The following is a 117,295-nucleotide window of genomic DNA, read 5'->3' on the forward strand; positions in this document are numbered from 1 at the left end:
CAGAGTCTATCCAGAGTTTTCTAGACTGACATCTCTGTATGCTCCACAGGGCAATGGAGAAGCTGAACGAATCTATGATGGAGAACTATGCCTTGAAAGTGTCGTTTATCCCAGATGAGACGGCGGCACCGGAGGGTCCTTCAGCGGGGGGCAGGAGAGGCTATAACGCCCGTGGAACCTCTCGCTCCGGCTCTCCAAGTCTGGGCGCCCGGCCCAAAATGCAGTCGGACATTCCGCTGCGCATACTGGTTCCCACGCAGTTTGTAGGGGCAATTATTGGCAAGGAAGGTGCCACCATTCGCAACATCACCAAACAGACCCACTCAAAGTACGTACACAGAGGTCAGGAATTATACGAAACCAGTCGGCTGTGTCCTTTCCTATTTCTGTACCGTCGACGTCCAGGATTACAGTAGACTGATTTTGAAATTCTTTCCTGTTCTACTTGGATAAAGGTAGTTTCTGGGGAAAAAAGCACTATGGAGAAATGCCACGCTTGTCAAAATTCAAGTGTCTAAAAAGAATAATACACATGCCGTTATTGTTCCACTTGTGACCATTTCAAGTAGCATGACACTATTTGATCCCGTCAAACATATAGCATTGGATGAAATTGTGCAATATTTGAAATTCTCCTCCTGCTGCCTTGCCTCAACTGTTTTTCACTGCATGGCATCAGATCTTCTGCAAATAGTCAATACTTCTTTACTCAAGCTATTTCCCACAGGCCCTGAAACTGTAGTTATTAAGCCACTCTTGTACAATCTAGACAACTAATGAACAATTAGAGGCCCATATCAAACCTCAATAAAATAATTGAAAAGATACCCACTTGGCCCTAAACAATTATTTTTTTCTAGTTATAATTTTGACCACAGCACTGAGACTGCTCTTGTTAAATGATATTCACCTAAACGCACATAGTAGAAAAGTTTCAGTCTTAAGTGTCATTTGACATAATTGCTGCATTCAACACGCTCAATCACAACATATTACTAGATAGACCGGAAAACCGTGTAGGACTCAGAATTCGAACCAGTTTAGTACTCTGCCTATTTGAAGGACGGGGACTATTTTGTGTCCATCAGTCATTGCACATCTGCGCATTAACAAATATGATGTGGAGTTCCCCAGGGCTCCATTCTTGGGCCTCTTCTGTTAGACATTTACAGCCTCCCACTAGTGCAGATTATGGAAAATGACAAAATATCACACCGATTTCATAACCATCGCAACAGGTGACTGGTGCTATTCAAGCCCTGAGAGAGTGCAATGATTATTTAACTGGAGAACATGTTGGCACCTCTGAAGATAATACGGAAGTATTTGTTTTCTGCACCCAAAGAAGAATGATTTTAAGAATCAGTGCGCACCTTCAATTGCAAACATTAAAGACCATGAACCTTGCTCGACAATCTTGCTGTAGTCATGGAACGTAGCTGCTAGAGTCTTAACTTTGACCAGGAGAACTGTTAACTTATAGTTTAACTGATTATATTTAAGTTTATCTGACTCTTCTATTTGAATACTTTTAAAGTCAATTTGGGAGTCTTTTTTTATTTTTGTATTGCTTGCATTTCTTTTATATCTCATCTTAATGCCTTCCTGTCTTAAGCTTTGTCTTGCCTTGTTATTATAAGGTGCTATACAAATAATTCTACCTTGCCTTCACTCCAGGATTGACATCCATAGGAAAGAAAATGCAGGTGCAGCAGAGAAGCCCATCACAATTCACTCCACCCCTGAAGGTTGTTCGAACGCTTGTACAACAATCATGGAGATCATGCAGAAGGAAGCCCTCGACACAAAGTTGTGAGTTTGCACCCAAACAAAATCAGAGAGAATTGGGTTGAACCCAGTTCAACCTAATTCTTAGTATTTTTGTGTCTCTTATAAACTTGTGAAAGACCGTAAGCGGTTTTGTTACACACTTGGCCCACCCTTTCCAGTTATGTAATTGTCATTTTGTCTATTGAAATTCCTCTTTCTTAAAATGCCATTAGTCATTTTTCCATGTGTTACAATCGAGTCAAAAAAGATTGTTATGCATGTTCTGAAATGGTAATGTAGACATGATGTGGTGCACAGCTGTCTGTGATATAATTGGCAGATGTGGATGGATGGATTGCAGGTTGCACGGCCTGTGTGTAGAATGTGAAAGAAATGTCCGTAAGATACTGTAGATAAAACCGACATTTGTAGGAGAGGTGTGATCTGAAGCATTAAACTAAACAACCCATCTGTCTTGTGCAGCACTGAGGAGATCCCACTGAAGATACTCGCACACAACAACTTTGTTGGAAGGTTAATTGGAAAGGAAGGGCGCAACCTGAAGAAAATCGAGCAGGACACAGAGACCAAGATCACAATCTCGGCGTAAGACTCTTTGATGCACTCACAGTTCACTGATGGCTCTTTTTATGGACTATTTGTGGTCTGTGTGCTACTTACCAAAGCATAGACGCATGTCATGCCGTCAGAATTTAGTCTGACACCATTGTTCTCATGTCACTTCTCCCCCTCCATCTTTCCGTTCAGTCTCCAGGACTTGACTATGTACAACCCAGAGCGAACCATCACAGTGAAGGGCACCATCGAGGCATGTGCAAGAGCCGAGGAGGAGCTGATGAAGAAGATCAGGGAATCGTATGAGAGTGACATGGCTGCTATGAATGTGAGCATTTGTATATTTGATAAGGAAAATTATAATAATGCAAATAAAGCTTATTACACAGCATACATGCTGTTAACAAAATGGACACAATAAATGTAAGTTGTGTTTTGTTTTTATTTCTTATCTGAAGTCCTCACTTGTGTTTTTAAAGAAAAATACAAATATAATGGATTCGTTGTGTTGACACAACCTGTAGTGTGTTAATGGCAATGTTTTCATTTCACTCCAGCTCCAGTCCAACCTGATTCCAGGCTTGAATCTGAACGCTTTGGGTTTGTTCCCCAGTGGAGCACCAGGCATGGGTCACTCCATGTCCAGTATCCCTCCTCCGGGAGCCCACGGTGGATGCTCGTCATTTGGGGTAAGTGTCTCCTTGTCGCATACAGCACGGTGGTTTGCCCCATTCGCTACCCTTTCAAACCCAGGACTGGCTGCGTTTTTCCATTTTAAACTTTAATTTGCAACTCTTCGGTCAGGGTAGTGAAAACTACAATTCATTTAAAAACATTTAGTCTTTAGCAACTCGGCTTCATGTTCCTTTTTTCCTTTAGTGCAGTCCTTATGGGGGTGAGGTGCCATTTTGGGCCTCTATGCTGTCGGCGAGCAGCCAGGAAGGCCCTAATCTTTGCATGTGGAAACTTAAGTCCTGGAGGGCAACATTAGTGTTCATTACTAGTCATACTTAAGATCCCCAGATGGTTTACAGTGTTATTTCTGCAAAAAAATGCTGCATTACAATTAGGTTTTTGGAAGGGTAATGTTTTTCAAACGGCACATTCTCAGCACTAAAAGCCCTTCTCTAGATTTGGAGGCTGCCAAAGCAAGTTATTAGTGTACCCTCAGCTGACATGTTGACTGGAATATTGGGCTTGATCCAAAATCATCAGTGCTACTTGTTGTCCCTTTCGGACGATCCAAACCACCTCCCCTTCCAGAGCTCGAGTCAATCACGCACACTAAAACACAAGTGATGTGGTGGAGCATTTTGCAACAAGGTATCTGTAAATACAGTCTTCTCTGATGAAAAACATGGCCTCCATATCCAAATGCCACATTCAACCTGGTTCTTTTTCAGATGGAATTGCTAGTCATGCCTGTGGCATACTATGTTTTATGTATAAAAACATTCAGCAAATGGGTTCTCGGTTTCGTTTTGAGCGGTAGAACGGATTAAAAACCCTAAGGTGTTGGAACATACAATGTGCTCTCTTTCAGGAATTCCTACTTGAGCGTGAGCTCCAATGTAGCTTAAAGAATTGGAACCGCTTTTGCTTGATCCACTGTCTGCACTTGCGCATAGGTGGCTGAAGCAAGTAGTCCGTCAGTTACTGTCTGTGAGAACTCCTGGTCACAGTAGCATTTTAAGTGTTTACTCCCAGCAGGGACACCCGGAGTCGGAGACGGTTCACCTGTTCATCCCTGCTCTTGCGGTCGGAGCCATCATTGGAAAACAGGGTCAACACATCAAACAGCTGTCACACTTTGCCGGAGCCTCGATCAAGGTGAGTGACGGGCAGGAAGTGAAGTTTGAAATCTCAATGATAAAACGTCGATGCTGGCTGTCTACGTGTTGTCCTTGCCTTGACTGAGCGGTTGCTGGTTGTGTTTTTTTTTTTTATCGTTTTATTTAATACTGGCTTTAATACTGCCCTCTTTCAGATTGCCCCTGCAGAAGATGTGGGTGCCAAACCACATAGGGTGGTGATCATTGCTGGACCACCAGAGGCTCAGTTTAAGGTGGTGTACCTCTTCACAGTCATATAAACACACAAAACACCATTTTAGAAATAACAGAAGGGAGCCACTTAGTTCATCTTGTTGCTAGCAGTTGTTTAGCAGCTCTTTGACTTATTTTGCTCTCAGAATATTCTTTTATTTTTGGCTTTTATTTGTATGTTATTAACTCTCTTCCACTATGGAAATATGTTTTTCTGGAAAACAAATTCTGAAGTGCACCATGATTAATCTACATTTGTACCTGTTTGGCTGCAGGCTCAGTGTCGCATCTTTGGCAAGCTGAAGGAAGAGAATTTCTTTGGACCCAAGGAAGAAGTGAAGCTGGAGGCTCACATCAAGGTTCCTTCCTTCGCTGCTGGACGAGTCATCGGGAAAGGGGGCAAAACGGTAAAAAGGACACCTAACTTGGCATTGACTTGAAGTTTGTTCGAACAAATGAAAAATGAATAATTAAACGGTGGTGTTTACGATCCAATTCTTTACTCTTATTAAGTTGTAACTTTTCTATTATCTCTTGTGGCTGCAGGTAAACGAGCTGCAGAACCTGACCTGTGCAGAGGTGGTGGTGCCCAGGGACCAGACGCCTGATGAGAACGACCAGGTTATAGTCAAGATCAGTGGACACTTCTTTGCATGCCAGGTGGGTTTTATCTAAAGGAGTTGAAGATGTATGGTCTGAATCTCCAGAGGCATATAAGAAGTTGTCTTTCTTCAGCTCTGCATTTGTATAAAGGTCATGCAGTAAGCTACTTTGGGGCAAAAGAGAGTCAGCTGTTATCCCGTACATGCTGAGAAGACTGTATTGACCATAAGACATTACTTGAGCATATCATGATCAGATCCTTTTTTAAAGGACTCTTTATTTGACTACTCTTCGCTGTGATCTGATCTTAACATGTTCTCATGTCATCTAGCTGGCTCAGAGAAAGATCCAGGAGATCCTGGCCCAGGTGAAGAGGCAGCAGCAGCCTAAACCCACATCTGGAGCCCAACCGCCCCAGCCCCGCAGGAAGTAAAGCTCCAGCGGACCTGGAGGAACGGTGACTGAATCTGCCAGAAGACTCGACGGATAGACGGATGCAGCAGAGTCCGGGAGGAGGAGAAGAGGAAGACGAGGGGTCGTAACGCTCATCTCAGGGGCCACAGGTTATCAGAACCCAACCAAACATCTACCCCTTCTTGTCTTACTTGATGAACTTTCAAGTGTGGCTAAAAAGCGGCCCCACGCCTCTAAACCTCCTCCCACCTCAACTCTGTACATCTCTGAGAAAGTACTTCTGAGGGCTCCCAACAACGTCACCTGCCCTCACATGTACGCACCCCTCGACCGCTCTCCTCCCCCCACGGGTGTGTTGAATTTTTATTTGTTTTGGTCCTCTTTTTACACTAGAATCACAAAGAAGAAGTAAGGATCCCCCTCTTATCGCCTCATTGGTGTGGTACTTCAAACCCGACAGGATGTTTTGGTTGACTTCAGATTTTTTCATTTATTTCTTTCATTTATTTTAGTGTTTAATTGGTTGATGAAGCTTTTTCATGAGTTTTCTGTGGAAAGAAAAAGGCATTGCTATCAAGGTCCTGGTTGGACCAACAGAGGTTTATTTTGAGGGAGGGTTGGCTCTAACTGAGTGGGCCATGTTTAGGGGAAAGATTCTTCTTTCAGGACAGGACCCCTGAAAGGGTGGATTATATTGGGCGTCCTGCCCTTGTAATGATAGTGGCATTTTATAAATTTGGATGCATTTTATAGATAGACCTATATACATAGATGAATATATATTTAGAGGTGAGGGCAGCGCCATGACTGACACTTGGGGAAACGGTGCCGAACTGCTGCTGCCCAGGAAAACCAATTTAATATGCATTTTACTTAACTACCTCAGGATCTAGTACCTCAGAAGAGAAAAGAAAAAATGATTATATATATGAAAAAAATGTTCCTTTCTTTTTTTATTTTGCTTTTGTGGTATTTTGTATACTTTATAAAGCTGATAGTCTTTGAACATTTTTATTTTTTTAAGAAAATTTAAAATTTGGTCAGCTGCCAACTGACCTTGCCTTCAACTCTGGTGCTTTAGGTGGCATTGTTCATGTGTATGTGTGACTTAAGATGACCCTGTACATAAAGTCTATTTGTACATAGAAGCCCCGGAGCAAGAGTTGGCGCCCCCTCAGCTGGCGGCTGACAGGAGTATCGAGAGAAAATCACCTCAGTTTTTCCCCTGAGGGTCCACCATTTTCTGAAAATAAGTACAAAACATCGAAGACATGCAAATAACGCCAACCGTACATAATTACAGCAATGCCATTTAGTTTTGGGATTGACATTATTGGTAATGGTACTTTAATTTGTCAAAAGTCCTTTTTGCCTTCCTAGGAGGGCCGTGATCAGTGGGCAGTGCAGTGTGGACCGTAATGGTCTCCTCTCTAGCTGCCCTTCAGTCAGCAGAGCATCTGTTTTTTTTTTTTTGTTTTTTTGTCTGTTCTGTTCACAGGCCATCTGCCGCCACCTTGACGATGGTGTCTTAGCAAGGTCCAAGCCCGACTAGGTTTATTTTCATAGATACAAGCTTTGTCAGTTCGGAGTGGCCCTTGTAGCCAGGCCATTAAGTCAATGTTAACGTCGTTTACTGCATGGTGAGGGTAGGGGGAGTCACACTGATAGACGCATAACTTTTATTTTTCCTTTTTTCTTTTGCGCTATAAGAAAATGATTTAAACAAGACATTCTCTGTCGCCCACAAATGTAACTTGATGTTCCAATTTGTTGTTCAAACAGGCAAAATAGCCGGAAAAGGCACAAAAAATACTGAATGAACCCTGACTGGGGAGGGGGGGCGGTGTAAGAAAAGAGGAAAGAAATCCAAAACGTAAATATACAATATATTTCATTTGTCTCTTCATGCCGAATGTAAATATGTTGATTGTGGCAAAAGTCGAGTGTATCCATGCTTCCACAGTAGAACGCCGTCTACCTCAGCTGAGGGGGTGGGGGGTTGTTGAGGCACCCCACCCTGCCCCCACTGAGCGCCAGCCTGCATTGATACCTCAGTCCCCCGAACATTTCTCTCTACACGGGCGCGCCATCCTAACACCGCGCTTAACTGAGGGGGCACAAGTGATACTTAAAATATCCCCGACACCTCCTAAATCCCTGCTTCCTTCCTCCTCCTCCGCAGTTTGTTTTGATCTACCTCTTTAGACACGTATTTGAAGTAGAGGCATTCTTCTATTTGTTAGAATTTAGCCCCCCCCCCCCAACCCTCCTTTATGGCTCCCCATGCTTACCCAGATATGAATGAAAACTTAAACTAAAATCATGTACTCTTTAGAATTGAGAGAATAATCGAAAGTAATCAAAAATATTTTCTTTTGCCAGTGTTTATATGTACTCTTTTTGGCTCAATTGAAATCCTCAACCGATAATTATTTCTTTCTGCTTTCTATTTTTGGTGGTGTGGCTTACATGTATTTGAACTTTTGCTTGGGTTTTTTTGTGAAAAAGGTCAAATCACGTGTTTGATTTTGCATTCAATAGTTAAAATGAGAAAATACAGTTTAAAAAAAAAAAAAAAAAAAAAAAAAAAAAGGGCCTGCCTTTTTTTGTTGCCGATTTGAAAGACTTCAAAATAGATAAAAGTCCTGTCTTTTTTTCCCTATTTGTCTTTCACAGATGCTACACTCACTCGCTGATTCAGTAGCTTTTTCTTCTGTTAGCATTTCTTGGCTGTGTAACGTGGAAAATCTTGGTATGAGACAGATATGAGGGACTGGGTCTCTGAGTTTTTTGGAAAAGTTCTCTAATTTCAGCATGATATTCCCTTCACGCCCTCTCTGCAGCCATGCTTTTGCCCCTTCACCTCCCCGTCACACACAGCTCCACTTGTCAAATGCCTCTGAATAAAACAAAAAAAATAATTAAATTGTGGTGTTTGTACTTTATTTCTCATTCATTTTTATTTATAAAGAAGTCACTGACTGTCACACTTTATGGAACAAATACGGAAGACTGTGCTCGATCAATGATGGAACCAGAAATGTCCACATTTTATTTGTGGTTTTCTGAGCTGTTCCTGAAGCTATTTGATTACCATCCATAATACATTTTTCAGCTTTAGCCTTGACTTAAAATCATTGAAGTGAATGGTAAAACAGAAAAGAATTTGTGTGACTATCTTCAAAAGAGATGAGTGGTTAGTTCACAATCTTTTTTTTTATTAGAGTCCTCAGCTCAAGTTTTCAGTACATTTCTTGAATTAGTTTTTCTGTCGTTTAAAATTCTGTCGTTTAAAATTCTATTCATTAATTCAACTGAGGAAGAGCATGCAATGTCACTAGTATACACTTTATATTGAAGAACCATCTCACGGATTTCATACTAAACTGTTGATTAGCATCTCGATAAACTGTACTGTAAAGCAACACATGGCACAAAATTTGCAATAAAGCAATTGTTTTTATCAGAAAACGGCCATGATTTGAGCCGAATTCATCTCCTAGCAACTACCTCATCCAATGACAATGCAGAACAAGGAGCTGGAGCTATAGAGCCTACACAGGGCGTCTCTCAGTCAGCAGGTGATGGCTCTCCTCGCTGAAGGGGAAGAGTGCCTCCCTCAAACGGACCATGCGTCCTCTGACCCCAGCATGGCCGCTTGCGTCCTCCAACAGTGACCTACGAATGGGACGGTACACCTTGTAACGCCTGGGAGAGAAGGAGGAGCGAAGTAAGGGATGAGAGGATGGAAGAGAGGGGAGTGTTTGTTGGGAAAAATGACATGGCAAGAAATGGCACTAAGACATTGTGTGTGTGTGTGTGTGTGTGAATAAGGAGAAACTTCTAAGACTAGTCAGTTGTAGGACTACCTACTTGCAGACCAAATAGCCAACGAATGCAAAGACGGCCACCAGCACAGCGGTCGAAGAGAGCACCACCTCTGCAGTGTGTGAAGTCTTGGACACTACAGGGACAGAGAACAGCAGTGAGACAGAGAACATCAATCCGTCCAGCATCTACAAAGCTGCTTGTTAAAGCTTGCGCAGGATATCAAAATAAATGTCTTTGTGTAACCGACCAGGTGTATCCTGGGACTTGTCGATGGTGACGGTGGTGCTGGTCAGGGTCAGGCTCCCGGAGTCCTCCAGGGTGATGTTGACGCAGTAGGTGCCGGGCTCAGGAAAAGTTCGCCTGAGATGCACTTCACACTCTGATGATGGAGGCACGTCATCGCACATAATGCTGTGCACCTGAGTACAGGTGGGGTCTGACACGATGGTGCAGGCTGAAGTGGGGATGCTGAGGATGAGGGGATGGAAAGATGAAGGGTTGAATAAAACCACCAATCCTTTTCTTTTTCTAAAACCTTTTTCTTTTAAGAATAATTGTAATGTGCCATAGCAGAAAATGACTGTAACATCTGTTGCATAGAACAAGTAACGTAAATCTCTAATTCCCTAGTTTACTTATCGTGATTGTGGGAATTGTTCACTGTGATTTTGTATCACGACAATATAATTCAAATGATCTGAATATCACTGAAGTCCAATGTAACTGCAAGTCATTTCATTCTGTGTTGTATTGATTTATTTTCATGAGCTATAAATATTTAAAATACATTTTATTTGCAATTACTGAGAGACAAAGGGACACAATTTTGGATTTCACCCAATAGCAGTCAAGAGAAACACTAATATAAACTTAGACTTTTAAACATTAATTTCAATTCAATAAAGCAAAAAATGTATACTCACTTGCCCAGACATTTCACCAGGAAGCTTATGTCAGTGTTGGTCACTCTGGCAGCCGACACATCCACAATGCGACTGTTTGACTGGCTGGTCAGTGCGTGGTTGGGCTCTGCAGAGAACAGATTTATACAGTTGGTTTTTGATGTGTGATCATCTTCTTGTAACATTAAATGATGAAGCTCAGTGTCTTTTAGTGGAGTGTGTGTGTGTGTGTGTGTGTGTGTGTGTTCGACTCCACAAGTAGATACATTTATAAATGAGTAACACTTTTGATATGAAACTACAATCCTTCCATCGCATTCAAATGTGAATATACATTTTTTTTTTTTTTCAATTATTAGATTTGAGCATAAATCACTACAGAATTAAACCCAGGACACAAAAGGCCAGTTTTACCAGTGACTGGCTATTTGCCGTGCTGACTGGGAGACTGGAGCTCTGTTCTGCTCAGTGGGGCTGGACAACACAGTCACTTGTTTACTCTCTATGGTGTCTACTTGTTTAAAATTACAATGAAAAGAAGGAATGAGAGTTGCATTTGACTTTTGGTATTTGACTCTGTGAAAACAATAATATTGTATCCCCCTGAATTGGTTTTGTGTCATCCTGAAAAGAACAAGACTAAGAGTCTACAGCCATGCCAGCAGCTCAGTGAGGCTGGATCAACTTAACCATGTTTGATCATTTTAACCATGTTTATCATCTTTGTTTATCATTTTTGGCCCGCTAATATTTGATAATAGCCATTAACACAAAGTACAGCTGAGGATGATTTCATTCGTTTTGCAGTTATTTGGTCATAAACCAATCTAACAATTGACAAATAGAAATGTTGAACTAAGGACTAGAGGAATCACTAGATCCTTAAACTGTAAACAGTAAACTGATCTATAATTTCCTTTCAAAAGGATCATAATACCATAATAATCCACCACTTTTTTCCAATTATATTTTAAAGCCACTATGTGTTCAATTTGAAATTGTCTGACTTTGGCGTCATCTGGTGTTACTGTCATAAAAGACGCTGTGACACACAGCCACTCGCATTGCTTTGAAAGTGCAGTCTAACACCGACCGATAATGGTGATGTTCCCCGTGAAGGCCCCATAGGCGTAGCGGTAGCACCCGTTGCTGTTGAGGTTCCTGGTGCGGAGCCAGGCCAGGGTTGTGGGGTTCGACTCCGGGGTCGCATTGGCAACAGTAGGGGAGAGGGTCTCCGTGGTGGGCAGGCCTGTTGTCATGGCAGTAGGAGAGGAGGAGGAGGAGGGAAGGGGCTGGCTGGTGCTGGGTGGCACTGAAACAGGAAAAAAGGGACAAGATATGTGAGTGTGATGCAAGTATTTTGTATTCAAGTTATTTGGTCTTCATTAATATTGAATGAGCTCCTGCTCGGACACACACACTTCCCCAGTCGCTCTCTTTCTCTCTTATACACACACAAACAAATATTAGCTCTGGAGCTCACCCTGGGTTGTCTCCATCGTGACAGTCCCAGCATGAGTACCAGGAGGTGGAGGAGAGGGAGCCTCTGGAGCAAGAGACAGGAAAACATTTATGACACATCTAGGTTTGTGAGGTAACACTTCAACGGGCTCTGCAGGGAGAGTTGCTTCTTGCTTTGCCTTGTCTTACTTACCTCTTGTGGTATGGACCATGCTGATAGTTTTGGTTCATTCACTCTTTGCTCAGGTTGACATTACTCCACTTCATCTTTACATAGCAAATAGTTGTTGTCTGCTATATTAATGCTCTGACAATCGTACATTGCACCTCCAAAGGCATTGAAAATTACATTTAAAAAATGCAACAGTAGCTTGTGTTATCAAAAGCAATGCTGCAAGAAACAGCCCCTGAATAATCGTTAAAGATCTCAAAAAACAAAACTATCTGAATTGCTATGTAGCAGTATGTGAGAAAACAGGGTTTTAGTAAGACCATAATCAAGACATAAATCTGTTTTATATTACTGTCCATTATTGCTTGCACGGTATGTTCGTTCCAGTGTGACTACATGAATACGTGAATGAATGAAGCACCTCCAGACTAACTTAATTGCTTAAAATTGTTTATGTTCACCTTGGGTCATATCTAAGTGTCTGTGCCCAGTACCTGTGGGAGGTGATGACGTGGAGCTCCTGTGAGTTGGGGTGGCAGTGGTGGGCGGACACTCTACAGGGAACGCTGCCTCTACTACCAGCTTCACACTCATGCTCCCCAGCACGCTGTAGGCGTGTGTGGTCACGTCGCGGTGTGTCACCAGCTGGTTGCCATCGCTGAAGTCCCAGATGTAGTCAATGGCGGCTGCGGTTTTGAGGTAGCCGCTGGGGTCATGGAGCTGGACTTTGAAGACCACGTCCTCGCCACGAAAGAAAACATTCTCAGACTGGTTGACCGCAGCCTTCTGGGAGATGTCAACTGCAAGTGGGATCTTATCTAAGAGAGAGTGTGTAGGGGGAGTAATAAATAATGAATTCTCAAGGTTTCTCCTTGTGTTTGTATCTGTCTGTTTGGCTGAAACATGTTGAAAGTTGCATGAGCTGCATGTTTGAGTTTGTCTCCACCTGTGACGTAGAAGACGGTGTTGTCAGTGGTGAGGGGGCTGTAAGTCCTGCGCTCACGTTTCCTGTAGACCATGATCTCCATGACCTCTGCACCCAGAGGGATGTTGGTGGTGTTGATGGTCAAACTGGAGGAGGAACCGTCGCATGTCTCGAAGTACTGGCCTGGGACAAACAGAGAAGACGGATTGAGGGTTAAACAGTTACTCATTTTGTTTTTTGCGCGTGCAGGTGTGCGAAACTGAAAAGCTGCGTGTCTCACCCATTGCGTGCCACACGTAAACGTAGCTCTTGCGGCTCCAGTCGTTGCTCTGAGGGAAGGGCTTCCCATCGGGGAACACATTGCATTTTTTCACGTCTGTACACTTTCCAAAGCCATAGTCGTCCAACCAGGAAGTCCAGTTGTACACGTAGCCAGAACGCACTTGTCCATTGGCTGCTCAGAAGAGAAGAGAGGGAGGTTGTGTTATTTAAAAACTAAAAAAATGTCTCTGCATTTATATTTTAATATCAACAATAGGTCAAATGACTACTTGTTATGTAAAAGGGGTTGCGTGCAGTGACAAATCCCATAGATAATCATCTCCCAGTTTTGCAGCTCCTCTCAGCTTTATGGACCATTTTAGCCTCTTTCAGCCTTCATTGTTTTGGTTTTACAGCCTGCAACTTAATTGTTTTGGTTCGGTTTCACGATCCTTGTTTCTAGCAGGAGCAGGCAGTTGTTTTCAAAAAAATAAAAATAAATCCACTCGACCAAACAGATAGAGTAGATTGACTCAATTCAATGGCTAGCTGGTGAACATAGTAGAGCATTTAACTGCTGAAGAGCAGGGTTTTTCACTCAGGAGTTAGTGGTGACCAAAAACCGAGCTAAAAGGAGAGTGAATATTGGACTTGCATTCACCAGGTGGACAGAAGCACAACTCCAAATGAATGCTAATGTTGCTCTTTGTCTGCTGGATGTGTAAAAGCATATGCATCTTCACCATATCAACTTTAGAAATTGATTATATGTCTGTTCTGTTTCAGTTTGTTGACCCAATTGTTTTTATTATTACTGTCTCATATATGATGTAATGGTGTTTTGTAGTGGACCATGATGTAATGTGTTGGAGGGCGTGGCCTGGCCTTGCTTTTTGGCAGCACCTGAGGCCTCGAGGTCCGTACCGTCCTCACAGTGCTCATCCCAAACAATGTCCCCGTTGGCATTTTCCTTCTGGCATGGAGGGTAGTCCAGCTTCGCGGTGAAGGAGATGCAAGAGCCGTTGAGAGCCGGGCCATCGCTGGTCAGATGAACCTTTGGTTTACCTGCAGAAAAATTGGTATTTCATGTGAAAAATTCAAAACATAACAGGATGAATCCAGAGGACAAAGATGACGTTACTCACCTTTGTGGTGCATGAGTTCTTTTGGCTTTGGGTTTAGTGGAGGGTAGAGGTAGTCATCCCATGGGTTGGTGTCTGGATCCCAGCCAGGGATTGGTGGAATCGGAAATGGTGACTTCCCTGCATTCATATGCTTGTGGGGGAACATGTCCCCGTATGCTGGAGAGAGAGAGAGAGAGAGAGAGAGAGCAAAGCACATTTTAAGAATCCCAGGTCCCTTAAAATATGCTGTGAGGATCACTGAGGGAAAACTTGCAGGATTGTCTATCCCTTAGTGAAACTTTAAAATCATAGTCTGGAGTTTTTCTTTATCTTTCTTCTAAAGAAAGTTCCAGAAAAAGTCTTCATTATTATAATAAATTATAATTTCTAATTAAGTGTATCTTGCAAACTTGAAAAGCAGCTCAAAACAGTTTTCTGCAAGCATTGTATATGTCTCGTCTTTGAATGAAGGACTCTTTTCTTTTATTCCATCTGTGTCACCTGACATGCAGTGTAGAAAATAATGAATACCTAATCTATTAAAAACCCATTTGAAATGAAATCGTCTGATTTTGGAGTCCTTGAATGGAAAGAGTATTATGTGTGGATCCTTTTGAAGCTACCAAATGATAATCATGAGATCAGGTTTTCTCTAGATGTTAGTTTTAAATGAAATATTTTCGTTAGAAATTCAACACTTGAGATGCCAAACACTTAAAACAGAAAAAAGTGTGGAAAATTGGAACAACCTTTTAACACCAGCTGTTCTGTAAGAAAGGGAGATGATCACGATTTTGATACCAGATAATAATACCTGGTCTTCTCTTGAGGAAAATATAACTGATTCTACCAAATGTATTTTATTTATCAGTTATATTGTTCTCTGAATCCGTACCTTTGTTTCATGGCTTCTGTCTTAGTTTAGATTTGAGAGTGGATGACATATTTTACCGGATGGCAGTTGGAAACAACAAATTCCATCTATGTGATTTGATTAAAGGAAAACAATCCAGATATTTGTCGGAACATCAGACATATATGCAAAACATGGACAATTTAAACTACATATTTAATTGTAATAATGAAAACAACTCTGTTATTTTCACGTTGATAATGTGTAATAGAAATGTGTTGCTGAACTGGTTGATTCTTAATTTATCCCGTTGGAATCGTGACACCAGCTGGACAGTATTGATAGGCCTTTAAGATAAGCATGAGTTTATCGAGATATTTGTATGGATTTGCTCTTGTGTAGATTATAGTTTTCTGACCGGAGACCGTCAGCTAGTGCTCACGCCTTAATTAAGCTCATGGGACTCTGAGTGCAGGGAGCGGGTGACCGAGCAGGTATAAAAACAGACCGTGAGACAAACATCGAATATCAAAAGCCTGTTTCACACCTAATAACTACTACGACATCAGACTTTTAAGACAAGGCCCATAAGATTAAATCATATCTGTGATTTCAGTGTGAATGTTATATGATAGGACATGTAGTAAATGCAGTGAATATTTCTATATCAGATCTCGTCCGACTTACTGTTCAAAATACGATATCATAACTTCAGTTCAGCTGGATAACTTTAAAGAAGCACTACTTACTTTTGCGTCCATCAGCTTGATAAATAAAGCAGGCACAAACCAGGAGAAAAACGTATCGCAGGGCTTCCATTTCCAATGTTCAGCAGGCAAAATTGGTTCTCAATATATTATAATAAAATAGCCTATTCACATAAAAAAAAAATCTAATACTATTAATGTGTTCACCGACAGACAGAGCTTGTCCCTTTCTCTGCTCGTCCAGCTCTCTCAGTACTTCCCCCTGCTTGTCCTGATGTTTAATAATTCAATCTGGTGGCCGCTGTGTGCAAAAACATGTGATGTTTCTTAACAGGACGCATCTCATCCCTTATTAGTCTGCTGGACTCAGGAAACTCATGAGCGACGAGATGCGCGCGGACACACTGTTTGCGCACGTCCCCTCTCCCTTTGCCCTGATAAAAAATGATCAAGGCTTTTGATTCGAAGGAACGCTTATTTATTCAGTAATCTAAAGTTATTATCAATGCCAATGATTTATTGTTTGCTTATTTTGATAAAATGTGATGATAATGTTTGTATAATGTCTCTTATAAAGAAGTTACTGGCGCAGTCACACTTTTATTTAACTTATCTTTACCTTCATGCAGGATTTGATTGTGAAACTTGCTGGACAAACAATATTGTTTCATTGTATACACGAAAAAAACATTTCATACCAAATACATTTAGTCAACATTTTTAAGAAAATGTCCCATATTTTGACCCTTGCCTGACTGGAGAAATATGATAAATAAAAGGGACAAACATGGGACACAACGTGCCTAAATCTGTCGAATCGTTACCTATTAAAGGGAGGCTGATATAATTACATAATTACATTATATGGATATATTTCGGTTGAGATTTATTTTTCTGAACGCCTGATAAACTTGAATGTCCGCGTGTGACAGCTGAGCACATGACTGCATTATTTGATACATTTGTTTCATCGCGCTGAGTCACGATGAAACGCGCCCGCACACGGATGCGTGAGATGTGAGGGCCGAGCGGGTTATTGCGCCACAGCTGCATCCCCAAAAGCAGAAGAGAGACATGATATTGCCTTTTCGTTTTTCAACACAGTCCAACATGTGATTAACGTCATTACTCCAGCGGGTCTGCTGCTATCACAAGGAGAGTTTGGAAACTGCAACAAAGGGCTCCCAAACAACAAAGTGACATCTTACACATTTACATTTCTGTTCAAAAGTCAAAGAACAAATGTTTCCATCAATCCTACAACACACAGAGATACAAATTGGAAATTGCATTGTGAATAGCCACGATATTTGGGAGATAAAAGCATTTATCTGTTACTGATTTACAACAGGCTTTTAATTCCAAGAAACAAAAGAGAGGAAAGGGGAGACCTTCAGACTTTGAAACAGCAATAACGACTAAATATACAGAGAATACATTAAATGAGAATTTAAAAAAGATAATGTCTGAAATTCATCCACGACTTTCATATTAATTAAGAAAAAGATACACTGTTAATCAAATATATAATATCATTACAGATGATAACTTGTTTAAATGAAAGTCCAGCTGGAAATCAAAGATGTAAACTCCTACTTTGCGATCTTAAGGTCTGATAAATGTTGCTGTTATTTCAGTGGCTTGAGAGTTTTTCCTTAAGCGCTGATGAAGTCAGTCAGGTAACAAAACACACAACTCACTAATAGTTTTCATGAGTGATCACGTGTTTTCATCCACGATGTTGGGAAACATGAATGAATGTCATGACACAAAACATCATATGTTGAGCTGGATTCGTTCAATCCATCTCCATGAGCAAATCCACCAATGAAGGCCACGAGATGTGACTGATAGCTCCGGAAGAAATCTAGTAAATGGACTCTGAATGAACATTATTTATTTCTGTCAAATGAAGATGAAATGTAGAAAAACTGTTAGTTGACATCAGTACTGTTTATACCCCAGTAGGGGGCAGCACCTCTCCGCAGCTTCTAACAACAGGAAAGCTGGAGGTTGGTGGGACTCCTCCCTAACACACACACACACACACACACACACACACACACACACACACACACACACACACACACACACACACACACGCACGCACGCACACACACACACACGCACACGCACACGCACACACACACACACACACACACACACACACACACACACACAATCTCTCATTCCCTCAAATCCAATCAGATGGTATTTATATTAATGTCATTCATTGCCAAAACTAATTTATGTATTATTGTATATACCCCCCCGCCCCCAATATAATAAAATAAAATTGACAAATCACTATAAGACAGCAAATAATTTAAACAGTGCAATCCTTTAGAACGCATATATAATTGCAACTAAGTATTATTTTAAGTATTGATTCATTTTATGATTATTTTGTCGATTAATTGATCAATCTGCTATTCTATAATATGTCAGAAATGTCCCAGAATCCAAGTCTGTATCAAAACTGAGAACACTACATTGGAATATAGCTAATTCTGGGTATAAAGAAGGAAACAAATAAAACCAGTCCTATTGTCTATGGAGCAGATCCAGACTGTATTTGACGAGATCATAAGTTTAGGACTTACTTCTGAGTGAGAGCAGAACTCCAATGTGTTATTTCGATGGCCTCGGAAAGTTGAAACGTGAACTCTCTTTGGCCTTAGAAATAACACTTGGAGTTCTTCATTTAGTTGGTGTTCCCCTTTAAATGTTTCGTCAAAGTTGATCCAAACGGTTGCATGTTCATTTTCTGATTTACTTTTAGATTAATCAACTAATAGTTTTGGCTTAATACAGCAAGGAATCTCTGTCTGTCTGTACGTCCTTCGCATATCTCAAGAACCGCTCATCTGATCTGTGCATTGCTACGGAGCTAAGGGCCTGCTTTTGTCGGATTTCAGGCCTCCGCAGACGTCCAGTGTGTTGTCTGCAGCGGCAAGATGGCGTCTCATTGACTGCGTTCACTCTACTCAACTGACATGTCTTCACCTTCCTGGAGACAACAGGGGCAGAATGTTGCCTATTTCACCGGCGTGACGCTGTGAAAGCTGCTACTGTGTTTCCCGCGTTTAAACAACGGTATTTAGCTGTGTGACTTGATGCTAACTTATAACACTACTGATGTCACTGCCAGCAGAATGCGTTAGCTAGTTATAGCCATGCTCTATAACCGAGGTGGTTAGGTCAAAAGCAAGCCACTAATACGCCAATATGGAAATTACTAAAGTGTTTTCTGATTCACGATGTTCATGAGTTTCGGTGACCTGTGTGTGTGTTTCAGGGGTGGAGTTTGTGATTTCAGAGCTTCAGGCAAACATTGTGTTTACTTTTCACCCTTTCAGTAACTGGGAAAGATGTTTTTGCCAGTTATAGAAGAAGAAGGCAAATCAAAGATGTTGCAACAGTAGAATTATAAACTATCAATAGTAAAACTATTAATAGCGCACAGTAAAGCTTCTGCATTTATATTTTTACTTCAAGTGAATACGAAAGAGGCACAATGCCTTTAAATTGACTTAAGGTCTGTTCAAGGTGGAGCTTTGAATTTGAATATGATCATATTTAAATTGTTATATTTTCTAAATCAAATCAGGATCTCCGACGTAACCAGTAACCATGTCTCTGTAAATGTAGTACTACAATGTTTTCCTCTGAAGTAGAAGTACACACTAAGTGGTATAGAGTTGAGTTGCATATTTTTTACGTCCTTCGGTGGCCTTTTGTAAGATATTTCGGGGTACAATGAGTTAGAAGAATAACAGCTATGATAAATATATAGCTGCTAGGGGCCCTTTTAGTTTGGGGCCCCCAAACAGTGAAGTCTGCCCCTGGTGTTTTTTTCCCGTGAACCAGACCGTAGGCTTATTTCACTGGTGTTTCTGAACGTGAGACGCGACTTGGGTGTTGGCTGTGTTGAGTGTGAAGTTGTTGATGAGCGGTTCTCGAAAAAAGCTGCAAGCAGCAACAGCGTAGTCCAAGCATTTAGCCCATTCTGAACAAGTGTGTTTTGAACGGGCAGTGCACTAGTGACTCTAGAAGATGAGTAGAAGCTCTCTGTTTCTCTTTTTCTTTTCAGCAGCACAAAAGGCTCCAAATACCACAGCTTGTAAAACAAAAATATGAATGAACAACCACCATAGAAATGCATTGTGCTGCCAAAAGTCAATGTTATTCTCTCTCTCTCTTTCTCTCTCTCTGTTCTGTGTGTGTGTGTGTGTGTGTGTGTGTGTGTGAGAGGATGCATGCGAGTACTTCGTCGTGCCTTCTCAATTACAGCTCTGGCTTATAGTCGAATGGTGGAATGCAGGCACATTCCTGAGCATGTGGACTGGACCTTCAATATGTGTGTCTGTGTGTGTGCGTGTCCATAAATGTGTGTGTCCATGTTCTTCAGGGTGTTCATGTGTGTGTCTGTGCTGGCAATGGAAACTTCGATTCGGTGTGCGTTTTGGCGGCAGGACGGAACATATGGCAGTCTTCACTGTGCAGCGCTGGAAATACATGAAGACTTTCTTCCTTTTCAGTCTTGAGGCCTCTACATAATCCCACAAGGACACAGACGTCACACTCTAGTCTCTTCTGTCTTTCAATCTATGTGATCTTTCATCTCTCTTTCATTTCCATCCTCTTTGCAACACCCTTATCTTGTTGCTCTTTCAACTTCCCAGTCTGACTCTCCAGGTGTCCCCTCCCTTCTCTGAGTGTGGACAGTAATCATAATCATCAAAAGCCATTCTGCCCTGTCATCCTGAGCAGAGGTGAGTGTCTTTGCATTTAATGGGAGGACAGCAGTGAGCTGCTAATCCCACCCTCTCACTCAGACACTCAACCAGACAGCCACCACCACCACCAGGATGTACTGGTCTCTGACTGCAGCCAAACTGGCTTCAAAGCTTCCACTGCTGCACTGCCATGTTGTGCATGCTGTGCTCTTTCACAGCTCCAATCAGCCACAACACAGAACAGAGCTTGTGAAGCAGGCTGACACAGATGGTCTTCATATCTACTGATGTGGTGAAGAAAACCTTTTGTTGGCCATCACCGTAAAGGAAATATCACCCCGAGGTCACTTGGAAAATGCAGTAAGAAAAATATTAGACTGTTTCCATTGAAATCCTCATATTAGTTTTTGGGCGTTTTCCCTTAAAATCATAATTGATTTGATGCCACGTGTAGGTTGGGTTAAATTCCCTGTGATAAAGTAGGAAAACAATTTTCCACATGTCAAAAAAGAAAAGAAAAAGGAAAAAAACCAACTCAAACTGAGGTCTTTGTCTCCACTCAGTTGAAAACAGATGCCTAGGCTGCCAAGATCTCCACGGAGAACCGTGGAGATGGAAGCTGCGACCGCCCCGCTTCCCGGCACCGACAGACGGTCATGGGACTGCGAGGCCCTCCGCCAGCTGGCCGGAGAGAGCAATCTTTGATGTGTGACGCACCGGGGAGACGCCTGTAGGCTACCAAGTCGACTCACACACACACACACAAACCGGAGGAAACATAAAAACACGTTCTCATTCCACAGCACTGCCGTATTAAACATACCGAGTTCAGGAATTCTGAGTTTTAGGATCCTGCACAAGTCATGACAGTTATATTGGCACCATACCATAGCCTAAAACTAACTACTGAGTCCCACATCCATTCAAAACCCTAAATAGACTCATAAAAACATAAAACTGACTGTTTTGAATACAATTAATGTCTGGGAGCTGGAATTTTAGTATTTTTCCATTAGAGTTTGTTTTATTAAAGGGTGCTTTAATCATTGTTATCAATTTAACTGTTGGGATTGCGTTGAGGATCAACTCAGCAGGTGTAGGAGCAGGTGAATGTATCAGGTGCATCCTCAAGCCAATTTTACGCGGGCTTTAGGACCGCGGGATGAGAGGCAAAGTCTGGGCACTTCCACCAGGAGAAGAAGAAGAAGAAGAAGAAGTTGAGGGATCGTCTTGAACCTGCTCCGTCTGTCACTAGTGTCCCAGGTCTGCTGCTCCATGGATGCGGGGCTACACTTCAGGAGACTAATGTGCGAGTTGTGTCTTTTTCTACTTTTTTTGGATAATCCCTGTCAAATCCCATCACTTTGGTGAAATTTAATCGACTTCAAGGTTGAGTCGAAGCTCAATAATGGGGAAGTCAAGACGGCACCGGGTCAACTTCGTACCCCCCTCTCCTCTGCACTCATCGGCATGAGGCTGTGGGGCAGAGCTACAGCTGTCCGGAGGAGGATGCTCTGCCTCTGGCTGCTGCTCCTCGGCTTCGCCCTGGTTACTCTGGCTCTCTCGGACCTCTTAAGCAACCGGCGCCGGGACCACAGTCTTCAACAACCTGGCCCTCCCCGCCGCCCCCTCCAGCGGATTCCCAATGCACCGGACCTGGAGGTGATTGTGGACTCCCGGGACCCTGCATTGGAGCTTGGTGTCGATCTCGCCCCGCTAAAGTCTCTGCAAGAAGACCAGCTCTTATTAGTGCCATCGGCGCAGGGAACCAAGAACCCTTCACAGAGGAAAGGGAGCTACAAGGTGCTTCTCCCCGGAGCTAACAAGGATCCCCGAGCGCCTGCGGCTCCGACGCACGGCGAAATGGGGAAAGCAGCGCGGCCGTACCTGGAGGGTATGGAGGGGGATGTGGGGTTTTCTGCGGTGCAGAAGTACGGTTTCAACGAGGTGGTCAGCGAGAGGATTTCACTGCATCGCAGGATGCCCGAGGTGCGCCATCCCGAGTGAGTGCGCGACGCAGTGTCCAAAGTGCACGACTAAAACGATTCAGCAAAACCTCTGCGCAGAAATGACCACACTTTGGTATTTAGAGGCGTTCCAAGTTAAAGAAGTTGCCGCTTTGACGGTGTGAATTTGTTTCCCAGGTGTTTGGGGGAGCAGTACAGCGAGTCGCTGCCGTCGGCCAGTGTCGTTATCTGTTTCCATGACGAGGCTTGGTCCACGCTCCTGCGCACCGTGCACAGCGTGCTGGATACTGCGCCCAAACAGTATCTACAGGAGGTTCTGTTAGTGGACGACCTGAGCCAGCACGGTCAGTTGCTCTATCTGTCCACATCCATCCATCCATCCATCCACTTGACCTGTGCTGACCCCATGCCAATGTATTTGTCTCTGTTCACTTCTCAGGTCACCTGAAGAGCGTGCTAAGTGAGTATGTGTCTCGTCTGGACGGGGTGCGTTTGATCCGCAGCACCAAGCGCCTGGGCGTCGGAGGGTGCCGAACTCTGGGTGCTGCCAGAGCTGCAGGAGAGGTGCTGGTGTTCATGGACTCCCACTGTGAATGCCAGAAGGGTTGGCTGGAACCACTGCTGGAGAGAGTGGCCCAGGATAGGTACAATTTATTCTAATTATGTAGCCTACAAAAGTAATCAACAGCAGTGCAAAACCCTTGTTGTTCCCAATGCTCAATTATAACGACACTAATTATAAATTGCTCTGTTGGTTGAATCCCAAAAATATAAAATGTAAGATAGCCAGAGTTTTGTAACGATGAATAATTATCTAAACATTTGGGCTGGAAAAACCCAGCATCCGTGCCCAAGTCGGTCTGCTCGTTTCTCCACTGTGTTCTGCTGTTTGACAGAACCGCTTGAGAGAAGTGAGAAGAAGGAGGGTTCAGAGTTGTCAGTTGTCCGTACTCGTTAGTAAACCATGGGATACATGTGCTGTATACGAAGCATGCGGCTCTCATGATTTGGCTCCTGGGTCTCAGGCTGCCTGCAGCGTAGCTCTTGTTACACTAGGTAATTAGGCTGAACTCTCAGCCCTGCAGTCTGCAACCACTCAACTCTCTCAGCCACATGTTTGACCCTTTGCCCATTTCCTGCTGTTTTTAATCTCTTCATTCCAGTTCTTCTGAGCATCACATCACACATGGCCTCTTGGGAGAAACATTTCAAGTAACATGTGTGAACCAGAACAGACAGTCTGTCTCTGAACTTGAATTCAGTGACATTAACCAACATATTCTTACGCATATATTTTAAGTTATAAGCACCACACACACACACACACACACACACACACACACACACACACACACACACACACACACACACACACACACACACACCCTCTGATGAGGAAACATTTTCCCTTTCTCAGTACCAATCTTACTGCACACACTCTTTGAATAATAAGTGAAAGTATAACCAAGGGAGGATGGTTAGGAATTGTTAATGTTCTTATTCTTCAAAATCTTTGACTGACAGGAGCGTGCTTCTCATTCAGTACACACACCTCGGTTTGAATCACCCTACTTGATAAATGTTGATGAAAAAGGGCAAATTTGAATTTAAAAAATGGATGTGTGGTCTTGTTTCAGGACCAGAGTGGTGTCCCCCATAATGGATGTGATAGACTGGCAGACCTTTCAGTACAATGCCACCCAGTGGCCAGTCAGGGGAGTGTTCGACTGGAGGCTTGACTTCTCCTGGGAATCTAACCCTCAGCTGCCAGATAAAGACCCAGACTCAGCTGTTCGACCTGTGCAGTGAGTTTACAGCAAAATGATGTCAGTTTCCCATCATGAGGGTTGGAACCCCCAAAGGGGCAGCAAGATTGAAAGGAGGGGTCATGAGATGATAAACAAGTTAGAAAAGATTAAAAGAAAAGAAAATGTGTTTATTTTTCTCTTATCTTTTCAATGTGTAGTTAAACCTCATTAGGCCTATAGGTAAAGTAAGGTCCTCTTTGCTTTAAGTGCTCATAGCTCACAGAAATATATGACCTTCGACAAGGAGTCACAAGTTAACTTAAGGAACCGTTGCTCTTGGCTATGTGCTGTGATCCGTTTGTCCTTGCGAATTAAGACTGTAATACTGTGAAGTTTGTAATGTCTCTCTGCTCCTGCGTATACAGAGACAAATTCCTGTGTTTGTTCTTGTCCAGTAAAGTGATGCTGATTCTGTGTACGACAGGAGCCCAGCGTTGGGAGGCGGAGTTGTGGCCGTCGACAGACATTTCTTCCAGAGTGTGGGAGCCTACGACCCTGGGATGGTGCTGTGGGGAGTGGAACAAATTGAGCTGTCAATCAGGGTAAAGCATTAAAAAAAACTTTCCATCGACTTTCCATCCAAATCTGCAATTTACCTGCTCACACATTACAGAGAGGTGACAGATTGCTTTTGTTTTTTCATCTTAAACCACGTAAGCCTTTTTTTAGCGACGCTTTGGCTGATTTAGTTGCCTTCTGTAAGGGCCTCAGGAATGTCTTTCTGGGACATGATGCCTTTCGCAAATGGAAAGTCTCAGGTTGAATAGTGATCTGGGAATGTCTGGGCCGGGTGACAAATGCGCAAAAAAGAGAAGAAACTGTTACGTGGCCACCCTTTTTCCTAAGATGACCGATTAAATAAATATTTTGGAATTGTAACATGTTATGTGACAGATTGAAATGGAAAATGGTGCAGCGTGTTGAAATACATATTAATGTGCAGCTTGCAAAACAAAACATCAAAATATAATACTGCTTTGTAATAAAAGGCACACAAACACAAAAACTACAGGGACAGGAACCTGTTTTTACTGTTCCCGTTATCCCAGGTGTGGTCTTGCGGGGGCACCATGGAGGTGGTTCCTTGCTCACGTGTTGCCCACCTAGACCATCACCAACTGCCTTACCGCTTCCCAGACCAGGAGCTGCTTCAGAGGAACAAGATCCGGATAGCAGACACCTGGATGGACGCATACAGGAAGATCTTCTATAGGAGAGACACACTTGCTCATTTCATCAGGCAGGTGTGTATGTTTGATGTGGGGACTTAGTCAAGAGATTGGCTGGTGAGTGTACCAAATATTTAAAAAAAGAAGTCGAAGGACCTAATTGTTATTTCTTCTGTGCAGTCTGAGAGCCCTAACATCACGGAGCGTCTGCGGCTTAAGAGGAGTCTGGGCTGTCGTAACTTTCACTGGTTCCTGACTACAGTTTATCCACAACTTTACATCCCCCAGGACAGACCTACGCTGTCAGGCGAGGTAGCACACACACACACACACACACACACACACACACACACACACACGCACACACTCTCACACCGACACGCACACAGGATTTATTCCATTCATTGATGGACATAACTGATGACTGATGTGTCCCATTTGTCCGAAGCTGTACAATGTCGGCACTAGCAGCTGTGCGGACTACCCCCGAGGGCTGGGACCGCAGGGTGGGGCCATGAACGCAGCGCCGTGCAGTGGGACGGGCAGCCAGGTAACCATGAAAACAGTTGTGAAAATCAAAGACAGACAGGTAAACACAGTGGCAAAGATGATCTCTCTTGTCGTTGCAGCACTGCGATCTGAACTCTGAGTTTGAAGTGCGTTGGGGTCCCATGGGGGCTCTGTGTTTGGACGCAGGTGGCGAGAGAGTGATCTTATCTCCGTGCCCCACACACCGACCTACCACCAGAAGACTCCAGTGGAAGTTCATAAAGGCAAGACAGAGAGTTAAACTTCCCTGTTATTTATCTCATTAGATGTATATGGTCAGAGTAGGCGTTTCGGCTAACTCACTGCGTCTGTTTTCTGTTTCAGCTGAGCGGTCAACTCGTTCACCAGCAGTCCCAGTTATGTCTGGAGGTTGTGAAGGAAGGAGGTCTCACACAGAGCAGCCCAAGAGACGTCAACACCCGCGCAAAGACGGGAGGTCTCTTCCTGCGCCCCTGCACCCATCACCCCAGACAACAGTGGCACTTTGAGCAACTAGTAGCTCCTAAAGGTGCCTGATACAGAGAGCCCAGGGGGATTCATGTTATTAATGTATATTATCATATACTATGTGCTATGCCTAGTGGCATGCAGGAGTGAAATGGTGCAGAAAAATACAAAAACAGATGCCTTTTTTTGCTCCATTTGCCACTCAGCTTTTTTGCTCCTGTTTTAAGGATTGCAAGTACAATTTATTCTTAGATAATAAACAACAGACTATCTAAAGTAATACAATACATGATACAATGTTTTATTTAAAACAGTTTATTTAGTAATACGTATTGTATTTATGTACATTTAATTATATTCAGTGTGGAAACACGTAGAGAACCTTATCTTAAATGATCTTCTTCATTATCTACTGACAGAATCACATTAAACACAGATTCATCTCGATAAACTTACCTGGATGGAAGTGATGAAATTATGAGTAGTATCAAGTACCAGAGAGGACCAAAATTAGTCCATGGTATATTTAAATATTAGATAGATTAAAATACAGATAGATTTGTTCCGGACAAAGCTTTAACCCCGACACCACCATTGCACCCTTCCTCTCTCTTTATCCTAAAATAGAGTTAGAATAAAAAAAACAGGGCGACTTAGAACCAATTTCGCACTCTGAATAAGAAGAGATAAGAAAAATGGGTTCTTTTTTCTGAACAGATCAATTACTGGTAGGGATCAGGTAAAACATACTGAAATTTGCACTGAAAAGTAACTTCCCGTAGCATACAGACCTGCGGTTAGACAAGCTAGTTACTTTAGCCAGTTACTTTATGAAGGACCTAAATGTAGACTTATTATAGAAAAAGATGTTTAAAAAAATCACCTAATATTCAGATGTCTACATACCTTTGGCTTTGTAGTGTAGTTCTGGCCCTGCAGACCCAGGTCTTTTTAATTATTCTATTGATTAGACGTCAGCTCAGTGAGCTAATCATTCACATTTCAACTTGTCGTAGTCGGAAAATCACAGCTGCTACTAATCACTAGCGATGACGCTGTTCTATTTACGTGTCCCAGTGTAAGACATGACAGTGTGACAGTGAGCCAGCATGCACAATACCAAAAAAAACACCTGTGTGAGTGATTCAGTTCCACAAAATGTTTCATTCTAAAATGTTTTATTGTTTGGGATCATGATTTACAATGCATATTGACCACAAATATATACTCATACATTATCAGCTGCCAACAGCAGAGGGAGCCATCTGCCTTAAAAATCTTCTCTAAAGCCCCAACTGATCACTTTCTTATTGTTGTGCACAATATGATTTACTTCTGAGAATATCCTTAAAGATGTCCTCATAATATACATGATTATGCTACACAGTTACAGTTACCATGGGACAGTAATATCCTGTAGTCCATGTGACTGGGAGGAGTGGATGCTGTCAGTGATTAGCATCCAGCGCTAATGTGTTTTCGTGTCCTTGTGTCGACTGTAACTCACTGCCCAATCATAAGTGTGGCCGTTATTCAAGCCACAGAGGTTAGGATGTCAACTGGCAGGCAGCACGCTCTCCTTGTCCCCAGGCATTGAGTGCTAATAACCGCCTTATACTCTGTCACGGTAATGCTTTTCTTAACCCATGGTGCACTTAACCCAGTCATGTACACAGCACCTTTAGAATAAAAAACAGTCATATGGTATGTCTGCAGCTTCGAGGCATAGGTGAAACACTTGGACAAAAAACATGTTGTTGATTAATACGTCTTCTCTCTCAGTTACATAACTATAGGCTACTGAGCCGTTGGACAAGAAGGACAAACATCTCTCTGCTTTAGATGGACACAGAGTCATTGTGTTGCTATTGTCACAGTGAAAAGCAATCCATGTTTGCCCAGAAGACTGCAAGACATAGTAGCCTATACCTATAAAGTATAATGAAGGAACAGAAAAGCTCTGACAGTTTAACCCTTATGTCCTGTTTGGGGTCCAGGAGACAACTGACCTCCTGTAACAGCTCGAAACATACAAGATTTATTTATGAGTATTGCTTATCGGCATGTTTCAAATGAGCTGTCATTTCATTGGGGCCTCGAGGCACTAACTCTAAATCATGATTAAATACAATGGACTTGAATAATGCTCTATATCTGTGATGGGAAATGATGCTACTTTACTTTCCAAATCCCAAACAAATAGTTTTTGGATTTCTGTTAAAACTCTTTGGGGTGCAACTTCATCATAGGTAACTTCACAAAGAAGTTAAAGATTATATTCTTTCTTTGCTTGTGAATGACATTTTGTAAAATTAAAGAAATATATACTTGTTCATGCGCTTACTAACATTTTAAACAACATTTCTGTATTTCGTCGGATATGCAAGCTCAGTTTCTGACAAAGGAACGGGCTATACCGCTTCAGTACATTTCTGAATTATGGGGTTTAATACGGTCAGAATAAAAGAAAAAAGTATTTGCAGAGAGTAGACTAGCCCACAATTCATGCATCTAACCTGTCATGGAGTCAGCACCCAATGCCACACATACAATAACAAAGGACCTGTGAAAACAAAAGAGAAGTGAAAGAGAAAAAGGACCTGAGACATGTCGCATTCTCACAAGCACACACATCTTCTGATGAGCCAGTGAGACTCAGATGGATGTCAGCTGCTGTGGTGCATGGAGCCGTGGCCTCCTTATGAAGATCCATGGGGCTATTTCACTCAGGACGGGGCTGGCTGTACTTACTGTGCGTGCCTTTAAGAGCCTTGGGTGTTCTTTACACAGACACTGTTGTTTTCATTCATTTGTTATGTCCTTGTTGTGCAATTAGGTCTATGCGGATGGGCCTCAGGAGCCGCGGCTGACACTGAGTAAAGATTAAGTGCATTAAAATGTGACATAAACTTGGCTTGCAGCAGCAATTAAGGTCAGGGACAAAAACGGCTTCTGAATGTCTCATTTAGAAAGTTCCTGGTGACACAAACACTTTATAAGGGCACCCTTTGAATTGTGAATCAGTGTTTCAATGACACCTGTATTTGTGCAAAGCATCAAAAAACACATTTGGAATTGCTGTAAGGAGAAAATAATAGCAGCAATCATTCTTATTTTCCACCTTATATGCTGGGTGGCGTGGCTCAAATATTAAGGGCGTGAAACAGGGTGGTGAGAGTACGATTTAGTTATTTGAATTTGATCATTAAATTGAAAAACAATGGTGGTGAAATTAAGAATGAATAAGATTGCTCTTAAATTCTAACTAGATTAGATACAGATTGATGATGTTTCTATTAAGACAAATTGAATTAAAAGAAAAAAGAAATAATTGTTTTTTGAATACTAGTCATCTGATTCTGAGAGTTGATAATCCGTCGATAGTCATCCTGCAAAAACACACCTCATCACTGTCTGTCTGTGTTAAATGAGTACAATCCTGCCAGGTGTTTGAATACAGAGGACTGCTTTCTATCTTCTTCTATAAATGAGTGGGCATTTTAGTCCAGACTTTTAGAAAGGGACCCTTACATCACTGCTACATCTAACACAACGGAAAACAACTATTTCACTGAGCTCTACATGCGGATGATCCTCCTGTCTGCTGCTTTGAAAATGCCAGACAGGTGAGCAACAATGGAGGTAATTTAGCCGCCTTTCCAGTATCCTCGCTCGATGGGCAAAGCCCGGCCTACACTCTCCAGAGCAGAAACCACCAGTAATCTCTGACATGCGCATTGTTCTTCCACCCCTCCCACCACCACCACCACTTGTACTGTAGCACCCAGGGGGAGCCGCTCAGACTCATTTATCAAACACACAAGATGTCCTGCAAGCTTCTCCCTCCTTTCCTGCTTTACGCCGATGCAAATGTAACCATTTGGATGTGCAGCAGCAGCCGCTGTCTCGCCCAGAGTGGAACAGATAAATGTAAAGCCCTTGTGTGGAGAACTTTCTCCATATCTGACATGTGTATGTGTGCTCTCTTATATGCAAACAGACATTTGATATGTACGGACGTACACACAACCAGAAGCACACACACATTCGAACACAAACATAATGTGTCCTTGGTTCAGCAAACAGCTCAGCTTTTCTTTTTGTTTGCTGGCAGCCTATCAGGTCTCAGTAAGGGCTGAACGGAGACACCTCACCACAGCTGGCAGATTTCAACATATCTCCATTTTGTCCATGGAGATGAAAGAAGAGAAAGGGACAGATTCTTGTTTTACCCGAGAGAAAAGTTCACACCTCCTGCACAGCGATGGTGTTTTTTCATACAAAAATCTGGGATGAGGGACAAGTGAAGAGGCTCTTTTCACTGGGATAAAGTGCTCATTTGAATGGAAGAGTGATTGTGTGTCTGTGTGTGTGTGTGTGTGTGTGTGCGTGCTCATGCAGCATTTCTGTGTACAAAGAGTGGACGGGGATGAATAGTTGCTGTATTTGGGTCAGGGCCATCATTAAACAATGTGAAAAGAGCGGATTAAACAGACAGCAATATAGACACTATGGAACACAGTTCGATGTTTTTAAGTATAAAGATGAATGCTCATACATCATGAGTCCACATCCCACCTCTTTTACTGTAATCCTGTTCTCCTTTTAGCGTTTGTGTTGCACGTTTCCACCATATTTGTTCCCTTCTCCTCTCGATCCCTTTGAGTCAGACCCCACTTTAATCAGAAATCACAAGTGGTGGGAAAGAGGAAGGGTAAGGGTGCAAAGGAGGAAGGCAGATGGGCTTCAGTTAGCTAATGACAGATTGTGGGAAGCGGTGAATAATAGATGAGTTTGCTAGCAGGTGGATAAAATGATGCATAAACAGCCAGGATGGGATTGTCTGTATACCATGGATGGGTCTTCAAGACCCCAGGCTAAATAACAGCATTCCCACAGATGTGCTGGAGGCACTGCTAAACCCACAAATAATCATCCTCAGTGTAAACACACCCCCATCCTCCTGCAAGTTTATTCTCATGAAAAAACACACAAGAAATTATCGAAGGGGGGGATATTTTGACCTTTGATTTTCATTTTCACTTTCCCTAAAAGCATTAGGAAGTGTAAGCAAACACACGAAGAGAAAACACTGCCACATAACCATAAAGTATATGTGACCTGCATCCCCACTGATGTATGTATCTAATTCAGACAGAGCCAGTATTCCCCTCAATCCACTTCCTGCAAACACACACACACACACACACACACACACACACACACACACACACACACACACACACACACACACACACACACACACACAGTGGAGCAGCATTTTGCCAGGTGAGAGCAGCTGGACCTATGACAGACGTGTCAATGTGATCCACAGCACGCATACTTACTCATTTTTCACCCAACACCCACGTCAACAATGCATGAGGATTGCTGTGCTTTCACCTCAGATGAACCGTGGCAGCAGCTAACAAAAGACAGACACACACATGCATGCACAAAACAAATACACACTGCTTTTACAAACAATGTGGACAAACAACAGTCTTGTTCAACAGAGGTCTGGCATCATTAACTTTGTGTGTTTTGGTGGACATGAGTTTTTGTTGGTGAGTCCAAGAACAATTACTTCAGCAACAGCTGTTGGAGGGATTTCCATAAAACTCGCCATACATATTCAAGTCTCCCTCACGATGAATTATTATAACGTTGGGGTTCCCTAAACGTTTCCACTGCCGTCATCATCGGTTCAAAGTTTTAATATATCCAATACTTTAGTATATGACCAAAAACTCCCATAAATGACATTCCCATCGGCTTCAGCTGTAGGTTACTTATTGTTGGGTGCTAATGAGCAAATGTTAGCATGCTAACATGCTAAACTAATATGGTGAACATGGTTAACCCTTTGGCTCAAAGCACAGCCTCATATGTCTATAGACTTTTATATTTTGAAGTGGCATAGCATAATTTATAGCTGGTTTATCTGTAATCCTTACATCATAAATTTGTATGGATGTCAGCAGATTATTGCAGAAATCTAGGCACAAAGAAAATGATTTGATTTGCTGGAGGAATAGGGCTTGAGCCATCTCATCAAGAGTGATTTGTTTTTTATTTGAATGTCCATGAAACTGATCAGGAAGTACATTTTATTCTGCATGAGCAGACATTTTATCCACGGACTTCTAAAACACAACAATTGAGCGAAATTAAGGCCTTTGATAGCCACCAATCATTGTATTGCAATGTACATTTTAAGGTTTTAAGGAATATACTTGTATCTGTTTTGTAAAAGAGAAAAAGTGGGACTCCTGGATGTGACAATCTCGTAATCTCCATCATGCTTTAATGAATGTTTCTGTGAAAACTGAACAAAAACAATAAGCCAGGGGCATAACAGTCATATTTGTCATTTATTAGCATAACAATTTTTTTGTATCTAATAATATCAAAATGCTATGGGAAAAAAGATGTTTTATTACAGTACATTCCATTTGCAGAGAAGCAGACGCAAACCAACATGAAGTCAAAAGAGTACAGTAGATCTGTCAGGACAAGAGTTCGGATCTTTTTCCTGGTTTAAGATTGCATTGGCTGGTACCAGCAAACAGCACTACTATAACTTCATATACAGTAGCATCATTAACTGCCATCCCACATTCTTGCATTACTTCAGGTAAAAAAATACATCTTTAGTATTGATACATTCATAGAAATATAAAAGCCTCTTTATTTCTTTATTGTGCTTTTATATGGGAGTATTGCCTTTGCTCTGAACAGCTCTGAGATCTCAGAGACGGTAACCCTGGGTGGCGATCGGGGATATGGCCTCCATCGTGGATTAGTATCGGCACTTTGCTCAAGGCCACTTCACAACAGGGGCGACTACATTGTCCCTAAATTGCCCAGTTGTTGGACTGAGCCAACATACGATAAATATGCATCAGTAAATGCCAGGTTCAGGTAATAAATGATTGAACCGTGGTTCCTTCAAATAGATAGATAAATGATAGATAAGATAGATAAATGGCAAGCTGGATTTCCACAGAGTGTCATGCAGAATGTTAATGTGTGTCTACAGGCACCACTCAAAAGGCTTGGAAAGGCATGCAGAGAGCAAGAGAAAGATAAAGAAGGAGGGAGAGAGAGTGTAGGTGTGTGGAGAAAAACACTGGAAAAGAGAAGCAGAGAGGGAGAACGAGTCCCTGTGCTCAGTGTGACAGACGACAGCAGGGGCTGTGCTGCCCGAGGCACAACATACCCTCCAACCCCCCCCCCCCCCCCAACATCTCCATAACCAACTTCCTCCACCCTCTTCCCCTGAGGGCCAGCGGTAAAGAGCACAATACGTCCCATCTCACTCTATTCTGTGCTCCCAGTCCAACCAGCCTCAACAAGCCACGCACTGGTACACACAATCCAGAGCACCATGTGGGGGTTGAGTGTGCAAGGTTTAAAAGGAGAGGAAAGGCCAGAGATAGGAGGTTGGGGGATGGATTCTAAGAGACCCTATCCCTCCCCCTCCTTGTCTACAAACCCCATCACCACTTACGATGCTTTCTCCTCCTCCAACCAGACCAGCTGACCTGAAACCATCAACAGCATGGAGAAAAAAAAAAAGGGAGGACTGAAAGAACTCTCTCCTCCACTGCATCCGTTTTGTCTTCCATTATGGCACAATCCCACCTCAAATTGGGTGGTGTTGGGGGTGAGCTGTGCCCAGAGAGCTGCCATGATACTTCTCCTCGACTGATCCAAACCTCTGCAGCTTTTCTAACAACACTACATTTCTATAAGGTAAAGCTAACGCACCTAAACCTTCTGTACTTGTTTTCATGCAACAAGATTTTTAAACACGTGCCTTTAAAACAAAAGGAATCAAAGTTGAATCCCTGCAAACGTCCTCCAATAATATGATATGATCAGCCTGAACTTCAGTTCAGGAACATATCCCCCAAAAAATATCCTGGATTAAGTCCTGCACAGTCCAGGAAAGTTCAGATGGAGTGCTGCTACAAACCCTTAGTTGGGTTGTGGTAGATGCCCCCAAGTCCAGTTTGCAGAGAGCACCCAGAGCTCTGATGAGGGCCCTCATCTCCCCCGTCCTGTGATGGTGGATTGTGTTCTCTAGACCTGATGGAGACAGAGACCCCGTCTTTGTAGTGGGAAATCTCTGGTGAGCTGAGGGGCGAGGAAGGCAGGTGAGGTTCTGAGATGACGGGCTGTAGTTGAAGTGCAGATAAGTTGCGAGTTGGAGGGGGAGTTGAGCTGGGGATTGCAGAGTACCCCAGCTGGAGGTCCTGGGATCTATGTGTGAGGAAGTCTGTGTGGCATATCGCACCATGTTGCTGAGGGATAGTGAGGGGAGAGGAGGGCAATGAGATGGGCATGTCCGTCCAAATGGAGGCAGTCTGAGAGGAGCATGGTGAAGGGTAAGACATAGGAGGGGTAGGATGGGGCAGGTACGTGAGGTGTGCTGGGGAGTAGTGCGTTGGGCAGACTACTGTAGGTTGCGGCGTTGACGACATGAGGGTCTCCATGAGTTGGGCCATTCTCCTCATGACTTGTCCAAGGTCGGCCACTTCCCTCCCGAGGTTACTCACCTGCAGAAACAAACAATATATATTTTTAAAGAAGAAAAATAAATGCCTCGTGCATCCTCATCCATGGGTGGGGTGTGGCATGAAAATTTAATTTTAGGCACTCAAGTGGATGGTTAGAAAGAAGGAAAGAAGACGAGCAGTTCTTGTTGGTAGTGGCAGAGTCCACTATTCCTGCACTGGATTTATTTTGTAGCACAGCTCAATTTAATCTCAAGCCTCGCTGTTCGCTCTCTTTACACCAAGTCACTGCTGTTTGCTAATGCAAGCTGAATATTTCCTACTGCCACTGCTTTATATTTATCACTGTGGAGCTAATGTAAACATTTCCCAAACTTTTACATTTTTTAAAAAGAAAATTAGACAGTGGATTAGTTTAAATTTTAAATTTTTGCAAGTGTTGCAATCATTTTTTACTCATTCCTTATAATAAAAAAACTTTAAAAAAACCTTGTTTCTGCTCTACAGGTATTTGCTTTAGTGCACTTGCTATTACCGTTATTTCGTCAAAGTCAACCAGGACCCAAACCAGGGTTACAACTTGTATAAATATGGGCTAGTCCATTATAAAAATACACAAATGAGTCGAGGCAGACTTGCCCATAAGTAGTTTAATTCCTTTGAGGTTGTAAAGTATACCTCTCTTTGCTTGAAGAGTTTGATTCTGTCACCACCTCCGGTATCCAAACCTATGGCCTCTACTTCTATAACTCTCAAAGTGGATTCACTGCCACATACAGTAGTTGACGTTTTCGGTGTAATCAAGACAAACTTTCTAGGGAAAAACATACTAATTAGCAAGAACAAAAAGCCGCAGGGTGTACTTTACATCATCACGAATTTGGTATTTTCAGGTCAATCATTTTGGGTCAAAAATATTTCTGTCTCCTGCCTGCCGTTTAGCATGTTATCATCGTGCTGCTATAATTGGTCATTACACTGATGAAGGCTGGGGGGGGGGGGGGGGGGGGGGGGGGGGGTGGTGATGATTAGCTGCTCTCTGCATGTGGCGTGTCCACAGAGGGCACGACCAGGAAGCGCTGCCAATGTGCCATCTGCTTCTAGCAGTCAAAGCACTCACGACCATTCATCAGGCCAATCATGCACATCAGTGCTACTGGATCAGCCCTCAGCAGGACACACAACTCCAGGTGGGAACTGCTCCAGTGTGAATACGGCAAGAGGTGATCGAGTACATTGTGATCACGACAGACCAAACAAGGCTTCTCTCCTCTTCTCTGGGTAACATGGACACACAATGTTACGTACTGTACACATATGTGAATTTGAAAATTTGTTACGAATTCATTGTCTTATCAATGAACATTTAATTGTAAACTCCATTACATTTCTACGTTCTTTAACATCAAGGTTGTTTAACTTTGATCTACTATACTGAGTCGCACACAATAGTTTAAACAGACACATTTCGATACATATTCTCTCTCCTCTCTCGCCCTCTCCTCTTCCTCACGGAGTAGCTGATAAAAGCCTGCATGGGTCTAAACTCTGGCTCTGATAAAAATAGAAAAGCTGAGAGCGACAGGACAGTCCAATCTGACACGCTGTCAACATGATTCCAGTACTCCCACCTCAGAGACAACCGTCTGTGTTCAGACAAAACAGCAGCCATGGATGACGAGAACTCACTGCAACTACAGGTACGTGTTACGCCCAAAACATATAGTGTTAGCATCTTAAGCTCAAACAATGCTTAAACTAACTTAACCACGAGAGGTATACAAAAATATCAGAAAACTAAAACTTTCCTGGAGAACTTTGGCCTTTAGCTGTTTTAGTAAGCATGGACAAAAAGGACAGAGGTGACGACTTCCAAAAGGTGACGGATGCTCTAAAAAGTAACCTCATTAACCTTGTTTACAGCATGCTGTGTATGCAAGATCAGCACTAAACAGCAGACAAAAAAATGAGCTACTTGCTGGTTTATAAATGCTGGTGGAGCATTTAACAGCCTAAGAAGACAGAATATTTTCTATCATTGGTGGAGACCAAAGCAAAGCAAAAATAGAACGAGTACATTCACCAGGTAACCAGAAACACGCCTCTAAATAACTGCTACTGTTGCTCAGTGTCTGTCAGATGTGTGGATAGATAACACATACATGATGTGTTAACAAAATTGTTGCTTTCAGTGTTTGATTTTATTTCCCACTGTTCATTTACTAAAGTAGGCCACCACTGCTGTGCATACGTGTGTGTACCTATGTCTCATTGTCAAGCCTCTTCTTGCAATCATGAGTGCAATTACTTAGACTGTTCAGGCAAAGCTCTCCTTCCTCCAGCTCTCCTGTGTAGCTGCACATTATGATTTCCATGACACGGTACACAGGTCACCATGTTAGACCTCTCTTTGACGATACCAAGTGTACTCATTCACACAATGAACCCTCCAGTGGCATAGATGTAGCATGAGGCATCATTTTTCACACATTTTGTAGTTCATTAAAACGCTGCCACTTTGTTTCAGGTCAGAATCAGCAAAGATCTTTACAGTTGGTTTTTCAGATGGCAATAACTCATATTTAAAATTGCAGTTTGTTTTATTTACAGGTATGGATTCAGGTCTCAAGGCCCTTGCTACATGATTGTCACTGAAAACAATTGGTACTGTTGTATTTGTTTGTTAAGAAAAATAACACTGCCAACCACCAAATTGCATGTGTTTGTTTGTGAAGTTAAGTGTGTCTAATGGATTTCTACCCACAGCTGAGATGTAGCAACAAAAACTGGAGTGGAACATTAGCTGATTTTAAATGCACTTGATGAGAAACTGTGCACGAGTTCACCACAGTACTAAATAACAGTAATTGGGACAATCAATCCCTTTTTCTCCGCAAATCATATACATTATGAAACTTCCCTGTGTGGGCCAAATAACAATGGCCTCATTTGTCATTCATATTTGAGTTTGTGTAGAATGCATACAGGGTCTAAACATACACAACCCTTTTCATCTCCAATTGTGATCTGAGTGGATGGATCCAAGAGAGGATTACCAACCTACAAGACCATGCTGAGAGACTTCCTGTCAAACACCGGTAACCCGCAGAGACACAGACAGGACAACAGAGCCAACAGTGTGTAACTGTAAAGATGCTGTGCCATTATCTGTCTTTTTTCATCTCCCTCTGATTTGCTTTTTGTTTCTTTTCATAAAACGATCTGCCTTCTCCCCTTTTCTCCCTCCACTTCCTTCTCCTCATGTCTCTTTTTCTCTCTCTGCCTCTATCTGCTCATCCCAGGACACAGACTGAGGCTTAGCGGGAGCTAGCAAACACTCCTTCTCACCTGCTAAAAGTCTAATGTCAATTTAGCCACCCGCCAATCAAAACCATAGGCAACAGCATGAGAGGCTGTGTGTCTGCGTGAACGGATTATTTCAAGCTGGACAATGAATCACCAAAGCCTATAAAACCTCAAAATATTATATTATACAATGTGACTGGCGAGGCCCAGTAGGTCTGGTGTAAAACGGAAAAAGCTGCAAACGAGACACTGGGGTCAGGATTTCCTGAGATTCACCAGACTGATTAAATGTAAGGCTCATGAAAACACATAAATGTAGGGTTTAGGTATTAAAAAATGATACCACTCCGTAAGGCCTCATTATAACACCACATCCTCGAGCAGACTTTTCTACAATGTCACTATTACTTCTCTCAATCCTTTTACCTGTCTTGTGTCTGACATGCTGATTCAGCCATATGGCTCGTACTTACTGAGCCCACCTGTCTTTCTGTCTCTCTCTCTCTCTCTCTCTCTTACACAGACACACACAGACACACATACACACACACACACACACACGCACACACCTGCTGGTCGAGGTGTCGCAGTTGTCCTCTGGTCTCTTCGGCTTTAGCTGCTAACTCTGCTGTGCTGATCTGCAGTATATCTGTGACACAAATCAGCAAGTTACAAATCACTCCACGGATAAGAGGTCCAAATTTACACCCAGCAGATATTGCATCAAGGCAGCTGATAAATACTGTAGGCGTTGACAGGAAGTGCAAATTCCCATTAATCACCCTCATTATACAACATTACTGCAGGCATGTGGATGTTAAAATGTTTTCACTTCCCAGAATGTGGGAAGATGAAGGGATTGTAGACGGTATTAGGTCATATTTGAGAGGTAAATTGCTGAGTAGTGTAGTATGGGAGGACCTGTAGCGGACGCTGAGGCACTGGTTGGTTCATTGACAGGACAACCTCGGCTGGTAGAGAAGGAGAAAGCTAGGGAACCCTCCGTCCCCTCACTGTCGTCAGTACCGTCCACTATCCTGCGGAGAGACAGAAATGTGTGTGTGTGTGTGTGTAGGAAGGTAAAGATTGGTACTGATGATGTAATCGGATAATTTAGAAACAACATTAACGTTAATAATATGGTTATTGTAACATTGTTGTATTGTTTAAAGTTTCATGGTCTAAAAGTATCATAGTTTGTACCAAAGGTACTGTGCTAAAGAATGACAGAAAATCGACCCAACACAGAGTCACAGGGAGACAGACAAATCAATGGCGATCAAACTCACCTGGGGCTGAGGTTGGACGGGTCTAAAGTGGTCAGAGTAATTTCCTGGATCTTCCTCCGAGACCTCCTGGAACTCTGTACCGAGGTCTTCTGGCTGGATCGGCTCAGCTGAGACTTCCCACCCGTGTCCCTGAGATTCACCGCCTGTTTCCTCTCAGATGACACAGACACAGACATGGCCTCATCTTCCTCCTCCTCCTCCTCATCCTCCTCCTCCTCTCCCTCCTCCTCATCTTCCTCATTTTCCTCCTGTACCTCTATGATGCGTGGATAGCCCTGAACCACTCCTCCATTCCTTCTCACCCCAGACTGTAAATTAAATGAAAAAACAAAACAAAAAGAAGTGTTGAGAGTCAGACATGAACTTAAAATCTATTCATGACATCTCAAGTCATCTGAAGCGTCAGCCGTGATTATGTCAAATGCCTCTTTTTGAAAAAACAAAAAAAAGCTATTCTGTAATCAGCTTGCTCTGAAGATGCTGAATACGCTAAGCTGTATTTGCACAGTTAATACCATGACCCTGAAATACACAGAGGTGTTTTGAATAAATAGGTGTGCACTTACTACTAATATGCAAGGAGCAGAGCACTCAGCTGGATTTATGAGCGACATGGTCGACCAAAAATCCCCAGACCAACATTTTAGACTGAAACTGTGACCTGCAGAGTAATGAAGGCATCAGTCTGACATCAGTCTTGTGCCCTCTTTTGTCATGGGTCTGCAAGTTGAGCAAAATTGCAAGGACGCTGATCAACCATAAGATGAGGATACAATTAAGTAATAACGGAAATAAATGAAGTAACTCGTAACAGTAACCTATAGATCAGCAGGCGATAACCCAACTCTCTCAAAGGAAGCCAACACCTGCGTGAGGTTAATGGCTCCGACAGCTGAATTGATCAAAGAGCAGCCCGACAGCATATAGATCTATAGCACCCTTTATTCTGAGGAAGAATGATTTAATGACTGCCAACACAGAATTGATCTTTCTCCTCCCTAAACCAAGACAAAATATCTCTCTATCAGAACTATTAATTCCAAAAGAGTGATTGAGTCCATCATTAGCGGGTCTACGCCCTGCGGACTTTTCATAGATTTAGAAGAATTGATCTGCGGTTGAATGTGAATTTGATTTTTGTTATTTCCTATTGCGGGCTGATTAAAACGTTGCGGGCTGGCATCAACAAATAGGGCAAGGTGATCGAGGTCGGACAAGCCTTTTGGGTTAATGGTACCCGTCTCACAATCTATTGCCTTTAGATTGTTAATCATCAATCAGTGTTTGAGTGTGTTACAGTGCTTGCGGGGCATTACCTGAGTATCCAGAGCTGCTGTGGAGAGTCGGGCCTTAATCTGGAAGAGAGCCAGAGAGGAAATATACAGTAAATGAACTGCAGGAAAAAGCAATCAAGATGTGGCCTTTCTTCTCTCAGTGTTAAATTACGGGGGAGCTATTTCGCAATGCTCAGCAGTAAATTTGACAATACACTATATATACTAAGACTATATGGCTCGAGGTGATCCAATGATGGAAAATAATTCCCCTCAACACACTGATGCTGGTGTGTTGTGCTCATGTATCGTACAGTAATATTCGTGCAATCTCACCCTCTCAGCCACAAACACATCCTCTACCTCCTTCCTCCTTTCTTCATTTTTAACACATACTCGGTCCTGAGATTTGGGCTGCCCCTCTGCACATTAGCTTCACCTAAAAGCCCTGCGGCAGGTAGAGTGCATACTGTGTGCAGTTGTGTGTGTGTGTGTGTGTGTGTGTGTGTGTGTGTGCATGTGTGTGTGTGTTGGTGTAAGTGGTCCAGTTGTGTTTGGGCTGGAGAGACAGAAATACCCAAATTACAGCAGCAGAGCTCCTCCAAGTGCCCCGGCTATTTTTCTCTCTTTCTCTCACACACACACAGACACACACACACACACACACACACACACACACACACACACACACACACACACACACACACACACACACACACACACACAATCAAGTGGAAAACCAAGTGATTAACCAAGCTGCTCATTTGAAAGAATCTGCAAAAAAACAATAACAGTAAACCTCAGTTATACTGTATTGATACCATTCAGAGACAGCAGCAACTTGGCGACTTGGAGAATTGATACTTATTGGATGTACTTACATGGGTCTCATGTCCCTCCCTCAGATTGTATGTGAGGTCCTGTTGGATGTCCTGGACAAAGCGCTGCGAGTATTCAGGGTAAAGATCCAACACCTCGTACAGCCCCCTGAGGTTAACACACTGCAGGTCACAGTAGGTCAGGGCTTTCACGTCCGCGTTGGTTTTTATCACTCGGTCATCTAAGGACAGGTTCGCCCCGATCAGATCGCCTTTACCTGCTCAGAGAGAGAGAGACGTGGACATGGGTCAGAGTAAGGGGTCACAGCATACAGATTTTTCTCTGGTAAAAGGGTATGAGGATGTAGTTTCTCTAATGTAGACTCTGCAACAAGTTTCAGATCTTCCATTTATTAAAAAGCTTCTCTGGGAGAGTGCAGGTTGGAGTGTGTGAGGGTGTTTGGATCAGCATGATGCTGCGGCATTAGGAAGAACACCTGCTGCCCTCATGTCTGCACACATAACTAATATATTAATTCCACAGGTTTGTCACTTAAGTACGATATGACAAATGACTTTAATAAAGGATTACTTTTTTTTACAATCCACCAAGTCTGCAGTTGTAAATGTCAATATGATTTAATTAGTTGTCAAATGATTCATTGATGAACTAAAAAGCTACAAAGACAAAGCAAGTGTCATGCTAGAAGAGGATTAACACCAGCCTGGCTAAAACAAGTTCATATTAATCGTTTAAAACTGACCAACAACGTATTAATAAAAATATTTATTAAGCAATAAATGATACAATTCCTCTCTTGGGTCTGCCATAATCTGCCCTGCCTTTGGGTTATGTTTTATAACTTTCAAGTCACTCATTTATATTTAGTGTTTTCTGTTTTATTTTGTCGCCTCTAATTTCATATCGCCTAACTTCCTGGCCTCCATCGTCTGCCCCGCCCCGATTAGTTTCACCTGTCCCTCGTTAGCCCTGCGGTCACCTGACCTGCTGCTCCTGTTCCCACTTCCCCATCAGTTGGTCACTATTTAAACTGAGACTGTTGTGGTTCAGTTGTGGCTGAGGCAACTGTAAGTTATATTTTAACTTGTTGCAGCTTTTTTCACAATACATTAAAATAAAGCTGACAAGAAGCTTTTCTTTACACTTCTTACACTAATGCTACTGTCTGTTGCCCATCAACTGTTGATCACTTACTTGTCAGATTATGTTAAAAGCACAACTGGTCATCTGAACGCATTGAGAACTTGATGAAGCAAACGAGATGAAACTCATGAGGTATTGTTGGGGAATTTACATACCACCAAAAAAAACTAAAACTAAGAATTAAGTAGACTGTACAATGTACAGAATATAACGATTTACAGTATTATTTAAAAAACATAATCACTCTTACTGTTTTTAGTAAATTTGAGTCTGTGAATGAAGTTGTGCTGACAGCTGTTTCCTGTTCTCATACAGAACGAAGCTGTACGAAGTACCACGTTAGTGTTAATGCCCCTTAAGCAGTGATAAAATATTCATTACGGTCATTGTGAATCGTGAACGCTGTTCAATTTCACCGAAGCTGATGGAGCAGCAGTCGTGACTGTCCCCCCCCCCACCTTCTCTCTCCCCCTCTCTCTCTCTTTAGCGCCTATCTCTCAGTCCATTCCTCGCTTCAACCATTACTTCTCTCCCTCCCTCTCTCTGTTTCTAGATTCCTCTCTCCTCCTCACATCTGCTTCACTTTCAATACTGTCCGTCCGTTCTGTTGTCTCTCTTCTTTGCTGCTTCTTTCCTTGTTTACGTTCCTTTATCCTCATACTTTCTTGCTTCCTTCCCTGCTTTGTTTTCTGTCCTCTTACTTTCCTTCTGCCTGTTTTCATTTCATTCTTTCTTTCCTTGTCTTTCCCCCTATTTCGTTCCTTTTTTTATTCCTCCATATTTTTCTTATTTCCTCCAGTCCTTTTTTCTGTTATCCCTGTTTCCTACCTTCCTCATTTCTCTATTTTGTTTCCTGTCTTTTCTTCCTTGCTTCCTTACCTTCTACTTTTCTCTGGTTTTCTTTTCTTTTTTTCCATCCCTTCTGTTCTATGTTCCTTCCTTAATTTCTTCCATTGTCCACGTTTCCGTCATATCTTCTTTGCTCACTGCGTTCCTTCTTTTTCCGGTCCTCCTTCTCTTCCTTTCTTCCTCCATTCCACTTCTTTCTATGCTTCCTCCATGTTTCCCATATTTCTTTACTCCATTGGGTTCCCTTTCCTTTCCTCTGTCCTTCCTTCCTTCATACCTGTTTTCCTTCCATATTTTTCCTCCTCCTAGTTCTTCCTCTTTCATTCCATTCTCAAATATTTGCCCCCCGCCTTCCTCCCCTTCTTTCCTTCCCCTCCACATCTTAACTCATCTGAAGTCTCTTATGTATTTTAAATTCACTCTCAACTTTCCTCCCTCCCTCCTTTTTTTCTCTTATCTGTTCCTCTCATCCTGCAGCCCCTCCTCTTTCTTTCACGCTATCCCTTTACCTTCAATCCAGTTGTTTCATTTGTTTCAGAGATTCTACTTCGGTCATTCTCTCTTCTCTCCACCAACCACACTTTTTACTCACCCTCTCTCTCAACATGGCCTCTCTAGCTCTCAAACACTCTCTACTAGGAGGTTCTGAGCTGTGGCTACAGACTTGTGTTGTGACAAAGAAGAGGACACAGGAAAGAGTAACGCTGATTTTTTCTCCTTCAGTCAGACACTCGATGCCACCTGACCTCCTGCACAGTGAACAGGCAAGCACACAGACAGTGCTCTCTGCCTGTCAAGCCTACACACACACACACACACACACACACACACACACACACACATACAAACAACACTTTACACCAGTAAACAATTCCCTACTACATGCAGGCCTTAACATATGCACACTTTTTTTTGCAAAAGGAGAAATAAGCAAGGAGAGAAAGCAGAAACAAACAACACACGCGCACACATACACACACACACACACACACACACACACACACACACACACAAAACAGAGATAAAAGTTTAAGTGCTGCACCAATAGAGACAAAGTGATGAATGGAGGTTCAGATTCAGATATTTCTTGCTTTCTCTTACTTTCACTTACTCACACACACAGACACACACACTTTCCTGACACACACGCTTGTGCCAGATTGTTCTATAACTCTGTGTCATGAAGGTCAGATAGCAAAAGCCATTAAGGTCACTCTGTACAAGAGGTTGTGTTACACAGCAGATGTGAGTGGTTGGAAACTAGACTGCGGGGTGTTCACATCTTGTTTCAGATGCATTCAGCACCAAGAGACCTGCATGATGGCTATGGGGCTTTTCATTACATACTCAGACTATCACACAATGTGTGTGCATAACTTAAACAGGAAATTCTCCACCAGGTAGAAATGTGTGCAGATGTATTGAAGGAAGGGTGTGATGATGACAGATCATTTTCTGTGAGAAGAGCAGCACTAAATTAGTTCCAAAACCAATTTTCCAAGTAGTTTTTTTTAATGAAGATGAGAACGGTACTAGAAAGATTCTTCTGGGCAGAGCCAGGCTAGCTGTTTGCCACTGCTTCCAGTCTTTATGCTAACCTAAGAGCTTTTGATATTACAAATATGCATTTGGTTGCAAACACAGTGACGAGATTATCATCTATTCTAAGCAGTCCATCTGCTGTGGTCGAAGTGTCTGCTGGACCAATTTCTTCATCTAGTTAAATATGAATATGTATATGAAAAAAAATGTCAGTTGTTTCTTTCAACAGTCCTTTCTTCCATACAATCTAATTAAATTTCCTTCCATTAGAACTTCACATAATGACCTCTACTGCATTAATAGCACAACTCTTATTTTTAATCATCATGATTATTATAGTATAATGACTGAAGACACGCAAACATATTTTCTTTGTTTGAGCTGAATTGCAGCTTTAGCAAATGTTTTACAACCTCGTTTCTCCATTAATGAGAAGCACATTTCTATTTTAGCATCACAGCAATCTGGAATTGCTGATTCCAGGGTTATACCACCACTGAAATGCATTTAGGATTATTCTGTTTCTGTAAAATGCAAACAAGTCAATGCTGGCAGGTGATATAATAGTAATTAGCTGCTGCCTTTGCAAATCAAATATTAATTCAACACTGCAACTGAAAAATGCATCCAATGGTGGCTTTGAGTAGCCTGACTGATTTCACCCACCATGGACTGGCCCGGACAGCACTGAACTGGCCTAGACTAGATGAAACTGAAATTGCCTGACTCCGATGAAATGGACTGATGAAATGGACTCGACTGAACCGGACAACAGAGATTGAACTGGACAGGACTGAATTACAATGCAGTAGAACAGACTTGACCATAATCTGCCAGACATAGACTGGACTGGCTTAACCTGTATGTGGGATTGCACAATCATGGGATGCTCTGAATGTTGTATATAACATAATATATACTTTATATATATAATATAACACAATCTGGGGTTGAATGTTTGTGTCTGTTTTCAACATCTCACCTAATTATTAAACCAGCTCCCCCATCTTGCATGCAGAGGTAAGTCTTTGACTAACTGCTAGAACATAATATTGAAATAAATTTGCATCTATCTAGGGTTGCTTTTCCAGGAGTTTAATAACAATAGGCTCTAGCTGTAGCCTTTAGGCTATAGTGATGCTCCTAGTTCTAAACAATGATGCTCATTTGCCAGCGTTATCACAATAAGCCGCGCAGAGCTTTAATATGACGTTTGCTGCCAAGAGTTTCTTTGTAAAACTATAATCCTTCTTCCCCTCCCATTCCTTTATCGTACCCAGGATGGCCAGCACCATGCCGTCTTTCAGAACCTCCATGGATCCGGAGCAGACAAAGAAGATGGCCTGGAGTGCGTCGCCCTGTCGGAGGAGGTACTCTCCGGGAGCGCAGAAGGACGTCTTGATGTGCAGCGAGAGGGAGCGCAGGCAGCCGCGACTGGCAGAGGCAAACAGCGACAGCTCCAGGATCTCCTTGTTAAGGTGCATGGTGATGTCGGATCGCAGCTCGTCCGGGAAGTCCTTCAGCAGCTGTAAAGATGATGGGAGGAAGAAAGAGAGAGAGAGAGAGAGAGAGAGAATGAGGCAAGAGTGTGGCGAGCACGACAGCTGTGAAAGCACAGCCATGCTGCAACTCAGTGATTACATTTCCAGCCTCGGTTGCCTTTGATTTGATTCCTAAGCTATTGTACCACAGGAAACATTAGTGTCAAGGCAAGTTTATTCACATAGCCCAAAGTCAATTGTTTGCCTGAGAGCGTTTTTACAATCTACACAACACACAAAACCCTATTTATTTTTCTTAGACCCTAAGATAGTGAGAAAAAACTTCCTACGAAATTTAAAAACCTCCCTCTTCCAGGACATTGTTGTAAACAAAACCAACACGATTGGTTTTCTATGTGGTATCGTAAAGATGCAATACATTTAAGAACTCGTTAGAGCCTACCACCTTGATATTAGCTCAGAATAGGCATGTCTGTTAAAAAATACTGAATCACGAATATTTCTAATATGCTGCTGTATAAATCAACACAAATACAAAGTTGCTTCACAAACAACACACAAATACGACCTGAAAAGGCCCGTCTCACAGTTAAAAAAAGACAAGTCAAATCATTGAATATCACCAGTCTGTACGTCTCTTTGGCGGGACTAAGATCTGGAGCTCACCGTCATATAGAGTCGATCAATGAGTCATCAGAGCCAGGCTGACTTTAATCAACAGGCCCATCTATAATTCATCTGTCTGGGATTCATCATCATCACTCCATCTCAGCGCTGGTCTGGGCTCTGACAGCTGTCTCGCAGGCATTCACAGCCTGGAGGGACGAGCTGCTATTAGACTACTAACTGGTTGCCTCCTTTTCCCTCGGTTTGTCAAGAAATGGTGTTGTTCCCCCTCCTTTTCTGTTCGTCTATTCTCTGAGCTGTCCTCATGCCATAATGTTGTTTATGTTGTTCAGTGCCATGTCCTGTTGTCCCAGTTTCATGTGTATTGACATGCATGGTCCTGGAATCATGTCACCTAGATCCCCACACATCTCCAATTTCCATACATTCATCGTACGTCGCACTCAAACTGAGTGTGACTTCAACTACAAGCAACCTAGATATAAACCTCTTCAAGGATTTCAACCCCCAGGTTACAAAATATCCTGTCATCCACAAATGACCATGTAAGACCGTTTTCTGTTCTTGTCTTCTGTCCCCTCCTTGTCAGTCAGTGCTGAGGGAAACATTGATGCTCTTACATTGATGAGGATCATGTAGTATTGATCATATTATCACTTGTATGATGGGTTTGAATGTGGATGATGAGGATTGAGAAGTATGTGATCTTTCAGATGAATTATTGATCCCTGTATGCTGGCAAAAACAGGAGTTAACAGAAAAAGGAGGGTGAGGATTTATACTAATGTAAGTGTGTATATGTGTGCGTGTGGTACCTCATTACAGTCGATGCCGTTGTTGACCGACCAGGTGGTCTGAAAATACTCCAACATTCGCTGCTTGACGCTCTGCGGCAGGTGATGGACACGTATGAAGTCCTTGAGGTCTTTGGTTCTGGTGTGGTACTGGGACCACCGTGAGTACATCCTCTGGATAATGGCTGTCACATTACCAAAGACCAATGCATGCATCAGTGCTGCAGGTGTAGAAGGAGAGGACAGGAAATGGATGAAGGGAGAGTTAGACAGGGGAGAGATCATTTTCAGTTCCACGACGGAGGTTCACTTCTCACCTGGATAGATTAGCATGGCTACATGGAACCTGCTCCGGAGCAGGTTATGTTGGAGATAACTCGTATAAAAGCACCGCCTACTGACCAATCAAAGCTCGGTACGGAGATGAAAAATGAATATGCGTTGCAGTGGGACATGTTGTAGTCGTGTCTTACAGAAACAAACTGGATGCAAGCGTTACTTTGCTCCGGTTACTGTAATGTACGCTGTGGGAGATTATAAAGTATGGAAGTAAACCTTCTTACTGCTTTGAATTGTCTTTTTATATTTACTTTTTTACTTGCTCACAAGTCACACCGCCAGAGTGCAGCTGAAGGAATAAGAATGCATCCAAGCAACATATCAACTTAACAGAATACACACATGTAATTATGATCAGATCTATCGTGCTCTATATGAAGCAGTGATATTAAAGATCTGTTAAGTTACGTATTCACACAGTCGGCGATTTTCTGCCTGCTGTCCTTCCTGCATTTGCCAGCAATTTGTCCGACACCACAGTTTTCTCTTTATTTATAAAATGCGCCGATCTGCTGACAGCAGACTTGTCCATGTTTGGGAAATAAACAGACACACCAGTCAACCAGCTGAAAATTGTATTTACATTCATGTCTTGCAACCTCCCAGATGGGAACATCAGTGTTGGGACTGAGCGGAGCTGATTTAATTGGTATGACAGATACCTGCCTTTTAGACGCCTTTAGACAATGTATTCTCCTAATCTCATTCAGTTTCCAGCTGCGTCGCAGGTACATTGCACACATCTGAACACAGACTACATGTCGAGTGTCACTGTGGTGTCACTAACTCCTTTTTCTGACATGTGCCATTGATACTCTTTAGGCATACAGTTACTAAATTCCTTCTACAAACCCATTGGGTTTGACCTATCCTCTGCTGGTGTTTTGTGTTGGTTTTCATTTTGCGTGAACACACAGGGACGGGATGTGTGTGTGTGTGTGTGTGTGTGTGTGTGTGTGTGTGTGTGTGTGTGTGTGTGTGTGTGTGTGTGTGTGTGTGTGTGTGTGTGTGTGTGTGTGTGTGTGTGTGTGTGTGTGTGTGGTCGGCATCTGTGACTTCTACTGCCCCCAGGCAGCCAGAGACATTTAACTTTTTAGCCGAACCAGTGTGGGGAGCATCCACAGGGAAAACCCCCGCCACGGCAACCTCTATTTATCCCCAAAATCTAAACTTAGAGTAACGATCCAGTTTTAGCTGGATCCGACCATCTTGCAAAGGTCTGTTTAATACTTGTCTACATGTCTTATTGGAATCGGATTGTGTCCATATTACTATTGAATCGTTAAACCAAGACATCATGGATTAGCATGTAGATGTAGATATAATTACACGGTATGATTGTATATGCTGTAAAATCACTGTGGACCCAAAAGTAATGTGACCTTAAAAAACAAATTTGATTTATAGAAAACACAACATGCACGTGAATGCCGATGTGTGCATTCTGTGTACCTCCTATGAGCATGACGCAAATAGAGAAGATCTTTTCGATGTCAGTGTTGGCCGACACGTTGCCGAAGCCCACACTGGTCAGACTGCTGAGGGTGAAGTAGAGGGAGGCGATGTAGACGCTGCGGATGGCGGGGCCGCTGCCGGTCCCGTTCACGGCTCCTATGGCATAGTACGGCGACTCCAGGCGCTTCCCCAGCTCATGGAGCCATCCTGTATTTAAATGGGGATAGTGAAGGATAGAAGGAGAGATGGATGGTTATAGCTGGTATCTAATGCACTCTCATTGTGTTTTACAGTAACATGATCACAAGGGTATGGTCATTAAGAGGCAAACTTGCGAGAATATAAGGACAACGTATCTGTTCTGAGCAGAATCTATAGTAATTTTAAAGAATCAAAAGGTGCCTTATTACAAAACCTTCCATCTTGCAAAGTTTCCAATCTTCTAGCATTCCTGAAGGTCTCCATGCTATCACTACAAGTGCACAATGTAGTTAGTTTTTTTTTTTACAATGAGCTGCAGTGTTCATCTCAAAGCGCAGTGCAGTGAAGCCTACAGATGCAGACAAAGCTAACAGCATTGTTTCCAGGAAGTTGTGGTGAGCAGTGCTTTCCTCCGTGCTACATCTAGAACGACGCACTTCACAGTGGAAGCAGATCAGATGCTTGGGAACCAAAACTGATCCCTGGTCAGCGCGGTGTGCGGACAAGCAGCTGATCCCAGGAGAGTCTCCTGCAGACACTGACGAATGGTAATTGGATGGAATTCCCTCATAGCTGCCTGACTTCAACGCTCAGTTCAGCATCAGAAATGCATAATTAGGATACAACACATTAATCCTGCCTCATGCACTGACCTGTTATTTTATGACACAGAAATGCAGTAATTGGTGGAGAAAAATCGGCATTGTTCTCATGACCCAGTCAATGCTGACCCGGAAACAGTTATGAAGACACTGGGGCGAGGTAATTGCAAGCAGCGCAGCTCATTGATACTGACCAGAGATCTCAGGGTGCCTCATTATACGAGGGACCTGGATGCTGAGGGGGAATTACGCTCAGTCAATTTTACAACACACACAAGCACCTGCATGGAAGCACGCACACACACACACACACAGCTGATGTAATTGTTGCTGTTATATTTTCCATCCAATACGGATTTTACAACAGACTTAAGGAATCAATAAAATCGATGAGGAAATCTTAATTTAGCAGTTAGCTGAAATATTGAGGAACCAAGACAAACACCCAATCAACCTGATGAGGCATGATGATTCAACAACATAGTTATTAGCAGGGACCTCTCAATACAATATTTGGGGTCAAGTCGATTGCTACGAGGCTTATCGTATTACTACAGTGTATCTTCAGAAACAGAAACATGTACATAAACATCTACCTTGATAAAAAAAAAAAATAGAACTGCAGGTTTTAAGCTTTGATAGCTTTTCAGAACCATTGTTGTTTTGGGAATAATGAGCTATGAAACTTCACCAGAGTATTGACGTGTCAACGAGCCCAACACATGAAGTACATGAAGCAGAAATTTAATTGGAACACACAAAAATGCAAGGAGTAGAAAAAGGAAGGGTCTCTCTTACATGGAATACATGCGAGATTTATGTGCTAACAAATGTAAAACAAATTGGCATTCTTTTATTGATGCCAGAAGATCAATAAAAAACATTTCCTCTTTAAAGCCTTTATTCTGAGCCTCAAGCCATGAGTCATTTATTCCATAGATTATTGCTCATAAAATTCAATACAGAGCGCGTTCGCTGGATGACAGATCCCTCGGATAGAACAATGGAGATGAAAGGAAACCACATTATCTGGCTTCATTACTGCACGCATAAAGTAAAACAAAACCACAGACAAATACATGTGTATCAAGAGCACAACCGTATGCATGTCATGCTTTGAGTGCCCATTTAAGATCACTTTAAGAAACTGCCAATCTTGCTGCGGGTCTGAGGAATTTATTAACATGCGTCTTAGGTGATTCAATCGCAAATGCGAATGAACCCCAGACGCATTGCGGACACATTGAGATCCGATGACTCAGACCACATTCGGAGGTGGTCTTAACCACGTATGGCCACATCCTTTTCGCAGTCTGTATGTGAACGTGTCCAGTGTCACGTTGAACTGACGTCCTTTGCGTAAGCAGAAGTACGTACTCATACGTGCGTATCAAATTGTGTAAGATGGCTTTCTCGCTACGTGCAACATTTTTGTAAAGCCCATGGAGTGCGTAAAACATCTTGGGCGATTTGGTTTGCCTGGAAAACGCTAAGAATTAGAGCCGGTCTGTATTGTTTTGATTTCTTCTTCTTCTTTTAATTTCCTGCAGACTAGACACGGTTTAGTTTAGTTAGTTTTCAAACATAAACAACTGAACTTGGAGGTGTTTTTTTTTACTTCTGGGGATTATTTTTCCTTCACTCACCGATATCCCAGTTGTAGGCGTTGGCCTCTATCTCCATCTTGCCGATAATGTACCAGATGCAGGCCATCCAGTGGGCCAGCAGGGCGAACATGGACATCAGCAGCGTCAGGACCACTGTGCTGTGCTGCGAGTAGCGGTCCATCTTCTGGAGCAGCCGCAGCAAACGGAGCAGACGGACTGTTTTTAACAGGTGGACCACTGACACCTGGTGATAAAGAACAAGGACCCAGGGTGAATTTATTCTAAGGATGTTATCATATACACGGGTATCATTTGTGAGGCGTACATTGAAGGTGCCACTAAAACAAAGCATTGTCTTCACCTCCCTCTCCACAACTATAGCTCCTGAGGGCAACATGGTTAGTATTCCTTGCAAAGCAGTGATTCAGTATCACAACTACATAACTCCCTTTTCATTTCTTGAGATTTGAAGGTGTTCTGCTGAGGGCAAAGTCAGCGAGACACGCAGATATGAAGAGAGCAAAACAGAAACTGTGAAAGTGAGGAGCAGGCGCCGATCGTCTCCCCGTTTTACAGACAGTTAATCTCAGGGGAAGAGTGATAAACCAGCACACACACACGCTAATAACACTGCCTGAAGTGGTGAAAAGCTCTTAACCATGCTTCATGTCCTCTCCAACATTAGTGGCTGCTCATATTCTCTCATATTCTATAATTAGACCTCGCCAAATGCTTGCAAATACATCAACATTATGATCTTTATGAAGATTTTCTGATGCAGGAGTCCTTGATTATAAAACGACCAATTAGAGCAATCAGGCATTGCTCAAAGGTGTGGTTTAAAAAAAATTGTTTATCTCCAATGCTCACCATCACCGTACAGTATTTCTCTACTCGTGCCTCCTTCATCTTCTGTCTTTGCTCACTCAAACAACTTCCCTCGACTGACTTACGCACACAATGTTCCCTTTTACTCCTTTCCCACTGTAGATGTGACGTGAAGGTCATCTATTGTGCACCTGCTCCTCAGGCAATCTCCACTGACAGTCTATCATTTGGGGCTTGCCATCGTGTATTCCCATCGGAGATACACATATATACTCACACGGATGTATGTCGCGTGTGTATTTGTGTAGTGTGTGTGTGTGTGTGTAGGGGTGGTGACTGGGGACAGGTGGAGACTGAAAAAGTGGGGCGGATATTCTACGGAAAAGGAATATATAATGTAATAACTATAATAACTAGACAGGGAAGTTAGACATGGGCAACAAAGTAAGAATGGCAAAAGAGGAGAGAGGAAATGTGTGTGTGAGAGAGAGAATTACACAATCAGCGCGTTTAAACAAAGCTAAGAGGAGGAGATGTGAGAACAGTCCTGATCAGAGGTTGTGTCTGTGTTTCCAGTATGTTTTGTGGTGGGTTTTTCCACACTCTGGCTGTCTGTGAGAAATAGAGAACTGGTGCAGCTCGAGGGTGCAGCTCGTAATGAAGCCTCCTGCTGAGCCCTGGGGAGAAGCTCCATCTCCTCTCCACCATCTATCAACACCTATGGAGAGAGCAGGCTGCGCCACGTTCCATTCTCCTCCAACAGCACGAGCAGTAAGCAATCCACCCAGCAATACATACGCCGCCTGCTACTTTCTCCTTCAACTTTTTCCCCCTCCCACTTCTATCTCACCCCTGCCACTCACATTTGCATTTCATCTTCTCATCAGGTGTGAACTTTACATTTCGCTACTTGATTGACATACTTTGCCTCTGCTTTTTAATTTGAATGCACAAGACTTAACAGAATTACTCATTATTTCTGCCACTGCCGCCTCGCTACAAGCCAATCAGAGTAATGTGACCATGTTTATTTTAATTTAATTTATTGATGCAGTAGCATTGGGCCAATAGGCATTCATAACACTGTTCTCCAATTGAAGCTCTACCTTGCAGAAATTCGGGAGCAGGACAACCTCAACCATGACACTTCCTGCATTTCCATCCTATTTAGTTTTGTTTAATAGCAACGTTGTTCCTTAAAATACTACTTTAGCACCTGTAAACTACCTCAACAGAAAACAAGCAGATACATATTAATTAAATATTAATTTGATTACAAATATCAAATATTTACTTTTTTATTTATTTATTGTCAAAGGGATGATTTCATTCAAATGGTCCTTTCACTATTTTTTTGTGAGACACTTCAAAATGTGCGGCTGCTCACACAAAAAAAAGGAAGAAACCTGACGGTCAGGTGAGGGGATTATCTGGGAAATAGGAAAATATGAAAAAGGAAATATGTGGAAAAAAGCAAAGATGACAGAGATACGACAAAAACAAAACACCAGGGAGGGACAGCGCCGAGGCCCCTTGGCTTATTTTCGTGAAAGATGGCTTCTGTCCTCCAAGGGGACATCAGTCTAAATGCTCCGTCCTGAGAGAGGACATCACGCAGAACGCTCAGCAACTGCTGGCCACTGGCGCTCTGCCTGGCGGCGGCAGGGGAACTTGTGGCCCAGTCGCTAATGTAATGTAATGCAGGCACCTTCGCCTGGAGCGAAGGTGCCTGCATTACAGTGATTGAGTGAGTGGAAACAGCCTCTACTTTCCTACATTAGAGGCTGGAAAGCAAAAACTTCCATAAGCAACCCATCAAAGCCCCCTGACTGTGCAGTGGGTGATATCATTCAACCACAGACAAGACAAGAACGTCTACCTAATTGCTCCAGATCTCCGTTTCTTCCAACATTCAAGTACTCTTAAGGGGCCCATGTAGTCAACCAGAGAAGAAAAAAAGGTTTTAACGATACAGGTTTGATTGTTTTCTCAGCCCTTGTACAGTTTGTGAAATCAATACGCAGAATCAAAGAGGCGCTCGAGCAGCGCTGGAAACAGTCCATGCAATCTATTCTCATGAAATGTCAAATGTGCTGGAGGTGTTGCACTTTATAACGTGAATGTACAGTAGCCGACTGATTATGTTCTAAACATTGGGGGTTAAGCACCAAGCCAATTGTTACTCACCACGCTGACTTTGAAGGCGTAGAGCAGGTCAAAGGGCAACGCGGCCACCAGGTCGATGACGAACCATGTGGTCAGGTAATGGATGCAGATCTGCCTAGCTTCAAAGATCACCTGGCCCGATTTGCTGACATAACTGGTGCGAAAATTACAAACAATGTCTGGCAGGAAAGACAAATGGGGGTGGGGGTTTGGTTATTGTACATTCTGGTTGTTATTCCTCTATACTTGCACTTAAATTAGATTGAGCTAGTTTATGATTCTCAGGTCTCCAATTGTGAAACTGACCTATGATGAACAGTATCTCCACTGCGATGTCACTGACAGTTGTGCTGCGGGTCAGGTCGTCATCATCGCCGATGAAGCACACATTGTAGGGCACCGTCACAGCCACGTAGAAGGTGGCGAGTAGAATCAGCCAATCCCAACCAGCTTTGAACGTGCTGTAGTGGAGTAAGATGAATTTCGATTTCTTGGCATCTGCTACCTTGTACTCTGGCAGAGCAGGCGGATCCCCAAACACATTCTGAACAGGACAGGATAAGAACACAGTAGATAAAGTAGCAAAAAGTTACCTCCACTTACTTTGTTTTGGTGGTCCCACCCCATCGTGGAGCCACCCAAGTATAAACCAAGATAAGGCCAGTAGACAAGAAATATACAAAAACATAAAACCAGCTTTCTTTATGTAACCAGGTGGTAAATCTATTCTATATATATGTAGTTTTCCACATAGCATACTTCTCAAAGTGTTCTTTCTCGTTTTCTTCTGAGTGAAATATTATTTAAATCCAGATAAAAGTAAAGCAGATCGTAATTAAGAGGCCGTCACAGTCTCACTGTGGACGGTTCTGTGGAAGTAGAAGGTAAAAAAACACACATTTCTTGTGATGTATTCCAGTACAAATACGTATGAAACGTTAACTGACGATATGGTTTGATTTAGGCACTTCTGGGATTCCCGTCCTGAAGTTTTGGGCGTTTTGTTTTTTATTTGAATCCAAGAACCTGAATCTATAATAATAATAATAAGTGTTGCATCTAATTCCACGGGCTACATTCATAACATAATTAAGAACGGCTAACTGCTTTTTTAAAATTAGCTGGTTAAACTTGTGGTTGAGTTGTGTTTAATTGCAGTTCAAAGACATGGATTCAAATGATGTTTAACTGCAATGTAGCTATTAACTAACTGATATTCAACAATATTAGTTGAATAAATTACTAAATATAAAATTAAGCACCTCAATCACAAAAAAGAACGAACTACAAGCTATTTAAGCTCATGCTATTTGTCTGGGACTTTACTTTTTTAAACACACTCTCGGCTCTCGTCAGCCTTGTCTCTAGCTGCAGAAAGCAGCTGTTTTGAGTGAAAAGGTTAAGTACCTTATGCTACCTGCTTAGCATCAACCGGCTGACATAGTTAGCGACTAACGAGTGAACACGCTGTAATGGAGCATTAGGCAGCTTAACAGCCAGGTGATTGCCTCAGCAGTAGGTGAACACCAAAACAGGGCTAAAGGAGAGCGAATATAAATTCATGAGCTGGACGAAGAGCGGGTCGTCCTCTAATCACAACCTCGATGGTTTGATCCCCGGCTCCTTCACACCGAATGTCGAAGTGTCCTTTAACCCCAAATTGCTCCTGAAGGCTGTGCCATTGGTGTGTGTGTGAGTGTGAGTGAATGTGCATTAGTTTAGATCCTGGTGGGCAGGTGGCAACGCTTTTGTAGTGGTCGAAAGACTTTTCTCATTTGTCAGGACTCTGAATCACTGCTAAAGTTGCTTTGTGTCTTCTTCCAGCAACAATAGGTAAAACACGTTTGTCATACTAATTTACAATATGATAATATGTTGTGTTTAAAGCTTGTTGTGCCGCCCCCAAGTGGCCAATAATCATTTAAACTTCTGGCTCCAAACATGAGAAAGGATGCATTTCACCTAAGGTGAGTGAGAGCCAGAGACATCACAGTAATGCTAGCTGGACCTATAATGTCTTAAATCATGACTTTTGTTTCAGACATTTGGACTGTATCTTAATGAATCTCTTTTTTTCTTCTGGTCGCAAAGATCTTTGGTTTGGTTTGCTTAAATTGATGCTACAAACAATTGCTGTTCTTGCTCATTTAATGTAATTGTGATGAAGAGCATCAGTCAGTGCGACTTAAGAGACCGTCTCCACCTGCAGACACAATATTTCTCAAGTTTTGCCCTTTAGTCCTTTGATTGTGTCCATTGTGCTTCAAATAGCAGCATTGAGCTTCTCATTTCCTATGTTACAGTCCACCCACGACCACGCTTGAGTGATCTTTCACCCTGTTAAGTCTTGCCCTGTTGTTTGAAGAGACCGATGATACCTTGTTGAGTTTGATCTTGCTCTTCTCTCTGCTGTGGAGGTGACCAGAGATGTGGTAGAGCAACGTACTACTCCGCAGACGAGCCGAGCTGAAGTGAGAACCTGTTTTCACCCTGCCGCGCCGTCGCTCTGTAAACACACACGAATACACAAACGTTAGTGCACATCCCCCCCCCTACGACAATACTTTACCCCCCAATGTTAACTCCTGATGACTGAATCAGTCATTATGGTGGATGAAATACACAATATCCTGCCGTGAATGAGAAAACATGAATATGAAACAGGACGAATGTGTCATTTCTCAGCAAATTGAACAATTCCTGAGTGAATTTTCTTTTCGTAAATGTCAAAGAACATCTGTTACCTGTTGTGATTTACATTATTCAGCCATAAATATTGGTTATTGTGTAAAAACACGATCTCCAGCTAAACAGTGTAATTTTCAGCTTTGATAAGTCGCTACTGGGGCAGAGAGGCACTTAAGTGTATTGTGGTAGATTCTCTGTGGTTGATTGCCACTCGGGTGGCTTTGTGTGTGTGTGTGCGCTTGCTTGTGGGCTTGCGCGTGTATTTCTTCCAAGTGTATTGTTGTAGATAAAAAAAGTGGATGGTGTAGGAGTGAAGTGTTCAAACTGAGCAGATGGGTAATGGGATAAGGCACTTTATTGCTGCTGGGTTCTGGGCCCCATTCTGAACCCACAGGAAAGGACTGAGGCCAGATTGGCTTGAGGGGGATAACGGCAATAACAAAGCTGGAGAAAAGAAGTGATAACTGTGTTTGAGTGTCCTTTTGGAAAGTGTGTGCGCGGACCCCAGACAGGGCCCATCCATAACGCGGTGCGGCCTTGGGGGACGCGGCACGGCAGGAGCACAGAGACAGAGACGTGCTTATTTTTTAGAACTAATGAATTTCCCTACACTTCTATAGCCCTTCTTGTAGGGGTAGAGGAGGGGGGTGTAGGTGGGGAGGGGGTTATGCAGGCGTGCAGGGCAAACAGAGGAGGTGGGAATGTAGTGTAAAAGTAGCTGTAGAGGAGAAACAGAGGTGATGGAGAGGGAGTGAGCGGGTGAGGAAAGGAAGAGAAGGTGAGGAGAGGAGACGGGGTGAAAAGAGAGGAGACTGGGTTTCTCCCTTATGCACACACTGTCCACACTATAACTGGGTCGCATCCGAGGTGTCTGTCCGTCCTTGAAAGGCTTCCCCAGTACAGATGGAAACGCCCCACTGATGCCATAGTGTCTGTTTACCTCCAGGTTCTTCATGTTTCTCTTTCTAAACACCTTTAGTGAGTTTATATCTGTCCGTTCATCATTCATATAGTAATTCTTCTCTACGCACTTTGTAACTTTGGCGTTATACAAGCCAAGGCATGAAATGTAAATGTTTTGTGAGATTTTAAAGCATATTTTCATTTCCTAGCTTGTCCGACTCAAACCCATATTCTCTGTCTAAAGGCATGCTGCATCAGCCTCTTCCCTTTTCTATTCATTATGGGGGCGAAAATAACTTTCTGCTTCCTGTTCTCCTTTATTTACAGTAATGAGAGTAATTAGGCAAATCAAGGGGAGGCAGATGAGTAAAGTCAGGTTTGCTGACTCCACAGACGCACCCACACATGCGCACACATTGACCTTGACTTTTGCTTTGTAGGAGGCTTTTGGCTTGAGCTTAGGTGTTGCCCTTAAGCTAAACCTTTTGAGGAAATCGATTTTGAGGGCAGAATTTGCAACTTTGCTTTGTATTAACAATGATGAAAATGATTAAAATCCTGGAAGGAAGGATACAATACAAAGGTGTGTCTTTATACTGTAATCTAGCGATTTTGGCTCATCCGGCTGTGCATTTTAAGCAACCCTGTCTCATAATAATTATGTTTGTATACGTTCCAACTGCAGCTACATTTTGAAAGACATTTAATGCAACCTGAATAACTTTTTAAACATCATGTCACAAAATATTACTCCGGAACATTATGGGAAATATTCACTATTTCATGTTTTCTTACAATATCTGCTTTTTCAATACAACATCCACACATAGCAGCTCAAGTATGTTCATGTTTTTTTATGTTTTATGTTATGTTGAGGCACTCCGAGCACTTTGGTCAATGTTAGGGGGAAATTGTGCTCCTAGTTAAATAAAGAACATTTCAGGAGACACGATGTATTTTTTTTTCAGAACATTTCTTAAGTTAAAGTACAAAAGGTATTAGCATCAAAATATACTTAAAATGCCAAAAGTAAGAGTATACTAATTAAAATGGCCCTTATCACATATATGTACGGTAAGCCTGTATCACTGTATTATGATTATTGATGCTTTAATGTATTCATCATATAGATCTAGCCTTTTCATTTCTTTTCCCCATGGGTCTACCCACCACAGTCTCACAAAACCCGGTTGCAAACACTGTTGCAACAGACTTTGTATGGACACTTAGGATTGTTTTTGTCCAAAATAGCCGGCACTACGCTAGCAATTTGGTCTGATGGATAAAAAATGGTACGCACTTGTAGCACTTAGCAGTGGCCTCAATAACTAAAATCCACATACTAAAAAGAAAGAGTACACATTTGAGAGCTTCGTATAGTGAGTGGAACCATTAGAATCCATTCAACAACAATAACAACCCATCTTCCACAAGACATGCATACTCATACTGACCTTCCTTCTTGTCCTCGTGGATGGCTTTGACTTTAGTGTCAGTGATGTCCTTAAATGAAGCCAGAAAGAGCACCACGTCTCCCTTCTCATTCTTAATTGGCACAATGTCCAGCAGGCACCAGAACAGCACAGCTGAAAAAGAGAAAGACACTTATTAACATTTTTATACACCGTCTCTGATTGCCCTCGGAGTAGATTAACCATGTGTGTGTGGAGCAGAACAGTTTTGATCCCCAGACGTTTTAGTAACCCTCTGTACAGTCGGAGGTCCCTACAGAGAAGCAGATCTTTAAATGGACCGAGTCGCTGTTCCCCAGGCGCAGAAAAAGATCAGCCCATCTCTGAGGTCCCGTCTCCTGCTCAATGGATTGCTGTTCAGAGGAACTGCAGGTCAGCATGTGTGTTTCTGCACCAGCGTCCGTGTGCTTGTGGTCATTAATGTGTCACTTTGTTTTAGTTTGATTCATCAGAAAGATATGAAAGGAAACTGATTATGTATTATCATTTTGTTCATCATTCAGTTAGTCTTTAATACATAAAGCTGCTAAAATCAATGTTTTATATTAACAGTAGATTAAATGACGATGTTTAAATGTAAACGGGGTTCGCTTGTAGTGACCAACCCACTGATAACTAACACCAAGCTCTGCAGTTCCCTTCTGCTCTACGGAGCATTTTAACATCTCTAAGCACGTTGGAGCTCTCTTTAACCTGGTTTACATCGAGTTAATTGTAAGATTTTTGGTCGCCTTAAATGTCTTATTCAGCGTTCGCTTGTAATTAGCTCCAACCTCTCGTATCGTTTCTGGTTGCAAAAAGCCAAGATGGCGACGGCCAAAATGCAGACCATGAGGCTTCAAAACAGTGTCCACCAGCCAATGTCGTCACGGCGACTAAGTCGACTTCTTGTATATGTTCTAAATGGGCCACCATATTATAAATGATACACCTTTTCAATTTGGGTAACAACGTGGTCTGACTTCTGGTCTCCTTCATTTCGTCTCGGGGGTTGAAATTCAGTTTAATCGGCATCATGCTGGTAGTTTGATCAGATGTGGGGTATTTTTCGTGTTTCCTCTTTGATAGTTTGTTTATTTAAGGAATTCTTTATTCGAAGGTCAGCTAATATTTTTGTCATCTGGTCACCGTTTACCTTAACCCTCAAATACTTGTTATGTAAGATGGATATCCTCAAAGCAGCGGTCATGGTCTACCTTTCATTCTTTTCTATTCAGAGACTGGAAGTAAATTGCTGATTGCAAGGGAATTCCCACGGAGTTCCCTCCCATCACTCCCACTCACTTCCTTGCCTGGTGATGACTCAATCACAGCGTGTGTGTGTGTGTGTGAGAATGTCTGCACGCCTGCGAGACGAGGCAGCACTATCAAGCATGCAGCGAGAGAAAGAGCATTCCTGATTGCTCAGGCTGACAAACTGAGGACAAACCGCGTAAGCTACATTTACTTTCAGGACTCCGCTGTGACAGAAGGAAAGAGCGGAATGAGACATAAAGAGGCAGGAACAGAGAAAAATAAAAATAAGCATTGGGAGACAGACAGGCAGACAAACAGACAGACAAACAGTATTACTGTATTTAGAAATGGTAAAAAGAACAGAAGGGAAATGGAGATCTGTTGGGGGGGGGCAGAAAAGACAACAAAGCATGAGACGGAGTGGTGTAGACGGTCACGTCTGTGCTGGTATTAGCAGAGCTTTGTCTATGATGCAAACTGCACTGAGTCATCTACGAAAAAAAACCTTAAAGCGTCATATTTCTTTGATCACAAATGAGATGCGCAACCGCAAACACTACTGTGTCTGAAATGTATTTAATCAATTTAATTGCAAATGTTCAAATTCCTATTTATCTGAGCACTTTAAATACTTCTTGTCCGTGTCGGCTCAAAAGCTGAGATTGAAAAGTATTTCGTTAACTTTCGTTAAAAGTGATCAAAAGCTTGAATGTGAAAGTATTTCATCAACATATTTCCAACATCAGGAATGAACTTTCAATCTCAATGCTTATAGTTGTATCTCTGCAGAAATGAGAAAGCTTGCAGTGTTGATACTGTATTACAAATAACTGGTTTCTCTTGATTTATGACAGAGCAGATGCAACAAACAGTACAAAACTGCAATAACATGAAGCATAAATGTGAAGAAAACTCAAATAATCATGCAAGGGCACATGGCACCATCCCACATCACAGCGAGCATGTGTCCACTGATGCCGAGATGTGCTCATTATTTTCGGCTTCATTTTGTTCAATGGCCAGCTGGCTAATCAGCGAGGCACACATCAAACCACACCACACCACGGCGAGCTACTGGGCCCAGTGTAATCAAAGGAGACACGGGTTGAGGAGTCACGAGCTGACGGCTATGAAAGTTTAATGTGTGTCAACGTTAAATGATAACTGGAGGACTTATGTGACTGATTGCTTCGTTTAATCGCCTTTTAATGAGAATGAGCCAATAAAAAAGTTATGCACTCATTAATCCAGCCATTGCTTCGTCTATCCATGGGTCCATCTCAGCCAATTTAAATGTGGCTTCCCCAGAAATAGCCACAGAGAACTGCCATCCATTTATGGAAATACACCGGCAAAGTCCAGCATGGTACCCGCTCCGTCTGTGTGCACTCTAATGGCTTTCTGTGCCTGTCTACTTGTCTCGGTTCCAACACTTAATTGGTAAATGGTATAGGAAGACTAGGAAGTGATTAGATATGAGCACCAGAGAGCAGCAAAACGACGACGACGACAATTGAACCAGCAACTAAAAGCAACACTGTGTTTCCACTGCTTACCTGTCTTTTTGTAGAACATGATCTCATCTTTAAATTCCTTTCGCTCCTCCAGGGAGTCGTCGATGCTGAGGATGATGCTTTCGCTGCTCTCTGGCCCGTACAGGAACTTACAGGCACAGCTCTTCTGCATGACCTCGGCCCGGGAGAAGCCCGTAAGCTCGCAGAAGCCATCGGAGCAGTAGACGATGGGAAAGCCCTTCAACACCTGTGCGTTAGCCAGGATGAAGTTGCTGTCTGCAGGAGGAAAAGGAAGAAGAGGCGAGTTGAGAGGACAACACGGTGCTGAGGTAATTACATCAGTCTTTAGGTTGTGGGGGACTGGAAGTACGGTGATGTCATTTTATCTTTCCTGCTTGAACAGAAAAGCTCATGGATGTCTATTGTGTCCCTCATTTTAAAGGAATAATGAGCGAGTTTGGCTCGATTCCCAGTTTCTCTTAAAAGAAAGGAAATGCACTGTTTAACATGTCTTCACACTGAATCCAGTGGCATAAAAAGATAACATCTAATATGTTTTTCTGACTTTAGGTAAAAAGGAAAAGTAGAAAAACTCCCCACAGACCAATCTATGATTTTATACGATTCATTATTTTGCTCCTTTTGATCCCTGGAGGTCCCAATAATAACCGCTAGACAACCACAGACCCTTAGCGCTACAAACATCTGCCAACGCAACGTATTAATAGGATTAATTAACACTGGTAGTAATTGACATTACCAAGAGAGGTTGTGTTTTTAAACTTCAATTGACTAAGCGTGAAAACGGCTATACTTTTGTTTAGGCCACTTGGGAGCAGCACAACAAGCTGTAAACACAGCATTGGCATCATCTCAGCTGAATATATTTAGCTAATGATTGCATATTTTCACATCCAGCAGACATCCAGCAGAGTTGTGTTTCTGGTCGACAAATGTAAGTCAAATGCTCACTCTCTTTACCAGCCAAAATGTGATCCTGGAGACACCGACTGTAGCTGGAACTACCACAGAAGCAACTTACTTTGCCAGGTGTTTATACTGTATGTCTGTCTGTCTGTGGACAGATTTTGTCACCGCGATAGCGTCACAACCGTTCAAGATGCAGTCACGAAACTTTACAGGTGTGTAGTTGAGATCAAAATGAAGGCCGATTTCGAAGATGGATGTGGTCCGAGAAAGCGCTCTGGAAATAGGGGGACATTGATGGTCTCTAGTTTAGCTCTGTTTTTGTTTTCCACCAACAGAGAAAAATATGTCTCTTTTACTAAATGCTAAACACTCTTTAATTTGTCTGTTTTTGTCAGTGCTCAGCAGGAGGCTACAGTGGGTTTATCAGAGCTTTTTGCTGAAAACAGCTGCCTGCCACAATATGACTTAAAGGGAAGTTGATGAGAGTGAACCAAACAGTCAATTTGCAAGCAGTAAACCTAAAAACAGTGAGCTGAAAGATGCTGAAACGCTGAGGGGAAAAGCAGAGATGGGTGGTAATTCACTGTGGGTTGGTCAGTAATGGAGACACTTATGCATCGTGATTGATCAGAGCAGCTTTAATGCTTTTTTTTCAGATGACTTCAGTTTTCAGCTTAACTTTTGCCATCTAATCTATTATGTTGTACCGCCAACAGACCACTGGCCTCTCAGCTCCCACCACACACTTTTTAAACTTCAGATCATCATAATGGAAGCAAATTCAACCGGTCAATTTAAGTAGTAGCTCTGCTCTTTCACTGAATTGCTCTCAATAGCCATTGGGGCTAAAATGTGACTTTTTAACACACCGATACACAGACTGATGAGATCCTCAGCTCAGGTTGACGAAGGCCCGTGTGGGCTGCAACATGAAGGCCATTTAACTCAATAAATGACAGATTTATCTGCAAGCTGAAGAGCAATACAATCCTACTCTTGAAACTCATTCCCTCCAGTCAAGAAACTGACCTTGAGTTAATAACACTTTTAGTGAGAGTTGTGTAGAGACGGTTGGGTGTTAAGGAGAAAGGTGGGTGAAGAAAATAGTGAGATAATAAAGCACGAGTGGAGACTCAGTGGGGAAGGTGCTGGAGTGCTGACAGTGAAAACAAAATCGCATTAGTGCTGAAGTCGATCACAATTAATTAGACTGTTAGTGTCTAGCTCTAAATACGCGGTTGAAGTGGACCAGCTGTTTATACCTGAATCCATCTATAATGGCACACAAACACACCCACCCACACACCCACACAAACAAACACCCACAGTGCCAATGAAGCGCGGCAGAACGATGCTGAGCTGTGTTGACAGACAGCTAATGTTTACAGTACAATGCCCATTATACAAGACAGTGGATCATCATGGTTTGGCAGATTCTATAATGTGCATGGATGTAGGCGCGTGTATTTGTGTGTGGACGCTCAAACTAGCACACACACACACACACACACACGCATATATTTAAAGGTATATGCAGCATTTACAAATTACACCCAATACATTTGGAGACATTAGTATAATCACAGTAGATAATTGAGCCACACATAGAAAAACACAAAGTGACGTGAGCTTGTTTATAATCATTGCTTGAGACATTTTGCGAAGCGACTTGTTTCCATTACATTTCATAACAAAAATCAATTTTCTGCATCAATAATTCCTTTTTTCCACCTCCCCCAATGCTTGATTGTTTTATGTTATATGTCAGGCTTTGTTGAAGGAAACCACCTTAGATTTGAACCGGGAATACAACAGCGGAGAACGAAACCCTTGTATGCGTCCCTCAAGAGGAAAATCCCATTCAGCGATCAACAACTGCTTCTGTCGCCTGCTGGCACTCACTTTCAGGAAGGTGGGACCGGAGAAAATACCCAGGGATTACACAATTACGAATAAATGATGATTCTGTTTTATTTATGCTTGGGTATTATCTTCATCATTTCTGTTACTTACACTCAGCAAAGTATTTGCTCAGAACGAGGATCATAGCATCATTGCGAGTTTGGCTAACTGGGGTTTTAGGCTCGCCATTTTTGTCTACAGTGTAAACAAATGTCATGAAAGAACCAAAACCAACAATGCATCAGTCCGTCTGACTTTGCTAACCTGTCTGTGGCTCTCAGCCCCAAGTCTGATTGTTTCTGAAGGCGTGCATCCTTAAAAATGGCTCATAAATATATCCTTTAGTTACTTAAAACTGCTGAATACTTTCATAATGCAGCTGAAAAACTAGTAGTGAATAAATAGTGAATTTTTTCTGTTTCCATTCGGTGCTCTAGTGAGTATGTCTGGCAGCAGGATGGAGGATGTGGGTTTGACTCAAAATAAACTACATGTGCCAACGTTCAGTGAAATGAAGGTACATTCACGGGGCGTGGCTTATTAACAATTTTTATATAGTTTTTGGACAACAATAGTGGCTCAGAAAAATAATATCAGGCTTTGAATATTCTTATATGGATAAATGTCTTTTCCTGAGATTAGTTGATATGAACAAAAAATATAGATTATCACCAGACCCATTCTTTAAAATATATTTCCAATTTAGAACAATTTATTATGATTTAATGTTGGTGATAATCCCTCACTGCACAGGGAAACTGTGCAGCTGGGATAGATGTTTCCAATAGACAGTTTGGGTAATTATTTAATAGTATATAATCCATTTTCTCTTCTGAATAATTTGGCTACGCTGGAGGTCTGATTGTCTCACTACTCATTCGTGTCCCATTCTTTTTTTTAGCGTGGACGTTGCTTGGTTCGCTCTTGTTTCAGCAATTTACTATCAGTGCGGTTTTAAAATCACCAACAGGAATGATGACAAAACTAGGAAAATCAAGTTGTAATAAACTGGAGTTATGTTTTAACAATGTGTTTGGAATCGACACGGATGGACAAAACGCATTGACAGTGATACCCGTTTAAGAAAACCGAAAAACACAACGAGAATGTCATGTCAGCAGTTCCACTGTCTGCATGGCCCAGACAGATGGTCAGAGCGGGTCTCGGCATTGGGACCGGCTGTCAGACTTTAGGGCCCCTCAGGCTCGTGGTAAGCAGGAGAGAAACCGACAGGACTGGTGGCAGCTCCCTAGAGCACGAGAGGATGGTGTTGACGGAAAACGCATGTTTACAGCCAAATACACAACTGTGTTTGAGGGTGGATTACTCTGGTTGGATATCATTTACAGATGTGCTGTGCATTGTTTGAGGGTACTTAATTCATTGTGTGGAGGAGAGGCAAGGTGTATCTGTCTTATATCTTGTTTTGTGATGCAGGTTATCAAATATACGGGGACTGTATATAAATGGACACACAAGGACACCAGGCGTCAATTTCCGGTTCTGAAAAGTGAAGCCAATGCGGAAGTGCCTTCAAATTGGATTCTTTCTAAAAAAAATTAAAAAGAATTAGGGGGCGACTTCTCTGGTTGCAAAAAGAAGTCTGATTGTATAGAAGTCTATGAGAAAATGACTCTACTTCTCACTTGATTTACTACCTCAGTAAACATTGTAAACATGAGTTTATGGACTCACTCGCTAGTGTCTTAGTAGTAGTCTTGTTCAATGCAGTATGATGTTCATTTTGGTCCCATTTAGAGTCAAATAGACGATAAAGCAGGTTATGCTTTAGGGCGTGGCTACCTTGTGATTGACAGGTCGCAACCACAGGTGTTGTTTGGTCTGGGAGTTGTCCGTGTTTTCGGTTTACAAGCTTTCACAGTGTGTTTTCAGTTGATGAAACTTAATTGTAACATTTTTAGATCGCCTAAAAATGTCTTGTTCAGCGTTGAGTTCTCCTAAGCGCCCCTCTCTTGCTTCTGAAAACAACAACAAAAAATGTAAAATAATCAAGAAAAACAAGAATTTTAAAGATGATCTGAATGTTCATTGCGAATTTTAAAGGCCCTAAAAAACTATACCAGCTTATTTTATGAGTGATGGGGTCTTATATGATCATATAACTTTATTATGGTTATTTCACTTGAGAGATTTTGGCATTAGTGTTGTCTTTTTTTCTCAGCCACACTGCGGTAGGTTGACACTTGACTCTTTGGTTGACAAGGAACCAGGTTAACATTTTCATAACTTTTATACTATCTTTTTTTTCACTTTGTCCTTTCCACCAAATTTCCTCATCCTTCCTTTTCTCTAACTTTTTTTCTCCGCCCTACTTTCCCTGGCTCCTTCCCTTCCTCCTTTATTAATACACCAGCATGACACCCCCCTTCTTACCTCCCCCAGCCCTCTAATATTCCTACTTTTGCTCCCTTCTTTCCTTCCCTCCCTATATTCCTCTTTTCTCTCAATCACTCTCTCTGTCCTTCGCTCCTCTTTCCTTCCCTCCCAGCTGTTCTTTATGTCCCTCCTAGCGCTTTGGATCTCTCCACCTAGTTACTCTTTATCTCCTCTCTACCCTTGAAATTCCACCAGACTATCCCTCTTTTCCCCGATCCATTTATTTCCTTCACTCTTTGCACATGTTCACCTTTTTCCCCATCGCCTCTACAAGAGCATCATCTGTGTACTTTGACTACCTTTTCCTCTGCACTCGAAACTCCGCTAAATGAGAAGTCTGAATATTTCATATTTCATCTCACCGTCTACCACTCTACCACCTCCCCTTTGTCTCTTTCTTTTGTGTCTTTTTATCTCCTCTGGATCTTTTTTCTCAACCTCTTCGTCACCTCCCATTTCTCTCCTGTATCTGTCTCCCAATTCTGAATTTCTTTTGGCTAATTGCTCCGGTGTAGAAGCCCAAAGATCACCTCCCCTCATGCTCACACTATTGCATGACAGCTGCTGGAGAAACCCCACAGGGACACAAGAGGGGGAGCGGAGAAGGAAAGACTGAGACAAAGAAAGAGAGAGGAAGGGAGAAGAGAGATGGTTTCTGAGCCTTTTTTATGCAATAAAAGTCAACAGAAGTGCTGTGTAATTGTTGGTGAACGAGTGGTTTGTGCGAGCTACTAATAAAAGATAATTTCAAGTGTAATTATACCATCAAAACACCAGCAAGAGGGCTGTTTCCTGCTCTCAAAATACATATCACTTGTTGAGAAAAATATATCCACATGTAGCCTACTATTGATTGGCTAAAATGTGTGTTCCGACATCACAAGTACAGCACTTGTTCGGAGCAGCATCTGGTACTCTGTCTGAGGTAAATTGTTGAATAACCTGAGCTACTGTAAGCTATTTCATTTAGTTTTATTTTAGTGAAATGCTCTGAATATATTTGAGTCCCCTCTTGGTAAACAGTTACACAATGTACATGTCTAGGGCTTTTATTGTGAAAGGTAAGAATGGAATGAATGGATCTGGTACACACTGCCTCTGTCAAGGTTGAAAGGAGTAATAACGTTTGCCATCTTGGTTCAGACTTCAGAGCCTCCCTGTTTTTGCACACTATAGTGTTGTGAATATAGTGTTCATGCCACTCAACGTAAGTGGTTGATGCCTCAGAGAAACGCTCAGAAAAATCATCGCTTTTGTGTCAAAATACTCAACAACAGTTCAAGGAAATATATTGACGCACGAAAAACACGCCGCCGATTTATTCTACCATTTTACTCAAAGCACCACTGTGCCCCAAGTCTGACTCTTTTATCCCAACAACAGGGAGCGCCCGATGACAAAACACACAAAAAACCATGACAATGTGGTTTAGAGGAGTTGTTGGAGTTTACTTTCTCAGCAGGTCAGTTCTACAGTAACTAGGTGGGTCAGAGGAAAATCTCAGGCAGAAATTGCACCATCAGGTACATTCCTTCACTACACTCTCCTACACAGATGGAATAGTGGGGCAGAGGTGAGTGTTTGTTACCTTGTACACACACCGCTTTGTCCCAGATTTGTGGGTTTTAAACACACTCACAAATGCTCCACATGCACATTCACCAGCTCCCAGACGGCCCCAAAGTAACCACTGAGCTATTTACAGCACAGCAATTGATGGGTGAGCAAGCATATTGAAGCAACGAAGACGTAGAAAGAGAGAGAGAGGTAGAGAGAGAGAGAGAGAGAGAGAGAGAGAGAGAGAGAGAGAGAGAGAGAGAGAGACACAGCAGGGAAAATGGATTACAATCCAGGTGAGTAAGTGAATGATGGGGGGGGGCAGGTTTGGGGAAGAGAAGAAGAGACTGAGACAGATGAGAGTGGGGAAGGAGACGCAGGGTGATGTGGCGATGTGAGAAGTTGAAAGTTAGTGAGATGGAGCCCTGAGAAGTGGAATGATGAAAGATGGAGATGGAGTGTGGTGAAAATTGGCAGGGAAGTGGAGAGATGGATGGAGGGACCTCCTCACCTCTTTGCCAGAATTCACGGCAGCCTCTCGGGAGCCGCTACAAGAGCCGTCACATGACCACAGAAAAAAAAAAAGTCCCTCTAGAGTTGCCATAGTAACCGCTGACACACACCATAGCAACCAAGGTTACAACTGTAAAGTGTCTCGAGTAATGTAGCACACCAAAGTCCCTGTAAACAAATTGTAGGTATCAATTTATTTGTGTTGATGTCGGAGAATACACAGATTTGTGAATTTGCACTCAGATGCAGTAATGGGACACATTCAGCCATTCAGCGGTAATCCTCTCACACACTGAAGAGAGAAAATCATTAGACAAATCCACAGCCTTAATCACTTCTGTGGCGTTTTATCACACAGTCCCCCGAGGCTCTCACCAATTGAAACATTACACCAGTACATTCCTGTAATTTGCAAGCCTGTCTCCCAGCTTTTTTTTTAATCCACCTCTCTTTGTCAGTATATTTTTCACCTCTCTTTGTCATTCTCAAAGTTCCTCCTTCTCTGTTTCTCACAAGACCCAATCCTGTCATTTAAAAAAAATGAATTGAGTCTGAAGATGGCCAAGACTTCTAGCGGCGAAACCCTGTCTGTCGATCGTGTTGGACAGGCCATTAGAGACGTCGATTAGGAGCGGAGTCTCGCTAATTAGGCGGTTTAACAAGGCAGAACGTCCACGGTAACGAGGAGACACTCGTACAGAAGTCCCAGTAGTTTGGTGTTACAGACGAGGTACTCTGCACCTTTAAGTGCAGAGTAATAACCAAGTTTAGAGACCTTTCGACGTGTCTGTTCTGATGATGATGATGGCTGTATTCTCTTAATAAAATACTTTGTCAAAGCAAAGCCAGTGGATTCTGCGGGGTCGCTATTAATTCAAAACACAAATTGACATTTTCCACACTTAACGCCTCTAGCTACGTGGGTCTAGAGTGAGTGAGTTAGTCTTGTTACTTTTAACGGGACATGTAAATGATGACGTTGTAGGAAACCTTGTTCTGATTAATACAAGTTAAAACATGCAAGTAGTTGTTGTTTAAGTGCAAACACTGCAGCAGCAGGCAGCTATTTTCAGCAACGAAAACAACTATTTGGTGAAACATTTAGCTAAACATCTGCATCACTGCCTCAAATGAGTGCAGTGTCTGCTTCATGTGTCAACAGACAACCATTTGCTAACAAGTTGATATGATAAAAACACAACATGACATGTCAATATTAGATTGACAGCTTGTTGCACTTCTCCCTCGTGGTTGAAAAAAAAACAGTTAATGCAGGCTTAATAATATAATAATTACAATTCATAGAATAAATTATAATTCATGGTACAAATACTGCATATCTTTCGAATAAGCAGTGTTGACGTTTTGTCCGGTTAATGTGTGAGCTAGCCAGCTTGCAGATTGGTAGCCAGTTAGCTTGGTGAAGTATTTTAGCTGTGGCTAGCAGGATTTCTACGTCAACCAGCTTCCAGCACCTTATTTCAAGAGGACACATGAATATACTTCCCTGTACTACTTTCTGGTGTACCCGGGCACCAGGGCTGTACTTTGATATATGAATTCGTACAAAGGGTTCCTCTGTATTCTACATTCACCAGGATACAGCACAGCTTCATCCTTTCTGCTTATTTTTACCTGAAATAAAACAGTCTCGATATTAAGTGGGCTTTGGAGAAAATGGGAACAGCGGTGCCAATCCACTGGCAGTAAGCGAGAGCCCCTCTGCACCCTGCAGCACTACCGTCAATGATGATTGATTACTCCCTCACAGTCTCATAACTGCATTCATTACTTCGTCCATTCTTTTCTTTTCTCAAGCTGAGGACAACATCAGACCTGCCTTTTCACAAGTTGGCATAGTCAGATTGTTAAATAACAATGTGCTAAGCGTCTATTACGGGCATTAAGGAGTTGCTGATGTTTCTGATACTGTGACATATGTAATCCTGGCAGTTCCCAACAAAGAATCCAGCTTATCTGTTTTAACAAACCTCAGGGAAGCATATGTGCGTCAGCATTTGGTCTGTGGTCTTTCATACGCAGTAATTAGCTCCCTGGGTCTTCCTCCAGGTCATGAAGTTTTCTGGTGAGACTGATCCATAAGGACAACAACAATATATTCTCTGTCTTCTCTGAGACAGCAGCTTGTGAAAGTCACGATTCTTTCTGTTGTGTGCGATGCTCAGATAAGTTTTTAAACACTCACCGGCACATGCACACACACACACACACGCACACACACACACACACACACACACACACACACACACGCACACACACAGTTAAACACACACACAAAGTTCTGTGACAAATCTTTGCCTTTCTTTACATATACACATGCATCTCTCTCTCTCTCTCTCTCTCTCTCTCTTTCATTCACATACATACCGACTTAACACACAGCTATTGTAAGTCTTGGCATCAGTGATTGTGACAGTAATTATCTGCCTAATGGAGGTGGAACTAGTGTGTGTTGAGAACTAGAAAATAACAATCTGGAAGAATGGTGGAGGATGGGGAGCACACAGCAGACACTGGGAGGCTTTGCACAGCCCTCTGCTACAACTCTACCACCAAACTTGCTTAATTTGGCATAAGGACATCCCAATACTGCCAACGGAGGCCGTCATTGGTGGACACATGGCAAGTCAGCAAGTATTCTGAACTGGTAACAGGATCATAGTGACTTCAGTTTAGAGGTGTTAAGTGACAGTTCGCTGCCCATATAAACGCATGGATCCATTTTAAGTGCACTTCAGTGATGAGCAGTGCTGGAATGTAACTAAGTACATTTATTCAAGTATTGTACTGAAGTACAGTTTTGACGTGCTTGTACTTTATTAATACCATTCTATTTTATATTTTATCCACTATAGTAATGTGCCACTTTGTGTGTGTTACTTTTTACATATAAAAACACATGATATGCTTCTATGGTATGGTGCAGTACTATACTACTAATCTACCCAGTAGTATACAAAGTATCTCAATTTGGCTCCACATTGATGGACTACAACGTTAAAATGCTCTTGAATGTAATGATTATTGATAAAAACAATAATATAATATTCTATAAGAATATACAGTAGCTCTGTCAAAGAGACATTCTGCATAATACTTTTGATACGTTTTGCTGATAACTACTTAAGTAACGTTTTGAATTCAGGACTTTAACATGTTATTTTTACTTTTACTTAAGTAAAATATCTGAGTACTTCTTCCACCACTGGTTATTTTGTCACCTATACAGAAGGCCAATTAGAAAGGTACTGAAGATATTTACTGTACATTTATATTCCATACTTGACATAACAACAATTTGAATAAGTGGACTTGAGCTTTGGAAGATCGTATTATTATTAAATAATCACTGATGAAAACATTTGTTATTTGCAGCCCTACATGTACACACGCTTCAAATGACTATACTATGGGCTAAGGGACAATGTGTGTGATTGTAATGAGCTGCTCCAGTGACGGACAGGTGGTAGGATTCATCACCTGGATGGCACACTGTTGTAGTGATGACAGAAGGTGTCACATCACTCTCACGCAGTCAGCGCAGTGCAGAGCCACAGACAGATTCTGTTATTTCAGTTACACTACGGGCAAACAGGGACACACCGATCCTCACACAGTGATCAAAGGTGTTTGTGTCTGTCGAACCGATAAGTCGAAAAAACACAGTGACACACACACACTGTTGGTCTTTTGAAAAGTCATGAAATGAATTGTGAGATGACTTTGTTCAAAATAAACAGCAACTTGGCCAAAGTCAGCTGTGGGAGGCTGTTGAAATATTAAGAAAATGATTCAAAGCCATTTTAGGTCTCACATCTGAGTTATTTACATTTAATTTATCCTGAAAGTTTCCACTAATCGGCTCTGTAACCACTATGCTTTGGACACCTTGATTTATTTAGATAAACCTGGGTGTGAACATGGATACCTCTCTCTTTGTAAGCACTGAAAACATTTAATCCATTTGAAAGGCCACCTTTAAATGTAAACAAAAATACTTTTCTATGAATACAAATCAAGTCAAAGACTTGCTGACTTTCACTCTCATCCATTTATCACACAGTGTTTCCAGGTCCGTCCTGCCTGCCCGGGCTTTGGATGACGTCAAAGGGGATCACATAGCAGTGAACCCAGCGTATCCCTTTTATTTGCTCCTGGCCAGGCCATCAGAACCAATTTGTCCAGTCGGGCTTCGCTGCCTCCAGTCTTCCCCTATCTTGCAGTTGGAATCCAACGTTAATTTCCTCTACCTCGCAGCTCAAGGACAACCCATTTGTGCTGTACAGTACCACTCCTATTCCCTTGTGTTAGAACAGAGCTACTGCTCAGGTAGCCAAATGTTTGTTGCCACTCGACACATAGCCTGCTCTTACTCATACAGTGGTGCTCAACCTGCATATATGGGTACTGGAATAAGGGTGGATGTCTGTGGTTATTATAGTGCCTTTCTGAGTGGTAACGTACCAGACAAAATGGAGAATGTCCCAAAAAGAAGGGTATGAGTGGGGTCAGGTGGTGGGTTTGGGTTGGAATGAGCCACTATAAATGCAGGATGTATTATTAGCCCTGATGTCTGTGATTAGGATTTAAAAAATAAGTGGAAAGTATTAGTATTACACAGACATAAGTGGGTTTAAAGAGGTTGTAGTGGCTTTTTTTATGCAAATTTAAAACACCAATAATGGCATAAAACTTACTGTTGGTGTGTGTTTTTGACAAAAAGACAACATACAAATAGTTTCCATACAATATTACTTTACTGACCCCCCACCTCTAATTAGACGCACTACACCAATACATGAAGCTGCAGATATTAGTGCGTTGATCGATTAGCTGGCAGCTAAATTGATAATCAATTGCCAAAAATTCATTGGTTTCAGGTTCTCTAAACCAAGCAAACGATTGAAGAAAATGCATGACCAAGGAGGTGCAAGCTACCTAATTAAGATGTAACCCTTAAAAGCCTGAACATGAATTCAAACTGAGCGTGGAGAGAGGTATAGGCCTGGAGAATGAGAGCAGGGCAGCTCAGCTTCACTAAACCTGAAGCACACGTCAGCTGTGAAACATTGCTGATTTCTAAGAATCCTCCAAGAGAAAAAGAGAATGATCATTATGAAGAAACAAAGTCCACTAAGATAAAAAAGGGCAGAGTTCACACAAAAGTTCTCGTTCAGAAATGCCTCAGCCTCTCTGCCTCGGCCCAGGGGGAAGACTAGCTGTAATGCCGCCGCCGACCAATTCATTTTGATAAATGCTGGTTTCAGACCGACGGGAGGAAGACTGTACTCGCCGCAGGACTTGTCGGGCCAAAGAGCAGAGATAATAAAGGGGGTGAAAAAAAACTCGGAAAAGTTGGATTTATTTCGGTGGTGTTCACAAATATGTGCATCAAATATATGACACAGGCTGCAACTTATGAGCAAGTTGTGAAATGTGTGGTGTTTGGCTTGGAGCCAGCGGGAGCGCCCAGTTAACCCTCTGTCGCTGTCTGTGGTGCTGAGCTTTACAGCTTTCAGCACCGCGGATAGCGACAGACTCAGCCTGCTTATTGTTGTGCGTCTCCGGCTCACCTCTCTGTCTGCTCCTGAGACATGAAACGATTTTGAGTAACCGTGAAGTTAAAGTCTGTCTCAGCAAAAAAAAAGAAAAAAAAAGGAAACGGGCCTGAGATATCTGGTGCCCTGCTGTCTAGACCATTTACAACAAGTACAACAAATCGAGATCTTTCTTAGATGTTTGCAGGCTTTTAATCTGCTCAAGGGTCTCCAGGAAATGTGCTGCAGTCCGCTTACACACCAGAGGATACAAGTCAGCTGAAAACTTAAACCAAACGCTATACCTGCAAAAAAGATTCGGGTGTTTAAAAGAAAAAAAGAAAATCAAACTTACGAGTGCCATCAAACCGTGTGGCTATAGTGTCCAGAAACGTGTTCTGCGGCGCTAATAATCCCTTCATCACAGGCATTTTCCCTGCTTGATATCGAAGTCCCCATCAAAGTTACTGAAGAGACGGTGCAAGTCGTCCAAATGTGTGAGTTGATCCCATTTAAGCCGCGGAGCCTATATGGACAAGGAGCTCTCCTATAAACTCGGTACAATGCGATCCCCAGTCGGCGGAGAGTGCACGCGATGCGCGCACCCGCGTGTCTGGTGCTTTTGTTGCGTGTGTAATTGACAAGAGAAGATGAAGCCCACAGGTGCAGTTCAGGTAGAAGCCAGGGCCGACCGTGAGAGAGTGGGACTCTCTGTCAGCGATGCCATTATTATGCCGTTGGATTCAATGATCATCTGTCCACAGCGAGCAATGGTGGGAGACATCAATCACTCTCAACAACAGCCGTGATCAAGCGTGGGAGTCTCTCAGTGTGGAGACACGGTGAAATCACAAGTCACAAACTTTTATTTACATTTATTTGTCTATGTTATTTTATAGCTTCTTGCAGAAGTCAGACTTGTTAAAATCACCGCATTAATGAAGTAAGTTGTGGAATTATGATTGTGCAATTACTCAATAGAACAATAGCCAACTAATTGCTCGATCGATGGAAATCCCATTTAAAACAATGCACGTGGAGCATTGCTTTTATGTATAAATCATTGTTGCCTCTGACCCTGTTTCACGAAACAGTGCACTCTATAGAAAGTGAATTCAGGAAATGAGTCAGTCGGTCTGTAATACCGGTGCTCTTTTTTCCTGCAGAAAATGTGTAGGAAGAAAAAAAATAGTTGTCCAGGCATTATGCAAAAGAGACAAACAAACAGAAAGGGAGGGAGAGGAAGAGACATGTATAAACAATATTTCGTCCTCCCATCACCCCAAACCAAAAACAATTATGCACAGGGCCTGCAGTTGCACAGCTGTTGATAAATTAAACTGAAACAAAACACGGTTTTTTTTTGCACACACTGCAGAGTACACATTCAATTACCCATGTTGCGTTGACTGTCAACTTGTCCACGCTGCTCGCTCCAAGCGCACACAGTGCTACCCGTCAGCAGGCGCACAGCTGGCCATAGTAACACGCGAGTTTTTAGCGCCATCTAGAGGTGAGATTAAGGAACGACCTGCATGAAAGGCATGTCTAATATGGCGGGAGACAAAATACCATGATCAACAGAGAAATGTTCAGCAGACCTATCTGTTGCACCATAGCGCCCTCACGTGGACAGAAAAGTGCCAAGCTCCACTACATCACATTTCTGTATTTCACATGTGACTTTAATGTCATTAATCCACATACAGCCTGGAAATGCAGATTATACATACATGCATGTTCTTAGTAAGAGTTACAAGAAATGTGTTAAAATGGGGTGTAAATGAGTCAAATGTACAAACCTGAGGATCTGTGCTTTACACCAGAGCAAAATATAGTATCTTTTGAATATAAATGTAAATGCACATTTATGGTTCAGCTCGAAAAGTGCTCTAACAAAATCCATTTTATTCTGAAGGTGTCAAATCAGCTCATTAGAGATCAGCAATGCAATTAATGAAAGTGAAATCTGTGAGCTTTTGGGTGACGCTAACAGAAACTGATCCACTTAAAACAGCCTCATAACCAACAAATCCTTCCCCCAAGAAAGTGGGAAACAACCACATTTTGACGCACAAAGGTTAGTTGGATCACCACAAGACGGTGCTACCACAACGCTTGATAGCTCATTTTGTTCATAAGGACCAGAGCTATTGACATGTTGACAGATGGCAAGACGCCAAATTAGGTCATGTGCAAGCCTCTCTAAAATGGCATACGGGCAATTTTGATGTAATAATGAAGATCATATTGAAATGAACTCAAGTACTTAAAAAATATCAGTTTGCAAACTCCAGTCCGTAAATCCACAAATGGGATTGCACCCAAAGTTTTTCAATTACACGCATCATGTTGCAAGTGAAAGACACCTCCAGCAAGTAACGAACCTGGAGAACATCCACACACACACACACACACACACACACACACACACACACACACAGGCAAACATATCAGACAGAACCAAACTCGAATCTAGGCCAATCCCATTACCATCAGTGCCACAGCATAGGACTAAACACCAAAAGTCAGAGGAGTAGTGCCTCCTACTCAGATCCTCGACAACTGTGAAGCAGATGTTCCAGCTGTTATGTCATTTAGACAAAGTGAGGTCATCAGGTGCTCTAAGGCGGACTGCTGTGAATCATATATCACCTCAGTGGCTTCAAACAAGCACACACACTCTATGTGCCGACATGTACTCATACAAAACACATACATGATACAGGAAAAGAAACATGTGAGTTATGTCCCTGAGGTGAGGCAGCGTGAAACCGAGAGATAGACTTCCATAAATGTGTCGGCTAATAAAATTAGAAGAGACAGCCAACGCACAGTGATGCTTCACCTGAGTAATTAAGTGCTTAATGCATCATTTAATCCTGATCACCGCTCGAAAGTGTGTGTGTGTGTGTGTGTGTGTGTGTGTGTGTGTGTGTGTGTCAAAGTTACGTTTGTAGCGAAGTGACAGTTGAGTCAAAGTGAGTCACTGTTGCTCACAGTGTTACCTCACCAGAAGCTTTATTAAACCTGCATCAACATATTTATTTTATAGCACTTTTAAAAAACAAAATCACAAAGTTCCTTTTCGACACAGCCACGACTCAAATGCAATTAAAAACATCAATAAACCAAAGCACTATCATTTAAATTTAAAAAAAGACAATTTCCTTACAATAAACAATGTATAAAAATATAATGAAAAGGTGAAAATATAAGAAGGGAACTTGAGCAAAGACGATAAAGTCAAACTCAAAACTACACTACATCCTTAAGTCTACCATTACAACCTCAATGTGTATTTTTACATCCACACACAAATGTAATGTGTCCTCATCTTCCAGAGTTAGAGCGGGATGAGACAAAAGCATGGATCCCTCTTTCCAGAAAAGGGAAAGTTGGAAAGTTGGAAACTGCCATGTTTTGAATGAAGGAAACTTAAAGCACTATAAGGATATCATTGGGCTTCGTTGAGTTGTGAGCGATTCTGCCCAATTAAAGCCCCTGTGAGCGGAGTATTACGTGTTTGGACCAAAATACACCAAATTATTCAGATTGCATCCATATTTGTTTGTTGGAAAATGAGACATTTGCAGGGAAATTTGCTGCAGTCTTTGTTTTGCTCACAGCCGTTCATTCTGTCTTCTTGGTCAGATATATTTCTTTATACAACCACTAGGAGTCGCCAGAGTTTTTTTATTTTTTTTATTGTGGACATAGGTTCAAGTTAAATGTATTGTTATTGTACAGCACAGGGCTGCACAATGAAATGCAGTTGCAAACTTTTCATGCTTCACAATAAAAAACAGTAGGAGGTTTAACGTACACAACTTGCATTAAACTACAAAATAAATATACATAAAACACTTTCATCAGCATCATTCACACCTGATAGATTTATTAAATACATATTCAGTTGTCGTGCATAATGACAAGAACTGTAATGTTATTTTTTCCCTGCACGCTGTATGACTTTGGTTTTGTGAGAGTGACGTGCTGCTCTGCTGTGATCTGAACTCCATTCCTCCGTCTCTCTGTTTTTATTGGTTTCATTATTAGCAGTCTTGGTTAAACTCTAATCAGATCTGGCCTTGTGCCTGCATACAGTCATGCATTTATGCTTTAAGACTCCCTTGTCGAGTTGCAAAGGCAACAGTGTGCGGGCATTTTAACTTAATGTTTTTTACGATGCCCTCGGGTGCCATACAGGAAGTGGGCATGGCTGTTTAAAGATACAGCTATAAGTTCATTTGACTCAGTTTGACAGCGCTAATAGTCCATATTGTATGTGCAGCATGTACACAGCCACATTCACACACACAATGTAGTCATCGCTTACCAACCACACTGCACAAGCCATCCAAGCAAATGTAAAAATGGCACATGACTTATCACGCTGTCTTCTAACCCAATGCTTCCACCTTCTATCTTTTGTCCTTTATTCTGTCTTCTCATCCTTATCCCAAACAAAAGCTCAAGACGTTTATTTTCCTTCTCCCTACAAAACAAAACCCATACCCTTTTTCAATCTACTTGGTAAGGAGTGCACATCTCACATCTGATCCCCGAGCTCACAATCTCATCTGAAATCTGGAGGTCCCTGCATTCACACGTCAACTTCTTTTGTCAAAGACTTTCTGATTTGTATACATACAACATAACCACCTTAACCTGAGGCGATGTTTTTCTCCGACAATATTTGATACCTGTGCTGGTACATTAACAGGCTGAGGAGCCGAGACACGCCCCAGGGCAGCAGAAACCTGAGGAGAGACAGTTGCTTTCAAGCCTGGTTCTGGCACAATGTCAGATAGGATTATTGTATGGCTATATAATATGTCTGTAGAGAAAGGTTTCTGGGGTGAGGGAGAGTCTGATTAGTGGCATGACAGGACAGTGGGGGATAAAGTACTCCGATCCTTTACTTCCACTCCAGTAAAAGTCTTCCATTAAAATCATAGATAAAATGCACTTAAAGTATCAAAAGTAAAAGAAGATATGCCATGTGACTGTTACTGTATATTATTGCATATGACATAATAATAATGTCGCTGATACATCAAGGTGAAAGTAAAATTTTACTCCTGTAGCGGGTTGAAATGGAAGTTGTATTCCAGTGGTTCCCAACCTAGGGAGGGGCCCCCTTCAAAAGGTCGCAGAATATATCTGAAGGGGGCGTGAGATGATTAATCAATTTGTATTTATTTTGAAATAAATATAGAGTTGTAAAAAGTTCAATATTTTCTCTAAAATATAATGCAGTGGAAGAATGAGCATAGAATGGAAATACCCAAGTATACAAGTACCTCAAAATTGTATTGAAGTACAGTACTTAATAATAACTTTCCACCACTGCACAAGGAGATAAATGGCTGTCTACACTTAGAGGTGACTGATCATGCGTGTGTTCATGTAAGGTGTTTGAGTCTGTCGGTCTGCACAAACACATTCATGCATTTGTGAGTGTTGTCTATTACACTTCAGATTGTGCAGTCGGGGTCTGTGTGCATCTTCAAACATACTTCAGAACACAAGCAAGAGAAACAGAGATGTGCAATACTGAGTGTTGGCAATCTATTTCCCCTTTAACGCGCCGACATGATGCCTCCACCCAGCTAATGGCAGTAGGCTCACTAACCATATCATGAGTTTATAATAACCACATCACATCCATGGCGAATGAGGTGGAATGAAAATCTAACCTAATTTGGAGAGATACACGACTGTGTGAGTAGTAGGGTGTCCCCTGAGATGAGGCTCCGATTGAAGGAGCCGTGTGCTGCACTGGTAGCATGCTCTGTGAGCGTGTAATGGTCTTAATTATCATTTAGCATGCCAGCCTCATTGACGACGTATCGAGCCAGTGATAAAATAGTAGAGCGCTGAGAGAGAGAGAAATATGAACATATCAACACTTAAAGGCACAGGCACACACTGAACAGTAGTACATATCCCTCAACACACACACACACACACACACACACACACACACACACAAAACAGTGAACTTATACACCATCATACCCAGAGGTGCCATTGGAGTGATACACACACACACATACACACACACACACATTTCCATCCAGCTGAGTGACATCTCTCTCTCTGAATTAGTCACGATGAATGATGTGTAACCAGCCATGACTCGTTCTGGCTGGGGAGATAGCTAATTCACTTTGTTTAATTAGTCAAAAGTAGTAGAGCATGCTCTCTCCCCGCAAACATACACTCTGATTGCGCAACATCCACCCATCTATGTGCCCGTTCTCTCCGTAGAGAAGGCAGACCTGTGATCACACCGGTGTAACATTTCATGGGGCAAGTCTTTGAATCTTCTCTGCCAGAGTGAAGGCTCTCTGACTCTTCCTCTCTCTTTCTGTCTCTCACAGACACAGTTCACGCACACCTGCCGCCCCTTTGCTTTGTGATACCTTTACAGAGATTTCAGACACCATTTTAGGGATCCCAAGCCAAGAGGTGCATCTCGTCAGTGGACTGCGCCGGGGAGATCGGCTGATACTTGGCTGAAAGTTTCTGCGAACAGAAGACAAGCTGTGTTCTCGGCTAAGTATCAGAACTTTGAGGTACAGTGATGGACATTTTTCCTTTCATGTCTGTTTTCGAGGTTGGGTTGCTTTTTGGTGGTCCTACTTTGAGATATTTTACAGTGTGATTTAAATTGGTTAATGTCAAATGACCAAATGATCATTTTTGAGAATTATTTATCACTTAAGCTTGCTGTCTGAAGACGTTGTATGTGAGGAACTACCATGCTGTGTAATATATAATATTAGAGTATGGGCAACTAACACAATAATGCATAATGCAAGCTACAATATATTGTACCGCATATACTATACTATACTAAAGTGGTAGTGTGTGTGTATATGCATATATATAAATGTATATGTATATGTGATGCTACAATATTCTACCATTTCGTCTATACGAAACTATACTTTACAATAGTACTATATCATTATGTATATGTAGCCATTATACTATAGTATAGTATTTGTATAACATAGTATAGCCCTAGAATTAGAGTAGGACAGTATAGTATACCCCGTAGTAGGGCAGGTGTAACACTATACTGCATACTACTATACTTTATTATAATATACTACACTATATGTATTGTTATATATGCCCCAAAGTATAATTCATAGCCTATTATAGACTATGGTATAGAATAGTATAGTGAGGAGGCCTATATTACAGGCTACTACTTTTTGCTGTACTACAATGTAGGCTCAGGCTGTAATTGCAATGGGATATAGAGCTTTGCTGCATACAATAAAAACTCTTATTATCTTCATCTCAATCATAAGCCATAGATAATCTTGTGACAGTAAAACATCAACGTTCAAAAGTTAATATCAGTCAGCCAGTTCCTCCTTGCCCTGCTCCACTTTGTTACCATGGAGAGCTCCAATACCCTAAAGACAATAATAAGTGCGTGCACAGCATGCGGCAGAAAATAATAAATAGATTTATGCGCAATTGTCACATTTAATACATTTACGGAGCGCGCTAGTGAATTCATTATTACACCATATGCTAATGCAGCTGGGTCCGCGTATTTATGAGTCTGTGTGTGGGTGTGTGAGTCTCTCTCTCTCCCCCTCTCTCACTCTCCCTCTCCTCCTCGCGTGCGCATAGGGCTTTGAAGTGTAACCAACAACTGCTGTCCCGGAGTCAGTGCTGTAGCCGAATATATGTGATAGGGGATGTACTCCAACAGCTCCAAGCCGTGTATTGTTCTCTCTAGAGCTTGATCCACAGCAGCAGCATGTGCTCTGGATGGGAGGTCGCTCTGAACTTGCGCTGAGGCCATTTATCGGTACACCGGAAAGCGAAGCGCGGTCGGAGAACAAGGAGGGATCAGAGGCAAACTACTTAGACAGTAAACACGACATCGTGTCGATGGTAAGGAGACGATTAGTGTAAGGAAAAGGACGCATACCGACAGCCGAGAGAAACGGGTCTGTTCCTCATCTGGAGATCAATGGAAGCCAGGACAACATATGGATACAGCCGATGTCTTCAGGGACGGGCTGTCGATGTATGATGGCAGGTCGGACATGCACGTTGTGCCGACTGAAACAGGTTGGTTTCGCCTCGATCAAACTTCAGCGGGATCAGACGTGGGACGATTAGCGCGCATTTAGGTGCCGAAGATGAACTGAGTCACTGTCGCTTACAGCGGCGCGTCTGGAGATGACAGCAGGTTTATTATGGGAAACTGCGCTCTATCGTTCACTGGACTTTTACTGGATTTAAAGGGTCGTCCTTATCGCTGCATCTGGTTGAAGGTCGTCCACTATTACTGATCCGGATATCCTTCAGATCTGCGTGCATGTGTACGTTTGTAAAAATTGTGCTTTGTAGTTTTCTTGTTGGACACGGAACTGTAAATAACTGAGACAGCTTTGTTTCACACTCTCTAGACGCTCGCCAGGTTTTCTAATATACTTCTTGCTGTATTTATGTATGCTTTTATTTCATTATGGACGCATGTAGCCTATTCTACCCTGATGAAAACATTATGTTTGTCATTGCAAAATCTACTTTTGAAATATATGTCATAGTATCATGGAACATAATAGGAGGCCACCATAAACTCATGGTTGACCAGAGATACTATCAAGATAATATGAGGGCATTTTTATTAGGTTATCTCATACACTGTTTGATTGTTTAAGCATTTGTATCTCTGTTTTAGTGTAAGACCACAGATGGACGCCCTGTGTAATGGAGCCAATAAACCCGAGGGCAGTGATCCCGTTGTAGACCCCCGGCCTCCTCCTGCCAAGCTGGCTCGACTGGAACAAAATGGAGCGGGACCCTCGGCCCAGGAGAGGAGCAGTCAGGAGAGTCCTGTGGCCAAAAACCCCTGTCTGGCCCAGAAACCCACCGCAGTGAGGCCACAGAGCAAGAGCTGGCACAGCAAAGGTACATGGGCTGAAACGTGATATTTTCAGTACAGTGATAATGACCCCCACGTGTCATCCGATATGTCTAATAGCTGTCCTTTCCATCACCTCAGGGAGCCTGCTGCCTGTGTTCTGTGTGGTGGAGCACAAGGAAAGCCCTCAGGAGGGAGAGAGGAGAGAAGAACACGCTGAGTTTGTGTTGGTCAAGAGAGATCTGCTGTTTAACCAGCTGATAGAGATGGCCCTGCTGACACTGGGCTACTCACACAGCTCTGCTGCACAGGCCAAAGGTACACAACACAAACTTGCACAAAGATTCAAAAACAGAAATCCACCGTTTTTCTTACATTTTTCACACTTGTGTGTGTGTTCAGGTCTCATCCAGGTGGGCAGGTGGAACCCGGTGCCTCTGTCCTGTGTAACAGAGGCTCCTGATGCCACAGTGGCTGATATGCTGCAGGATGTTCACCACGTTATCACCCTTAAAATACAGCTGCGCAGGTAGGAGGCTGGCATCACATCTATGAATATGTCTGTCTAGAGTAACACTCAGCTTATTTTCCTCGTCTTGTCTGTGTAGAGACTACGGACTCTAAATTATCTGTATGTGTGAATGTGAGCGATGGACTCAAGACTGGTTAAGCACTTCTCAGCATTTTGCTCAGTGCATGCTGGGAAAGACTCCAGCCACCCACCATATCTAACTTCTATCAATAAAAGAAAATAACCAAAGGGCATGGACCAAATCAGACCCAGCAGGGAATGATTAAACTCTTATATTTTATCTTATTTTAATGCTATTAGATTAAGTTTAACGAGTGATTTTAGTTGCTTATTGCAATGAATATTGATGAGCATTTTAATGGTGTATGACATCAAAAGTCATTTCCTAGGGTAACATTTCTAAATAATCAGTGTCCCCTTTTTTTGACAGTAGTCCTATAGTTGTGTTACATATTGGGTCATAGGTCAGATCAACCATAAAACATAGGACAGTGCAGCATATTTATTATCAAAAGATACAAAAGATAATTTAACACAGGCCTTTTTTTCAAAGGAGAAAAAAATAGGAAAAAACACAGGTGTTACTAATCACATTTATGATGGAAGCAGCTCAATTGAATTCAAACATCATTAATTTTATTATTTACACCCAAGACTGTGCTTTTCCTACTGTGACATGTCAACATGTCTTCCATTAAAAAAAGGCTTTTGGCTCAAAGAAAAAAGGATGTGGCATCATGTATGTTTTTCTTGTGCTCATATGAGTTGATTTATTTAATTTATTTAGTGCTTTAGTTTCCAGCTATAGCCCAGATTTTCATTCACACCCTTGAATGTGTTTGACACTGGAAACTTGGCTCCCAATCACTCCACAGTGGCTGCATATGAGCGAGTAAAGAAGTGTCGGGGAGACATTCTTTTTAAAGGGGCACTCCACCAATTTTACACATTAAGTTCTGTTTACTCGTCACACGTAGTACTTGTCAGCCTTTGAAAACAGTTTTCTGCAGGGTTCCCTGGCTGGTAACTGTGGCAGTTTTTGTTATAATATTATTCTCTGATTAATTTGTTCGTTGTCAATTGTGAGTTCCCCAACTTTATGGAAGTGCAATACTAAATTACAATCAAACTTATGCAATTCAAGTGTTTTTAATTTGCTCTTTGTCTAGCTGTCCCAAATTGGAGGACTTGCCTCCCGAGCAGTGGAGCCACTCCACAGTGAGAAATGCTCTGAAGGAGCTCCTCAAGGACATGAACCAGAGCTCCCTGGCCAAGGAGTGCCCTCTTTCCCAGGTACAAGACACACAAGCACATGCACACACACACACACACACACACACACACACACACACACACACACACACTTAGAGCATGCATTCAAGAAGAGAGAAGAAGAGAAATTGGACTGAAGTTCAAAGTGTGCAAGTAATATCTTTGCCCTTCCATGCCCTGCAAATGTTTTTGGGTGTGTGTGTTTCTGCCTCATTTGACGCATGATGCAGAGTAAGTGTGTGTGGTCCAATAGTTAGACAGGAAGTCCAGATGCAGAGGAAGATGAGGTGTGGGGGCAGAGCGGGAGAAAGAAACAGATAAAGAGAGATGGCTATCTCTTAAAAAGCCTTCCTGCCTGGGCCGCTGCCTATCTTGATTATTTCGACTAACAACCTGTCTGCCTGTCACTCTATCTGTCTGCCAGCCTCGCCGTCTTACTTTCACTATCTATCTATCTATCACTCCCCCTCTTTGGTATTTAGCTTTTTCTCTACATTCTTGACTGATTCAGCAATAACATCCAAATCTGGTTTTACGATCTTGATCGTTTAATCAAGCAAATACAGACACAACTGCAGAAATAATTTCCCATTAATCATGCCGTATTTGGGGACAGCCTTTTTATGAATATTCATAATTATCAACTTAGTCTATCTGTTATTTTGCCGGAGGGACATCTACAAATTGCTAACTCTCTCGTCTTCAGATTCCTTCCTTCTCTGCAGATCTGATACTCACCAATCCTCCCTCCCCTATCTCTCTCTCCCTCTTTCCCTCTCTCCTATCACTCCTTTTACCCCCTCTCTTGTTTGCAAGAAGCAGATTAAAATAAACATGAGAAGATGAAATCTTATTTATCAGATGTAAAGATTGCACAGGACAGTCTTTGAGGAAAAACTGTGTGTGTGACAGAGACAGACAGAGAGCACTAGTCTCTGATGACCTCTAGTGTTTTGTTTGATTGCACACACACACACACACACACAAACGCATGCATGCTCATACACACACACACACACACACACGCTTGAATGCATGCATGCTCTCACACACACACACACACACACACGCTGTACATGTGCACACAAAAGAGCCCACACACTGACGCACTCATCTGTCTTTATTATCCTATTTACCTGGGGGTCTTTTTAATAACACAGATCTGAGTTCATTAATATCAGATGTGTGAACAGCTGAGACACCCAGGCCGCCCATAGCAGGAGCTTGGAAAATGTAATGAATTTCTATTGTCTTTTCCCCTCTGTTTCAGAGTATGATATCATCTATTGTAAATAGCACTTACTATGCAAATGTCTCAGCTGCCAAGTGTCACGAGTTTGGTCGATGGTACAAGCACTTCAAGAAGACCAAATGCTTCAAAGGTGAGGGCTTTCAATCAAGCCTGCAAACATGAAGTGTGTCTAATAAGTCTTACAGCATGTCCCAAAGCCATACATACTAATTCTATAGTGTATATACTATGTACTAATCTTGATAGCGTACTGTTTTAGCAGTTAGACAAACCATTTCATACTAACAAGAATTTATAGAATATGTGCAATGTCAGACATTAAGATGTTTCCAGGGTTGTTTCACCGCCACCCACAATTTATTTATTGAATTTCCAGCTGTGAACAGCCTCTCTGATTAATTTGTGGATTGCATTGTGGGAAAATAATGTTTTTCTGCAGCACACTCAAAAATCAACCGTATTTAGTAGGATATGCATGCTGTCTGTTTTGAGTATAATTCATTTTGACACTTTTCCAACGCGAACCCACCACATACTCAAACGCTACTTAGAATTAGTATCTAGTGCGTATTTGGGACACACTGTATCTGGTGTGTTAATAATTGAACATCTGTCTTTGCTTTCCTTTTCCTGCACCAGAGATTGACAGCGTCTCTGACCAGTCCACACACATCACCCTCACCCAGCAGTCAATCACAAGTAGCCCAGCTGATCAGAGCTCAACCCTCTTTTTCTCTCATGGAGAAGTAGCCAACATATGTGGCCGTTCCCCCTTCGGCCTGCACCCTCCCGGGTTGGTAACCCAGCCTCTCAGCTCCCAAATTGTCAACCAGCAGCTGGTGATGGCCCAGTTCCTCAACCAGCAGTATGCTGTTAGCCGCATGCTAGCTGGCCAGGGTCTCTCACCGTCCCCACAGCAGTATCTCAACCACCCGCCTGTAGGAAGGGCTCCCCCCGCCATGGTCTTCTCCAAAGCCCCTGATTCCCAAGCCCCACAGCAGGCACAGTGTGGCCCAGGGGGAGGCCCTGTAGCCGGGCCACAAACCCAGACATTGGCTGGGTCGTCTGTGGGGTCAACAGATGTGCCAAATGACATCTACCACGGTGTGAGGGAGGAACTGAAGAGAGCTGGCATCTCCCAATCCATCTTTGCCCGGGTGGCCTTTAACAGGACCCAGGTATGTAAAGAAAGAAGGGGGCGGGGGGGGTGTAATCCGCATAAGAGGTGTTGAAAGTCAAAAAAGGCTGCAACTGTTTGCTGGTGATTATCTTTTGGAAGTGTTTCTGGTGTTGCGGTTGTAGGTAAGTGTGTTTTGTGAATATGTGTGTTTGATGGTTGGCACATTGGCATGGCCTTTGCCGCAGTGCCCCCTCCCCCCGTTGCATGTGTGTATGTATGTGTGTGTGTTGGTGCCAGCCCTCTGCAGCACAAAGCTGGTGCCAGCACTGAAGCAGCTGCTGGGCCAACTAATCACAAGCCCTTAGAGAGAAGCTGTCTCCCTCTCTACCTCTTCGTCTGTCTTACTGTCCCTCCATCTTGCCACCTTTCACTCTGGCAGCCCCTCTATCCATTTAATATCTACCTATGATTGTCAATCCATCTTTTTTTTTAAATCTTTCCCGTTTTCCTTCCATTGGGCTCCCTCATTTCATTTCCATATCTTCCTCTGCCATCGCCTCTAACACATAAATACCACATTATCTGTGTCTATCATCTTACATTCACCACCACACCCGCGCTCAGAGGACAGGCTAAGCCTATTGTTATTATTATTATTACCGTCATTATCATTTTCATCACAATGGGCAGAGCTAGTTATTATCCACCCCCATATTTCCCCATTGCCAAGTCCAAGGTGCTTTGGTGCCAGCCACACAAGTTGGGCGTGATGCCAAGATGCCGTATAGAAGTGAGGGGAGCATTTATCATTTGTCATTTCACGTAAAGCTGCCATCCATTTGGAAGGAGGGGTTTGCTGGGTGGATCCAAAGATGATCCATGATTTGAATAAGAAGGCTGTTTCCTCCCTTTTCATTTTACTGCCAGCGTGAAATCTGATTTATTTTCAGGAAGGAAGCCCTACAATCTGCATGTGATGTTTGAGGGTCTTTCCTCTATACACAGATACACCCAGAATAATGCTAGCTGTACAGGCGAGCAGCGTTCTTAGCACTGACTAGGGAACTGGCTCTGGATCATCTGTGAAACACTAAACCGCAGGAACTTGATAGCGTGGCTCTTTGAATGAGATCCAAAGTTGGATATGAGGAGCTTTTGCAAAATTCCTTCAGGCATATGAGAAACTTTATAGTTGCCATCTTTGCATGTAAATTATGGGAAAATCCATATTTCACAGCAAGACTTTTTTATTTGGATGCACAGCAAAGAATTAAACTATAGCCTTAAGATCATTTCGATCGTAATTTTCACAATATTTGCACACCAGCAATCCAGCAGTGAATTTGACATTGCATGAATGTATCCTTGTGTATTGTTTGCTTATACTTATAAAGAAATATCCACTTGTCTGTGCCTTTACCAGGGCCTGCTGTCAGAGATTCTGCGGAAGGAGGAGGACCCTAAACACGCCTCCCAGTCTCTGCTGGTCAACCTGCGGGCCATGTACAGCTTCCTGCAGCTGCCCGAGGCTGAGAGGGAGCGCATCTACCTGGAGGAGAAAGACAGAAGCCTGACTGGATTCACACCAAGCTGCAATAACACGCCACCAAGATCCACACAGGTCAGCCAGCAGAGAGATTAAATCAAAGAGTCACAATGCTGCTGGGAAATGTGATAACTGTCTCTCTCCATGAAAGAGCACTGAAATATCGAAGAGGGAGTACTGATAGGTGAATAAAAAACATAGACTGCTTTGAAAGACATTCTTTTGCATATATTGTGCTAATAAAGAGAGAAAAGTGATGGAACTTAGTTCAGTTAACAAAGACAAGTAAAGAACATAATCAACAACAGACTATGAATCATCTTATTAGGGAGTCCCCTGACCTTTCCTCTAACAGCACCATGAGGTAGACATTTGTGGTTTTGAGGGCTTTGTTTTAACAACTAAGGATATATTGCCAAGAAACTTGGTATATACATTTATGCTCCCCTACCCTAGCTAATAATGTTAACATCAGGTCAGATCTGTACTTTGGTTTTTGATCAAATATGTTCAAAACTAATGTCATTTTGATCAGTCTCAGATGAACGTCAGCATGGGAAGATTGCCGCTGTGTGCATGTCAACTTAGCATGCGGACACTGTTTTAAAGTACAGCTTCACAGAGCAGCTTGTATGTTGTCTTGTTATTTTATCAGTTTTCACTGAACCGCATTCAAATCAAAATATTTGAAAGTATTGGAAATGACGACCCACTAACCAAGCCTTGAACAAATTACAATATGGATTTTTCTGTTATTCTATCCTTTATTTTTCCAATACTGCAGTGCAGGAAAGATGATATGAACTGTGTCAGCGCAGTAGACTTACCCTAGCTTCTTCTCTTGCCATGTCTGTACTGCCCCCCCCCCCCCCCCATTTCCTGGTATTTCCAATCTGCCTCCCTGTGAACTACACTGCTGACTCCCTCTGTTTACCTGGAGAGGGTGCAGACTGCCACATGTTTTCTTTAATTTACACAAATGTGCCAGCTGCTTCTCCTGCAAGGGAGGAGCTTTATGTTGAGAGAGTATCATGTGCGTTGGTTCATGCCGCCTCCCCAGATCACACACCCCTTTGTACAGGCACCCCTAGGGCTACATTAAAGACATAAATCGCTCACCGGCTTCCCAGTTCACAATACTCGTTGGACAAAGTTCAACAGCATTGTTCAATCTGTATGGGATTCACTTCACTTTGTTGCAAATGCCCAGTACTTAGACACTCACTGTGGCTCGCTTGTCTTTCTGTCCTCTTGTATGTCTCTTCTTAGTCGAGACTGTCCCCAGTTACAGGAGACATCGGGTTGAGGACCGACAGTTGTGTTCTCAATGTCGGCGCCTCTATCTACGAGGACATCCAGCACGAGATGAAGAGAGCCAAGGTGTCTCAGGCTCTGTTTGCAAAGGTGGCCGTCTCCAAGAGTCAGGTACTTACTTGCTTGCTGTTGTGAATCTGATGAACATTTCCAATCTTAAACACACATATTGCAGCCAATTTGTTGTTGAGTGTTCAAATTTAGCTTTGATGAATCCATCTCTCACTGAGGCATAACGAGTGTGTGTGGAGGAAACCCAGATAATCAACCCAGCTGCTGTACTCTGCAGAGGACTATCATCGGTGCATCAGACTGCTATTGTGTCCTAAATTATCGCTTTAACAAAAACACGTGCACCCATACACACCGCTTCTGCACATAGACATACTGCACGAGCACATGTATGCACACACGATACCACAAATACACACACAGGCAAACAAATGCACTAAGACACATACACACATGCATGATTCGAGTGTTTATTGTTCTCATTTTTATGGCGGCCTCATAAGCTTGTTATTGCCTTTTGTTTTGAGGATAATTTCCCTTCATGGAATGGGGGGATTTCAGCTGTCTCGTTTTTTCTTCCTCTTGTGTATGTCTCCAATTCTCACTTTCCTTTTTTTTCTGTTTCTTTTTTCTTTGTTTCTTTTGTTCATTCTTTCTTTCTTCCCCCTTTTCTCCCTTCTCTCTACTCATCATAAGATGTTTGGAGGTCATTCGGCGGTCAAGCCAGTACCGACAGGTGGTCCAAAACCCCTGTGGGTTTTTTTTTCTATCTCTTCGCTGGCCTCCCATTTTACTTTACTTTCCCTATGTTCTCTTTACCTCTCTCTTTCTCTCACTCTCCCTCTCTCTCACGCTCGCTCTCACTCTGTATTACCCGGCTGTTTGGCAGGCACAACCATGCTGGATCTCTCTGTTCTATCTGCACTGTGCATCTGGATAGCATTGTGTGCTAGACTTGGGCTACAGCCAGGTGTGTGAGTGTGTGTGTGTGTGTGTGTGTGTGTGTCTGTGTGTGTGTGTGTGTGTGCTTGTGTGCATCTGTGTGTGTGTGCATATCAGCCTGCTTGCAAATGGAATCATGCTCCAGTTCATGAATCTAAAACTAGCTTTGCTTTACATTCCTCAATCTGTCACAAGTTTCTTCCCTTGTGAGGCAGAACACATTCTAGCTAAAGAATAATCTCTCTGTCATCTTTTGGCTCTGCTTTACAACATTTACTTATTTTTAATAAATTCTTTTGAATGTATAGTTTCTAGACCAAGGGAAAGCTGAATTCAGACTTCAACGTTGGAGTATTACCACGTATATCTCCTTAAATTCGAATAAGTCATATGAATAGGAGAGTGGGTGTATGGGGGTAACATGAATCAAAGCTCATACATGTACATGATGTTGCCATGTCTTATACCAGAGTCCACATATAGAATAGATCAAATTATTCGATTTTTGGTGCCAGAGACACTTAGAAATGTCTTTTGTTTGTGCAGTAAAAGTGTTTAAAGATATGTTGCATAGCGACGTTAGCTTAGCTTAATAAGTGGATGTCTTTACAACCAAGTAGCAGCTCTATTTGTAGTCTGCTAGTCTGCACCCATAAACCTCTCCAGAGATGGATACCTTGTCTATCTATGGAGACCTGATATGTCCTTTTATCCGCACTATAGTGTGTTATAAACCATTTATTAAATGTTTATTCTTCTTCTAAATGCTAAATAGGGAGACGTAAAGTAAAGTGTTGCCGTTCCTCCTGTAGGGCTGGCTGTGTGAGCTGCTGCGTTGGAGGGAGGATCCCAACCCAGAGAACCGGACCCTGTGGGAGAATCTGTGCATGATCCGCCGGTTCCTCAGCTTGTCCCAGATGGAACGAGACGCCATCTATGAACAGGAGAGCAGCAACACGACAGCACAGCAGCAATGCGCTGACAGGCTTACACTGCTCAGCAATGACAATACACTGGTGAGACTGAAAAAACAAGATTAACACAGACTGTTGTGCGCTGGTAGATCTTGCTCGTCAGCTATAGAAACAGCAGTTTGGAATGAATTGGAAAAAAAACACAAGCAGCAAAGGCAGAAAACTACCTCTAACTATTAACAATCATCGTATTTTAGAGGGGAGCCTGTCCTTGTGAACGGACATATAATGTTTGCAAAGCACTTAAAAAATCTATTTACGAGAACTGATCAAAAAAAGTTCAATATAAATGTCTCCATAAATTTGAAAGAGCGTATATCACAGTGAATGCCAAAAGATCTCTAGGGTGTCCAATGGAAAAGCAGCTAAATGCCACAAACGTCAGAAAAAAAGATGATTACCACGTTAAGCGATGATCCGTGAGGCTGATTAGTTTTCTTTCACATCCATAGCTCGTGCATGGATGGATGGCTTAATTAAAGCACAGACTCATAGTTGGTTCAAAATGGTTGTGAATGTACAGTATGTTATGTGGAATACCATTACATTAGAAAGACCTCATATGTACTGGTTCAGAGCCTGAACAGACATGGACCCTTGATGGTTGCATTACAGATCACCTCACATGTGAAATTATTAAATAGCTTATATTAGTTGTACATTTTAAATAGACTTCAAATCATACAAATATATTTCTGTTTATCCTGACTTCCCTTTACCATCTACCGTTAAAGTTAAAAACAATAATATCCAGATTAACATGATGGAAATTAGTTGGCGTTGAAAATATAAAATCCAAAAGACCAAACACAGCTTTTACTCAAATTACTTCTGATGTCTCTTTCTCTCTCGTCAGTACCAACGCAACTCTCCGCTGCCACAGCAACACCATCTTCAACCCCATCAACCCCTGCAGCCAGAGGCAGGACCTCACCTGTCTCCACGGCAACCATGTGCAGCATCACCAGCCGAGTGTGAGGCGGGGGGCAACTGGGGGCACATGAGAGTACGTCTGCAGGGCAGGGGCAGTAGTAATGGGGAGAGAGGGGACAGTAAGGACTGGGTTGAGGGGGGACAGGGAGAGAGGAGCAGTGTGGGAGGGGACTGGGGTTGTACTGGTCGGGTGAGGGACGAGGGTTCAGAAAACAAGGAGCCGGTGAGGGATGGGAGTGTGGGTGAAGAAGAGATGGATGAAATCATTGGAAACAGCAAAGAGGAGAAGGAGAAGCTCACTATGAAGTGGTGTGGTGTGAAGGATGAGGACCGAGGCGGGGTTACGGTTTGTTCAGATGCAGATAATGAGGCCAAAGGTGCAGATGGGGTCCAAGATGAGGGGTTAAGAGTCTCCCACGAAGCGCTGGGAATCCTGCAGAGCTTCGTTCAGGACGTGGGCCTCAACCCAGACGAGGAAGCCGTCCACACCCTGTCGGCTCAGCTGGGCCTGCCCAAACACACCATCCGAAGATTCTTCAACAGCCAGGATCACGACCGGCATCCACACGACAGCCAGAGCCCAAAACAGAGTCGAGACGACCAGCATGGCTGCACGGACCCAAACCTCTCGCAGACGGACATAACTGCAGAGGAACAGAAGGAGGAAGGTGATAGAAGGACTGAAACAGAACAAAAGGAGGTGGAGGAGGAGGAGGAGGAGAAAGAAACGGGGAGAGATGAATCAAGCAACATTACTGTTTTCAAAGAATCTGACGTTGGCACTCAAACCATTTGCTCTTTGAAGGAGGAGCAGGAGAGCTACATCTAACCCAAATCCATGCAGTGACATACGAGTACTGACTCACAGTGTTTTGGTGTTTTATAGGTGGGTGTCCTCAAATGCTGTGTAAAGACTAAAAGCTGACTTATTGTATATGTTTATACCACAGCTTAGAAGGACAGTGTTCATACCCACACAGCACACCTGCAATAGAAAGCTTAGACAGCATTCCTACTGCAACTTGAGACAGAACATAACTGTGACTGTGTGTGCAGATAATGTTATAACACATTGTTTCTGTGTAGATATATGTGTGAATGGTACCCAGTACAAACAGTCTCAGATTACATATCACTGTTTTAAAAAAAAAAAGAGTAATTATAGTTGGTTGACTGATCTAAAGTTTGAGAAATGTTCATGCCAGAAATGCCTTGTAGAAAGTGGCACTGCCGATCTGTTTTTTGTGTGATTTCCATTGTTTTTGTTTTTGCGTTGTGTTTTGGATCAGTCGTTTTAAACTGTTTCCTTCAGGAATCTCACTGTTGTTGTATCTTACATTGTTGTTTTTTGTCACATTGTCGTAAATATCAAGTTTCTTGATTCTGTTTTAAAAGAAATGATAGTTGAATTTGTAAATTATATATAGCAGTTGGAATCAACCCTTTCTTAAATGACAGGGTATCCTCTGCATTTTTTACTGCAGTGTGTAAAACATTGAGTTACTAAACTGATCAACATATGGACATCTATAATGTTTCTTCTGCAAATGAGTCCATTTTTATTCCTATTTCTCAACTTGAATCGCAAAGTTGTGTTGAGATCTAATTTGCTCCTGAACACATCATAGTTTACATACAGTGTTTCTATTGATGCATGAATCTATAAATCCCTCAAATAGCTACGTTATTTTGGGAAGTGTTATGTTTACACATCTTGTGGTTGTCATATTGTACTGATTTACATACTGTAGCAGAGGCACGAAGTGTGCTGTATGGAGTGCACAATGTTTAATGTTTCTTCATGAAGAAAGATTGTGGACTAGAAATATAAGACTGAAGCCGTGCAGTGTGTACATGAAATGGTCAAATTAAATGATAGCACTTTCATTTGTAAAAAAGAAAGACTAATTCATAATTGTACTGTATGTTCATTACTTAAATCTGTTACAGTTGGAAATGTTTATTTCACAAACAATCTGTGTGAAATATATTAAAATGTTTTGAGAGTCCAGAAGCTCGGACGATCACTTTTAATTTAAAAAAAACTTCCATTTAATTGTATAAATCAACATGCAAATAGAAGGTGGAAACTTTTATCACGCATAACAACAGTTATGATGTTTTTTCACCAAGAAATTCAGGTTTAAAACCTCGTGATAGAATCTGCAAGAACACACAGAGGCTGACATAGCTGGGAGGTAAAGTGCTATTTTTGCTTTCTGCTTCTTAAAAAGATGGTTGTTTAAGTCGCAAAATATCAGCGGATGACATTTAAACTTTGAAAATATTTAGTTGGCAACGTATAGAATTGGATTCGGGACAGTGTGTGAGATTTATCATGTCAGAAAGACTTCTTGAAACAAGTAAATAAGAGATGAAGCTCATTTATCAGACTGCTATTTTAAGACAAGCAGAGGCCTGGTGTAAAGGACCCATTAAAGATTAAACCAATGGTTCTGATGTCCACTGTCTACTGAAGTTAGAGAGTTAGATGATTTCCTCGTATAAAACTCTCTGTTGGTGAACTGCTGTCATTGTTCGGCCATCAGACAGTATTCGTCTGTGCTGATCACCAGGGCTCTCTGTACCAGTGGATCTGTGTCTGTACAGTCACGTGACCCTCAGTGCTGAGAGTGTTTTCTGTCTCCCGTCTCTTTTTATTTTATCTGTCTCCACTGCTATTTCTATCCAGATTTCTGTCTCCCTCTCCCTGCCCATGACTCTCATCTGTGTCTCCCGCACTACACTCAGACAGAGCAACATTCAAGGCCCATTTGGTCAGAATAGCTTCATGGAGTAATTCAATAAAGCTATGCTCTTTTTCGGTCATCTGTTTCCATGACGATAAGTCAGGGCCAACAAGAGGCCGTGAAAAACCTCATCGTCAGCAATATTAGCCATGGTAATGATGATAATGGCGCTCTCGAAATGCCATGCCTGGTGTGATGATGATGGTAATGGCTATCATGGTCATTATGACTGCTTTGTGTTAACCCCCACCACAACATAAACACATGTACACACACACACACACACACCACTACCAATGCACAAATTTGACTCATTAATGCTATTTAATGTCACCTATATATTTTCACATGGACCACTGCCTCTGACCGTCCTGCTGCTTTCGTTTATCTCTGTTTCCTTCTGTGGGAAGCACTTTGTGATACAGATGTTTGATAAAAGCACTCATCAGATACATTTGACTTGCCTGATCACAGAAATTTTAGCAATTAAGTCTCCATAAAACTGTTTTAATTAACCCTCATGTTGTCGAGCCCTCAACTTCAATCTGTTTTATTTGTCCTTGGTGGTGGGGATATTGTAAATATGCACAACTTCATATCCTGTATGTTTCAGATTATCTCCCTGACAGTTCAAATATCCAGCTATACTGTAGCTTTGCCAGCAGAATGTAAACAAGTAATTTATTAAATGCAGTAATAATAACAATTGGGTTGCAAGGTTTTAAAAGTCCTATTGATTGGTTTTTAACCCCTCAGCGAGAGACTTTCTTCATCAGGTAAACTCTGACCTAATGGGAAACTTAATTTAAATAACAACTAACCAACCGATAAGTGCAGACTTGGGTTATTCTGTAAAATGCATTTATTGACTGATGAATAAACAAGTGTCCTGCTGGAGGAGGGCCTACCCCTGAGAGTCTCCACAACCTGGCAACCCAAAAGTTCTTATTGATTATTAACCTAAAGCATCAGAGCATTACTTACAATTTACTATCACCTTGAATTATTTTTTATTTATTTCTGCCCGCATTAAAAGCTGCATTTTTGTTCTTGTAGTACATTTGAGTTTCTGTAAACCCGGAGCCTCGCGAGCGACAGCTAGTGGGTCACATGATCAGTCAGCTGGTCTTCGGCACATCCGCCTGACTCGCTACTGTTTACAAATCAACAGACAGTCCGAGCACAGCAGAATGAGGAGTCCTGCGTGACCTGAACAGGTATCTGAACCACACTAGGATCCCACAGCGGGTTATGATGACTATGTGGCATTACTTACACGTATATTATCCTCTCTGTGTGAGTGTGTTTTTCTCGTGGCTTACAGCAGTGTGTCGGAAGTAAAGACGGGCCCGTGCATCGGGTCGGTTACAACTTGCTAACAGCCAGGCTAACACCACACTATCTCACCTGCTTTCCTTCACGTGAAGTCGTGTCACGTCGACACTGACAACCACCGCGTGCCATCGTACGTGTATTGAACTAGCTTAGCCTTCCTTTAGCATTGTTAGCTGACAGCAGGGTACAAGCTAGCGTAGCAGTTGTTTGGCGTTTTGCCCTCCTGCCTGCCTGCATCGATAATCCTGCTGCATGTCGCTGGTCTGTTGCTGCACGAAAGACGGACACTGCGTGCGTTTTACGTTAAATTATAGACACATGTGTCAGTGCTGGCTATCATCTATGGCGCCAAGATGGTAGAAAAATCGGTTCCTCGGGCTGGCCCACCCTGCCTGACAGACTCTGTGATGGATTCAGTGCAGTGCAGAGGTTTGGTAACATGTTAAAAATGTGGTTTCACACAGCTCGCCACGAGCCAGTTCAGTACAAATATCTGTGCAGGGGTCGTTTAGGCTGAATCTGTGCAGGCTTTTTCGGATTGGAGGGAAAAGCCTCTTTAACTAGAGACAAAAATCAAGAGCTGCTTTTTTTTGAAGGAGGGACACTGTCCCATAGGTGACCTGGTTATTGAGTTAGGAGACAAAGGGTGACGTTTACCACACCTGTCTGCATTGACTATAGTGTGAGGAAATAGGTTGTAGGTCAGTCAGGTCTGTTCCTGCAACTTACTGAGCATGCCTGCACGTTCAAATGTTTCTCCTTGGTTCTTCCTGCAATGCAGGCCTGCCCCGGCCTAGTGCAGTGAGCCTTTTTGCTTGTGATTTGTTAGAATAAATGTACTTATGATCACTCAGCACTGGTTGCATAAGTCCGTGAGCTGTGAGCAGCTCTAATGAATGATGCTCCTTTAGAGGCCCGAAGAGGTAAAAGCTGCGATTCACCAAAAAGCTAAGATTAGAGTAAAGATCTTGTTGATTGTATTACATTCCCTTAGTTTTATCTTGTGGGTCCTTCTGTAGGTATATATTGCTTATCCTTTTTTTTTAAAACTAGTTAGGTCCCATTGAGTCCTGGTCAAGATGAGCAGCAAAGTAAAAAGTATCATACATACAAGTACAAACAGGGACAGATTACATCACAAAAACATACCAAAACACAACAACGGACACGAATAATAGCACTTGTTAAAACTGACTTTAAAGTACGTTCGAACATGTCGAGACTAGAAGCCCCACAGGTCAGGAGCCATTGCTCTAGTTTTTCTATACAGGCATGTATTTGTCAGGGTTAATCCTTCGACATGTATTCGGTAATCGAATGAGTCGAGACCCCGGCAAGTTCCCAGTATTTTTGCCGAGGTTGAGGTCGCGCTTGTTCCCAGCCTCTTGCGGAGCATGTGACCGTGAAGCCTCCTGGGCTCTTGCTGGGCGCTGATGTAGAGGCATGTGAGTTTGTTTAGCTGGCTTCTTTGACTGAACTGCAATCTTTTCGCTCCGACTGGAGCTGCCAGTGACGGCTCTCCCTCATCGCCGTCATGCAGAATCCTGTTTGAATATTCATCCACTAAAGAGCCCATCTACTGATTATGTTTCTGAATCTATTTTACATAAGACTGCTCTGACACTGGTTCGTGGAAACGAAGACAAGTGTACTGGTTCATCAAATTACTTCCTTTTTTTTTTTACTACTGAATACAAAATAGTTATTTCCAGAGCTGAAAACAAGGCCTGTTGATTTCAGAGGAGCTACAGTAGTTTAGTCAGATGTCTCCAAATGTAAATTCTGCTGGCACTTTAGCATTTAATACAGTTTAATCTGGCTTTAGTCTCAGAATAGTTTAGCCTTTGTGCCGTTGGGCCAATGAGCTTGAAGCGGGCTGAAGCTTTTCTTTGTGTCAGCTCGTCTTCAACGTGGGATCTCTAAGCATGTGGTTGTCCGGCCGAAGTATGAACAAAACCTGCCTCTGCACTTTTGAAGAAGAGCCGAACGTGAATTTAACCCCCCCCCCCTCGCTGATCAGCTGATCTGAGGCACTGACATGTTCTCAGGGCCCAAAATAATGTGATGCTTGCTGCTTTGATCAAGCGTGAAAACTGCGGGGGGGGGATTTGTGGTCACTTTCCGATTGTGTTAAAGTAAAGGGAAGTGAAATGTTTTGTAGCACACATTTAGGATTGTTGAAGGAATGGGTTTCAAGGCAATGTTTGTAACAAGACAATGCAACGGCTGCAGTTTGGATTGAGCCTCACGGGCTGCTGTTGTACATCTTCCACCTCAGAAACAGATGGACGCACTGTTATTTGTCTGTTGATTTATTGATGCATTTCATTATGTATTGATTTGATTATTTCATGAAAAGATACGCGTTTTGAATTATTGAGGTGTCTCCAGGTGCTGCTCTTTAAATTATGCACAAGCTATGATTGTTATGTAGTAAAGTCAGGGTGTCGTTCGACTCTGGGAAGAAGTAATGAAGGCAGCAGGAGGCTAAGAGGAGACTCGCTTCAGGCTAGACTGTGCTAACACGGCAAGGGCCTTGACTCTTTTACCCGCATCGTCTTTCATCCACGCACAAAGGCTTACGCACGCAAGACGGGCCTCTGCAAAAGCACAAGGGACAGTGGGAGATCTGAAGAGGCCTCTTTAGAAAGTTTAGAGTTACTTTTTATTTTTGGAAAGAAGGGACAAAAGATGTGGTTTGCGGGCCTGTAGGGAAAAATGTTCCTCAAAATATGTTTTGACACTTTGTGCAATGCAAATTGTAGTCAGACGGTGATGATATGAATTGATATTCTGTGTGTGAGGTGAGTACGGTTATATTTGTAGCTCCTCGGGAGAGTTTGATAAATCTTTCATGTCACTCTTTTCAAAGTAAAACTAAGACAACAGGCTATTATTGGAGATACCGTCCTCCTCCCTTCCTCTGTCTCTCCCTGTAGTTGTGGATTAGTTACGATTATTTAACCGGATAATATCCTTTTTATGAGGGAAGGGAGAAAAAGAAACCCTTTGACTTAAAGAGCGCATTAGTCTTTGAGGAGAACAGATGTTTCCTAAGAAAACAGGCACATACATTATGCATATCAAATTATTTCTATTTTGATGGCGTGTGTGTAGCTGATTTATCGAGCGGTGTCCCATTCACACGGCTAATAGGTTTAAGAGATGCCTTTTGTTGTGTTATTTCCACAATTAATAAAGCCAAAGGAAACATAATGCTCTGTGGAAGCGTGCTTGTTCTGTAGGCCTGAGTATTAGACGAACCGTATTCATCAACGTGGAATAATCCCAAGCCGGATAACGACTGGAGGAAGAATTGTTTAACCTAGATAGTGATGTCTCACAGAGGAAGTTCCAACTTTCCTCATAGCTGTGATTGGATCAGGGTTTACCTGCTACAAACTAGTACAATGTTGATTTTTAAGTGAATTATCCTGCTTTTTCTGCTACAATTTGAGCTAAAATCATTATAAATACATTTTAAAATTGACGCACAAACTGACGAATATTGTAATGATTTATAGATTAATGGTTTTATCGATTCTAAGATGTCAGAAAATAATAAAATAATTCCTGTTATTTGATTTCTCGGAGCCCAAGGTGGCATCCTCGTATGTTTTGCTTTGCCCAAAATCCAAAAATACTTTCAGATAAAAGAGTCACACGCATGAAAAGCTGGAGGTTTTGCTCGATAAATGACATAAACAATTAAATGATCATCGTTGTTGTTGTCGAGTAATTTTCAGATGATTAACTGGTTATTGGACCGATTGTTCCATCACTCGTAGCCTAACTGTGAACTATTTACTCGTACATGAGTGCACACGTTTCTTTCTGCTGATAACGAAAGTCTGAATAGTTTGTCCTGTTTATTGACATCATCATCAGCTCTGGACTGTGGCCTGATTGGTTGGTTGGTTGGCCGTCTGTTTGGATGTCATAACTATTAACAGCGTCGTTACAAGGGATTCAGACTACTTATTAAAAACATATGAACAACTTTCTGTTCAAGTTTCATAATGATGGTTATATGCACCCTAAATTTGGTGACTTTACTTACGCCATTAAAGTTAGGGTTGATAACCTTGAGAAACTAGCAGGAGTACGCAAGATTTACAAAACCCTGTGGGCTGAAGGTGTTTGATTTCATTGTCGTTTATTCCTCTTTCTGCAGAGTCATTCTTTTCTTCTGAGTCTTGGCGGCGAAGAATCAAGAGGCTGTGACAGTAAGTTCAGAGATTTATTTAACAGTTCAACTGCATTCAGTGTTGGTAGCGGGGCGGACTTCAGTGATTGCAGTAGATCGATTTTGATGCAACCCTTCATGAAGAGGTCAGAATAAGAGCTCAGAGGTTTTCAAAGTGTGAGGCGGGCCTCCGCACGGGGCTCCTAACAGTTTCAGGGGAGGTGAAAAATATTAATTGTCAAAAGAAGATCACATAGAATGGCCTAAATCTGTGCTTTTCTTACTTTACCAGAGTCATAAACTAATAAATGAGACGGACTTTTTATTTGGTGTAGTCTGAAGTTATGTCAAACAGCATGTATCAGGCTATCTTGGCTCAACTGTTGAGTGTCTGTGGGATCAAATAACATAATCATGATCCCGGAGACGTCCGGGAATTGAGTGAAACTAAGGGTCTGAGGGTGCTCTAGCTGATCTGCTAGCTGTTCTGTTGCACTGACCTGTGATTTAATTCCAGTTCCTTTCTTTTTCTTCTGGGTTCTCTCTGGTCTCGTATTACCTGCTCCAGATCCGGCTGGGTCGCGGCCATGCAGCACCCCAATTTCGAGACCCGCCACCCGCTCCAGACAGACGAGCTGCAGGAGACGGGCTTCGACCCGCTCAATAATTTCAACAAGAACCGCAGCAGTACGTCAACTCTCACAGCAGACTAGAACCGGGACTTAAACTCTCAAACACAACCTGTGGCAAAGACATTTTAGATCCTTGACTTAAAGCTTCTGTCGCGTTGGGACTATTCTTAGTTTGGTCACTTCATAAAAGCACACCAGTCAGTATTAAAGCTTAAACTCTTCCACTCAGAGGAATGATGGATACTACGGCTCTGACCAGTAGACGAGTCATAGAGTAGAAGAGAGTCACAATCACTTTTTTGGCGCTCATTGTGAAGTGTGAGTCACAGACACGGTAGGCCGACGCCCCCGGGCTGAGGGTGTTTTTGTGTTCTTATGTTTACGTGTGAGGGAGAGAAGATGTCGGGGGCTGGCATGTCGTGGATCTGATGAATATTCATGCTGAGTGTCCCTGTGGAATGATCTACTCCTTTAGCTAATGTTGATAGACAGCTCTCCGACTTGAATGCATGTTCACCTGCAGGCCAAATTAGACTTATTACTGCCAATAAAGAGGAAGAGGAGCATGGTGCTTTACTCTCTGTCGTCACTTTCCCTGCTTCTGGCCCATTTTGCATCACTGCATGACGGAGAAAAAAAAGCCCCTAAAAATAACTGATTGGTAATTTGAAAGCACTTAAGAGACAAGTTCCTTATTATGGCAGTTTTCAAATGTTATATTTTTGTTTATTAAACTTAGAAAATGATTGATTTCCACTTTGACTCCTTTGCACTGGTTGTTTACATCGTGTGTGTGTGTGTGTGTGTGTGTGTGTGTGTGTGTGTGTGTGTGTGTGTGTGTGTGTGTGTGTGTGTGTGTGTGTGTGTGTGTGTGTGTGTGTGTGTGTGTGTGTGTGTGTGTGTGTGTGTGTGTGTGTGTGTGTGTGTGTGTGTGTGTGTGTGTGTGTTTTAACAGGAGGCTCTCTTGACAGCAGCACTTACTCACAGTCTCAGTCAACCTTCCTCTCGTACAGGTGAGTGTTTCCAGTATGTTGTTGTGTGGGTGTACCATAAACTCTTGGCCCAGCTCACTGCTCCAGCCTCCTGCTTTACTGGCTGGATACGACGCATTAGATGGAATACTGTGCCCAATTTGGGTTGGGGAGCTCATAAATCTCCCCGTCCTCTGCCTCCCCTCCTCCGCACAGGAAAGAATGGGACGACCTGTTCCTCAACAGTAATTACCTGGCCAGGATCCGGCAGGCAGGCATCAATGGTCGACTGAGGAGCAGCCGCTTTCGGAGCGTGTGCTGGAAGGTAACTGCCAAGTGGATCAAGCGGTCCTATCGAGTGTGATTAAAGTGGCTGTGGCAATTTCCTTCGCTCATGAAAGACGGCACTTTTGGCAGTTTGCAGACCTTCTTTGGTGGAAGCGGGGGGGGGGGGGGGGGGGCTAGAGTCTTAGTTTTTTGTAAGTGTCAACTGTCTGCGTGTGTATGACTTCTAAGAGCATGCGCTCACCTGTGTGCTGGCTGTCTGCAGTTGTACCTTGAGGCTCTTCCAGAAGACAAGGGTCAGTGGATCAACAAGACCAAGGAGCACCGGGCCCAGTATGAGCAGATCAAAGACACGGTGAGAGCGCCTCTGTGTGGCCGTTTCCCTCAGCAGCACGAGAACATGGTGATACAAGTCTCTTACAAGTCTCTCGTTTCTGCAGCCAGGTCACGCTTTTCTGACAGTGTAGCCCTAAAGGAATGTACTGATCACTGATCTGTGACTCGCTGTTATTGACATCTTTGTTGTTGTTTTTTGGTCACAGCACATCACGAACCCTCGCAAAGCTGCAGGCCAGCACGACCTGGTTGTCAACAACCCGCTGTCACAGGATGAGGGGGTGAGTGTGTGTGACTCCGTGTCTCCTTCTCGTTGTTACTCAGTTGCTTTATATTTGCATGCAAAATGTGGCCCTAATGCATTCCCTCCAGACTGTTGTTGCAATAATTATAAACTATTTCAGTCGTTCATTAATGTGGATTCATTAATTATTATTTATTTTTTAAAGTAATTATGAAGCCATTGAATTAATTTTGGATTATGCAATTAATAAAGTGTTTAAAATGTTGAAAAAACGAATTTGTTTGTGAAAATTTTTCATCTCCCAGTTAATTTACCACTTTTAGTTTCTGATTCGTTGATGACATGCACTCAGAAAGCCGCCCTGATAATAAGTAAACAAAGTGTTCTTGGCCTTCGAGGGAAGTTCCTCAGACGTTTCCTAGAAAAGGAAAATGTCATTTAGTACAAATTATAGAGAAAATGGAGACGGTGGTCGATTGGTACACTTCTTGTTGATTCATTTAAATGAATCGCTAGTGTTATTTAATTATTTTAAGATACTATATAAAATATATAAGTGTTTTAGTCAGGACGCAGCAGGTTAGCAACACATGGAAATGTAAATCTGCAGACAAGGATACAATTCAATATATATGAAGAATAACATTTCCAATTATGAAAAGAATATTATATTTATTAACGCGGCACAAGTACATAAATGCAAATAACTGTCAGAACTTTGGAAGTAGCTACTCACTATATGGAGAAAAGTTATTTTTGAGGAAACTTCAAAGGAAATTAGGGACAGCAAGTTTTAGATACACAAAAGGCAACTGAATTCAGAATGGAGTTGGGAAATTGGAAAAGTCGTAAACAACAATTTAAAATTCTGCTGTTGGACAGTTTAATCCATCTATCCTCTATTGATTGATGTTTCCAGTCAATCACAGAATGGCCACTATGTCTAGTTATTGAGGCGTCGCTGTGGCTCCTTTTGTTTCTGAATGTTTGTTTGTGTACGTCTTGTTTTTTCCTCTACAGAGCCTGTGGAACAAGTTTTTCCAAGATAAAGAGCTGAAGGGGATGATCAAGCAGGACGTGTTGAGAACGTCAGTAACACCTTCATTCTGTTTGTTGTATTAAGTTCAAGACATCGACATGAAGTGAACCCCTCCTTTCTCTCTTTCTATTTGAATTCCACTTTCATCTTTTCTAAGGTTCCCAGAGATTCGTTACTTCCAGGCCGACGATGTGAGGACCAAACTGACCGACATTCTCTTCTGTTACGCCAGAGAAAATGAACAGTTACTGTACAAACAGGTACAATTGATGCATTGTCCCAACTCGCTACTTCCCAAACACATGCATCTTCGCCAAAATCCTGCTATCTTAAACACTTCAGACTCGTACGGACAAGTAGCTGCTGGTAAACATGGCCCCCATTTACTTCAATTCATCGATACGTTTTTTCATTCTTTGTTTACTGGGGAGGCATGTTAGAAAAACTAAGATTCAAGGTAACGCGTTGTAATTGAATTACAAATGGTCATGTTGTGGGTGAAGTATTCCTTTTAAATGTAGAAGTCAGACATCTTTGTTTTCACTTAAAGGTCCTTGAAAAATAGGTCCTTTGTGTCAGATTGTCTTTTTTTTTTACTGATCCATTGTGTTGATGATCTAGGCGTATCTGTGTGTGTGTGTGTGTGTGTGGGTGGGCCTTTGTAACCTAATCATTATCAGTGTCTGTAACAGGTGCCAGCGCATGAATAGATGCCCAGTAAAGCATCTTTTTTGCAAACTGGAAGTGACACACGGCCGGGCAGTGGCTAACAATATCTAAATTAAACCTGTCGTCGCAGATTAGAAACCTCGTGCATCACTATTAAAGAAGGACTGACCACAAATGAACCATCATTTCTCTCTCCCCTGCCCCCTTTTAACGTCTCACGCGCTCTTCTTCTCTGTCTGTAGGGGATGCACGAGTTGCTTGCTCCCATAGTGTTTGTGCTGCACTGTGACCATCAAGCCTTCCAGCATGCCAGCGAGACGGCCAGCCCCAGGTCACTTCCTCATAACCGGGAAATCTTTCACCCCTTTTTTAGTTGCCTAAAAAAACACCTTTTAAGACCTTCTGTAGCCTGTGCTAAATATTTCCACATCTATCTGGGGTAAGATCGATTTTTGTTTTTCCACAGTGAGGAGATGAAGTGTCTGTTGAACCCGGAGTATCTCGAGCATGATGCCTAGTGAGTACTCTCCTAAAATCAGACAAATTACTTGTGTTCGTGTTCAGAAATTGTATTACTTTAACTGGAATTGGCTTACATCTCTGTTTCCATTTCACAATATATCACCTCTTTGTTTGCTCATCATTTATCTCTTTCTCTCTGTTTTCCCTCTACACACACACACACACACTCTGTCTATAGTGCCTTGTTCTCTCAGCTGATGGAGACAGCAGAGCCGTGGTTCTCCAGCTATGAGAGGGAAGTGAGGAAGGTCAGTGTGATCTGAAGAACTGCTTTTGACACTGTGCTATAATGACTGCACAGAAGACGTGACATTAAACTCGGTATGCTGATGAGAGGCTATTAACTGGTTGATACCTGGGTAACAACAAGTGTGATGTAATGCTGCAGCAAACACTTGCAGCTCTTCTTCTAACTGCTCACTGCGACTTCTGCTTCTTGTGCCGTTACTCAATATTTAAAACTGATTCCCTATCGACTGATCATGGTTACGAATAAACACATTTCCTGTGACTGCTTCACAATAATAGCCATCCCATGTTTTGCCATTTGTAACTTGCAGCAGTAGGAAATGTTGGGTTTATATTAGCAGTAAGCGCTCAGATATGCCAATAGGAGAGTGAATAGTAAACGCTAATTTACTGTGAATCATTCAAACTCAGGAAGGCAATTTGAGAAGGGCTGCCACTAACAATCTAAACATCTATACAGTGAGGTAATTACACAATGTAAATGCATTGTTAGGCTGATTGCTGAAAGAAATAGGGTTTGTTTTCATAATTATTAAGGATTATAACTAACTGAATGTTCCAATATATATAAATGGAGTAAACTGCACATTTTGGCTTAAAATAAGCTTTTGTTCAAACTCTGAGAATTCTATGCCCTCCTTAAAAAAAAAGAAAAGTTCTGTATTTATCACTTTTTCTCCTTTTCGACATATCCCGTAAATGTTGATCATATCATCATGTAATGATACGCTAACTACGTGATGATCTACTGCTCCAGGGTAAGGACGAGATGCTGACCAGCATCCCCTTCGCACGGCCCCAGGACTGTGGCCCGTCTGTGGCCATAGTGACCAAAGTCAACCGCATCCAGGACCAGCTGGTGAAGAAGAACGACATTGAACTGCACATGCACCTCAACCGGCTGGAGATTGCCCCGCAGATTTACGGCATGTCAGTATTTACACCGGTATTTCAGGGCGTCTGATACTTTGACCCTTAGCTGTACACAAACACAGTTACCCTGTTTCCCTTTCTGTCCGTCTGTCCTGCAGCCGGTGGGTTCGTCTGTTGTTCGGCCGTGAGTTCCCGCTCCAGGACCTGCTGGTGATGTGGGACGCCCTCTTTGCTGACAGCATCACTCTGGACCTGGTCGACTACATCTTCGTGGCTATGCTGCTCTACATCCGAGACGCTCGTACGCTCCATTTATTACTGAAATAATCCAATAACGCCATGTGTTGTCTTCGGAGCATCACTTGACTGGAAGAATGTGACTTACTCCACCTCATTTAATCTGACGGAGTCATATTGCTTTAAATGGAATACAGTAGATATTTGCTGCCATACTAGATGGAGATTTAAGCTCTAATGTTGGCAAACATCCCGTATTGTCCCTGCTTACTATAAGTGTCTTTAAGTAAGACATTGAATCCCTGCTGCTGTAGAACCCATGCCAAGGAACTACATGCACACGGCAATTCAGAAGAGTTTTCAATCAATCTTATGCTAGAATTGATAGGAACGCTTGGAGAAAATACATTTTGACTCACTTGATTGTTTCCAGCATCACTAATACTGCATTTGTTGTCTGTTTCAGTCATTGCTAGTAACTTCCAGACCTGCCTGGGCCTGCTAATGCACTACCCTCCATTAGGAGACATCAACTCCCTGCTGCAAAAGGCTCTATTCCTCCGAGATCCCAAAGTAAGCAAACCACACCCGCAGAGGTAGTTGGAACAACATTGTTCTGTTGTAACTGCACATGCTGATTTTGTTTCCAAGATCAACAGCTGTGTGGTTTAGTGTTTGTGTTTGTTACTCTTCAATTTCCCCGAAAGTCCCATCGTGGTACGTATATTAAGCACTTTCACTATGCCTGACCGGTCACAGGTTCAAATGGAGAAGAGAAAGTGAGGATTATTCAGTTCTCTACACAGGAGGTACTGCTCTTGTAAAATAATTCCTCTTTTTCTATGCAGAGAGAATATTTGCAGAAGTAAACGCATACCACACACACACACACACACAACACTGGGCTGAAATCCTTGAACATCGTGTATCGTGTAGACCAAAAAGTCTTATTGCGCTGTGAAAAAAACGCTAGGGCGCTAAAAGGGAAGTTCAAATTGGCAGCAAATGTTTCCGTGTCGCACACTTCAGTGGTTACATATTAGTGATTTTAAGGCACTTACTGTAAATACATGAAGCACAGGTGCAGTCAATGAACCGGTAAATCCGGTTGATAAGAAAGAGGAAGTTGCACAGATATAGACCTGTTTAATATCTATATACTGTGTGTAACGCATGAGTAAAGCGTTCTAAATGTTAGAAACCTGCAACATTTGAATAACAGCAGAGATCGAGGTTGAGACAGTCACACTTTTTGACTGTTTTATCCATTATCCCTTACAAACAGGAAGCTCATAGTGACTAGAAAACACATTCTGCAAGACTTAGAAACCTCAACAACAACAACGCTCAGGACAGTAGACACAGCTACCTAAAAAACATTCTCCCCAGATACCACATATTTTGTGTGCAGCTTTGTTTTTCAGTAAACCACGATCATGAATTTGAATATAGAATTAAAAACCCGTGTATATACTGTATATATGTGGACTACAACATTAGTACTTCTTTGACCTTAGCTATCACCCCACCGTCCCGCTTCAAACCATCTTCTGTTTCTCCTCTGACTTCACTGACCCGTACTTTATACAAACACAACTCGCCACACTCCTGTCCACTACTCTCCTGGGAGGACAAATGCAGGAAGGTGCTGATCCAACATGACAGTCCCCCCCCCCCCCCCCCCAGGTGAAAGACCATGTCACTGCACGTCCACATCACGTTGCACCTGGGGGAGGGGGGGGGGCATCATCCCTAATGACAGTGGGGCAAAGGGGGAGCAGGAAAGATGCTCGTTGCTCATATGTACTGACTCAGAAACATCAAGACACTCATATTTGCTTGTTGATGTAGTCATGCGTGCACACCGGTTGGGTTGACGTGTTTACTTGTTTATCACGCACACCAGAGACATTTCTTCTGACTTAAAAAAAAGAAGAAAAAAAATGTTTATTGTGTCCCCTTTGTAGAACTATCCACGACCGGTTAACTACCAGTTCCAGCAGAACCTGGATTACTACAAAACCAGGGGAGCTGACCTGATGAACAAGACACGGTAAAACACGCACACAATTGTTCTTCTCCCCAAGAAAAAAAAAGTCAGTGTACCCTTTTTAAATAGTATTTTCTAAGTAATTGTAGTTTTAATTTGCTTTTTGGCAACACTAGTCCTCTTGTAGACTTTTCAAGTGACTGTAAAAAAAAAGGTTTTGTCTTCACAGAGAACAGAGGTTGATTTTTATTGGTTCATAGCAGATTTCACAGATCATCTCTTTTCACATCGGAAAAAGTACCAAAATGTACATAGAAACTTCTAAAAACCCTTCACCAACCATTCATATGTTACAAACAGGTGTGTAATCAAAATATGTCTCAATACATTGCTCAAACTGCAACAGTTCTCACCAAGCAGTTGTGGATAAAGGTCTGAAGGCGTTCTGCCGACAGGAGTTTGTTTTTCCTTATTCACCTCAACATACTTGTGTCTTTCCAGCTCTGGTCCCAGTACAAAAACGGCCCCGCTCAACATCAACAAGGTCTCCAACAGCCTGCTGAGCTTCGGCAGGAAGCTCATCGCTCCGGCAATATCGGGCGGGTCCGGCGGCATCTCGCCAATCAACAGCGAGGTACATTCCTCCTCTTCCTCCTCGTCAACGTCCCCCGCGTCGGCACCGGCACCTGCCCCCGCCCCGTCTCAACCGCTGGCCGAGCCCCCGTCAGGCCAAGCCCCACCGCAGACCCAGAGCCACGCCCAGACTCAGCACTACCGCCTGCTCAAGTCCGAGAGCATGCCTGTCCACCTCAGCAAAGGTTAGCAGCGGGACACACACACATTTGCACTTTAGTTCGCTGGTATTTCATTTGTAGATTGGCTGCATGTACAGATTAACACCAGTGCAGATTATCTGAATACCTGCAAACGTTGGTTTGTGTGGGCGTGGCAGCATCAGCTTTGACTCTCCGATCTGTTCCATGTAGTTTCAGGTGGAGTCTCTCAGGACTCTCTCCCAGCCCAGACAGTAAACGGACATTAGTGTCCAGAGCATGTAATAGTAAACTTTGACCAGCAGAGGGAGATCACAGCTCGCCACATCAGTGGAAATTATACTGATAACATCAACCTCACGGTTGTGTTGTGGCATCTGCTGTCAGCATTGCTTTGAACATGTACTCAAGAGCTTGTCCTGTGTGTGTGTGTGTGTCCAAGACACAGTTGAGACACATGTTGTTGTTGTTGTGTCTCATGCGTTTGCAAGTTTGCCTTTAAAAATGCAAAGAAACATGGTTTCCTCTTGTCCTTCTGCTATAGAGGCTTCCAATCATTTTTAGTTATAGTTACTTAATTAATTCAAACTAATATTTTACATATGATTAATTAATGAACATCATTCATGGAGCCACAGCAGAAGCACTGATTGGTCTGACTCTCCACGTCCCCCGGCCAACATAAGACAGCTCGCCAATCAAAGCTCCTGCTGCTGCTCTGTGGGTCGGATCTCCTTTAAGTTTTAGGTGGCACACTGGTTACACATCTTTAAATTCAATTATTTTATAAGTCGACGCTAAGACAAACTCAATACTGTAAATGTAAAAGAAGTTCAAAAAGTGAAAATAATTTAGCCATCCCATTTTAAAATTCAGTTATTAATGCTTCATTTAAATGCAAACGTAAATGCTTTTTTTTTTTATAATTCCTTTAATAATTCCAATTATTGCACAATCAAGGCTTCATATTCTTATTGTATCCTTCTACTCCTTTATTTAAAATGAACCTATTTATGAGACGCACTGATCCCACGGTCATGAATGCACATCCATGCTCAAGCAGTATTGTACTGTTGTAAAAGAGCGTAACAACTTGAGGTGATATAATTGATTTCTTTAATGGATGCTGTGGACATATTGTATTAATATCCCCCCCCCCCCCCCCCCCTCTCTTTCTCAGGCCAAAGCTCCAGGACAGTCAGCTCCTCTCCTAGCATAGAAAGCCTCTCCGGTGTGCGGCCTCAATCCTCCGCCTCCCCGCCTCTTCCCCCCTCCAGAGGGAGTGATGTCAGCACTTCATCTCCGCCCCTCTCGGCCACCAAGAAAGAGTCGTTCTTCAACATCACTCGCTCTCGCTCCCACAGCAAGTCCATGGGCAAGAAAGAGTCGGTGAGCAGTCCGACCTGTAATCTGTTCTCGTAAACTTTCTTTTTTTTTTTTTGCTGACCGACTGTCTGCATGTCTAGTCCTCTGTTGGTCTCTCTTCTTAATCTTCTCTTACAGTTCCAGCACTAACTCCTCTCTGGGGTTTCTTGACCCTCTACTTACCACACTCCCCTTTGTTACCCTCTGCTTTTGCAACAGGAGGAGGACCTGGAAGCCCAGGTATCCTTCCTGCAGGGCCAGATCAACGATTTGGAGGCCATGAGCAAATTCTGTGCCAAGATGATGAACACTCACATCTGTGAGTAGCTAGAAATGTACACCAGCAACAAACGCACAAATGTCCATGTTCACTTTCAGCATGTAAAACATTATTTCATATGTGTGCACTAGGTTGCAAATGGGGTGTTTTAACTAGGGGATTTTGTCGCTGTTTGTATAGCTTAGTGAGTGACAGCTTATCACATGTCCACAGGTAATATCCAAGAAGTGATTCTCCAAGAACACCTGGAGAAGGAGGACGAGGTCCTGGTGTCACTGGCCGGACTCAAACAGGTGAGTCTGACCAAGTGTACATTGTCTGTGATGTGTTTTTGTACTTCTACTATCTTAACATGTGCGTCTTCTTCTCCGTTTGTCTGTTTCTATCACATTGACGCGTCGCCCCGGATCCTGTCAGATCAAAGACATCCTTAAGGGAGCGCTTCGCTTCAACCAAAGCCAGCTGGAGGCCGAGGAGAACGAGGAGATCTCCATCGCTGACGACCACTACACCGTCACAGCAGCCGCTGAAACGGCTCTGAGAGCCAAAAATCTCCTCGGTGGCCACCACCACCACCAACAAGGAAACAGCAGGCCGAGCCGGGTCTCTGATCTGGACGGGGGGGCCGTGAGCACAGAAGAGAAAGAAGAGAAGGAAGAGGAGGAGGAAGAGGAGGAGCCGGCGATGGCCCCACCTGAGCGACAGGTTCATTTACGATAATCCATCTTTTAGGCTGCTGGTACTGGAGCTCTGCACTGTCTGCATCTATCAGTATCAGTTCGGACAGGATTAGTTTTCAGTCGTTTGGTCTCATTATTTGACCTTTTGATCCGGTGTTCAGTATCTTTAAATCCGATCATTTTCATTCCAAAAATGTTACCCTGTTTGTGAAAATGATCCAATGTTTGTGCCAGGACTGTATTCTTTGCAGGATTAGGCCGCTAAAGCTTTCCATTAGGAATGAATCACCCAGAGTTATGCTGCTTCAGACCGCAACTAAATTGTTGCATTTGAATACATTGAGCTTTTGGGCCAAAGACGCAGCAGACAGTGCTTATACAGTTCATGGACACATCTTCTCCATCCACTTACTGCACTAGATTAAGTAGTGTAAATCATTTAACAGAGTGTCTATTTGCACCCGGGAGAGAATAGTCCCACAGCAGCTATTCGGCTATTTACACCTGGCCCCCTGATCTCCTGCCTAGTAGCACAAAGAGCGATAAAGTACATCCAGGGAGGAGGTTGTGGTGGATGGAAAGCTCAAACAGCAGACTGGGGTTCGTGTCGTGTGAGAAACCTATTTTTAGACTTGACTGACTTGTTTTTTTTTTAGTCGTGGTTTGTTTAGGTTAAGGCAATAAAGCTATGTTCAAATAGCATTCATTGTTGGCTTCTAACACCTGGGATGCTAATAGCATCTGCAATAATTTCAAGTGAGGGTGGCAGAATTTCTGCTAACGCAAGAAAAAGACACAGACGACCCTCACCATCTCTCATGTGCAGGTGGCGTCTTGCGTCGGCTCCGAGGGTAAGAACTGGGACGACTACATCCTCGTGTGCCAGGACGGAGACCCGGCTGCTGCTGCTGCTGCCGACGGAGGAGGAAAGGCTGCAGCCGAGCACACCCCTCCGATCAGGCGAGGTCGAGGCCTGGTGCGACTGGAGCCCGAGGGTGCGGCCGGGACCTTCCATGACCCCCTGATGGCCGGCATCACCTCGGGCTCCTCCAGCCCAGACGAGGGCTCCACCAACAGCAAGGACTCTGACTTCACCATTGTCAACCCGAACGACCTGTGAACGAGCCAATCCCTCTGCTCCTCTTACACCTGTGTCATATCCCATTCACAGGATGTGGTGTTAAAACAAAAAAAAAAACTGACATGGGATTAGAGGGTGGGATCTGCAGTTTTTGGGGGAGCACTGCCGCAGCTGCTGTCGGCTAAAAAAACTTGCACATTTGAACTGTGACACTTCCAGTCGTAAATACCTTCTAGTCTGTCTCTTTACCTGTCATCTGTGCCACTTCAGCCCCGTCTAAGCTGATGCCATCTTATTTACCTAATGCCTGTCTCCTCGGTATGTTGGGTCCTGTCGCTCATGATATTTAATTGTAGCACCCTACTCTACCAGAGAGGGTGCCATTGAACTGCTTACCCTGTCACTACATGATTACTCTGCTGGACCTCAAACTGCAATTTCTATACAGGGAAGGAGTCTCTCCTCTCGAGATTACTGGAAAGATTGGGAGTGTGATCCTCTGATTCTTCTGAATGTGGAGTTCTGGCCATACCTCTGCCTGTGTCTATGTCCTTACAGAGGAAACTCTCTCCTCTGATACTCAAAGGAAAGGATGATGTCCTCCTTATCGAGGGCAGCCCCCCTCCCCTCCCCCCCCCCCCCCCTCCTGAACCAGTGCCTCTGACCGTTATTCGTCTCTCAACCAAACAAAACCTAACTCTGTGATCTTGTTCATTTTGTTAGCTTTCTTTTTTTTTTTTTTCTTTTTTTTTTTAAGAAAATATTTTTAACCCTTAGTTTAATTTCCTTGATGAAAATGATTAAATCATCTAGTAAGTCTCTTTTTTTTCTGTTTTTTAATTGATTCCGATGTGGACATTTTAATGTGGTGATTGACAGTTTGCTTTTCTCACATTATAACTCGGTTGTTCTCGTGGAAACCATGTAAAGCAGCGCACGCAAAGAATGTCCCTCTAGCTGCCCATTCAGCATAATTAACTCAAGACCAATAAAACTACGTTGCTCTTACTTCAAACTGAAGAAGTTCTTGAACCTGTTTGGGAATGCTGTGCTTGATGTAAAGTTGTTCGTGTGAATATCGGCTACTGTATATTATATCATTTCAATACTACTGTCAAAGCAAATGGAAGGTGTTGAGGTTTGACAAAAAAAACTACTCTTATTGGAAAGATCTGAGCATGTGTAAATGCAGAAGACTAAAAAACTGATCAAAACAAAACTACATCTCCTCTTTAACTCTCTTCTACCACTCCAGAGACAACATAGTGACTGATTATCTATAGACTGATGGCTGATTGAATTATTCCGCCGATGAATATAGTTGGAAACAATTGGTGTGTCTGTGTCTCTCATTAAATGTGATAGAACTTGCCACAAAGTCTGACCATAATACCTAGAATTGTAGTCGGATGCTGGATCCCAATGTCACAGAAAAAGGTAATTTATTGTTTCCTAAAATATTTTTTTTAAATTTAACTGTCAGTCGTTTTGCATATTAAGACTTTTATTCGTCTCACACTTAAGACATGCAGCCTCAATGGATGACATCCGGAAAAGAATAGTATATTATACAGATGAACTGAGACAATAGTTTATCTGTGCTGAAGCTCTGAGGTAGGCCATGTTCTCACATTACCAGCTGTTATGTTTAATGCGTACAAAAAATGTTAAATTCAGTGGCCTCTTTTGCTTCGTTATGCACTCGAACTTGAAAATCCATTGAATTATAGGCTATGGTCTGTAAAAGACGTGGATTTCGGGCATCATTCAGTGCGATTTACACTTCCTCAGAATATCAGTGTCTCTGATGTCTCATTACAGTTGATTTAAGGAGCTCATTCTTCTTTGTTGGTTCTCACGTAAAAGACAAAAGGTGTTGTGAGGAGCAACAGACTGGATGGAGACGAGGACTTCAAGGTGAGGAGAGGTGAAACCTGAAAACCATACCGTCTACACATTTTTTTTCAACATACTATAATATGGCTTTTATTTGACAGGGGTATTTACTTGGTTCCAATCTGCAACACAACACTACATGTCACTAAATCTTACACACTGTTCCTTTAACATCATTAATGGTTGAATACTCTGCTGTACACTGTCTTAACAAGCAA

At 42.5% G+C, this 117,295-nt stretch overlaps 6 protein-coding genes across 16 annotated transcripts in view; 4 read left to right on the plus strand and 2 right to left on the minus strand.

Annotated features, from left to right (window-relative positions):
• Positions 1-8,264, plus strand: part of igf2bp3 (insulin-like growth factor 2 mRNA binding protein 3) — a 20,266-nt gene extending 12,002 nt beyond the window's left edge. Inside the window, exons 6-16 of one of the 9 annotated variants that reach the window (XM_076112914.1) lie at positions 50-328; positions 1,678-1,812; positions 2,254-2,376; positions 2,539-2,674; positions 2,904-3,071; positions 3,231-3,241; positions 4,014-4,176; positions 4,334-4,411; positions 4,667-4,798; positions 4,938-5,051; positions 5,326-8,264. In XM_076112914.1, the coding sequence (XP_075969029.1) occupies positions 50-328; positions 1,678-1,812; positions 2,254-2,376; positions 2,539-2,674; positions 2,904-3,071; positions 3,231-3,241; positions 4,014-4,176; positions 4,334-4,411; positions 4,667-4,798; positions 4,938-5,051; positions 5,326-5,427 (1,441 nt within the window). In that variant the 3' untranslated portion in view covers positions 5,428-8,264. Of the gene's footprint in view, positions 1-49; positions 329-1,677; positions 1,813-2,253; positions 2,377-2,538; positions 2,675-2,903; positions 3,072-3,225; positions 3,306-4,013; positions 4,177-4,333; positions 4,412-4,666; positions 4,799-4,937; positions 5,052-5,325 lie in introns of all 9 variants that reach the window. The other 8 variants (XM_076112913.1, XM_076112915.1, XM_076112917.1 and 5 more) reach the window with 8 other exon arrangements.
• A 698-nt stretch (positions 8,265-8,962) lies between these two features.
• On the minus strand, positions 8,963-15,942 carry gpnmb (glycoprotein (transmembrane) nmb). The gene is made up of 12 exons (XM_076075342.1): positions 15,687-15,942; positions 14,106-14,261; positions 13,864-14,025; positions 12,980-13,153; positions 12,721-12,882; positions 12,269-12,592; positions 11,625-11,687; positions 11,235-11,453; positions 10,163-10,268; positions 9,487-9,707; positions 9,282-9,372; positions 8,963-9,116 (listed from the first exon to the last, which is right to left on the minus strand). The coding sequence occupies exons 1-12, from the start codon at positions 15,754-15,756 to the stop codon at positions 8,963-8,965; spliced, it is 1,902 nt and encodes a 633-aa protein (XP_075931457.1). The 5' UTR covers positions 15,757-15,942.
• A 5,854-nt stretch (positions 15,943-21,796) lies between these two features.
• LOC142931463 (polypeptide N-acetylgalactosaminyltransferase 15-like) lies at positions 21,797-26,392 on the plus strand. Its single transcript, XM_076075381.1, has 10 exons — positions 21,797-22,386; positions 22,528-22,694; positions 22,790-22,994; positions 23,988-24,155; positions 24,583-24,700; positions 25,208-25,402; positions 25,508-25,639; positions 25,776-25,877; positions 25,957-26,100; positions 26,201-26,392. The coding sequence occupies exons 1-10, from the start codon at positions 21,854-21,856 to the stop codon at positions 26,390-26,392; spliced, it is 1,956 nt and encodes a 651-aa protein (XP_075931496.1). The 5' UTR covers positions 21,797-21,853.
• A 7,904-nt stretch (positions 26,393-34,296) lies between these two features.
• kcnh8 (potassium voltage-gated channel, subfamily H (eag-related), member 8) lies at positions 34,297-76,448 on the minus strand. Its single transcript, XM_076075341.1, has 16 exons — positions 76,235-76,448; positions 63,065-63,298; positions 60,255-60,386; positions 57,588-57,715; positions 55,516-55,753; positions 55,231-55,388; positions 52,255-52,459; positions 49,803-50,012; positions 48,033-48,232; positions 46,365-46,614; positions 41,596-41,810; positions 40,757-40,795; positions 39,441-39,748; positions 39,073-39,188; positions 38,721-38,800; positions 34,297-34,887 (listed from the first exon to the last, which is right to left on the minus strand). The coding sequence occupies exons 1-16, from the start codon at positions 76,308-76,310 to the stop codon at positions 34,297-34,299; spliced, it is 3,180 nt and encodes a 1,059-aa protein (XP_075931456.1). The 5' UTR covers positions 76,311-76,448.
• Positions 76,449-83,547: 7,099 nt separating this feature from the next.
• On the plus strand, positions 83,548-96,852 carry satb1a (SATB homeobox 1a). The gene is made up of 11 exons (XM_076112836.1): positions 83,548-84,242; positions 84,605-84,834; positions 84,929-85,105; positions 85,190-85,316; positions 86,489-86,612; positions 87,862-87,973; positions 88,483-89,021; positions 90,387-90,584; positions 91,779-91,934; positions 93,590-93,793; positions 94,608-96,852. The coding sequence occupies exons 2-11, from the start codon at positions 84,618-84,620 to the stop codon at positions 95,511-95,513; spliced, it is 2,760 nt and encodes a 919-aa protein (XP_075968951.1). The 5' UTR covers positions 83,548-84,242; positions 84,605-84,617; the 3' UTR covers positions 95,514-96,852.
• Positions 96,853-98,521: 1,669 nt separating this feature from the next.
• tbc1d5 (TBC1 domain family, member 5) lies at positions 98,522-116,189 on the plus strand. Of its 3 annotated transcripts, none has more exons than XM_076112838.1 (22): positions 98,522-98,651; positions 102,944-102,995; positions 103,492-103,642; positions 104,543-104,600; positions 104,775-104,883; positions 105,109-105,198; positions 105,386-105,460; positions 106,444-106,511; positions 106,620-106,722; positions 107,374-107,462; positions 107,598-107,648; positions 107,832-107,901; positions 108,660-108,832; positions 108,934-109,076; positions 109,479-109,585; positions 110,980-111,065; positions 111,504-111,820; positions 112,956-113,164; positions 113,360-113,459; positions 113,634-113,713; positions 113,838-114,125; positions 114,927-116,189. In XM_076112838.1, the coding sequence occupies exons 3-22, from the start codon at positions 103,543-103,545 to the stop codon at positions 115,218-115,220; spliced, it is 2,610 nt and encodes an 869-aa protein (XP_075968953.1). In that variant the 5' UTR covers positions 98,522-98,651; positions 102,944-102,995; positions 103,492-103,542; the 3' UTR covers positions 115,221-116,189. The 3 variants fall into 3 exon arrangements, with proteins under 3 accessions (XP_075968953.1, XP_075968954.1, XP_075968952.1); XM_076112839.1 differs by having other exon boundaries at positions 103,503-103,642; XM_076112837.1 differs by having other exon boundaries at positions 103,524-103,642.
• The last annotated feature ends 1,106 nt before the right edge of the window (positions 116,190-117,295 follow it).

Source organism: Anarhichas minor, unplaced genomic scaffold, assembly GCF_050575085.1.
Source record: "Anarhichas minor isolate MPS153535 unplaced genomic scaffold, ASM5057508v1 ptg000051l, whole genome shotgun sequence".
NCBI lineage: Eukaryota > Metazoa > Chordata > Actinopteri > Perciformes > Anarhichadidae > Anarhichas > Anarhichas minor.

What these genes read in the sequence shown, in the direction of transcription:
- satb1a (XM_076112836.1), top strand. Translation starts at nt 84,618, where the DNA reads ATGGACGCCCTGTGTAATGGAGCCAATAAACCCGAGGGCAGTGATCCC. An exon ending in CAAGAGCTGGCACAGCAAAG is followed by an intron (nt 84,835 to 84,928) that starts GTACATGGGCTG and finishes CCATCACCTCAG; the next exon opens with GGAGCCTGCTGCCTGTGTTC. An exon ending in TCAGCAATGACAATACACTG is followed by an intron (nt 93,794 to 94,607) that starts GTGAGACTGAAA and finishes CTCTCTCGTCAG; the next exon opens with TACCAACGCAACTCTCCGCT.
- tbc1d5 (XM_076112838.1), top strand. Translation starts at nt 103,543, where the DNA reads ATGCAGCACCCCAATTTCGAGACCCGCCACCCGCTCCAGACAGACGAG. An exon ending in GCCCCGCAGATTTACGGCAT is followed by an intron (nt 108,833 to 108,933) that starts GTCAGTATTTAC and finishes TCTGTCCTGCAG; the next exon opens with CCGGTGGGTTCGTCTGTTGT. An exon ending in CACTGGCCGGACTCAAACAG is followed by an intron (nt 113,714 to 113,837) that starts GTGAGTCTGACC and finishes GGATCCTGTCAG; the next exon opens with ATCAAAGACATCCTTAAGGG.
- gpnmb (XM_076075342.1), bottom strand. Translation starts at nt 15,756, where the DNA reads ATGGAAGCCCTGCGATACGTTTTTCTCCTGGTTTGTGCCTGCTTTATT. An exon ending in CTGGTGAAATGTCTGGGCAA is followed by an intron (nt 9,708 to 10,162) that starts GTGAGTATACAT and finishes CCTCATCCTCAG; the next exon opens with CATCCCCACTTCAGCCTGCA. An exon ending in CAAGTCCCAGGATACACCTG is followed by an intron (nt 9,373 to 9,486) that starts GTCGGTTACACA and finishes CTGTCCCTGTAG; the next exon opens with TGTCCAAGACTTCACACACT.
- kcnh8 (XM_076075341.1), bottom strand. Translation starts at nt 76,310, where the DNA reads ATGCCTGTGATGAAGGGATTATTAGCGCCGCAGAACACGTTTCTGGAC. An exon ending in CATGGTGCTGGCCATCCTGG is followed by an intron (nt 41,811 to 46,364) that starts GTACGATAAAGG and finishes CTCTCTGAGCAG; the next exon opens with GTAAAGGCGATCTGATCGGG. An exon ending in GGGAGGGACATGAGACCCAT is followed by an intron (nt 40,796 to 41,595) that starts GTAAGTACATCC and finishes GCTCTCTTCCAG; the next exon opens with ATTAAGGCCCGACTCTCCAC.
- LOC142931463 (XM_076075381.1), top strand. Translation starts at nt 21,854, where the DNA reads ATGAGGCTGTGGGGCAGAGCTACAGCTGTCCGGAGGAGGATGCTCTGC. An exon ending in AAATTGAGCTGTCAATCAGG is followed by an intron (nt 24,701 to 25,207) that starts GTAAAGCATTAA and finishes CCGTTATCCCAG; the next exon opens with GTGTGGTCTTGCGGGGGCAC. An exon ending in GCAGTGGGACGGGCAGCCAG is followed by an intron (nt 25,878 to 25,956) that starts GTAACCATGAAA and finishes TTGTCGTTGCAG; the next exon opens with CACTGCGATCTGAACTCTGA.